At 35.5% G+C, this 106,561-nt stretch overlaps 4 protein-coding genes across 5 annotated transcripts in view; 3 read left to right on the forward strand and 1 right to left on the reverse strand.

Moving 5' to 3' along the window:
• LOC126829752 (NADPH-dependent diflavin oxidoreductase 1) overlaps window positions 1-2,437 on the reverse strand; it is a 10,292-nt gene extending 7,855 nt beyond the window's left edge. The window contains exons 1-4 of the mRNA XM_050559870.2: window positions 2,361-2,437; window positions 2,079-2,245; window positions 1,227-1,304; window positions 762-859 (exon numbers count right to left, since the gene is read on the reverse strand). Of these exons, the coding sequence (XP_050415827.1) occupies window positions 762-859; window positions 1,227-1,304; window positions 2,079-2,228 (326 nt within the window). The 5' untranslated portion in view covers window positions 2,229-2,245; window positions 2,361-2,437. The remainder of the gene's footprint in view (window positions 1-761; window positions 860-1,226; window positions 1,305-2,078; window positions 2,246-2,360) is intronic.
• Window positions 2,438-22,970: 20,533 nt separating this feature from the next.
• Window positions 22,971-51,983, forward strand: LOC126829789 (sodium/glucose cotransporter 4). 2 transcript variants are annotated; one of them, XM_056102691.1, is made up of 15 exons: window positions 22,971-23,182; window positions 26,012-26,080; window positions 29,313-29,417; window positions 32,791-32,850; window positions 33,226-33,330; window positions 38,018-38,123; window positions 40,628-40,708; window positions 41,278-41,495; window positions 42,316-42,451; window positions 43,513-43,620; window positions 44,287-44,437; window positions 45,896-46,064; window positions 47,717-47,935; window positions 49,240-49,624; window positions 50,056-51,983. In XM_056102691.1, the coding sequence occupies exons 1-15, from the start codon at window positions 23,087-23,089 to the stop codon at window positions 50,253-50,255; spliced, it is 2,208 nt and encodes a 735-aa protein (XP_055958666.1). In that variant the 5' UTR covers window positions 22,971-23,086; the 3' UTR covers window positions 50,256-51,983. The 2 variants fall into 2 exon arrangements, with proteins under 2 accessions (XP_055958666.1, XP_050415877.1); XM_050559920.1 differs by lacking the exons at window positions 22,971-23,182; window positions 26,012-26,080; window positions 29,313-29,417; ... (5 more) ...; window positions 42,316-42,451; window positions 43,513-43,620 and adding an exon at window positions 43,797-43,816.
• Window positions 51,984-54,028: 2,045 nt separating this feature from the next.
• On the forward strand, window positions 54,029-70,870 carry LOC126829669 (actin-related protein 5). The gene is made up of 19 exons (XM_050559691.1): window positions 54,029-54,064; window positions 56,907-57,025; window positions 57,394-57,482; window positions 57,781-57,885; window positions 59,974-60,085; window positions 60,734-60,829; window positions 61,657-61,850; window positions 62,568-62,684; window positions 63,765-63,863; window positions 64,212-64,292; window positions 64,527-64,655; window positions 65,200-65,349; window positions 65,810-66,002; window positions 67,256-67,320; window positions 67,531-67,625; window positions 67,741-67,824; window positions 68,000-68,117; window positions 68,689-68,800; window positions 69,373-70,870. Coding segments are annotated over exons 1-19 (2,160 nt in total). The 5' UTR covers window positions 54,029-54,062; the 3' UTR covers window positions 69,573-70,870.
• Window positions 70,871-88,666: 17,796 nt separating this feature from the next.
• On the forward strand, window positions 88,667-98,279 carry LOC126829799 (zinc finger protein SNAI2-like). The gene is made up of 2 exons (XM_050559931.2): window positions 88,667-88,805; window positions 96,350-98,279. Exons 1-2 carry the CDS (start codon window positions 88,783-88,785, stop codon window positions 97,407-97,409), a joined length of 1,083 nt encoding a protein of 360 aa, XP_050415888.1. The 5' UTR covers window positions 88,667-88,782; the 3' UTR covers window positions 97,410-98,279.
• Window positions 98,280-106,561: the final 8,282 nt, after the last annotated feature.

A 106,561-nucleotide genomic window follows, 5' to 3' on the forward strand; every position in this document is an offset into this window, starting at 1 on the left:
GGTAGTTTATATAAGCTCCATTTCTTTTTTTTTCAAAACTACATTATAATGGGAATTTAAAGTAGAGATTGGTGTTTTGTATACATTATAATGGGAATTTGTTATGGTAGATTTCCACTATCACGATTGAAATCGTGGTTTTAATTGTGGAATAATTGAGGTGATCCTATCAGAACTTATCATATGTTGAGGTCAGTCATAGTAATCGTGTTGGTCGTATCGAAATGTATCCAACGTATCTGCATGTACTGAATCGTGGACTCAATAGGGACAATCCAATCGTAACGCATCACAGGACAGTGGGAACATAGCACTAGGTAGAAGATGCAAGTCTCACTTTTCAGAAATATAATAGATATACTGAAAGTCTGGGCTGTGCAAAATTAATCCTTTTGAATGACAGATGCAAACAGTTGCTAATCACTATTTGAGACCACTACAAGGACGTCCGCTTTCACATTTCTCATTATAGTGAGACCCGGGTAAACCTTCATCCAGTTTCTATGTGAATTAGAATAACTGAAATTACGGAATATAATTGTACTTATAATGAAGCTGAATAGGTTTTGTCTAGGCTGATGTGAACAACACTAGTTTGGTTTGAACTGAATGCATTTTCTTAAGAAAATATTTGTTTTGTTTTTTGGTTTAAGAGGTCATATCAATTCCACACATAGTAATGCAATAAATATACTTCATTCACAAACTATGTCCTACGAATAAGTTTTTAATTTATAAAAGATAAAACAGATTTTACAAACTTTTGATAGGATGAATCTCCAAGTCCTAAAACACCATATAAAAGATGACTTAATGAATTTTCTGGAAGATTCTTCCTTAAAATAAAACGCCAGAATAACTGAAAATATGAAACATAAACTTTAAATCTACAAAAATGTGATAAATCATTAAGCGCACAGATATATGCATCAATATATACAATACACAAGCTGACATAGTTCCCTGTTAATTAATTGCTGTGCTGTGGCTACAAATATATATTATGTAAGGACATAACAACCAGCAAGCTTCCAAATTAAAAATTATAAACAGGCTGAAAACCTTCAACTCAGATGTATTAAAAACCAATTGACCAGTAGATCACCTTAATATATAGGAGGTAATTTTCTTACATCCAAATCTTTTTATTAGAACATAAATTTTGCTTATTGTAAAGACAAAAGTTTCATTTTGTAAAAAACCATGTTCATCTTGTTTAATTTTACCTTCATATTATCTGGTGGATCACCTTGTCCTGTTGTAGCACAAACAAACACCACCATCTGTTCCTTCAATAAATCACCCTTAAAAAACAAAATTCCAACTTTATCTACATGTACCTTAAACATAAGCTGATGCAAATAATAATGATATTCCAAAGGACAAAATAAATGTTCAATCGAGCAACAAATGAACACAACAATAACCAGGACGCATAAATTAATAACACAACAACTAATTAAAGGTACCCTATTTTAAGAGCTTTCTATTAAATTCAGTTCTGAAGATATAAGATTAGTAATAATAGTCAAATTGATACCGGTGACTTACAAGAAAAAAGTTGCAGATATTTGATACATATATAATTAAGTACTTGGTAGATAAAAAATTAAAATATGTGAAATATAAGACAAAAAATATTTATTCAAAATATGGAATATGGATAAAAAATTTGAAATAAAAATGAATAGCAAATAAGAAATACTGGCGGCAATATACACCAGCCAATATGATAGTGCTCAATGTCATATAACTGGGATTGGAATAGTGGTAATGGTCTTTGGTTGGATGTACATGTGTAGACCCTATGTCGGCTATGTACTACTAGGTCTTGCTAATAATAGTTAAAATGGATTCTGGGTCTGTGTTTTCGATAATAATAAATAATAGAAAGTTAGGATTATTGATTAAATCAGATGGTGAATATTAGTATTGTGTCAGTGGGAGGATATTCGCTGTAACCACTTGGTACGACCGTAGGAACAAATTAATATATTAAGTATACTTTTTGCATAGGCCCTATTTGCCAAACAGTTCTTAAAAAAATGACAGTTATCAACAAAAAATGATCATATTACCACTGGAAAAGAATCTAATGCCATAACTTTGGAAGAAAAATGTCTTCTTTTGGCTTCTCTGTTTATCCTTTCTGCAACATCTTGAGCTGTTCCAGTTTGGCTTCCATATAGAACCAACAACCTTCTTTCATCAGTACCGGTATCAGTCATTATTTCAATATTTGGAACTATGTTTGGTAAAAAAAAAATATATATATTTTGCAATTTCTACAGAGGTGAAATGTTTCCTTTAACAAATACCTAACTAGATCATTATTAGGATATGCTATTTTGACACTTTACCATGAAAAACAGTGAATCTATTATTTTTGCAACATGTGATCAACAAACTAAAAGTAGAAATTCAACCTTGACCTTGGGGGCTTTGTTACTGATAGTTTCGTAAAATTTTTGGTTGAGTAATTTACGCATAGGCGCAAATATCTTATAACATATTTAAAACATATTTACAACTTTATTTATTTTAAGAATTCAAAAAGTAAATAAAATGGTGATTTCTGTCGTAGTAAGGTACGGAAACATGTGTAAACTGGCCCGAAGAAGCAACCGGAAGTAAGATGGCGGACTAACAAAATTCTTTTCGGGGAGTTTACTTAAATTAGGTATTCCGTGTGTTCTGTTAATGGTATATTAAAAATTGAAACCATTTTTTGGCAGATAAGAGTCTATCATATTGTCAATTTTCGTTGATGTTCTGAAATTTTGTTGGTTTCCATTTTTATTGTTGAATTGATCTAAATCTAAAGAAAAAATGCAATTTTCAATCTTTGAACTCCATGCCATGGACTATTACATGTACCGGTATTATATATATAATATAAGGTCCATGACTTGCCTTTCATGTTTCATTAGACTTTGTCTGACTTGTCAGTCACTTGTTTGGTTTCTTGTCATGTCATGTGTGTGGTAATTTTGTTTAATTTTACGTATAAAATAAAACCATCACAATGAATGATCACATACATGTAATGGTTTATGTACAGTTCAATTCAAAGTATTAATTTAAAGATACATTTTTAAGAGTTTAATAAAGAGTTGGCCATTCTTGCTATAATAATTCAAAAATAGATTGTAAAAAAAGAAAATATTGAAAATTTCAGTCAAATTACTTTATTCTGAACGGAGTTGTCACTGTTGAAATTTTGGACTAAAAATTAATCAGCACTGTCTACGCAAATTGCCGATCGTTTGATTGACAGACGATAACTCCACCCACATATTCTCGATAATCAAGTAACATTCTCAATGTCTATGATACCCTCGCTTGGTAGGCCTTTCATCACCAGTTTCCGGTTTTGACGTTAGTGACTAACAGAAAACGTTCGCTTGGTCGGCCATTTCTTGATTTAATTTTAAATGGACGACTGTTTAAATCCAAGCCATCCAAGGGTCTACAGATTTGATTTTGAGCTTGTCATGTAAATAATGGTCTAATTAATAATTTCTATTACATCTGAAGCTACAATAAAGATTTGAAATGGGCAGATTTAGCGCTCACATAATGTATGTTTAAAATAACCCGATTTATTTTCAGCCTAATTGTTATACAGTTTGCCCTACATGTCAATGTTCCTTTTGACCCTGATCACGCACTGGCCATCGTTCATTACGATATCTACAAAAGTACAACCATATCATGCTTGCTAGCTGTAGCAGTAGATACTTGATCTTTGTAAACTATTAAGTGCTTGTGATGATAGGACAAACTATCGCCTCTATTCTGTTACTTTTTCACAATAATGAGGTAGTAAGTGTTGGTACATGTATTTGATAGTATTTAGTTAGTATTGGGTAAATCGTCTAGCTGGCTGTGCAGTACAACAAATTATCCAAATAAGAATCTACCTACCATATTGTTAACATACCAGACATTTTGAGAGCAAATGTTTCATACGATACATGTATACTCTTTTATTTTTCAGATTTACAGTTTATGGTACATGTTCACTGTAGTAATGTTCAATTAATAATACCAAGTAATATAATGTTACCACCACAAGTTCATACATTTCATCAGTACTGGTGTTGTATTGTGTAAACCTTTCAGTCACAGTCATGTTTTTTACATTAAAAGAACTTGTACGCTGGCTTCGTATGACTGGATTTGAACTATGGCTTCACATGGTGGCTGTTTTCATATTTTCTGTCTTAGCTGTATTAAAATATGAAGGATTTCTAAATCAATCCTGGTGGATTATATTTATTCCTTTATTTGCCTGTGATGGATTAAACGCTTATTTCTGTGTTATAGTATTTATACGAATGTATCAGGAAATAGATGTGAGAGTTGGTGGACTTCGACTATTAACTTCCGTATTAAGCATAATGTTGTTATTTGTCTTCAAATTTCTATTGTGTGAAAAATTTAGTCAAAGTCGATCTTTGATGTCATCAGAAGTGATGGCTCCTCTGTTTATATTGCTACACATTGTTATGATTCGTGCTTGCAGACTTCATTAAATGGATGTGGCAATAAAAGTGTGTAAAATGTCCAGGAAAGATTAGTTATAGCTACAGTGTATGAGATCATGTCTAAGAGTATGATGTCTATTTCATTTCTAGTGCATTTGTTTATTCTTCATGTGTATCAATAATTTCATAATATGGACACTACTAATAATTAAGTTAAACAAACATCATCAAGGTGTACATGTAAGTTAGCCATGAAGAAAACCCAACAATATGTATATATGTACTTGGAAATTTACTTGAACTAAACACCAGTCTTGTGTATATGTACAGTATGTATAATTAGAAATAAATACTACATGTATTAACATGAGAGATTGTGCTTATTTGCTGGTTGTACATGTACATAACATTACAGACAAGTGATGTATATACATGTATATATACATATATTATATATAGATATTGATTTCAATGTTTATGTGATATGTGTGGGTAAATTTTATTTTATAGATTAAAAAGAAACAAAATAGATTTCAGGTCACATATACATGTACATATATGTACTGTATATACCAGCAGCATGACCAAAATGGAGTTCGATTTTGAAACCTAATGATTGTAAAATATTTCTATAGAAAAGCCCTGTATACATGTATAATAAGATAGATAATAAGAGAAGATAAGGTTGTTTACAAATGTCTTTATTAACACTGTATGTGTACATGTGTGTATTGTGATTTTAATTGTTCAAAATAAACTAATAATATACCATAGGTGATATTATGTATATAATTGTCCTGTTTATAAAGGAGTTTGTTATCCATTTGTTGTCTTAAACATACTTGAAAAATAAATAATCTCAAAACATGCACTGATGTGGCCAGGGATTAATGACTTCTTTTGATTTTCGAAAAGTTTCTGATCCTAGGTTAAACTTTAAAAAGCTGGTCAACATGTTTCAAAGAATAATCATGTTTTACTATACCAATGAAGGAATTTAATTTTCGGAGTGTAAACTAGTACATATGTTGAAATGAAGGGATTCCTAACTATACATTTACCTTTATATTGTCTTAAAACATTTTTTACACTAAAATAAATACATCAGTTCTGTGGAAAAAATGTAATTTATTTTTAATCAAGGCTACTAGTACTAATAATAATTAAACATACGCAAGAGCTAAATCTGCCAATTGCAGGTCTTTCTTTAGACCTGAAATGTTATCTAATTTATTAATTAGACATTAATTAACTTATCCAGACCATAATCAACTCTCGATGGCATCGCTAGCCTGCGATATTTACTGGGTTATGATCCCATTTGTTGCTCGACTTCCATTCATAATTTAATCATGAAATGGATGATCGAGACTATTTTTTTTATCGTACAGACTTTAGTAATGATGATCGAGGCTAGGCCGAAATTTCAATCACTTAATTCTCGGTTCATAGTGTATCAATTTGACTGAAATTTTTAGCAAATTGTCGTTACATTATCTAATTTTTAACTACATGTATTATAGTGAGAAGTGCCAGCTCTTTATCTTATCTCCCATAATGTATCTTTATGTCGTTTTCATGCGGAATACTGATACAGCCAGAAAGAACAAATTATGTACAATCATATACTGGTATAGGATTCTTTCTAACTCTATCGTTATTTTGCTTGAAAACAACAAAAGAATCATTGTTGAAACTACGATAAAAAAAGACAGTACTTGTAATTTTGTGTTTATTTTAGTGTGGTCAATTATTAAATGAGTGTCTGGTAAATCTCAAAGTACATGTAAAGACAGTCTTAAATTCCAAATTCAAGCATTCTGATTTAATTATAAACTTTCTGTTGGTTAAATCACTTACATATATAGAGAACAAGAAGCAGGTTCAATATATTTATGTGATACAATGTACTTAATTTTAGTGCTTCGAATGTTATTTTACTATAATAGAAGAAATTATTATTAAAACATTGCAACATCGATGGTTTATAATCCTTGGGTCTGTCTGTCTGTCCGTTACCCTTTTCGGGACATGATAACTCTCCTTCTAATTGAGCAAGAATGTTCAATCTTGGTGTATGTGTTTATTATACGAATGCCTTGATGGAATTCGAAGATGATCATTTTCTGCTTAGAGTAAGCAGAGATAAACAATTTGATTGCTTAATGCTTAGGGACACGATAACTTTGGTTCTAATTAAGTGATAGTGATAAAACATTGTGTATATCACATCAGTACCTTGACTAAGTTCGATAATGAGCATTTTCGGGTAAGCAGAGCAATAAGCAATTTGATTGGTCGAGACTTAATTGGAGCTCGACAACTTTGATTCTAATTCAGTGAATGTAGTGAAACGTTGTGTATAGTTTCATTACATCAATACCTTAAAGTGTGATGCTGAGTATTTTCTGCTTAGGCTAAGTAGAGACTTCAAATCTGATTGGTTGAGACTTTGGAAGAAAATAACAATCCTTCTAATTGAGGTAGAATGTTCAAACTTGGTGTAGGTGTCTATTACGTGAATGCCTTGACAAATTTCGATAATGTGCATTTTCCACTAAGCAGAGACTTTGGAACATATGATAACTTGGGTTCTAATTGTGTGAGAGCGATGAAATTTCAAGTATAGATTCATTATATCGAAATGAAATGAAATGGGGTTTAACTCCCTGCTGTTCTGCTCCGACTGGTCTAATGAAGATGACATACATTATAGCAATACCTTGACTACATTCGATGATGAGAATTTTCTGCTTAGGCTAAGTAGAGATAAGCAATTTGATTGGTCAATAATTGAGGTAGAATGTTTAAACTTGATGTTCATTAGGTGAATGTCTTGACTGAGTTCAATGATTAACATTTCTCGCTAAAGCTAAGCAATTTCATATGTTGATGATTTGGGACAAGATAACTTTGATTCTAACTGATGGAGAGTGATGAAACTTAGTGTATGATTTCACTACCAGGTACTTCAAAACCTTGACTGAGTTTGATCATGAACTGTTTACGCTTAGACTAAGTATTAAATAACCAGTTTGATACTTTTGAAAACGATAAATGTGCAGTTAATTAATATTTGTCATTTATATATTTTGGTATTTCGACGGGGGACATCAGTCTCACTTTTGGCTTGTTACATTTGACTATAATCATGGGTGTGTTTCAAAACCTCCGTTTCAGTGTGGGACGGAAATTGATAGAAAAAATGATAATTAAAAATTAGTGTAATTATATGACAGTTGATTGTATTGTTCACAGATATGTATTTAGTCAAGTAGTTTATACTTATGCCTAGATTAAATTCCAAACCCCAAATTTAACACAGATATGGACAGATGTATGACAGTGTGGGACAGAATCGATAAAATCGACTAATTCCAACTAGCTAATTATAAAGACAAATTCTATCAAAACTTTAATAACATCTTTAATTATTTTGGCATAAAATAAAGCTTAAATAAATGTAGATAACATATAAACATAGTTTGAAAACCTAAAATTAAGTTTTTTTGCAAAACCAAGAAAAATGTAATGGTGTAGGACGGAAAATATGATGGCGTGGGACGGACAGGAAATGTTACCAAAAAAGCAAAATTTTAATTTAAGTCTAAAAACTTATTTTATAGTCTTTTAAGGGCTTATTGCTTTAAACACATAGTTTAATTCGAAAATATATTTAAATACTTGTAAAATATTCATATATACGTTTTTATTCCGTCCCACACTATAACAATTGTCCATCCTACACTTTCACTTAAATCATGTAAATTTGAACAGTAAATGTAACAACTTTTGAAAACAACATATTTTACAAAGAGACTAGATATGTAATAAACCCTAGTCCTTAAAATTATATTGGGGCATTAAAAAAAGATTGAAATATTTACAAATTTTCTCACTTAAAAGCCAATTTTCATCACATAATGACAAACAGTCTAAAAGTTCCAAGATTCATCAGACTGTGCCCGTCAATTTTTTCATCCATGTCTGATGATTATTGAAAAGTTTTAATTTTAACATTAAATTAACTCTAATATATCAATATACAAGTTATTATTTATCCAGCTCTTATTTTAATTGAAATCTTTTAATACAGTAGATCCTTAATTTAAAAGTTTATCGAAAAGTTGTTTAATAACTTTAAATTCTTTTTCATCTATTTTAAGTTTGTAGTTTCGACTTTGGGAAATTGGTGTTGGTATATTTTGTAACCTGTAAAAGACTTGATTATGACTCACTTCAAAAATTTCTGTTTCGTGCTTAAAATTGTTTAAATTTATACCAGTTTGCTGCAGAAAATCCATTTGTATACGTTTAGAAACCATAGTAACAATACCCAAATACCAATACGAGTATTGTTCCAAAAAATTTTATTGTTGTAATCAATTTCAATAAAAGGTGTTCTCTTAACTGTTCCTATGTCAGAAAATTTAAAGAAATTTAATTTGAAACCATGGATATTTTCAATTCTTTCAATGAATCGGACCATTCGCGTTCCTGGCACATTAGGAATGTCAGCACCATCTGTTGGATCTGCTGACATACTATCAGTATTAATATACATGTAAATGACATTTATACCCTTTATGATACTGTCAGCATACTCTGCAAATTGTTTAGCAGATGTTATAATAACTTTTTTCGCAAAAATATGTCTATACACCATGTTTTTTACACAACCCCCTATTCCATCATCAACAGAACCTTTACCATGATGACTCTCAAAGTAATTCCAATAAATCTTATATTTGCTTGGATATTTTGTTAACAAATGAAAACAGAACTTGCTTTTAAATTGAGCTGCACAACCATCTGACCAAATATTAATAGTATCAAAAAAATGTTTATTAGAAACATAGTTAATTAAATATTTATTCAAAAAAAATGCTAAACCCCTTGAATGATCTAATTCTGAAGTAACTAATGCAAAATTTAAATTTTTTGTCACTGATTCAATAGTATCCTTATAGTACACATTGTATGTGTATAATGAAAATGATTGTTGGCCAAAATAGGCACTTTGAATGGCATTTTGTTGTTGATTCGAATAGTTTTCACTGAAGTCTACGTGAATTAAAATTTCATTTTGTTTTAAATTTTTATTTTGTGAGTTAAAGGACTTGTGCTGGTTACATTTTCTGAAATAATGAAGTTTAGCAGCATCAATTGTTTGCTTTAGTATTTCCATGAACTCATTGACTGGTGATAGTATTAATGATATTTCAGGATATTTACCAGCAGTTATCCATTTGTAATACGAAATATCATCTTGGGTGGAAAGATCGCTTAAATCTACCTCAGGGCACTCATCACATTGTTATTGTAAACATCACAAGAATAAAGCTCTAAAATATCCTTAATGGTTGGGTTAATAGAAGATATCTGTTTCATTTCTGGACAGTGTTTAATAATTGCATCAATTAATAATTCTAAATTTTCACATGTGTCACATAAGCATGATAATTGTGGGATTTGAGATTGAAATTTCAAGTGTTTTTGAGTTTTACAAAATCTATGCAGTGTTGTAAATTTTATATGTTCCCCAAATTTATTTTTGTAGTTTAGTAAATGTTCAGAGTAATCTGCCACTGTTTCTCCATTCAAAATGTCTTTTAGCTCTCTTAAGTTCTATAACAGATAACGTTTTGGTTTGTATACACTGTTACAATCAGCATCTTTGCCAATGTAAATCTGGTCTTTCCTTCCTGGTAATGTATAGGATATATCTTCTCTCTCTAAAAATGATAACAGAAAATCACGCTTTTCAGTTGATAAAACAACAGATCTTCCTCCAACTTTAGGTTCGTATTTTCTTCTTAAATCCAATAGAACTCTGGGGTTTTTTTCAGGAGATAAAGATTTAACTAAGTTACTAATTACGCAAGTTTGTTTTAGAGGGTCTTTTGGAAGAGCATCTTTAACATGCTTTACAAAGCGGCATAACGATTGTTTTGTAGAAAATGGATTTTCAAGAACTTGAGAGGGTTTGTGATTTGAGGACGTTGGTGTATTTGGAGTAACAGCAATTTCTTCTCTTAACTTACTTTCATCCCTCTTAAATTTTTTTCTATCGCTATCTTTTTTCTTCTGCTCGTTATAGGCCTCTGAATTTTATTTTAGTTTCTCTCTGTTTTCTCTTTCTTTCTGCCTCTTTAAATCTACATAATTCCTTATTGTTTTTCTCTGTATCTTATATACTTTTCCTTATTTGAGAGTGGCATTGTATTTTTTTAAAATAAATTGCAAACCTAACTTTAACCTTCAGGACACAGAAAAGGTGATGCAATGCAATTCTAGCCCCATCTAGTGTCAAAAGTGAGTGTGAGTTACATCCCTTATGATGGTGTGGGACAGAAATTTTTCTGGTGTGGGACGGAATAACTTTTTAATTGGGCATAGGTTTTTAAATTAAAAGTTGTTTTTAAAGAACAAGTATCCACTACTTTTATTGATTAATTCACTGATAGTTTGGTGCCACGTTTGTCTTGAGTTCCAAAACGTATTTTTGTTTTAAAATGCCATGATTTTGGAAAGAGGTATTTTTTTAAAAAAAAAAGAAAAAATACGTTTTGGAACTCCAGAAAAACGTGGCATTTTCTTTTTACTACGTTACAACTTGGCAAAATTATGGCACAAATTTTAATACGTTTTTGCCACATTTGGACAAAAATGCCGAACGAGGCATTCTGAGGTTTATAGTGACAATTTAATCTTTTCCGTCCCACACCATGGAATCTCACAACAAACGACATATTTTGTTAAAATTTAAAATTTATTAAAATCTGACCAGAAATTTTTTTTAAAGGCAATGAAAGGCAAGATATTTAGGTTCATTAAAAATACAAATTTATTTAGCTTGATAAATATTTTTTTTTTTTCATTCTGTATGGTTACCGGTTGTGAAACACACCCATATCTAAAACCTCTTCATATAAGTTATACCCCATTTGTTGCGTCATTACCAAATTTAGAAATGTGGATCAACGCTCAACATAAACTCCAGGGCCTACATAAATGACCTGTTTGAACAGAACTATTGTAAACAGTAGCCAAAGCTATTGGGCCATATAAAAATATCCTAGTTTTCAGATAATCTCTTATAGGAATATCAAGTCCAACAATCGTTCATTTCTGTTCAGTACCGGTATTTACAAACATGTATAAACTTTTGCAACATTAGACACTCTCTGCACACAATATAAACAAGATATTTCGTGAATCAAAATTTACGTTGGTCAAAACAGCTAATCAATTTGGTCAGAACTTTGTATATTTATATATAATTGGTCGGTTTTTTTTGTAATTTTTATGGTTATTATGACCAATCTATGGTAGTTTTGACTACAGGTTATGGCCAATTGGACTAAATTATTAGGGTGCTTGGGTTTTAAGCCCTTTCGTCTATAACCCATAATTATAAAAAAAACCCAGCCCCAGATGTTTTTGAAGGATTATCCGAGAACCGGAATTTTTCTTTCGTATGGCCTAACACAAAGAGAGAGAGAACTGGGGTTTAATGTCCACTCGACACAAACTACATCATAATGTATGTGATTCGGGACTAAAATATAGTTCAATTTTATTCAATAATTAGCATGCACGTAGGTGTCTTTAGCAATGGGAGGAAACCGGAGGGCCCGGAGAAAACCCACGAGGTTGGACAGGCGAAGCTACTCCTTGTCACGTACAACCGAATTGTAACCACGCCAGTTGCCTCAATGACAGACCTTATGATACAGCGCACTCGCGCTAACCGTTCGGCCATCTACCCCCGCCCCACCCCACCCACCCCACCTCAACCTCACCCCCAACACAAAAGTTATGATACGTGCACTAGTCTGGATATTTACCTTGACCTTCATAATTGACTTTGTCATCGTTTTGCATAGGTTAGATCGCGTAAGTTTAATAATAATCTTCAAAGTAAATTTTGACAATATTTTTACTGGTCAAAAACATGACAAACTCCTAACCCTATAAAGCAGTAGTCTACGTTCATCACGTATGTACGTTCATGTGACTTGATCGCCAATAAGTTTTCAAAATGCCCAAGCAACTGCCTTCAGAAATGTGGTGTAAGCTGTATCAAAATATAATGCAATGTCTCTCATGTGATCTCTTTGGGACGATATTTACATGGAAAAAAGATCTCTTTTATATCCTTCAAAGTAAAAATATCTGCTTGCTTTCAGTCAAGACAGATTTAAATTCAGGTGTTATGCTAAAGAACAAATAAAAACTACATGTTAATTATGGCTGTAAAAACTATATTAGCTATTTTCTAAAACAACTAGATCTTGTACATAACGAAATTTGATATATCATACTAAACGAAATCATACGCGATACTGTGTGCCATTATACCTATGGATGGAGGTTGTTTTCATTATTTTCTTGCTCGTTCACATCAAAAATTAGGTATATTATTAATATTAAGTCTAAATACAGGATCTCATAATGCTATTGATTACACTTTATATATTATTGGGTTTTTTTTATAAAAAAAAAAACTAAATGCATTAATGTATTCCTGGTTTAAAGTATGTGCTATAGAACTTAATTATTAAATATAAAACAATACCATTTTTTGTTAAAATAAAATCAATAAACTGCACAACAAAATTGTAAGCTATACATATACTCTTTAAAAAAAGTAGGGGATATTCAGAAACAATACAAAACTGCGGAAACGCACTGCTGTTTTTATTAGAACATAAACAGTTCATATGGGCGGCTTATCTGACGGCCCCGTTTCACTCGCAAAGAGATACACTGTCAAAAGTGAAAATGGACGTTTTTGATTTTTGTCTTAATAATGAGTAATTGCTCCACCAATCCTTAGACATCCAGCAATTCGTCGTGGCATGCTCCTAATCAACCGTCCTGTCACGATTTGGGACAATCTGACCCACTCCTCTTGCAGTGCCACGGCCAATTCTTGCAGTGATGTCGGTTAACGTTGACGTCGACGAACACGTCTCCCGATCAAACACACTAAAGCAAAGATACGCTAAACAGTAAATCTTATGCAAGAACCGATAGGAAAGCAAACATGGACAGATACACCAGCACGCGGCAGTTTTCATCAACCCTTGCTTGAAGTGTCAAATTTGACAACGAACCCCTCCCACGTGTATGGCACTATAGCGTGTCGCATGTGCAACTTAGTGTGGTTCTGTTGGGGCGATAAATTCTTAATCTGTGAACATACCCTCAAAGCATGTCAAGTGTCTATGACTATTTATCATATCACAACCTGCATAGATTTTGCATTTCAATATCCTCTACTTTTTTTGAAGAGTATATATCAACCAACACTTGTTCTCACGCTCTTTGTCTTGAAGATGGGTAAAATCATAGAAACAAAAGAAAACAGTTTGGTCAAAAGAGTATTTTATAAATATAATGTTTAGCGTAAATTAGTCGGAGTGTGAGAAAGGAATTCCAGAGGGCGCGATCGTCTGTCCTGTGCATGTGTACAGGTGCGATGTCGTGTTTGATATTCTATTTTATACCGATATTTTAGAATCCGAATTCTACACATTTCTCAACGGCAGGGTCATAGGCCTTTAAATTAAATATAAAGCATGATTTTGGACGTATGTTTTACTTGGCGGAATCCACGTCAATCCGGATTATGGAATGCGCGAATCTTATAGCCATTAAATAACACATATAGTAAATCGCGTAAGAAGCTCGATACAACAATGGCCTTTATAATATACTAAACAGCAAACAAAAAAAAAACGTCAGTACGATTTCAAAATCAGAGAGGCACTTTAATCAAATCATTCTAGAATGTGACTTTCTAAATGGATCAAAGCAAATTTTTTGTGAACAGTATTAGGCTGGTAGGAGAGCTTCGGATTTAGATGAGCTGGGGAAAAAAATCCGAAACAAATGATTTTTGCTTTTTATGAAAGGTCTATATGAGTACAACTTCAGGAATAAAATCCACCAAAATCGGCCTTGGGCCAAAAAAGTTACAGGCGTTCTGGTTTTCGTACCCATTCGACTTATAAAATCGACAATTTTCTAACTTTTCGTCACTTTTTTTTTGGTATGCTGAGAATATTTTTGTGCATCACAAATGCTTTTTCCGCTATTAGACCATCGACAAAATCAGTAAATTCCTATGCTGGGAAATTCTAATCGTAAAGACGTCGCACGAAACTTGTTGCAGAATACTCGGCATAAGAATGGCAATGGCCAGATTTTTTCAACAGTGGGGTATCCCAGCAAGAAATCTAATTGCTCTACCCCAAAAACTAATCTACATTACCACGTCTTGACTAAGGTATAAAATGTATCTGAAAACCATCAACATATTCCAACGAATCATAAATGGCCACTCCAGGGCATTTTTAGTGATGAAGTATCCCTGCCACGTGGAACGTACAAACTGTAAACCGGACCGTTCCCAACAATTATTGACTCACCGCGCTCACTGTAACTCTGTATCGCGAGAACGAACGCACCTCTTGATGACCTTAATGATTCTGATCATTAACCCTTAACACACGAATCCAATTCTGATCCAGACAAGGACGTATACTAGTCTTTTTAGCTGTTCACTGACTATTGAATTACCTTATACAAAACATTTCAGAAATGTCACATGACACAATTGTAAAAATCTCAGGTTACTAAGATGTTTATTTCTGGCGATGTGTCGACGCAGATTCTCTCGTCGCTATTAGGGTATGAAATTATCTAAAGTTCAGTGTCAACAGCTCGTCCTCACATAACTCCTGATACATATAACATTCTTCGAAACAGATTGAAGCCAATGCCAAACTATACATCCCTGTGAAATGCAACCTTACCAATAATGTCAACCAACTAAAACTCAACCCAAGCACCTTCTAAAACACCTCAGGCTGAATATATTACCAAAACTGTTATCAGTGCTAGCTTCCTCACAGGTGACAACCCGACAACCATACGTAAAGCCCCCAAAGAACTGCGTCAGCATTGTCAACACCCTTCAAGAACAATCAAACTACACACGGGTAACGAGAACCCTATTTCTGATAACCAAACCAAAGACCCGAATCACGCCTGCCACCATCAAACTCCAGCCAAAGCCAGGTTATATGTGTGCCCCCGAGACAATGTCTTCTACAAAACAACCTAAAACCCTCCGAAATAGTGTGTTTTTAATGGGGGGGGGGGGGGATTTTGAGCGAACAGCGACACTACGGCCTTCTCTTATAATTTATATCCAATTCTAACTGTCAATGGTTCTTATACGATGCGTGCACGCCAATGTCTACGTCGGTCCTCGTTTTTTTTCCGATCCGAACGACTAGACACTGTCCTTGCCAGACTGACAAGAGGAAACCGCACCGGGAAATCCCGAAGAAATGAAATGAAATGGTGTTTAACTAATGGAGACGGGCATACGCCATACAGTGTGCTATAAGGGAAATTTTGGCCGGGCAGCGGCACTGTGGCCTACTCTTATATCGAATTCCAACTGCCAAGGGATCTTTTACGCCCTGCGCCACTGACAAGGGGGGAACCACGTCGGAAAATGCCGATGATCTTTCTCGACAAACGGGGGGGGGGGGCGAACCCGAGACCTCCAGGTTTGCGACCCAGCGTCTTATTTAATGTGCCCCGCAACTATAATATTATATTATATAATAGTATTACTTTTCATCTCTTTTATAAATATTATATTTATATTGCAGGGCGAATCCAAGAAATTATGGAAGAGACCACTGAGACCACTGATAAGCTTATTGAACAATTTGTTGAACTTTTTCCAAGGCCATTTTTGGAAACAGTTACTGCAGTAAAAATCAGTATAAAATGAAGAATTTTAAATGGCTAACCACACAGTCCATTAAAAACTTCAAAGTAGAACTAACATGGGATATTTATGAAAATTCGCCAACAAAAACAGGAAAAAGGGCGAAATTATCGAATGAGTATGATGATAATAATAATATGAAGCAGAAGTGCAAAAGCATAAAACTAGAACCACTCCACACAGTTCAGGTAAAAATTGAGCCAGTATCGCCAAAAATGGGCAGTTTTGGTTCCCAGGTTTCAATAAAAACAAATAGTGTTGATACGGGCGATACAGAACAGACCATAACAGCACAACCTAGCTCGTCTTCGTCAACTTCAGAAGAGAACAGTGCACTGTCCAGTTTGGTTTCTCATGGTTCAAGCAAAACGACCAGTATTGGTGTGTGAGTGCAACAGAACAGACCAAAGATGTCCAGAAATCGTCGTGCAGAACAACACAACCTCAAAATGGCTTGAATCTCAATAAAATACCAAGCGCGCCTTCATCAACTTCAGAGGAGAATAGGCCATTGTCCAGTGAAGCTGTTAGTAACAAACCAGATCCTTCTAAACCTAGTAATGGACAAGCGGTTAACCTTTGTATAAACAATGGCGCAACATCACAAAAAGACGTGCACAAATCTTCGTCCATCTCTTCGTTCAGCACCACCCCAAAATGACACGAACCTCGAAAAACTACCAGGCGGACTTTCTTCAATGCCAGAAAAGAAAAGGGCACCGTGCAATGTAGATGTTAGTAAAATACAAGGTCCGTTTACATCTGGTAATGGACGCTCGGTTGGCCATTGTATAAACAATGGATGGCGGAATGTTGTACTAGAAAGTGTTATTTATGAAATGTATTACGGTACTGTTGTTATTTATGGCGGCGACTGTCAGAATGGTGAAGCGGTGTATTTCTATTTCCCATCGCTATATTCCTCCGAAGGAACAGTTATATCTTCGTTTGATGGTAACGGTTACGATTTCTGGGTCATGGATGCAAGGGCCCGGGTATCCTCTGTCCGCACTATATCGGGATATAATGCTTATCCGTTGCCTTGTTTTATAACTGCTGAATCACTTTGTAAACGATACAACAACCCTTACGTTTATCCGCGTCGTTACTGATTGATCAGAATGACGAGGCGGATCTTTCACAAAATGAGAATTTATAACTTAAAGGGGAATTCCCTCTGGCATGAATCTAAGGATATTCTATTGACTTGCATTTCATTTCATTTCCACGGATGCTGTGTTAGAATTTAGAGTGCGAAGTCCCGATTTTTTTATTGACCTTTTAACTGTGTGTGTGTGTGTGTGTGTGTGATATATATATATATATATATATATATATATATATATATATTGGATTTCATATTCGTGTCCATGCATATTTCTCAATAATGCGAATCGCTCTCATGTAAGATTATATATTCGGTTATGCTTAAACTGTCGTTAATAATTCGGACTAAAAATAAATCACGCTAATCTTGTGCAAAATAAGAGTTTAATTTAATTGTATTATTGTTGTTAAATTTAATTCAGACACGAAACGTACTTTGCAAATCGACCCGAATACAAATGTCTTCAAAAATTGGGATGGGTGTTTTTTTTTTTGTTTTTTTTTGGGGGGGGGGGGCGAATGGTTAGCACGTGCGCGCTGTATCATAAGGTCTGTCATTGAGTCAACTGGTGTGGTTTCGATTCCCCAGTTGTATGTGACAAGTAGTAGCTAGGGTCGCCTGTCCCTCCCACTGCTGAAGACCCCTACGCGCAAGCGAGTTATTGAACTCTCTCTCTCTCTCTCTCTCTCTAAAAATCATTCTATAATTTGGTTTAAATTTCTTTGAGGACCCTCTAGGAGTCACAATTCTGATCCGATTTTGATGAAACTTGAAATATATCTTTATATTATTTATAACCCAAAGATCTTGGTGCCTGTCGATATTCGCGCATTTCGGATCGTAATTTCCTGAATTATGGCCCTTGATTGTACGAAAAATCGGTTTTTGTTTAGCTTGTTCTCTATTTTGAACAGAAACCCGTAATTATCGTACATGTACATAAGACATAAAACGAACTCTGTGAAGTTCCGATTTCTTATTGACCCTTTAATTATACCGGATTTCAACACCGTGGCCAGGCATATAATGCGAATCGTGCTCATGTAAGATTATAAAATCGGGTTATGCATAACTGACATGTCATTATAAACATGTAACGGTAAATCTCATCATCTTTGGCTATATTCTATGCCCGGAATAACTAGCGATCTGAAAGTCGGGGGCGGCTTTAAATATATTCAGGGGAATTTGGGGTTATTCTTCTGAAAGTTTTTCTTAAACCCGTAACGGTTATTTTTTCCATAAGAAAAAATGATATAAGGTTTGTCTTACTGAAATTCTGGGATATTCTCATTTTACGTACATGTAAACATAGACGGTTTATAAGCAAGATAAAGCCCCCGACTTCGGTTATACTCGGAAAGAAAGACCTCAGAAAAAGCCCTCGAAAGTAAAACCTCGGCCCAAACTTATGATAATAATACACATCTGTTATTTCACACTCTGTGTACAAAATCAGTTATTACAGGCAAATTCAAATAATTTGGTACATGTCATTTTTGAAAACAATGTTAAAAAAAGTTTACTGACTGGCTTGGTGAGCAAGACGTTGGCTCGCTAACCAGGAGGCTCCATGTTTGATCCTTGCGTTGGTCGAGAAAGTTGTTCTTTGGGATTTTCAGGCGTGGTTCCCCCTTGTGCAGGATGCAGGGCCTGCCAAGGGTTAACGCATAGTCGTTTGGATGGAACGACAAACCGAGGTGACGAGGTCCCGTGTCCACATTGATGTGCACGTAAAAGATCCCTTGACAGTTGGAATTCGATATAAGAGTAGGCCGTTGTGCCACTGTACGGGAAAAATGTTCATCATAGCACACTGTATGCCCAGTCGGAGCAGAAAAGTAGGACCTTATCTTATAATTGAATAGTGCTGTTTATTTTAAGTACGATAACCCTGTACTGTAATAAAATCTTTGTGGACGTTTTATTGGTGTTCCATTTAGTGTGAAATCTTGTCTTGGAATGTCAATACCGATGACCTAGCAAAGAACGACGTCTAATCGATTGGATTGAAGGGGAAAACGTGTGTCCCGTGTACAGCTAGTAAAGGAAACCTAATATTTTGATTTTGACGAATGGGCCTGGTTTGTATAAGACGACATGTATGTAGCAGTCGCATGATTGTGTCATATTCATGTCTCGTCGTTTTTGATGGGACAAAAAACCGAGGTTACATATGCAAATGGTTATTGCACGGAAAACATCTCGTGTCAGTTGGAATTCGGAAACGCTTGTGCCCTCTTCCTCGGTTTGCACACATAACTATATAAATAAAATTTACCAGTGCGAAAATCCCCATTGTAACGTATCGACGTTAATCCCCCATTCCAGTCCTTTGAATACCGGCCTTGACCTAGAAGATTTTTTTTCCAGTAACATATGCTAAATATAGGGGCTGGTGAAACCTATATTAGCAAACAAAACAGTGAAAAGAGAGCTTCTCTATTTTAATTCACATAGATAAACAGTCAAAATTGTTTATGAACGACAATCTCAGTTTGTATTATTCAAGTGACATCATGCCTAGTGAAATATTTCACACTCGAGTTCTTTTTCTCGTTTCTGTAGCTGTTTGCGAATTCTGCATATCAAATTTATTAAAACGTGTTTTAACATCTAGCTGTTACGTCTCACGATTACCATTCCATTCCGATAAATAGATACTATAGCACTGCAAGTTCAATCTTTTCTACAGAGGAGAGGACTTTACAGGATCGATGGATGAACCTCATAGGCCTAATATTGGACACAAAATGGGCATATCCTGACTAGTTTATTATAACTTAATGACACTATAATACGAACTGCTAACCCAGTTGATAAAAGGCTACGCTACTTTAGCAAATAAATCCCCCAAAACACCTGTTCCATAGTAATTGAGGCATGTCAGTCTAAATGCTATTTGTTACCTAGCTAAATAAACGAGGTTTGGAACCGTTTTAGTATCGTCTGTTCCTATTTGGTGTACGATTACAACACGCTATTCAACTTGGTCATAGCGTAACCAATTTCATTCATTGTTTATTTCCACTGGATCCGCCTAGCAGACGAAAGATTTGTCACGTGACAGTAGCCTAGTTGATACAGAAAAAGCAATATAGCACAGAAGCTCATTTGTTTTCCTCTTTTCATTCAGATTATCCAGTTCTTTCTTTCATTCTCATTAAATGTTTTACACAACCGTTTGCCAGAAATGAAAACAGTTTAATTACCTGAAAATACAATGAGAATTTTATCGTTAGCGTGCATTCAAGGTCACAAAGGGGCATGAATCTAGAGCGTTTATGTTTCGGCTCCTGGTTATATTTGAGTTCTTAGGAATATAAATGGGTTTAGTCTCTTCAACACACTAATTAGGTTATATTGATACTATTATTTCTAATGTTAAGCATGAAATGCGGGAATTTTTTACGGACAGAGGCGTTACCGCCAGCTCTTCATTCTTCGAATTCCAATTGTCAATACTTGTTTCTCGCGCACGCCGATATGTACACGTGTTTTTGTACCTATCTCTTGTCTTCCCTTTAACCGCCACCCCTAACAAGTGATAACCAGGCTTGAGATATCCCATAGGTCTCCTCGGTCCATCATTCAGGATTTGAACCCCGGACATTCTAGTCGGGCTACCACTGCCCTACCCTCGGCTACTATGCCGAGTAAACTATCACACTATTAATGACAATTTAAAGATACATTTCCACGAAAGTATTTAAGACCAGTTATTACCCCCAAAATATGATATATTTGGTCTATATATGGAGAGTAAGGTAACTCAATCTTACTGGAAAAATACTGGATTCTATATGAAAAACACCCAGGTGGAGCAACATGACCAATATTAGCGGCTCTGAAAACATTGTGGGTAAAGAGGGTGGCAGGGGATAATCCATGAATTTACTTAGGCTTCGATACTTACGGTAAATGGACAGCGACTAACGACAAATCCAACCGGGCAACAGATTCTCCCACAATCAAGTCATTTGACAAACAAAGTTTCTTAAAATAGATTTATGCGGCATTGCAGTTGTTTGTTTTGCGATTTTAATTTTAAAATATGTTTTGATAAGGATTTGAAGCAACCTTTGTTATAGAAAAAGATGTTTAAATAAAGTCCAAATATATCATCAAATTAAACAGTTTGTACCAGGGAGAGTATCTTTAAGGAGGACAGTTAGAATGCCCAAATACCATTTTCATATTCTGATCGTGATACACTATTATTTTAACATATATGCATTAACAAGTTTTATTTAAACAGTTTATTATTTATTTTTTCTCAACTGTTTTCAAGGACATCTACGTATTAACCCCATACATTCACCTTGGGAATGGATTACCCTTGAGAGGTACAGGCGTACCGATTATTTGATTTTTTTAAACAGAATGTTACAAGATATGAATATTAATTAGATATGAATATTATTGAGATTTGAAGATTATTTTCTTATTTTGGAATTTGGTTTGAAAGTGATCATATGAAACTGTCATATGTTTATTTCTGGAGCTTGTCAGCAGCGGCTGTCCGGTGTCAAATGGCGCCGGTTTGCTGGCTCGCTGGAGGCGCCGGTTTTGGTGGTTGGCCTCGCATCTGTCTTTTAACCCCACCTCGTCCTTGAGATAAACTGTGTATAACAGTCTTGATTGGCTAAATCCAAGCTAATAATCAATTTCAATGCATTTTGATTTTTTTTTATATAATTTCATTTCCTAACATTGTTTCAAAGCTCTAAAATATTAACATTATATGCTAAACACTCTATTATTATCGATCCGTTTAAACTAATAGTCTGAAATAATAGTCCGCGTTTTGCGTTCGATTGTACGCGTCCTCTTTTACGTAGCACTTTATTTAAATATTTTAATATACCCCATTTTATATCCCACGTAGGGGGGTTGTATGGCCGAATGTTTAGCACGTGCGCGCTGTATCATAAGGTCTGTCATTGAGTGAACTGGCGTGGTTTCGTTCCACATAACAAGGAGTAGGGTTGCCTGTCTAACCTCGTGGGTTTTCTCCGGGTTCTCCGATTTCTTCCCAGTGCTAAAGACCCCTACGCGCAAGCCAATTATTAGAACAAAATTTAACCATGTGTTAGTCCCGAAATGACATAGTTTGCGCCGAATGGGCGTTAAACCCCATCTCTCTCTCTCTCTCTCTCTCTCTCTCTCTCTCTCTCTCTCTCCCTCTCATCCCACGTGATTTTTATTAGGCTACGCAGAAGTTGTTGTTCCATGAAACCTGTAATATCTATCATAACTTATCGAGTTGATCTTAAGCTATCCGTAATATTTACAACACAAATATTTACTGGTGAATAAACGGTCAACACAGCCCATGTTCTATATGAATGGTAAATAAACCCTAAACCATTAAACCGGAGTATAAACACTGTTATATACGGGGGTCAAAGTTGATTCACGCCCATGGTTTTGTTGTTCTTTTTTTCCCTAAACAGTATAAAATTTCTAAGCCCAATCTGACAGAATTTTTCATTCCCAGTAGTCTCGATTATCAAGACACAGTTTATATACACCACAGTTCATATAATGACGTCAAGGATTCGGGAATGTTCTTACTGTGAGCCACAGTAAACTGTAGTTAGTTCTACCAGCTAAGCGAGTATAGATATATCATAACTATTATAAGTAACAAAATCAACGATACAAACGATGGCAGAAGACACAGTGGGTAATACAAGGCTTCATGTTGGAGATATCATAGTTATAACAGTTTATTTTCTTTTCGTTCTATTTGTTGGATTATGGGTGAGCGCGTACTTTTATTACTGTGTTTTATTAATAATAGCGTATATCTACTATCGCGATCCGGTCGTTTCGCTGGCATGTCTTTTAATGCATTTGATTGATAAATATGTTGACCCGCCAGCCTTTGTAAATTCCCTTTTATTTTTATTTTCGCTTGTATATTACTAATTAGCACGATATTTAGAACCGTTGGGTTTACCATTCTTTTTGGTAATTGTGTTAAAGAAGGCTGCAAATGCAATCAATGACGGGAATGGGTGTAGGGCAGTTATTTTAAAAGAACTTTTTAGGTTATTATAATATGTTAGAATGAGCAGTATAGGTGAAAATACAGAACACTTTATCTTTACAAAACGTAAATATTATTCTAAACAGGTGTTTAAATCAGAAACGGCTTGACTTGGGGCAGTCTTCTTCATAATACCGAACTCACCTTAAACCACTATGTCTAGTCTGTTTCGTCAAAGGTAGTTTAGAATATTTCTAAATGCAGGTGTAAAAGTTAAATTTACATCATCTTTTGTATCTATGAATATTCATTGACTTTTTTAGTTTGACCTTTTGAATGTATTACATGTATGCAATGTATTGAAAGTATTCAATGCGATGTTCTCAATTCTCCTGCGTAAATGACTAAGTGGGTAAGATGCTGGCTCGCTTGCCTGGAGGTCGCGTGTTCGATCCCTGCATTGACCGAGAAAGTTCATCGGGATTTCCAACGTGGCTTCCCCTTGTCAGTGGTGCAGGAAGGAGGGCCTGACAAGGACAGCTGTTTGGTCGTTCGGATGGGACGAAACACCTATAGGTCCCGTGTATACATTGGCCCCGTAAAAGATCCCTTGGCAGTTGGAATTCGATTTAAGTGTAGGCCATAGTGCCGATGCCCGGGCAAAATTTCCCTCGTGCCTGTCTTCATTAGCCCAGTCGGAGCAGAACAGTAGGACGTTAAACTCCATTTCATTTCATTTCTCATGCGTAAAATTCATGTGCCAGTATACTAGTTTGAATTCATTACAGAGGGAAACTACTGGTACATGATTTGCATGGTTGACATATTTATTTATATAGATCTCAAACAAGAGAATAGAAATATATGTAATTTTCAAGGTTATATTTTCTCGACAATTAAGCAATAAAGAAATGAAATGGGTTTTACCGTCCTACTTTTCTCTTCCGACTAGGCTAATGAAGACGGACATACGCCATACAGTGTGCTATGAGGGAAATATGTTCGGGACAGCGGTTTCGAATTTCAACTGTCAAGTGTTATTTTAGGTGCACGCCATTGTTTTTCGTCCCATCCGAACGGCTAGTTACAAAAGGCCTCCGCAATTCAGAAAGAATTTAAGGTGTATGTGTGTCTCCTACAGGCCGCAATTCTTAACTGATCGTTTTGAATCTTTACGTACTTATTTCATATACCCTAAGGATGATCCCTGTTGTTTTTGGTGCATGCCAGACCCCCAGGGACAGAGCCACGCAAATTTCTTGTATTTGTTTGTCGTCTACAGGCCGTATCGTCTTGAAACTTTACATACTTATTCCTTATACCCTAAGGAACATCCCTATTGTTTGTGGTGCATGCCCATCCCCCAGGGGCAGAGCCACGCCTTTTTTCTATTTGTGCATCGTCTACAGGCCGCAATTCCCTATAGATCGTATTGAAAACTTTTCATACTTATTCCTTATGCCCAAAAGATGACCTCAATGACAGGCCTTATGATACAGCACGCACGTGCTAACCATTCGACCCCCCCCCCCTCCGGAACAGAGCCACGCCTAATTTTTTGTGTGTTTCTGTGTTTCGCCTACCTATTCCTTATACCCTAAGGATGATCCCTATTTATTCTGGTGAATGCCCGACCCGCAGGGACAAAGCCACACCCTTTTTGTCTTTGTGTGTCTGTATGTTGCCTACAGGCAGGCCACAATTCTTAATGGATCGTCTTGGAACTTGGCATATATTCCTTATGGCCTAATGACGGCAACTATTGATTTTGGTGTATGTCTCGACCTCCAGGAGCAGGACCACGCCCAATTTATGTGTTTAGTGCCCGAAGGCCACAATTCTGAAGGGATTATCTTGGAACTTGGTATATCCTTATAACCTAAGGATGGCAACTATTGATTTTAGAGCATGATTCCCCCCCCATCCCTTTTTGGGCGGTGCCCTACCCACTTTTTCTTAATATTTTGTCTATAAAATATGCTGCAATAATTAACAGATATAGATCCAATTCGGAATGTTCCATCGTAAGGTTGAACCTATTTTTATTGGTCTATGTCCAACCCCCAGGGGCAGAGCCACGCCCAATTTTTGTATTTATCATCTACAGACTGCAATTCTGAATGGACAATTTTGGAACTTTGCATTATACCGTAAAGACAGCAACTATTTTTTCTGGGGTGGTGTCACACCCACTTTTTTGTTAATGTTTAGTCTCTAAATTTCACAAAACAAAGCCAACGCCTAGCCTTCTTTACCTCTCGTCATATTACAGTCATTACAGCTATTTCATTTTCAAAAGTACCATATCAATGAAAGCAGGAATGTGGACGTATATTGCAGCGTTAGCGATGCTCTAGTTAATTAATATACGTTATAGAAAATAAAATATAAGAGTATGGCAACCACTTAATTAAAGGCACTTATGTTCCCATTCCACACTTCTTACCTTTAAGAAAAGAATTTATTTTACTCTTATATAAAGCAGAAACAAGATCAGGAAGTGCAAATAACTTAACCAATCAATATTACTAAATGTGTAGTAAATAATATAACTGAGGGTTTTAATTCATAATTTTCTATATAAATGTTTTACATTACAGAGCTCACGCAGAAACAGAGGAAGTGCTGGTGGTTATTTCCTTGCCGGAAGAAACATGAACTGGATCCCGGTATGTTTTTCATGTTGCGTTCGTGTAAAATGTAATGAAATGGGGTTTAATGTCTTACTGTTCCGAAAAGAACAAGCCCCGGCCGCGCGAGGAGCCGCCTACCCGGCGAGCTGGATTCCGCTGATCGCACCGGCGGTTCCACCCGTTTGCCTGTAGGCGCTTTCACGGTCTCTTGTACTCTCTCTTCAAAGTTCTTTTCAATGTTCTTTCACGCATCTGGCTAATGAAGACGGGCATATATCCTGTATTGGGCCATGTAGGTAATTCTGCCCGGACGGCGGCTTTACAGTCTTATCTAATTTCCACTTCAAACTGTCAGGGAAGGTCTTTAACGTGCTGGCAATGTTATAAATAGCTGGAAAGTCTCAGGCTCCCTGGGTAGCATACCAGTGCCATACTCACCGAGATATACCTCAAGGAAAGCTGTATGTTTGATTTCACTAAGACCGATTAATAGTGTTAACCACTGTTAACGTTATAATTACTTTACAATTATCCCAATATAATGTAACAGTAGAGACATGGTCGGTTTATAGACTGAAATGAAATGACGTTTAACATCGTACTTTTCTGCTCCATCTGAGCCAATACCATGCCGTAGGCTACGCTATGACATAAATGTTGCCCGGACAACTGTGCTGCGGCCTAATCTTATTTCAAATTCCAACTGCCAAAGGTTCCTTTACGTGCAAGGCAAATGTGTATACTGGACGCTTTTCCCTGCCAAGGAAAACGACCCAGGAAAATCCAGAAGACCTTTCTTGGCCAACACTTGATTAAAACCCTGGACCTCCAGCTTAAAGAGCCATCGTCTTACTTACTGAAACACTGCCGTGTAACGTGGCTCCCGAATTTATAGATAGATTTGACTAAGACGGGAGAAAAATACAATTAATAAGGATACATATCTTAATACAGAACCGAGAGCATAAACTATATATTTATAATCTTTCTTTTGGCTTCAAATGTTATTATCGAATAATAACATTGTGCATACGATAATACACATTCGAATGTACTGTATTTAAAACAAATTCTGGGTTTGAAATTTATTGAAATCAGTTAGTCATAACTTTAAGAAGCATTCGGTAAGAGCTAAATCTATATATTTATAATCTTTCTTTTGGCTTCAAATGTTATGTAGACTATTAAACGAAAAGTCCGTAATCGACTCTCTAGATTATCGGATGGTTCTGATTTTTGAACGGTTTGAAACACGATCGCAATTTAATTATTTAATTTGACACTGGATAATCGGGACACTGTTTAATATCGTAACAACGGTATCAATTGGAATCGAGACTATACGCTATTCTTTTCTTAAAAGGTTCATAACTTCACTCAGAATGGAATTATTTGACTGAAATTTTTAATATGTTAAATTCCTTTTTCATTATCTATTTTTATACGCCTACCTTTTCGTGTTGACGTATTATGCCGTCGCCCCTGTCCGCCCCTGGTGCGCAAATAGTGTAAAAAATAATAATATGGTATATTAAGGGCACAATTTTGATCAGAGTTTGATGAAACTTGAAATACATGCTTATAACTCAAAGATATTCGCGCATATCCTGCATTATGGTGCTTGATTGTACGAAAAATCTAGTCTTTAGCTTGCGGTCCCTCTAGAGGTCTCAAATTACATCGGATTAAACAAACCGTTTGAATATATCACCGTACGTGAAAATCGGACGAAATGGCCGCGTACGCAAATTGTGTAAATATATGGTATATCAAGGTTGTGCACCCTCTAGAGGCTACAATTTTGATCCGATTTTGATGAAACTTTAAATTTATGTTTATATCACAAAGATCTTGGTTCATTTCGATAATTGCACATATCAGAACGTAACTGCCTATATTATGGCCCCTGATTGTTCGAAAAATCGCATTTTTAGCTTGTGGACCTTCTAGAAGTCACAATTTTTATCCGATTTTGATGAAACTTAAAATATATCTTAATTATCTTTATATCCCAAATATCTCAGCACCTGTCGAAATTCGCGCATTTCAGACCATAACTTCCCGGATTATGGCCCCTAATTGTACGAAAAATCGTGGGTTTTTTTTTAGCTTGTTCTCTATCCACCTCTTGTAAAATGTGGGCGTATATCTTGCTTGGCAAGCGCGGGTTAATTTATTATAGCGAGAACTGTCAGCTTTTTATCTAAATCTTACATAATATCTTTGAAAGGCATTTAGTGAACGGGATGTATAATAAACTGATAACTTTATTGATAACATTCACTAGGTTTATTAACTGCAACGTTTCAGTGAGGATACTCTCACCGTTATCAAGCAATGATGACGGTGAGGGTATCCTCATTGAAACGTTGCAGTTAATAAACCTAGTGAATGTTATCCATGAAGTTGTCAGTTTATTATCTTACATAATGCATATTTACGTTTTGACTATTTAACGTTTGAATTGGTTTCTAATGATTTTACGCATCCATCGTTTATGTTTCCTAGATACATGTACTAATAATAAAGACTCTGGAACACGGTAAATGCGCTAGAAAGTTCATACTTGATTTAGATGTTTTTTTAACATAGTGCACATGTCTGATTTTGAAATATATGAGGACGATCTGGATATTGTGCCATTAATGTTTTTTAAAAAACACAAAATCATCAACATTGAACAGATAGTCGTATAGAAAATCAAATTAAATAGCTGTTATATATAAAATAGTCATTGGTTAACGTAACATATGTGCGACCCATATACCATAAACAATATAAAATCAGCATGACACAATATTTTTATATGAAACTAAAACAAATTAAATTCTTATCTTGGTTATATTATTATCAGAGAGTCGCGGTGTATTTTGCGACGTGTTTATTAGTGGTGCAACAACAGGGTGGGGGGGGGCGAGTCTGACAAGAAACAGTATCTAGATGGGACGAATAGCCATTGTGACCTGTACACATTGTCGTACACGTAAAAGAGCCCTTGGCAAATAAGAGTAGGTCGTAGTACAAATAGTTTAAATTAATGAAACGACGAAACCTTTTGAATGTTACCTGTTCTAGCGTTATTACCCTTGTCCACATTGTATGCGTGGTTCAGACCAGTGAAACGAAGAATCCTATTAAATTTTAGTTATAGCTCTTGATTATGCAATAGACCCTTGCCAACGCGGTAATGATATTGTGGATATTTTTGTTGTCTGACAACCTTCATTTTTTCACTTTTGTCCATCTATTTTATTAAAATTATTTTTAGATCGGTGCCTCTTTGTATGCCAGTAATATTGGAAGTCTGCATTTTGTTGGAATGGCCGGGTCAGCAGCTGCTTCGGGCATAGCTGTAGGAAATTATGAACTAAACGTAAGTATCACATACATGAATATTTTGCCAGATAACTGTGTAGTGAATATATACCAAGTTGTGAGCGATATTGTTCAAATTCATTTTTACAAGAATAGTTTTGGCAGGTACATGATAATAAAATATGTAATACAAAAATGTCCATTGGAAAGGAGGAAACGGTGGATTGTTTGCACATGTACAGACACCACGAGAGAATATTGGGTGACATGGATATGTTATATTGTTATATTACCCTATATATCTAAAGAGTATTCATATGTATGTATGGGTGTGTGTGTGTGTGTGAGAGAGAGAGAGAGAGAGAAATGGGGTTTAACGTCCACTCAACACAAACTAGGTCATTTCGGGACTAACATATGGTTTAATTTTATTTCAATAATTCGCTTGCGCATAGGGGTCTTTATCAGTGGGAGGAATCCGGAGGACCGGGAGAAAACCCGCGAGGTTGGACAGGCGACCCTACACCTTGTCACGTACAACCGGGGATTCGAAACCACGCCAGTTGACTCAATGACAGGCTTTATGATACAGCGCGCGCACGCTAACCATTCAGCCATCCAAACCCCCATGTATGTATGTGTGTATGTATGTATGTATGTATGTATGTAGGTAGGTATAAATAAATACAATTTTCCACTTTATTGCATACTGACATACATGCATAATAAGTCTAGTTATGTCTGTTACAGTAACCAGACAACCATCTATCAGTTTTTATCACGCGCAAACTTGATGTGGATGTTAGTGGTTCATTTCTGTTCAGTGTTGGGGCCACGGGGTTTAAGTGGGTAAGACACTGGCTCGCTAGCCTGGAGGTCGCTTGTTCGATCCCTGCATTGGACAAGAAAATTCATAGGGATTTTCCGACGTGTTTCAGGACGGAGGGTCTAACACGGACAGCTGTCTAATCGTTCGGATGGGACGAAAAACCGAGGTCCCGTGTATACATTGACATGCACGTGACAGATCTCCTGGCAGCTGTTATTCGATTTAAGAGTTGGCCATAGTGCCGCTGCCCGAGCAAAATTTCCCTCATAGCACACAGTATGGCGTATGTCAGTCTTCATTAGCAGTCGGAGCAGAATAGTAGGACGTAAAACCCCATTTCTCTTCATTTCTGTTCAGTATTGGAAAGGGGGTAAGAACGAATGGTTGACGCGTGCGCGTTGGAACAGAAGGGCTGCATGGAGTCAAGTGGCGTGCTCTCTCTCTCTCTCTCCTAATTAAATTTTAAATAATCAATCTGAGTACGTATAAGCGTCAAAAAAGCCTTAAGACAAATTTCAATATTGCACCGTTGCTTTAATTTAACGCTAAACCAGTTCTCTCCTAATTGTTTAGGATATTGGCCATTATTAAAAAATATATAAGCCTATAGGTAGCGTTCTTACCAATAAGTCTCATGCAAACCCTAAAGTAGTAGAAACAAAAGGTGCTTATTCCACGTCCATCTGCCAGACGATTAAACTAGAAGTTATTCTCCATTAAAAACCCTAACAACTCATGATATGCGAGTATAAATTCAAATACGCCACTGCCAATGAAACCAGCACATATGTCTCCACGGGCTCAAAAACGTTCCCAGTAAATTTGCCTTTGAAATGTACACAGGAAGAACAAATCAAACCTTTTATGAACACCATTTCAATTCTTTTGATGCAATATTACAAATCAAGTGATTGACCAATTGCTTCTTTTCCATTTTAAATGGGGGTGGGGTGGGGTGGGGTGGGGGTGGCTGAATGGTTAGCAAGTGCGTGCTGTATCATAAAGTCTGTCATTGAGTCTACTGGTGTGGTTTCGAATCCCCAGTTGTACGTGACAAGGAGTAGGGTCGCCTGTCCAACCTCGTGGGTTTTCTCCAGGTCCTCCGGTTTCCTCCCACTGCTAAAGACCCCTACGCGCATGTGAATTATTGAAATAAAATTGAACCATGTGTTAGTCCCGAAATGATCTAGTTTGTGTCGAGTGGACGTTAAACCCTATTTCTCTCTCTCTCTCTCTCCATTTTAAATGGTGCCTCAGTGGAGTATGGCGTTGGCCGAGAAAGTTACTCGGGATTTGTCTTGTTTCCCCCGTATCAGTTGTGCAAGAAAAACGTACATTGAAGAAAACCCAAGCTCCCGTGTATACGTTGAAAATCAAAATTAGAGTTATAGACCTTGTGGCCTCGGTCAAAGCAAAGGTACCCTCATATAGCCTACTGCATGACCCGTCTTCGTTTGCGCATTTGTTGCATAAATAAAAGACGTAAAAGCACAAAAGCCCATTTGATTGCACTTTCATTAAAAAGAAAAAAGTAAATCCAAAGAAATCCATTCCAGAAAGCTAGAATCAACAGTATAGTGGAATCTATTTGGCTGTGGATGTGGTTGTTGACACGTCATATGTTATTATGATTTACCTAAAGACCTACAAGTACAATTATACCATTATAAGAAAAACTGCTCCATTTGTACTCTTCGTGTAAATACTTTAGGCAGTTATATGATGTAACAGTGCTAACGAGGTGATGCTATCTAAATGGTTATAGTGATACAATGTTAAGCGTCGTACTGCTCCATCCGTGCTAATGAATACATGCATACGCCATGCACTGAGCTATGAGGCTTTATGGTCGTCAAGGGTTATTTTATGTGCACGCTAGTGTGTACACGGGACCTTAATGTTTCTTCATATGCGAACTACTAGGTACTGATCCGCCCCAGACCGTCTATATCAAATGGAAAAGCTGCATAGATATACAATGCACCACAAAATAGGATGGGAACGGAACGCGGGGTGGTTTAGGCATGTAACCAATATAACGTATTCTTAAGGTCACCGACAGATCAATTTATTTCTGATAATTGTCAGGCAAGAAAATGAGAGCAAGCAATGTTATGTTATTGTCTGTCCTTTGTCTCCAGAAGACCCATGGTCAGATCTAAATTTTAAGGCGACAAGGCGTCTTGGTCAGTGGCGGATTAAGCTCCACCAAGGCCTGAGGCGGCAGTTGCTGGAGGGCCTATTTAGTTTTTAAATAGGGCCTATTTAAAATGGCGTGGGCCTAATTAATTTCGGGTCAGGGCCTATGTTGATTCCCGGTGGGCCTAAACCCAACCCCCCTAACATTCATTTTCTATGCGTTTTTAATCGTATCAGACAAAATCTTTGGGCCTGGGGCTGCAGCCTCATCAGCCTCACTGATAATCCGCTACTGGTCTTGGTGAAGACTTGCAGTATACAGCGATGAATTGTGGACGTCGATAAGATATCGTCAATAAATATCCGGTATGTGTGCTGGATTTCTTGAAAGTTGTATTACCCAAAAGCCTACCTCCACATACATGTATTAAATATTCAATATTTAATTTTATTATATTTGCAGGCTATATTTGTGTTATTATTGTTGGGATATATATTTCTGCCAGTATATATTGCATCCGGGGTAAGAGGTTATCTATATAGCATAATAATTCTCACTGTTGTATTATAGAAAATAAATATAGCACCCGAGCAGCTGTCACTCAGTCTCTTCTATAAAATTAATTTAATTTTGTTGCACACTTGAATGGGCGCGTTGGTATACATTAGACTTGAGTGGGGGTTTTAACATTTAGCCTAATTTTAACCAGTTGCTATGAAATTCAGACATTACATTAGTACTTAACATTAAATGTGTAGATATTCTATGCTATAAGAGAACCATGTGGAAAAGAAGTGACAGATTTGATATGGCAGACTTTTTGCAGTATACTGATATTGATGTCAGAATATTTTTTTATTGGTGTTTGTCATTTTTTCATAATATTTTCTATTGTAGGTTTTTACTATGCCTGAATATTTACGTCGACGATTTGGTAGAGAAAGAATCTCTGTATCTCTTGCGGTATTGGCCTTATTAGTGTATATCTTTACTAAGATATCGGTAAGTTGGATACAACGGTTACTGACCTTTGTATGAAATACGTTTTTTTAAAGACTACTTTTGAATATTTATGATCAACATTAGCCTACATCATTGTCTAAGCATGTTTTCAGTATGCGTGCATGTTACTGCTTTAGAATATAAAGTATCTAATATTGATATAGGATTAATACATGCTAGAATATATATTAATGTTTATAATAAAGTACTGTATATCTATATTTGGTATCTGTAAACATAGACATACAGTAACTATTTAATTTCTTGTCATTCAAGAACAAAAATTACAGGTTATTGTAACTAGGTGAGCACTAATACATGTTCCTTCCTAGACAGTGGTCCATTTTCTTTGAGTTAATATTACTTTACATCTGCATTGAATCGGAGTAAATCTTTTCTTTCCAAATATAAAAAGACAATCTGAAAAAGTAAACATAAGAGGGTTGGTAGACCTGGAGATAAATCTAATGAACGCATGACTATGAATCTGTAAATTACTTTCCAGAAAATACATAACAATATTGTTATACGCCCACATATTCATGTGGACGTATATTGTCATGAATTGTGACTCTTTGAATGTACAAAAAATCGCGTTTTTAGCTTGTTGTCTCTCAAGAGGTCATAATTATTATCCGATTTAAAAAAACCCGTTACACCGTAATGTTTATTGAGTTCGAAATTTGTGAAAATCGGACCAAAAGTGCTAGACAACATGGCTGCCCCTCGTACGCAAATAGTGTAAACATCTGGTAAATCAAGGTTGTGGACCCTCTAGAGGTCACAGTTTTTTTCCGATTTTGATGAAAATTTATACACAGCGTTTAAGGTCATGAGACGAAAACTCCTATTGATTTTCAGCGATTTCCTATAATTTTTGCCAGAGTTATGGCCCTTGATCACTTTAAAAAATCTTGTGGACGCTCTAGAGGCTACAGTTAACATCCGATTGACTTTAAATTTATACACAGTACAGTGTTTAAGGTCATGAGATGAGGAAGCGTATTGATTTTCAGCGATTTCCGATAATTTTTGCCAGAGTTATGACCCTTGATCACTTTAAAAAATCTTGTGGACGCTCTAGAGGCTAAAGTTAATATCCGATTTACTTTAAATTTATACCCAGTGTTTAAGGTCATAAGACGAAAAAGCCTATTGATTTTCAACGATTTCGGATAATTACTGCCAAAGGTATGGCTCTTGATCACTTTGAAAAATCTTGTGACGCTCTAGAGGCTAAAGTTATCATCCGATTGACTTCAGATTGATACACAGAGTTTAAGGTCTTGAGACGAACAAGTATATATTGATTTTCAATGAATCTTTATGACTTGAATAGCTAATTCCATGAGGTTAAAAGTTTCGTATACTAAACGTTAGCATGGGGCAGAACTTTATAAAAAACAAACAAATTCTAATGGTTTTCTGATAATTACTCAATGAGTTGTGACTCTTAATCAGATTTTAATGTATTATAAATGTTTCATTACCGAAAAAAGTAAAAATATGCGACAACTCTTGTTGACTGCCCGGACGATATAGCTGCTGTGGGCGTATGTTTCGTTGCCTGGCAACCTATCTTTTAAATTTTGAAAACCTTTTATAAACACTTCTAAATAATCTACAGTATAGAAATGACAGGGAATGTGTCTTATATCGTATTTTCTGGAACGTAATTTACAAATTCATAGTCATGCGTTCATTTTGTTTTCAGAATGTTTTTTGTATGCCTTGGCAGAATATAAAAGTATTTTCTTAGAGATACGAAACTGATATGGGAAATAACTCATTAGTTGAGACAAACTTCAGTACATGTATATATACTATTCAAAAAAAGTAGGGGATATTTGATTTTGGGGGCATAATACTAAAATATGCAAATGACTACGAAAAAAGTCACTATAGAACCTAACAGAAGAAACATTTCCAGTTACATGTGACGCCCAAACGCACCAATAGCTACCGCATGGAATGCAGGTGATGCTTGGGATCATCATGGGGGTCCAACCCAAGATTTGCACGACTCTGACTTTGAATGTTACAGTCATTGTGGCATTGAATTCCAGGGTGGAAACATCAGTTTAATTGTTTTAGTGACCAGAAAACAAATTTTGATATGCGTCGGCTTACCCAAAATGAAAGGTTACGTGCCCTTGGCATGCTACAGATCGGCACAACACAGGCGGTTGTGGCGCGGACGATGAATGTTTCTCAGTCTGTCATAAGCAGGCTATGGTCCAGATACCGTGATACACAATCTGTACAGGACAGACCACGCTCAGGTCGACCAAGGGCGACAACTCAAGCCCAGGATCGATTTATCCGTACCTTGGCCTTGAGAAATCGTGTCATCACAGCAAATCAGATCAGCGCTTGTCTTCAAACAGACACTGGTGTGAGAGTGAGTGGCCAGACGATTCGGAATCGACTGCATAGGGGTCACCTTCGCGCCCGACGTCCTCGCGTGATCCCTTGTTTGAGAGATCATCACATTCAGGCAAGACGTCGTTGGTGTAGGGATCGTTAACACTGGGATAATCGACGCTGGAGCAATGTGATGTTTTCAGATGAGTCAAGGTTCACTGTTGATTTTTTGGACAGACGTAGGAGGGTGTGGCGTCGTCGAAACGAGCGCTTCCAAGACGTTAACGTCATCAGACATGATCGATTTGGAGGTGGTTCTGTTATGGTGTGGGGAGGCATCACTGTTGCTGGAAGAACGGCTTTACATGTTGTTGCAGGGCGTGTTACAGGCCAGTACTATCGGGACAACATCTTGGCAGTCCATGTTGTGCCGTTCGCACGACGTCATGGCCGCCGTTTCATCTTCCAGGATGACAACGCAAGATGTCACAGGGCCAGGATCGTTACAGGTTACCTCCAACAACAGAACATCACCACATTACCTTGGCCAGCACTGAGTCCCGACCTCTCCCCCATCGAGCATGTCTGGGACATGCTTGGACAGAGGTTACGTCAACGTCAACAACGTCCTGCCAATGTCCAAGAACTTGCTGCTGCGTTGCAACAGGAATGGGACAATCTGGACCAAAATGACCTTAGACGTCTCATTAGGAGTATGCCACGTCGGATCAATGCTTGTTTGGCAAACAGAGGAGGATTTACCCGTTACTGACTTGGTTGTGATGCTGTGGTAACTTTGCTGTTTGACCCCGGGTATCATTTTACCCTTATAATGGTCAGTCTGTGCCTTACTTAGTCTAACGATCATTTGGAATAAATCGATGAATGTGAACTTCATTTCATTTTGTCATTTGTTTCTTCGTCAGTTTCATTAGGTGACTTTAATAACACTTAAAAATCAAATATCCCCTACTTTTTTTGAATAGTATATATAGGTCATGATAAAAGTGCTTCATTGTCGGCGTCACCAATTAGCATTTTATGAACGTGACCCTCAAACAGTAGACACTAATATTATCTCATACACTCAACCATAAATAAGTTTCTTTGAATTTGCGAAATTGTATATAATATTCCCTGCATGTGTCTATATAATATGTAGACCTGTCTTGAAGTAAAGTGTGTAAAGGCGTAAGGCTTATGAAATGTTCCAGTAAAATAACAGAATTTGTTTCCAGTTCAAGAGAACCAAAGTTTGGTTTCCATTCCCCCAATAGGTACTCATCATGTATTGTCATAAAACCCGTTTTGAATTCCAAGCCTATTTTACTTCATAGCAATTGAAAACAAAAAGTGAGCATTGAAAAGCCTAACTGAAATTATACACATACTCTTTAATTCAGAAATAATACAAAACTGCGGAAATGCACTGCTGTTTTTATTAGAGGTAACCATTGTATGTTAATAACAGGCCAATTGCCTACACATGAACATAAACAGTTTATTTGGGCGGCTTATCTGACGGCCCCATTTCACTCGCAAAGAGATACACCGTCAAAAGTGAAAATGGACGTTTTTGATTTTTGTCTTAATAACGAGTAATTGCTCCACCAATCTTCAGAAATTCAGCAATTCGCCGTGGCATGCTCCTGAACAACCGTCCAATCACGATTTGGGGCAATCCGACCCACACCCCTTGCAGTGCGACGGCCAATTCTTGCAGTGTTGTCGGTTGACGTTGATGTTGACGAACACGTCTCACGATCAAATTAAACGTGACACACTAAAGCAAAGATACGCTAAACAGTAAATCATATGTAAGAACCGATAGGAATGCTAACATGGATAGATAAACCAGCACGCGGCAGTTTTCATCAACCCTTCCTTGAAATGTCAAATTTGACAATGAACCCCTCCCACGTGTATGGCGCTATTGCGTGTCGCATGTGCAGCTCATTGGTTATGTCGGGGCGATACGTTCTTCATCCGTGAACATACTCTCAAAGCATGTCAAGTGTCCATGACTATTTATCATATCACAACCTGCATAGGTATTTGCATTTCAATATCCCTTACTTTTTTTGAAGAGTATATTTTCGTTGCGAAACTGTGCATTCTACACGGTTTACAAAATGATCCTCATCCCTGCGTTATATTTATTAAGAAGCCATTAAGATGTGATATGTGTGGATAATAAATCGAAGTGTTTAGGACATCAAAAGCTAAATGTTTTATAATTTCCTTTGGGACCATGTGGTTGCACACGGTTCACTCACCCCGGAGACCGGCACTTTATTCGACTTATTATTTTTTTCAATTACAGGCTGATCTTTATGCGGGTGTTATATTTATACAACAGTCATTAAGATGGGATATGTATGGATCTTTAATCTTATTGTTAGGTATAGCAGCGTTATTCACTATCACAGGTATGTTCACCTACTATTCTGTTACCTTTTACAAGAATAATCTTATTTTCATAACCGCGAAAACTCATAATGAAAACTTTCCCTCACAGCACACTGTATGGCGTATACCCATCTTCATTACACTATAAACCTCAGAATGCCTCGTTCGGCAAAAACGTGTTAAAGTTGCCATGTTCTTGGGACGAGGTATTTTGTCTAGACCGAGGCTGTTCACAAGGTTGGATACATGATTTTTCAAAGGGTATCGAGGACAGCATGCTATTATTTGGTGACACTTTCAAGCGATTATGTAGAAAAAAACCACAAGGCAAAGTTTTGACTAGAAATGACAATCGTTGCATAAAAAGAGTTTGTTACATTCTTTGTTGGAGTTTCATATGTTCACACATTATTTCCAACAAAGAGATGTGAGAAATGAAAAGCAGCCACGTTCAAAGTTGAGCGAACTTAATAATTGTATTTTAGGTTTTTGAATATTATTAATTACAGATATGCTGTTCCTGTTTTATATAATAAACGACGGTTTTAAGATCAAAACGTATCACGTATATTGAGTTGGTTGCTCGGCCCAAATGTCGAAGATTTTAAGGGCTTTAACACAAAATTAAGCAGTTTTGTTCTCCAAAATATAGTCCAGATCGACCCTTTAAATAAGAATGCAGACGTAGGCCGGTCACCCGAATGATGAAAATGTAATTAGCATTCTTAATAATGTTGTTCACTTTGCTTGTCATTATATAAACATAAATTGTGTCTATTTCATGTTTCGATGGAATTTAATTGGCCGTTCAGATACTGCTTTTGCAATTTTTATACATACAACTGAATGCCAATTACATACAATTTCATGAAATATATTAAATATAATATCGTTTATTATATAAAAACAGGAACAGCATATTTGTAATTAATAATTTTCAAAGACCTAAAATACAATTATTGATTTCGCTCCGCTTTGAACTTGGCTGTTTTTCATTTCTCACATCTCTTTGTTGGAAAAATTGTGTGAACAAATGAAATTGCAACAAAGAATGTAACAAACTCTTTTTATGCAACGAATGCCATTTCTAGTCAAGACTTTGCCTTGTGGTTTGTTTTCTCTACACAATCGCTTGAAAGTGTCACCAAATAATATTATGCTGTCCTCGATACGCTCGACGAGACTTTGGTTTTGCTGAACCCCATCCCAAACCCTTTTAAAAAGTCATGTATCCATCCTTGTGAACAGCCTCGTTCTGGACAAAATACCTCGTTCCAAAAACATGGCAATTTAAAAAAAAAAAACGTTTTGGAACTCCAGACAAACGTGGCATTTTGTTTTTACCACGTTACAACGTGGCAAAATTGTGGCAAAAATGTTAACACGTTTTTGCTACGCTTGGACCAGTCGGGACAAAACAGTAGGACGTTAAAGGGACAATAACACTCTTACTGGCTTGGCAGCTCCAGAAAATAAAAAATAGCCTTTTTCTAAGTACTAGATGTGTTAGTGTCCTACCTGTTGTGTAAATTATCCATTAAATTCTATTTTACTTGTCCAAAGGGTTCAAAAATATTTTTAAACCCAAGTCACATTTGAAAAGCTTTACGTCAGGCTTTTCAAATCATTCAGTTGAATTTTTCCAATTTTTTAAATTAGGTGTGTTAAGATGAAATTTGTATCATCAATTAATTGGAATATTGTAAAATAGTACAATTTGTTGACCAGAATAAAGATTGGGACATATTATTCAGTTACAACAAGAGTGGTATTGAGCCTTTAAACCCCATTTCATGGCATTTACCTATAAAAAATACAAAAGAAAGTAGAATAGATTATAAGAAATAAATCGGGTTTGGCAATTAATAAACTTTGTTGCTCACGTTAATAAAATGGAATTGGAACTTGTTTTCTGGTACTAAAGATCAGCCGTACAATGGGGCGGCGGTGACCCAGAGGCGCTGGCTCGCTAAACGGAATGTCTTGGAAATGAAATGGAGTTTAACGTCCTACTGTTCTGTTCCTAACTGGGCTAATGAAGACGGGGAATGTCTTGGGTTCTCTCTCTGTGTTGGCCGAGAAAGTTCCTTGGGATTTTACGGCGCGTTTCGCGTTGTCAGTGGCGCAGGACGGAGGGCCTTACAAGGACAGTGTCTAGTTCGAATAGAACGAAAACCCGAAGTCCCGTGTAAATATTGGCGTACACGTTAAAGAATGATTGACAGATGGAATTCGCTGCAGAAAAATAGGACTTTACATCCCCATTTCATTCCAATGCATAGGTTGAACTGTGGTGATATTCGGTTAATTTCCTTTCGTTCATAGACTAGTCGTCCTGATGGGGGGTGCGAATAGAACCCTTGGCAGTTGGAATTTGTAATAAGAGTAGGCAGTATTGCCGCTGTCCCTACAAAATTTCTCTCATCTAGCACACTGCATTAGCTCTATCGGGTTTAGCATAACCTACATCATGTGTACAAATTTCACACGAGAAATGTCATCTTCTTTTTATATATTATTTTAGGTGGTTTAACGGCTGTTATATGGACAGATTTTATACAGACAGTGATCATGTTAACTGGAGCCTTTGTATTAATGATAATAAGTAAGTTATTACAATATCATACACCCTGCTTTAATTTGACGGGTTTATTTGATTCAAGTAACCGTAAACGTTAAAGCAAGTTATTAAAAAAACATTGAATAAAACCTACAGTCTTTATACTATGTCTTCCGTGTCCTGAAGCGATGTTTTGACTTGAGTCAGTAAAATAGAGATACTTGTAACATGGTGTCCCTTTGAAGCTTTAATATGGAGATTTACTGAAGAGTTAACATAATTGTTACCCAGTTAAATTGATATGATATACAGACTTAGAAATCTATAGCAAAGTTGGTATCCCATAGTCGACGTGTTGGTAAAAAACAATGGGATTCTAATCCAATGCTCACTCTGTTTTACTTGACTCTTAGGTCCAACTTTGATATTTGGCTTGGGTTTTTATTTCCATATGTGTGTTACATGAGTGATATCTGGGACAGTTGGCTTGGGTTTCATGTCTATATCTCCGATATTTTGTTTTACTTTGGTGATCTCAAACACAAAGGGGGTGAGGAACTTGTCGGCTTCAAACTTGGACTATATCTCCGACATAATTCTGATATTGTATTCAGGTTTTATGGCAGTTGGTGGTTTTGAAGCTATGGTGGAAAAATATCCTTTAGCTATAGCTAATTCTACTCTAGCTAGTAATTATACCATGAATACTACATGTGGTCGTCCCAGGGATGATTTCCTCGACCTAATGAGAGATCCTGTAAAAGGAGACATACCCTGGCCTGGATTAATAGGCGTGGTCATCAATTCTATATGGTATTGGTGCTCTGACCAGGTTGGTGTTTCATTTTATATAATTTGATTTCTAAGTCAATGAAAGATGGCCAGGGTTTCTCACTTATGGCAATCCAAGTAAACGACCCTTTTTATAGTTGGACAAATCGAATTCTCTCTTGGATTATAGGCATTATCTATCAGAAAGGAAACAAAATTACATACATACCTACGCCAGACCAATTTAATATTTAGTTCTTTGGGGATAAATAGTTATACTCTTAAAGATTTTGCTGAAACTTTTAATACCTAAAAGGTTTTAAAACTTCAATATTTTGAGAAGAACAAACATCCATTCTTGTCTTTAAATTATTTTGTTTCCCACAACAAATAGAAAGCAAAGGTGTTTTTGAACAGTGTCGGATTTACGTATAGGCTTGACAAGTTAAAGCCTAGGGCTTTAAGATCTAGGTGTCCTTCTGCTAAGGTGTATAACATTTTTGACTCTGGCATACAGTATAGTCTTAAATAACCGACATCATCCTCCGCTTTGCTCAATTGTGTTTAAAACAAACTTTCATCTTAGTCGCGAATGTGGGGGATTGGCTGGGGTCTGTTTCGGACGAATAAAAGTTTAATTTGATGTGGCCCTAGTGGCTGAATATGACCTAGCTTAAATTCAGATAGTAAGATAAACAACCAAGATAAAGGGTCAGTAACGATATTAGTGCACTTTATTCTCTGTTTCTATTAGAATGTATGTTTGTAGCGATCCGATAACAACATAAAACCATTACATGTCATATGAATAATTTAACCACAAAGTGGTTTTCACCTGTGTATATGACACGTGATTAGATATCTTGATTTGTTATTTCCAGGTTATTGTACAGAGAACTTTAGCCGCTAAAAATTACGATCATGCTAAAGCTGGGACCATTCTCTGTGGCTTCATCAAATCATTTGGATTGTTTTTTCTTATATTTCCTGGAATGATTGCTAGAATCTTATACACGGGTAGGTATGACATACAGAACATTAAATAATACCATTCATAGGAAACCTGGGGATCCGTGGGATGGCTGGGAAGGAGTGCGTGAATTTAAAAGATGGTCCAAAATAGGTAAGAAACCAACCACTTGGCTAAATGAAAAAAAAAACAATGAATACACCCGTGCCGTGACGTCTACTATCAGTGACAATTATGATAATAACAACTCCACGCTAAATACTAATTAGGGAATCAGTTTAAGGACATATTAGACACTGGTGCAGTGTATTAGCATATTTCAGTTTATATTATGTCATGACCTATCTGTTCGAGTCCTATATTTCAATTTAGAAACTCTCTGTTATAATGCCCTTCTCACACCATAATAAAAAAAACAGATTGGATTCTGTCTACTGCTAAAGACCCCACCCCACCCCACCCCCACCCTCAGTTTATATAATAAGTCATAACAACGGAGCATGACCTACCTGGCTGAGTCCTATATTTCAATTTAGAAAATCTCTGTTATTCTGTACTTCTTACACCATAATCGTAAAAACAGATTGGGTTCCTTCTATTGCTAAAGACGCCCCCCTCCCACCCAGTAAATCACATACCACCAGACCCCCCAAAAGAATGTTTAACTTACAAGCTTCCACTACAGTAAACAAATAGGAAATATAGCACAAATATTCACCCCATGACTGTAGTTTTAAACCAACTTCCGTCATATCTACCATCTGAAATATTCCAAGACAGACTGAGACATTTTCCTTTATTTTCAACTTTACGAATAAGCCTATTGAATTTTAACAATTTCTGTTAATTACCTTTAGAGTTATGGCCCTTGTTTCACTTTGTTGAACCCCTTGTCAAGGCTCTATGTATTGGTGATTTCTGTCCGTTTAGTATCATGTATATGCTCTAGAGTCATACTAAGACAACTTGTTTGGATAACTTTTGCGATCTATATGAAGCGGGAGTTTTTTTCTTTGTCCATATTTTAAAATATTTTACAATGGGGAAAAATAACTGACGAAGTCGTAAGTGTATATAAAATAATGACCTCTATGATATGACTTTGTAGAATCTGTGGCTTGTGCTGATCCTGATGTTTGTATGGAGGTTTGTGGAAGTAGGGCAAGTTGTGCAAATGTTGCTTATCCACTACTTGTTATAAACTTACTACCAGCAGGTATTTATACTTGTTATAACTTTACTACCAGTAGCTATTTTTACTTTTTATACCAGCAGGTATTTATCCTTGTTATAAACTTACTACCAGCAGGTATTTATACGTGTTATAAACTTACTAACAGCAGGTATTTATACTTGTTAACAAATTAACGATCAACAGGTATTTATACTTGTTATAAACTTACTACCAGCAGGTATTTATATACTTGTTATAAACCTACGATCGGCAGGTATTTATACTATATACATGTACTTAAAATGGGATTATCACTCTCAGCAAGAACAATGCCACTTTAAATAAGTAACACGGAATCGACTCTCACAGGGTAATTCCTATATCATTAACATCATAATATTTGGATCACTAACATTGTGATTTTCTCCACCCGATATTACATGATATGTATTTGGACCGTAACGTTGCAATGTATTAAATATCTGACTTATTGATATTTTCATCAAATGTCGACAGATATCTTTTTGTCAAATTGCCACATAAAAATGATCGAAATGAAAGCTATATCTGGTCTTTATCATTATTTTAACCATCAATATAATTTATGCAAGAAAATTAAATGGCAAATATTAAGAGTATAGGAAGCCAGTTTGGTAATTTTATTTATCTTCCCTTATTCTTCTGACAGTTTATATTACTTTTTAACAGGTGCAAGGGGGTTGATGTTGGCGGTTATGCTATCAGCCTTAATGACGTCATTGACGTCTATATTTAATAGCAGTAGTACTATATTCGCTATGGATATATGGACCAAAATTAGACGAAAAGCGTCGGAATTGGAAATCATGATTGTGGGCAGGTATTTTACAGTTATCTTTAGTGTTCACTTAAATTTTGATTAAGTGTCAGTATCTTTTAAATGCCAGGTTCTAAACAAAGGATGAATGTCTCTTATAACGTGCTTCGGTTGCTTGTATTTGTCAGAGAGATCAGGAATTCCCCATAGTTGAATTAGAACTTGTACCGATAGTGTTTAATCTTTCTTAGGAACCATTGGTACCAGGGGCGGATCCAGGAATTTTTGCAGGAGGGGGTTTGCCAGGTTCCTGAGACAATGTATCTCCATCACCTCCCGCATGGTCTCTATCGTCATTTTGGCGTATATACATACACATTGAGCTTTTTAAACAGAGAAATTCAACACCTCGTTTGACGTTAATTTTTATTATGAATTAACACAATGACATTGTGATTCAATTTCATGGATGCAAACCATTAATTGTGATATCACATAATGTCTATATCATTATCTCGTGCTTTGAGTGCCCATTCTGTCCCACATCTGACGATAAAGGATAAAGCACACGGCCGTGAAACTTTTCTTATAAAAAGTGTTGATTTACAAAAAAATTTATGTAGCTGAGCAGGGGGGACTATGTCTTCACAACCACATAATAGAAGAAAATATATCAAAATTGTAATATCTTTGTTGGTCGTAGTAAACACTTTGTTAGCTGGGGTTATCTTCTACACATGGTGCCACTTGCGTGATGCAGGACAAGCTTGGTAGAACACGTGATATCACTTCATATTTGAGGATTTTAATTAACTTATAAATGACGACAAACATGCGAGAGGCAGGACTGACATACTCTTGGTCATAGGCGTAGGAGCCGGGGGGTGGGGGGGCAATTTTTCCCCCCAAAAAATTTTATTTTCGGGCAATGAAAAATTCCACGACCTTTTTTTTCTATTAACGTTTACATAAAAAATATAACTAACTTATTTCTATGAGATCCACACTGCCCGAAAAGTATTTTCTCGTCTTTTTCTTGTCTACTGCATGCCCGAAAATATGCCCGAAGCTCTCTTATGATATGTATGCCCGAAAAAACGGTATTGCCCCCCCCCCCCCCAAATTTATTTTCGGGCAATGAAAAATTCCACGACCTTTTTTTTCTATTAACGTTTACATAAAAAATATAACTAACTTATTTCTATGAGATCCACACTGCCCGAAAAGTATTTTGTCGTCTTTTTCTTGTCTACTGCATGCCCGAAAATATGCCCGAAGCTCTCTTATGATATGTATGCCCGAAAAAACGGTATTGATTTCGGGCAATTTTCTCTTATGCCCCCCCTGAATTACTTTGAGCTCCTACGCCTATGCTCTTGGCAGAACATATGATATCACTTCTTATTTGAGGATTGTACTTAACTAGTTAATGACGACACACGTGCGCGAGGCAGGAGAAGCTTACTTTTGGTAGAACAATATCACTTATAGGAGCTAATACGTGTAACATTATTTTTACAGGGTATTTGTATTATTTTTGGTGGTTGTAAGTATAGTGTGGATACCAGTACTACAGGCATCACAAGGTAGTGATCTGTATGTATATATACAGGAAGTTTCTAGTTTTCTACAACCACCAATTTGTGCCATCTTTTTACTTGGTATATTTTGGCCCAGGCTTAATGAAAAGGTTAGTGAGGAGTTATATGTCCCGGTTTTTTTAAATACATGTTTTGCGGATACATAGATAAGTGTATCATTCCCTTTGTGGACAGTTCTGCTGTTGTGGGGGTATTGTTTATAGGACGTTGATGACACTTTGTCTATTTTACTGGTTTTAAACTAGTGTATGTGACAAGGAGTAAGGTCGCCTGTCTAACCTCGTGGAATTTCTCCCACTGCTAAAGACTCCTACACGCAAGCGAATTATTGAAATGACCTTAGTTTGTGTCGAGTGGACGTTAAACCCCATTTCTCTCACTCTCTCTCCCTCTCTATTATTATTACGGTCGAAACACGTATTGTTTTCGTGTTTTTATTATTTCTCAACGGATCTTTTTCGGGTTTTCATTTTTGGTTTCTTTGGACGGATCCCGTATGGGCTCTGACGGTTTTTGGAAATCCGGAAGATCGCTCGATTAGTTTTAGCATCAAAGATTTGTGAAAGTTTTCTTCATCATATTTTCGACATTCAAGATGGCGTATCTCCGTCGTCACTATTTGAGGTATCAAATTGAAACTTGGTAGGAATAAGGAACACATCGATGCCTTCAAATTGGCATATTAAAAGACTTTGTGACGGCTGCCGGAAATTAACGAGGCCTTCCGATTTTTCCGGAACATGAATAGTTCTCGTCATTTTAAAAATAGACCAAAAATGACATATGGTTGTGTTAGCTCCAAATATTATCTTTCATTTTCAGAGACTTTGTTCCGTAGCATTTTTAACCGTTTGGTCGCCATATTAGATTTTACAAATATCGTTCAAATCGATATTCCGATTTTCCAAATGGCAACAATTTTTGAATTTCAATTTCATTTACTTCCAGTTTCACTTTGAATTTTATTCGAATTTTGACCTTCTATCTGGTGATCTAACTTTTCAATGACACTTGACCTTTGTATATATGATGATGACCCTGGTGTCAACTAACAGTTAATATCAAAAAGTTCGGTCATGAAGTATAACTTCCAGTTTTATTAAGAGTTTAAAATGACAAATTTTTCCACTTCAATAGGTATTGGATGTTACTATACTCAATAATTCATGGTGGAACTTGATTGTTGACGTGACAAGGCGTGACCTGACGTGCTGAAACACGTCAGCACTCCTTCGTAGTTCTAGTTTTATTTTCTATTTACGGACTTTGAGGTAGACAGAACGCTCTTTAAGTTCGATGTTACAAAATATTTCAAATTATTTATTTTATTCCATATCCTTAAAATCAAATCAAAAAAGAAATGTTTATTTTCCCAACGGAAGAAAAATAGATGGGTATATACCCTTAATTTATTTTATGAATTCTCAGATTTGGTGAATCTAAATATAAAAAATCCAAGATATCGTGGAATCTAATACAGACATCGATAGTATCTCTTAATCAAAGGTTTACTTTTATTTTTGCAGATGCATTATGTAAGATTTAGATAAGAGCAGACCATTCTTCCTATAATAGTTTAAAAATAGATAATGAAACATGAATATATTGAAAATATTCGTCAAATTACTTTATTCTGAACGAAAATATCAATGTTTGAAGTATTAAATATAATATTTAACGCCAGCTAAATGCAGATTTAGCTCCTACGTAATGTATTTTTAATTCGATAATATTATTTCAGGGAGCATTTTTTTCTCTAGTAATTGGAATGGTAGCAGGACTAATTAGATTTATTATACAGTATTCATACACAATTCCGGACTGTGGTGGTCCACCAGATCCAACACCATCAATTGTAAAAGACTTTCATTATCTCTATTTCTCTTGCTTTCTCTTCCTGTTGACCGTTACCGCAGCCATTGTTATCAGTGTCCTTACCAAACCTATAGACAAACGATGTGTAAGTATATTACCTTTGATTAAACTCCATGTTCCTTCCATTTTGTATGAATTTGTTTGTTGGGTACCGTAATTGTGAGGCGCAGCGGTGGCTCAGTGACCAAGACGCTGTCTCGCTAACTAGGTTTCTAGGCATGTTTCTAGGCTGCTTGTCATTGATGAGGCACGTGGAATGAAATATCGTCTAGTCTTTTGGATTGTACGAAAAATCGATGTCCCGTTACACATTGACGTGCATGTAGACTGTCCCCATGGCATACGTCCGGTTTCGTTATCCCGGTTGATTCAGAAAAGTAGGAAGTAAAACCTCATTTCAATTTCTCAACAGAAACTGCTAAAGAGCTCTTCGGTGCAAGGAAGCGTATCTAACAAGATATTTATGTCTGCTCTGTTAACCATGGGACGTAAATTCGGTCCCAATCTGAATAAAATACAGATCTATATTTCGTTTCGTTTTTTATACTTTCGATGGCCTACACTACATGAAGATCTGACCGGTTGTTGCGATAGGTCACGTCAGAGGTCATACGAGCAGCGTTTGACCCTATGACGTCAGACATTTGATTAACCAATCAGCATTGATGTTACTAGTGAATTACCCACAGTTCCGTGCAAAACACGCCTAAAGCTCGCCGTAACATACCGTTTCATGGCTAATACCTCACACTATTCAGAACACGTCAATGATAACAACTCTTCCAGATCCTAGTGTAGTAAAAACCAGTAAAACGAAATTTTGAACTATAAAAACGAAACGAAATAGGATCTGTGTTTTAATCAGATTGATTCGGTCCTGATTGTGTTGAGTTGACACATGATTCTCTGTTTCCTTTCTCTGTTAAAGCTGTCGCACATCCTGTGATTTTTGTCGCCAACAGAAATTGCGATAAAATTGTCTTATTTCTGACAAAGAGACCAGCTGGGATGCGACGGTTTTTTTTCACTGAGTGTGCACTCGCCTTTTTGCCGAGGTGAGCCGGCAGCAACGGAAAGCCGTAAAGGTATGTGTGTTGAATTTGAAAGGTAAAAGAACTCATTTTCGACATATTCAAACTACTAAACATAACGATTTTGCACCTTTTGATATTCAGAAGAAAAAAAATCAGACTTGGTATATTCTCTCTAAAAGTTCTCTAAGCATATATTAGGATTCATGCTCGTCAATTAGCGGGCGGTTGGTGTCGGAAAATGCACAATTTAGCATCAGTTGTTAGCTGCCCTCGTTAGCCCAGTCGGTGCCGTTAAGTAGGACGTTAAACCCCATTTCATTTTATCAGCAACTTATGTATGAATTTACTTCTACAGCTATACAGGTTAACCTGGGAAACTCGCCACAGTAAAGAAAAATGTTTAGATATAAACAGGTGGCACAAAGAAGAACTAGAAAGTCCTGAAGTAGATAAAGTTCAGGAAGAGGGCGATTTAAAGGTTTCAGATACTGATGATGTTTTCCTGGAAGGTGATTCAGAAGCCCCTGCTGTTGAGCTCACACATTTTGCTCACATGAAAGATCTAGCTAACCATTTAATGCACTCCCACGGAGATTCAAACACCAAGTCCGTAAACAATGACGAGGAGAATGGATCAGTGAAAAAAGTCGATGGTGTTCATCAAGACGACAAAGCACCAGTAACAGAAAAATCGGTCTCCGTCACACCAGATGAATCAAAAGATGAGATTGTCATCAAAGGTAATATAATATTATTATAGACTTTTAAAACTGTGCGCATGCATACATCAGTACATTATGGCGCACCTAAAGCTCGCATTTTTTGTGTCAGATGTTATGTATATGACAATGTTGGGGAGATTGATACTACTGTCGTAAAGAAAAAAAATTAAACTACAAAAAAAAAAAGAAACGAAATAGAGTCTTTGTTTTAATCAAATTGGCTCTTAGATCGTGAAATAAAAGATTATGTGAAAGGCTTTGTCTTATTAAACATTTGGCGATTTGTGACCAGGCTGACTTGTGCATTGCCATTTATAGTTTCTGGAATAAAACCAATATACCTTCATTTGGTTGTATGTCATCCATCGACTTATAAGATACGGTGTGTATTTTCCTTTGCCCTTCAATGGAAGCACGTCTTTTTCAATTGCGTTTCTCTTCTATTTTAGACACGTTACCAATTCATAAGAAAATTTTCAACTGGGTGTGCGGGATTGATGAAGACTCGAGGGAAGCATTATCCAGTCATACTGTTATCCAGAACGACATGATATCGATAAAGGAAACACTTAAATGGAAATGGGGAACAAACCTTGCTTCTATATTTTTGATTGGAACTGCTTTATTTTATTACGTATACTTTTGGTAAATTACTTATCATTTTGCCAATGTAACAAAATGCAATTGTACTTCTATAGTTTGTACGCAAACTGCCTTATTGTACAACAAAATTATATTTCAAATATACATGTTGTTTTATTTGATTATAAGTCCCGGATAATTGATGTGGACTGGTCAAGGATTGCTCAGAGATGAAATGGATATGATGTACGTCGTATAAGGGATTGTGGTTGTTTCTTAATATGGATTGGGCTAATTTTACAGATATGTTTAGTTTGTATTAGGTCTGTATGACAACTTGTTGCAGCAACCACCGCGTAAATTATCGCTTTGTATGGTAAACGCAATGTTCCTATATTATGCTTAAAGATGGTTTCATATTATATGGAGATGGGAGGAAAGTGACTCTATGAAAAGTAATCTTTGTTTATAGAAATTTGATTTTAAATGGACAGTAATCTTACTTAGAAAAGTGACTATATGAAAAGTAACCCTTCTGTATAGAAAATTGGTTTAGTAATCTTTCTTGGAAAGTCACTATGTGAAAAGAAATCTTTCTCTACAAAAAAATTGGCTTAGTAATCTTTCTCGGAAAGCAGTCTTTCTTTGTAGAGAATTGATATAGTAATCATTTTTGGAAAAGCGACTATGTGAAAAGTAATCTTTCTTCGTAGAAAATTGATATAGTAATCTTTCTTTGAAAAGTGACAATATCAAAATTATCTTTGTATATAGAAATTTTATTATAGATGGAAAGTAATGTGTAACACTATCTTAGTATAACAGAGATCAGTTTAGTAAATACAGCATTACAACGGGAACAGAATATCACACCACTACATAATTACAACAGCAATACAGGTACTTAAACTATACCGGAACTAACTACATCAGGAACTAGACTACGACCGTAGTACATATAACTATATTAAATCCACCATTCTACCCCTCTGCTAAGGCAGCGGCTGAACTCGGGTGAGTCCATACACTCGTCCAAGCTCCTCTTCTGCTCCCCGCTCTTCTCTCCTGCTTATATAGCGTACGATAATTAGGGAAAATGGACAAGAGTGAATCATCATATATGGTATTGTTTATTTATCAGATTATGGTATCTGTAACTGCACTGCGTATTTCTTTTGAAGTCATGAAGTTCTGCCGAGTGTTACACAGATCATGTGTAGCTTGTAAAGGACATATTGAATTAATTACATGTTTAATAAGTCCGTGCCTTAACAGAAGTTTATACAGAGGTGAAACGTCAATATCATATAGTCAAAACTAGCAGAGGTCATGAAGTTCTATGCACTAATGATCGGTCAATTTGAATAAAGGTATAGATCACTTTGTCACAAATGTTGCTTAGAAAAGTGACTATATGAAAAGTAATATTTCTTTATAGAAAATTGATTTAGTTATCCTTCTTGGAAAAGTGACTATATCATATGAATATTAATCTTTCTTTATAGAAAATTGATTTTAAATGGAAAGTAACATACCAAGAAAACTTATTATATAGCAACGTAATTTTACTGAGACATCTGATTATTTAGAAAGTAATTTAATGGGTGATAAGTAATTTTACTCAGGATATGATTGGGAATGTATATTTTGATATACACTAGTATATTGATTTCAGTATTCAATGTAGAAACAATGTAGTGCCAATTAAAATTTATTTTTTAGTGATTTTCATATGATTGGATTTACTCTTTTTATGTTTTGTTGATTCAATTAAATAAACAATGCATAACATATATTTTAAGTGTGCATATTATTGAAGAAAAATTATATTCAGATGAAACAGTACGTGTTAGTCCCGCAATAACCTATAGTTTGTGTTGGGCGAACGTAACTAAAACCCATGTTCTCACTATAACACATGTAAATGGGGGGTTGGATGGTCGAATAGTCGAATGGTTAACACGTGCGCGCTGTATCATAAGGTCTGTCATTGAGTCAACTGGCGTGGTTTCGATTCCCCGGTTGTTCGTGAGAAGGAGTGGGATCGCCTGTCCAATCTCGTGGGTTTTCTCAGTGTCCTCCGGTTTCCTCCTACTGCTAAAGACCCCCACGCGCAAGCGAATTATTGAAATGAAATTGAACCATATGACCAAGTTTGTTTCAAGTGGACGTTAAAACCCATTGCTCTCTCCCTCTCTCGCACGTGTAAATATACATGCGGTTAAGCTAGACACGCATACGTGCGGGTGTTGTATTCATCGCATCACCGGACAGAAATTAACAGTGCTATCTGTCTTGTGAAACATGCCGCAACCGCATGACAGCGCCGTAACCGTCCAGTGACCATAGTCGGGTTAACACCTTTGAGAGCCTTAGGACTGAAAAGAACATGGTGGTTTTCCGGATATCTCCTTCGAGTTTACACGCCTATTATTTTTCTCAAAATTTTTCTTGGGCCCACGTGGCTGTGCTGATATCGCGACAGTGCGCCTACAATTTTGAAATTGGGATTAAATTTTAAATGGTGTGTGTTGGTGTGTGTGTGTGTGGGGGAGGGGGGTGGGGGCAAGCATCACAGCATTTGACTGATTTCATTCAAATACCCACTAACGTGTACGTGGCAAGTAGAGAAGGGTTGTCTGGGGTCAATTGATTTACTCAAAACAGCCTGTATCTTGTCATATATCTAGAAGTATATGGGGCCGAGAATTACTAGCATGATCCCATAATCACTACCATGACAACGAGAGTTGTCTTTCTTCCATATCTCTTCCATTTACTTGCCTGTTTTCCCTCACAACTATTAAAAATAGTGTAGGTTTTAGCGAATATTAATCCTTTTATGGATATAAAAAAGAAAGACAAATCAGAAAAATGAATTGTTTTAAGCAAAATAGTCTACATGTTGTTTGGGGCAATTAAAGTTCTTTTATGTAAATCTATGGATTAGGCCTACATCAAAATCAAATGGATATCGATATTTATATCACCAACCAATGCGGAAACTGCAACATTCTAATAGGTTGAAGAGGTAGGGCTGTCAAAATGTTTCCAAACTCTCCTGCACAAGCATGGAAGTAATAAAAAAATGACTAACAAACATTTGTGAAAAGTTTAAAATAAAAATATTTATATTTATGGGTCAACCTAATTTAAAAAATAAAATTCAAATTACAGTTTTAAAACTGGAGGTCCGAGGTTCGATCCCGATGTTGGCCGAGAACGTTCCCCGGGATTTTCCAGCTTGGCTTCCTCTTGTCGCTGGTGCAGGAGGGAGGGTCGGTCTGGCAAAGAAAGGGGTCTAGTCGATCGCGGATGGAACGAAACACCGAGATCCCGTGTACATCTGGCCGTGCACAGTTGGAATGTCTGTGCAGGAAAAATGTCCCCCATAGCACTGCACTGCATGGCGTGTAAACGTCTTTATTAGCCGTCGTAAGAAGACCTTGGGACAGTGGTTCTCAACCTTTTTTTGCAAACGACACACCTTGGTACACATGAAAAAATAACGGCACACCTGGCTAAATATATATGAAAAATATTTTAATTTTGCAAAATAAAAACATGGCAAGTCATAGACAGCATACAACCGTAGACACAGACTAGGCATACACATAGAATGACTCACTAAAATAAACCACAGCTATGAATTTAACCAGTAGGAACCAGTGAATATTCAGTTGGGATCACGTGGTTTTTCGCATTTTCTTAGTGTGCCGTTCAAATTTTTCGCGGCACACTTAGTAAGATCTCGTTGAGATCACCCCCACAGGATGTTGTTTAAAGGGAGATAACAACAATTTAGCAACTCTTCATTTTTTAAAGTGTAGAAATATCCTCGCTTCCGGTGCCGCTTTTTGTAAACAAAACAAACATGTGAGATTTAATTTTTTAACTCTATTTTCTATTAACACAACGCAAGTAAGGTTCCAATGTAATCACAATAATAGCACCCTCACATTTTGTATTGTGAGTTCGAAGGAATTATTTTTTGTTAATTTATCTGGCTTATTAATATAAGTTCCTATAATGCAACTCAACACTATGACTATAAGTATATATGATATGTAACAATAATGTTCAGTGTTTACAGTAAGCTACATATAACTCAACTCACAGTTTAATTAAATGATATTAATATAGAAATATATATGAGGAAACAGTCTTGGATGAAACTCCTGTCAAACACTTTCCAAACGATTGAAACTAGGGATGTATAGCAATATTCAAAAAAGGAAGCCGAAAGCAAGCATTCAATAAAGTAAAGACCTGTAAGTCTTACATAACATAATACTATGTTATGTAAGCTACGACTAGAATCCTTTGTTAGAGATCATATTGTATCACACATGAAAAGAAATGGGCTTTTCAGTACTAAACAATCTGGTTTCCTATCAGGTAGATCAACATCACTACAAATGTACTAGAAAAATGGACAGACTTATGCGAAAATTTGAGAGTATATAGTTATAGAATCTCAGATTAATGAATAAACTGGTTACATCATTCCTGAGTAATCGTAAACAAGTACGAGTTAGAGTGAATAGTAGCTACTCCGATTTCAAACCAGTGACAAGTGAAATACCACAAGGTAGCGTACTAGGCCCGATTCTCTTTGTCCTGTACATAAATGACTTGCCCGAGAACTTGAAATCAGACTGCTATATGTTTGCAGACGGGATATTTCAAACCCAGCCGACAACGAGATATTACAAATTGGTCTAAGATATGGCTACTACGATTTCATCAAGATAAATGCAAAGTACTCACTGATGAAAAATCATCCCAAGAAAACATCTACAATTATGAATTAAGCAATACAGAATTGAAAAGGAAAAGGATGTTGGGGTTATCATAGATCAAAAACTGAGTTTTAAGGATCATTTGAAAGGGTGACCCGTGCACCGTACAGAAACTTGGTCTCGGCACGACGAATGCACATGCTTCTGTGTCTTATCTTGAAGTGATTTCTTGCATACGCTACGCACTCAGCGGTAGAGTCTATGATACTATAAATAGCCATCGCACGTGCTATGCTCTACACTTCTATCAACTATTACAGCCGTAAAAAATCTATTGTTGACAATTCTGAATAGCAGTAATATTTAGCATATTGGTTATTACAGCAGCTTTAGAAATTATGTTTGTTTATTTTTTAAATTGGTTTATCATGAACTGTAACATTAGGAGCTGGATCTTTTGGTTTAGTACAAATAATATCTCTGAAATACTTGTGTTGGGCAAGAACTTGATACTTAGCAGTAGTTTCATTTTACTTTTACAAGGTTCTTAAAACAATTGTTGAGTTGCCTAACATATGTGTTTCTAAATTCAATTTATTGTTCCAGCTTTCTGTCATGTTTTGTAAAAAAGTAGTCTTGATTATCCCAGCCTATTAATCAAACGTAGAATGATCGGTAGACTGGTTAAGGGAGAATACTTTCAAAACAAGGGCATGTAACCTATTTTTTACTCACACGTGCTCGGATGTTATGGGCGACACTCGGAACCATCTTTCAGTGTATTATTTATGGATGATTAAATGGTCATAGCTTATTAAGTACAGCATAACCGTTTATTTAGTGACTATAAATTTTTGAAACTGATTTAAGGCTTGGTGTATATACATGTATAGATATTGTGGTGTAATTGTTGAGATATTTGGAGATATTTATTTATGGTGGGTTACTTACATTTGAACAAAAACATAAACAAAGTTTACAGTATTATGGGCCTCATAAGGAGAACTTTTTCAAGTCTAGATGAGAAAATTTTCCCTCTACTCACTTAGACCTCACTTAGAATATGTAAATGGTATTTGGAGTCCGTGTAAAATCAAGGGTGTAACAGCTATAGAAAATGTCCAGCGAAGAGCCACAAAATCAGTACCAACCCTAAGGAATATGGAATGATCGAGGAATACAAGATAATATCAGAACTTCAAAACTACAACCCTGATATCTGTATAAGAGGTCATAACAAAAAGCTTGCTATCCAAAGATCCAACAAAAAAATCAGATCTAACTTCTTCACCGAGGGAATAGTAACGATCTGGAATGATCTACCCAAATTAGTAGTAAATGCGCCAACATTAAAATCATTTGAAAGCAGACTGGATCGATACTGGAATGATCTAGAGATAAAATTTGACTTTAAGGCTGACTTATTTACCGGAGGTAGTAGAAAAAATCAACACATTGATTACGAAGATCTGAAAATAGTGACCAAGGCCAGCTTTCAGAAGATGACTTGTAAGTTGGAATGAAACAGCTCTGGTGAAACAGTTCTGGCAAAAAAACTACCCGCACCTGTGGTCCAGCACATTTTTTTGCCATTGTGCTGTGATATGGGATGCAGGATGTTTCGTAACCTGGCTGTTTCGTACTTAAGTGCATGTAAAAGTTGTCTTGTTCTCTTGATATTAACCAAGGTACGAAACTGCTCATGTTAGGTACAGATGAACTAAGTATGAAGCAGCTAGGTTACGAAACAGCTCACATTCGTGATATGACATGTGAATATCATAGAACATTACAATGCGCAGATTTAAACAGTAAACCTATTGTTCTAAGATATTCAGCAAAATATTTGCCACCATGTTGGCCAAAAAGAGAAAGATCAATGCCCAGTTTTTGTAGCGTTGCCGTAAATAAGTTGTCAGTATGATTTACAGGGAAGCTTAATACTTGATATTATTTAAATCTTTAATATTTGACAGGTCTAAGGCTACAGATAAGAATATTTATACATTTAATGATGAAAAGACTGTTGCTGATCCAATTTTAGAATATTCACCAACAATTGCAGAAAATAAAGTTCCTCTTGTTATTGATAATGGTAAGTGAATCAGTTGATTTATACCCACTCCTACACCTTTCTTTTGTACTTAAACACCCTTCATGTGATGAGAGACTTGAGGGTTTAATCCGTTAGGCCCATGAACTTCATAGTCTGCAGTCTTGTAATAAAATTATCAACAAAGGCAAATACAGGAAAGCAGAGTTTTCTTTTTTATTCCAATACAAGTGACTATAAAGTTAGATTTAAAAGTCTCATTGCAACATTTTAGCACAATAGGAATTCCTTGCAAACTACAATATTGTGATATGAATCTAAAATGTAAGCCAACTTAAAACCATGGTCAAGTAATTTATTGATTTAAACATACATTTTGAATAAATCTTTATGATTGTTTTATTATACAGGGGGATATCAATGTAGAGTTGGATGGGCTACAGAAGAAAACCCCCAGTTTATATTTAAAAATATCACGGCTAAACAAAGAGGGAAAAAGGTGAAACGATTTTTTATGTTTATTATTATTATTATAGAAGATTTATTTAGTGGTGCCAACTTTGTCACCGACCAAGTATTCTCTTTAAGAGGAATACTTTTACGACAGTTTAGTTCTTATTAAGTTTCCATTGAATAAATGTGATGCCATCTTGTTAATGTTATATATATCCTCATTATTCTATTAGCTGGAGCGATGTAGAAATCCCCAAAACCTTACACTCATCATTTTACATATCGTAATACTGACTTACAGTTAAAACATTATTATATATAATGTATATATTATTAATTTTCAGGAAAATGAGATTCAAATAGGTAATGATATAAGTAATATAGAAGTAGTTAGATGGAATATAAGAACACAGTTTGATAGAAATGTTGTTACTATGTTTGATGTACAGGTAACTATATAGTATCTATATTTAGCTAATGACCTAGTTTGTGTCGAGTGGACTTTAAACCCCATTTCTCTCTCTCTCTCTCTTTCTCTATATATATATATATTTAGTTGCATATTAAATATTCATTATATAAGAGCTAAATCTGCTTAATGCAGATCTTTCGTTTGGCCACAAAACTTATATAAATCATTAATTAGACATTTATTTACACGTCTAGCCCATAATTAACTCTCTAGAGTTACATGGACTGTGGTTGGGGAGTTGGTCTCATGACTTATAAGAACCTTTGACAATTGGAATACCAAGAAGAATATTGCCCTGATCTGACAGAGGGAAGTAGGTGACAAAATCAAATTTTGCAAAACATGATATATGCTGACTGAAATGCCTTTCAAAGTAAATGACATATAAGCCCTAAATTTAAAAATTTTACCAAAGGAATTAAGTACAGTACCATTACTCTGTTTTGTCAGACTTTGTCATCTACAAAAGTTTCTAATTACTTCATTTTGTGCCATGCCTGGAAATAACTGGTCGGACAGGGACAAAGTCTGATCGAATTCTGCAACTTGTCAGGTGAAACTGTCTGTCATTTTGTCTGAGGAAGAATTTATCGGCATATTTTCGCCATTTTCAGAAAATGAAAGTAGATTAAACTGCTACCTTTCGTGAATTTCTAATTTGCTATCATTGCTCTATATTCTATAACTTGTATGTCACAACCCACAATCGGAAAATGCACATAAAGATCTATTCATCCTTAGTGCTACTTTTTTATCTGAAAAATGTCACAGTGTAGTCAATCAACCACGCAGGCTTGCTTCTATGGCCGTAGTCTCGAAATTCTATTCCCAGACATAAAGATACATGTAATGATGGCGAGTGAGAGCAGCTCTATAATTTGAAATCTAACTATTCTAACACCCAACAAATACAAGGTCATAACCGGAAAAAAAACCTACAGGAAACCAAAGATTGACAGGACCATGCCTTTTGGGCAATCAAAAATTTTTGATATCGTGATTCAACTCCATGACTGAAGGTTCAACAAAACCAGACCCAACTTTTCTAGACTAAAATTTTGCGTAGAATATGATGCCGAGTGGTAATCAGTCTGTTGTTTGGGCGTTTTCAAGATATTAGGGGTCAAAGGCCAGTTGAGGTCATTTTCACTAAATCTTCCTAGTGTAAAAATGGAAAATTTGACCTTTTAACCTCCGGGGTCACAAAGAAGAAAAGTGAATTTAGCAAGTTTACATTTTTATTGAAAGAATGATTACCTTCGATCATTTTCAGCATGTTTTCATGATATATAAGAATGGCTGCGCATTCACTTTCAGTGCAAATGACCTCCTTTGACCCCGAATATCTCGAAAATTCCCTAATGGCGGACTGATTACCACTCGGCATCGTATTCTACGCAGAATTTTGCTCTAGAAAAGATGGATCTGGTTTTGTGCATCTGAAAAATAGTATTGTATCATATCTGATGAAAACCATACAGAATATGAAAAACACACAAAGAACTTCAATGAAACAACAGAATTACTTTGTGAAAATTAAGCAGAATAGTAGAATGTTAAACTCCATTTTATTTTGTGAAAATTATCACAAATATATATTTCAAATTGTTAGATCACAGCAGAATAGCCTGAAATATAACAGGTTCTAGAAAAATTATCTCCCTTGCATTATACACAGTCTTATGTTAGTTTCCAAATACTAAGTAGTTTGTTGACAAATTGTGTATAAACTCATTTCTTTCTTTTTCTTACAAGTGACTAGTATGAGAAATAAAAATAACCATTATAATATGTGGGGTTTATTGATAAACAATATTTTATTCAGGATAGGGTTCTATCTAAACATAAACTCAATTTTAGTCATGGGTGAATATGTGGTCTTGTTACATTTGACTGTTTGGAATATGCTGTATCATGTAATTAAACTAAGGGAGACAAGTGATATATTTACCTTGTCATTTGAAGTAGGCTATATTGCTTGTTTTTTGTCACATAATGATCATTTTTGTCCAATTTTTACAGTATACAGTATAATATATTTTGTATTCTATATTTGTTTTACTAGGAACAGATATTTGATTATGTGTTTACACACCTTGGTATAACAACAGAAGGAAAGGTTGATCATCCTATAGTTCTTACTGAACCTCCATGTAACCCTAATATATCTAGACAACGTAAGTTCATTATATGTCCATGTATGATAAGTTGTTTTACTGCCCTTGATTTGAATTACTGTAGGAGTACTCAATTGAATATTCTGGAATTAAATTGAATCCTAAATATAGTGACAATTGAGTGAAAAGGGAGATTTCGGGCTACAATGCATGCACCGACTGCATAAAAAAATATCTCAACCTGCCATGACAGCTGAAACATATTTATTGTGTTTATTAATGTTACGATTCTACTCAAACATCACCTCTGTTGTTTGGACTGACATAACTGTGGCAGGATGGGAATTCTAAGTCACTCGACATTACACAAATCATTTATATAATGGCAGAGGATGATAAAGTGATCATAGCTAGTGAAGCTTATGTGAATTGTATTAACAAATTTTATTAAATTTTGCATTTATTATTGGGCTATCATACTCATAGTCTAAATTCTAATTTATAATTATAAAATATGGGAAAAATGTATTGTGTCACATTTTTGTCTTCCTATACAATTAAGTTATGTTCCATGTCGATTCACTGCTGCAAATATAATATTGGATTTATTGTACACATGTAATATAGTTTTTACAGACTTAGCTTAAAATCTAATCCTATGTCTAATGGCTGTTGTCAATTATTAAATAGAATTGTATTTTATTATAGAAATGTCTGAGTTGTTATTTGAATGTTACCATATACCAGAAGTTACGTATGGAGTGGATGCTATGTTCAGCTTTTACCAAAATAAACCACTTGAGGGTAAATTTTTTAAACCCTGTACTTTTGAAGTGTTTTAATGTAGGTTGGGTGTTAAATGAGAGAAACATAACCGATTAGTAAGCTAGATCTTTAACCACATGGCAACTTGTTCTGACCTCACTGAGACTTTGTATTGATTCCTCGTTTCTCTATTATTTCCATGTACTGTGTACCATGCTGATAGGATGGTTGAATTACACAGTATTTAACGTTTTAAAACCTAACTACTTAATGGAATCAGTGACAAATCTAAACTTGGGCAAGCCAACCATTTTTATTTTTGTTATAGAATTACTGTATGAAAAGTATTGCCTAGAAATGACCACCAGGTTGAGCTAATAAGAACATCATTGTATATTTTTGTCCCACTAGACTAGGGTACATGTATTTTGAATGTACTAATATGGCGATATGTGTTACTGAAGTGTGGACTGTTCTATTCATTTGGAACTGTTTTGTATTTACAGAGTTATCTTCATTGAAATGTTGGAATCGCTTGAAGTTAGAGTTCTTTAAGATTTCAATTCTGAACTGGCTGGTTATGTTTGACTAGTCATAATTAAGGATAGGCTATACCCTATAATTGCTTTCTTTTTGGATTTTGATTGGAATCTTTTTAGGATTCCCTGATCTATTGGATTTCAGACTTTCCAATCGTTATTGTTCTTGTCATCAAATAATAAGTATTCTTTTCAGGTCGCCATTTTGTAGATAGGGTACCACAAATCACCCAGATGTTAGAGTGACAGAATCGCTGTCTTAACCCCTAAACAATAATATAATAATAACATCAGTATTTTATGAAAGTATTAGTATTTTAATTTCAGAAATAAACAATGCTATTATTGTTGATTGTGGTTACCAAGCAACACATATACTTCCTGTTTACAAGAAACATCTACATGCTGTCAACTCTCGTAGAATTAATTTTGGTGGAATTCATCTTGATACGTTCATGCAGAGATTACTTCAGTTGAAATATCCAGGTCATTTTGCCGCCATTACACTTAGTCGCTGTGAGGTAAAATACTTTCAGATATTAAACCTTTGATCTTGAATCTCTTGGGTAGGTCGGGTTCTCTGATTTCCTTCCAAAGGTAAAGACCCTTACGTGCAAGCGAATTATTGAACTAAATTTGTACAATATGTTAGTCTTGAAATGACCCCTAGTTTGTGTCACGTGGATGTAACCCCCTCTCTCTCCCCCTAGGGGGTTGGATGGCCCAATGGTTAGCACGTGCGTGCTGTATCATAAGGCCTGTCATTGAGTCAACTGGCATGGTTTCAAATCCCCGGTTGTACGTGACAAGGAGTAGGGTCGCCTGTCCAGCCTCGTGGGTTTTCTCCGGATTCTCCAGTTTCCTCCCACTGCTAAGACCCCTACGCGCAAGCGAATTATTGAAATAAATTAAAAACCATATGTTAGTCCCGAAATGACCTAGTTTGTGCCGAGTGGAAGTTAAACCCCATTTCTCTCTCTCTCTTTCTCTCTCTCTCTCTTACTCTCCCTCTCTCTCTCTCTGGTAGGAAATTTTCCTCCCACTGATCCTACTAAAGAAGGTAGATACAGTATGAAAGAAAGTGGTATGAGGTGTTTAAGAAAGATTAAGCATACACTGCCTCACAATATCTTGGACATGGATAGGTTGCTATTATACATTTTTGCCAATCTTTAGTGAAATTTTATTCTAGAGAATAATACATGTTATAGTGTAAAATTTGGTTTATATATTCCCAGGGTTTACTACGTGATCACTGTTACCTAGCAACAGATTATTTAAACGAGTTAGATCAATGGACGTCCACTGAGTATTATACAGAAAATGTACACAAAATACAATTACCATACAATACAGTGAGTATATATATATTTACCTTTATCCAGAAAACATTATATCAAAACATGTTTGATTTATGTGTTTTTAAACAGAATAATAACAGCTTGTAAAAATGTGAGCATATAAAACAATTATATGGATGTCATTTAAAAATATTTTTGGCACCTGTTTTCAAATATTCTGATTAGATAGCATAATACTTTCCATAGAACACAGGCCAAGATAATTTATCCCCCTTTTAAAAAAATGCTCTGATTGACACTGTTCAATAAGTATTAACAGGAGTGTATTTTAGTTAGAAACAACTCTTAAATAGCCATACAAAAAAGTATTCAGGCAGACAATACTTTCAAAGTTTTTGTTTTTTATATTTTTTATTTTGCCAAATGATCACTAGGCTAAATAACATCTCACAAACAACACAAAGTTTCTACATGGTAATTATAGCAATTTATTTACATAATAACTTATTCTTGTTTTACATAGCATATTAATTCTCTTACTGCACACTAAGATGAATACAATTTAACTAATCGTCGTCGTATTTTAGGGCTGTAAGCATAGATTTTGTATATCTAATGTGCCTGATTCACCTATAGAGTATAATTTCATTCATTTCTTTCTCAAATGACTCATTATATACCAAAAATTAAGTGAATGATACTGTATATACTAAGAGAGTTCTCAGTCATGAGTCTGAATTGAATGAATTGCCATCATGTGACAATTCTACACTGAACACTGTTGTATCATTGAATGAGTTTTGTCTCCCCATCTTGTATGTTACTAGTATGCCTATAGTCTACTAACTATTAGTAAGACATATTGATTGAACTGCGCTGTTCGGAAAAAAAAAACCATTTATTTTATCTTTGTATACGAATTTGAGGTTTTGCAACCCATATACATATGTTCTGGGCCCTGTTTCTCGAAATCTTAACTAAAGATAAATTCAAATTTTAGTAGATACTTCAATTTTGATTGGCTAAGCACTAAAATCAACCTAATATTATCCAATCAAATTACTAAAATTTGGATTTTATCTTAGTTAAAATTTCGTGAAACAACCCTATGTACTATAAACAATTTATTTTCAGTCTTCAGGAAGTCAATTAACTGCTGAACAGCAGAAAGAAAGAAGATTACAACAAATAAAACGACTAAAAGAAGTTAATCAAAAAAGACGACTAGAGAAGGTAGATATTAATTATTTTCTATTATTAAGACTGTCCAATCACTAAAACATACACAGTATACAAATACAAAAAAATCAGCTAATTTTAACTATGTAAACACAGATGTCTTCTAGTTTAGATACTTATCTTGTAGTCATAATCATCTGCCTTCTTGAGACATTTAGGTAAACTTTTTTCTGTTTATATCCAGCTTCAAGATACAAAAATGATTACATCACAAACATGATTATTTGATAAATCTTTGAATTGTTGCAGCTTTAATTGTGTACTTTATAAACCAAATCTCTTCAATAATAATAGTTGCATAGAGGTATATTATAATGTAGTCAAATTATTTATTATCTATAGTTGAAGAGTGATGAGGATCAATTAAAAGAATTAATGGCAGTCCAAGAATTGATGTTAGATGGAGACAAGCAAAATTTTATTGTAAGTACCTGTATACGTAACATTCATTTTAATTCTTTAAAGAATGTTGGAAATTCATGAAAATTTGGATGAAAAACTTTTTGTTTTGTATGTCTCACTGAAATGAAGAAGATAAATACAGAACTCTTAGATATGTAACCTCCAGTCTTGGTGACGTTATTGGTACACCATTAGCTGGAAGTTCTGTTGGATAAAAGTGAATTTAATTCAAAGCTATTTTATTGTAAACTTTAGAAAGCCCTGTATACAGTAGGATTAAAGACATCAGAAGAACTACAACAAGATATTAATAAATTAACAATAGGTATACAACGTGCTCAAGCTAAAATACTGGGAGTTGAACCACCTCCTGAAGAACCTGAGGTAATAAAACTCTCTCTCTTAAAAATATATAAATCTAAAACTTTTTATATTTTTATTTAATGCCTACTTCCATCATAGGGATATTCCTGACAGGATTGGGGGTTTCATTGTTGAAAGTCATGAGCCATGGTGGCTAAGTGAGTAAGGCATTTCCATGCCAACCTGGAGGTCCTGTGCTCGATTCCTGCGTTTGCCAAGAAGTTCATCAGGATTTTCCAGCATAGTTCCCCCTTGTCAATGTCGCAGGACAGGGACAAATAGTCATTGGGATGGACAAAAAACCAAAGTCCTGTGTACCCATTGGCATGAACGTAAAATATCCCTTAGCCACTGTCCAGGCCAAATTTGCCTCATAGTCATAGCACACTGTATGGCATAAGCCCGACTTCATTAGCTCAGTTGGAGCAGAACAGTAGGACGTTAAACTCCCATTTCATTTCATTTGTTTAAAGTTTGTGTTGTCTTGTATATTGTTTATTGACAGATCTTATTTGATCATGTTTGTCATAAATGTTTTATTTTATTTAAACATGTTTATATACAGGTAAAGAAGCCAATCTTTAATCTACTCAATATACCTGATGATCAACTTACACAGGAACAGTTAGAAACAAAAAAACGACAACGTATCTTAAAAAGTGCTCAAGATGGTCGAGCTAAGGCACAAGCTTTGCAAAGAGCTAAGAGACAAAAGGTAAAAATGCTTGAACTTTATGCTTGCTATGAAGTATTTTAAACATTAAAGCTGTTTATTGCCATTTGAGGGATTTTAAATTCATTGCAAACTATGATATTGCGATAGTTAAATCTCATCTGTCCAAATATTTTGCAGCATTTAGCGCCACCTATAACGAATGGGTAAACTCTTTTGAGAGGCCTCTTTTTATTCCAGTTGAATCAAATCTGGACATTATCTACTGTTCATATTTTGATTTTGTTTCCATAATTGTCCCCCGACTGAGTTCAATGATTAATATTTCCCATTAAAGCTAAGCAAAGCTAAGACATTTCTTTGGAGGTTGCTTTGTTTACTCTTTGAAGAACAAAAATACTTGATAAAAAAAAAAAAATCCCTGAAAGTTTGGAAGGCTGATCCATATTTCCTAATTCTTTAAGCAAATTAATAATAACAAAATTGAATTTTACAACAACAGGAATTAGAAGAAGAGAAGGTTCTAGAAGACAGACGTAAGAATGATTTCCTTGGCTGGTTGATGGAGGTTCGTAACAAAAGACAGAAAATATTAGAGTCACGTAATGTAAGGAGAAAGAAAAAGGGTGACATGGCTAAACGCCGTACGTATGCCTCACAACAACGGATGAAAATAATCACACAGTTGGCTCAGAGTAAGTGAGAACTTTCTTCTAAAAAACTGATTCCCTCAGACCTCTTTATGGGTTCATTATCTATACTAATATTTGTGACTGTCGTTTATCTGTCTGTTTGTTTGTTTGTCTGTCTGTCTGTCTGTCTGTCTGTTCGGGGTTGGCGGCTACACTAGGTCTGCCCCGAGTCTGAAATTTAGGGTATAGGGGTAGCTCGGACTGGGGAGTAACATAGGCCAGGTGGCGTTTGTCTATCACTTCCGGTTTCGGAGTTAGGACCCCCGAGCGAAGCCGGGCATTCTTCTAGTACTGCATAGAACTCACTTATTGTGGATTTGAAATAAATGGGGTTTGATGTCTTACTTTTCTGCACAAACTGAGCTAATGAATACGGACATATGGCATACATTGTGTGATGAGGGAGGCTACTGCCTGCTCTTATTTCAATCTCTAACTGTAAGAATTTATTTAATATGTATACATGGAACCTCAGTTTTTACACTCCATCTGACCAACAAGATTCTTTTTCATCCCATGCCTTCTAACCTGCGCTACTGAAAAGTTGATGGAATAATTGATGTCAGTATGCCTTTATGTGACACTCGCACATCCCAATTTGTAATAATCCCAAATTAAATAGTAAGGAGAACCATAACAGATGACAAACCCACAGTCATTACAAACATATCACACAGACAGTAGAAAATGATAAAAGTACTATCAAATTAAATGAATGGATCATGGATGCGGGAAGAGACATTGGGGATGCCCGATTCACAGTTCAGAACGTCCAGAATTGCAATTGAGTAACGCGGAATTCAGTTCTGTCACAGTTCTGTCAGTCCCTACAACGGAGGTGGTGTGAGTAGAATCGTGACGTAATTAAACACAACGAATATGTTTCGGCTGCATGGTTGGTTGAGATATTTACTTATTCCGTCAACGCATGCGTTGTAGCTCGAAATCCACTTTTTCACTCGATTGACATTATTTTTGTGATTGAGAGAATTCAATTCCAGAGCGTTCAATCGAGTACCCCCATTGAGTGCCCTACAATCCTTGATCTGCAGTGACGGAAACTCTCAACAAGGGAGGTAATCACAAAACACAAAAAAAGTAATCTTTTTCCAAACATTCTAATGTAATACTATGTTATGAGAGGTATGTTGTTACAAGCATAATTAGGTCATTCTATTTCAAATTTGAAATTATTTTGAAAACAAGAAAAAATTTTTAAATATAGTGTCTAATACAGATGTCTTACATATTTCTAGAGTCATCAAAGAAAGAGGATACATTTGGTCAGAATGATGCAGATTGGGAAGTTTATAAAGAAATTGTAAGTTATAGATTTATTATTGTATATATACGCATTCTTCAAAAATAATGAAATTTATCATTTGCATTTTACTACACCTAGAATGTGCAATTAAAATTAAATTGTTTTTAAAAAGATTTATTTTGGTTTGAAATGGAAAAGATTATTGTGAATAATAATTGCGTGCATATTTCTAACACCAGATTGTCAATTTATTTTATTATCTTAAAGAATCCTGAAATGGGAACAAGTGATTCTGAAGCAGAAGATGAAAAACTTGAAGAATTAGAGAATATGCTACGAGAACATGATCCAGAATTTCAGAGGTATGATATCATCAGTTATATTCCAGTTATTTCTTTTGTTTTGTGTTTTCTTGATTAGGCCGTTAAGTGGGACGATAAACCTTAACCCCATTTCATTTCATTTATATTTTTACAGGGAACTAGATTTTGGTGGTTTACCAGGAGGAGAGTTTAATTTAGCTGAATATTATCAACTACATTTAGCAGTAGAGAAAATAAGGCAAGTATAAATATAAGTTTGTTGGATAAGGAATCAATGGTTGTATCCATTTTTGCCAATTGTTTATAGATTTACACACATCTACTTGAATTGAAACAAATTAAAAAATCTCAGGTTATTTATCTTACGGTTAAGAACAAAGCATTTAGATAATTATGACAATTTGTATATTTAGAGTACCAGAGATATTATTTCAACCATCAATGGTTGGTATAGAACAAGCTGGTATAGCAGAATCTATGGATTACGTCCTTAAAAAATATCAACCTGAAGATCAAAATAAACTTGTAAAGGTTAGTAGGAGGTTGAAAGTTTTATCTTGTATATTACATGTTATTAAATCTGAAGATCCTGGATTCCATACTAGTGTTAGACGAGAAAGTTCCTTTGAGAGAGAGAGCGAGAAATGGGGTTTAATGTCCACTCGACACAAACCAGGTCATTTCGGGACTAACACATGGTTCAATTTTATTTCAATAATTCGCTTGCGCATTTTGTTCTTTGCAGTGGGATGAAACCGAAGGACTCGAAGAAAACCCACGAGGTTGGACAGGCGACCCTATTCCTTGTCACGTACAACTGGGGATTCGAAACCACACCAGTTGACTCAATGACAGGCCTTATGATACAGCACACACGTGCTAACCATTTGGCCATCCAACCCCCCAAGTTCGTTTGAAACAGACTTTCAATAGTAATGAGGATTCATATGTCTCTGCTGTTGCCAATGGTTAATCATTGCCTGTTGGTATAGAGGAGTTTAGATGTCACACAAATACAGAATGGAATCTCTTACCATCCTAACCATAATATAATCTTTGTACTTTATAGTGAATGTGTTCATCTTTGCATATTATTTTTCAGTGTGTATTTTTGACTGGTGGTAATTCTAATATTCCCAATTTTAAAGAAAGAATGGAGAAAGAATTACTAGAAATGAGACCTTTTCAGTCAACTTTTACTGTTTACAAAGCTGGTCAGATTTATTTCTTTTCTTAGTAAAATTCCATACTAGCAGCTGAGGAATTGTATTGTAAGATTCCAAGAAATTAATGGAATATGTTTAGAAAAGTAAAGATTTTTTAAATGTAGTCTCTCTTCTTCTTGAGGCCTTCACATCTGTATTTAAAATCATCTTTGACAAATCAGTGGTTCTTATAGACCCATGTCACTTTCTTCCCTTTTCCATCACAGGTTTCCTCAAATCCACCCTTATTTTGATATCCTAGTATCATAATATTAATGTTAAAAAACTTTAAACCACAATAATTGAATAGTCCCAAATTAAGTCTGTGGTAGCAGTATTTTGTGATCGACCCGTAGCAGTATTTTGTGATCCAACCTAATAGTTAAATATATAATTTAATACATATATGCATTGTGCACTATTCTTTTCCAGTTTGGTGTTCCTCCCTTGACTAAAACTCCTCCCCAATTCCTACCCTTGCTAAAATTCCTAGCTGTTTGAAAACCACTGTTTTACTTCTACATATTAATTTTAACAATGACAACTGTTGTATATTATGTGCTTGTGTTTTTCTATTACAGCTAATCCAAGTCTAGATGCATGGTTAGGAGCTAGAAAATGGTCGCTATCACCATATTTGAAATCATCATGTATAAGAAGAGAAGATTATAATGAGATGGGAGAAGGTTATATTAAAGAACATTTACTATCTAATCAATTCTTTCCTACACCTATACTTGTACCTAAACCTACTCCAACAACAGTCAGTGGTGTATCTTGATTGACAGACTGGCATATCTTGACTGACACAATGGTGTATTTTGATTGAGATTAGTGTAGCTTGATTGACAGACACATTGGTGTATTTTGATTGACAGATTTGTGTATCTTGATAAATTGTTTTGATTGACAGATTGGTTTATATTGATAAACCGTTGTTAATATTGGTGTATCTTGGTAGATTATGGTATATTGGTTTACAGATTGATAGATTGCTGTATCTTGCATGCTCGATATATACACCAATAAGAAATGCATTTATTTTTTTTATCAGACAACTGCTGGTTTCATTTCATTTATCAGTCAAATCACATGTAGTTGTTACAGATCTATGTGTTTTTTGCTATAGATCTATGTGTAATTATTATATATTATGCATACTGTGTATAATTGTTACAAATCTATGTGTAATTGTTTAAAGATACATTAGTTAGCAGTTTAATCTGCCTATTCCAAGTCTTTCGTTAGGCTTCAGATGTTATTGAAATTATTAATTGGACCTTTATTTACATGACAAGCTCAAAATCAACTCTGTAGAACCTCGGAGGGCATAGACAAAGCTTGGATTTAAAGAGTCGTCCATTTGATTATTAAATCAATAAATGACTGACCAAGCTAACGTTTATCGTTAGTCCCTGACGTCACTATCGGAGACTGCCGATGAAAGGCCTGTCAATCAAGTGTACCGTAGCCATTGAGAATGTTACTTGATAATCGAGAATATGTGGGTAGAGTTATCTCTCTCAATCAAATGATCGGCAATTCTCGGAGACGGTGCGGAGACAGTTGATGCCTATTTTTAGTCCAAACTTCCAACCGTGACAACTCCATTCAGAATAAAGTAATTTGACTGAAATTTTCAATATTTTCTTTTTTTATATTTTATTTTGAAATTAATATATCAAGAATGACCAACTCTTTATTAAACTTTTAACTAATGTATCTTTAACTGATCTGTATATTTGCTATGTATTCGTGTGTTGTTTTTACAAATCTATGTGTACTGTAATTGCTATATATCTATATTTAATTGTTACATAATTGTGTACAATTATTATGTGTATATTTTATTTTACATATATATTTGAATTGTTGAAGATTTGTGTACGAGAGTGTTTCATGTAAAGAAGACTATTAACTGACCATACAGGTATAGGGGATTAGGATAGGCGTAGATGTGTCATTATACTGAATATACATGTTTCATATCACTTTCATCTATTTTTTTAAAAACGATCTTGTTTGTAATTTTTCAGAAGTTGAGATTAAATAAAAACAAAAGCCTAGTGGGCTAGAAAAAATTCATCAGTATTTATAAATTTACTTATAATTTGTTAAATATTGGTTTGAGATTTATTTATTTTATGCAATCTATTTGACTTTATCTTTGACAACATCTTTGTCTTGTTGATGTGTTTGTCTTGTGTGTTACTAGTTAATTGGTAGGGGCTATGGGGACCTGTGGTACACATACTATTTGATAATAATAGCAGGACTCGGCTTTACTGTAGTACCCTTAACAAAAGAAACAGAAAATGAAAATAAAAATTACAGGTGGGCAATACGAACTAAAGGGATGTTCGAGACAATGGTCGAGGACATTCGTTCAGGGCCACCAAGTGAATTTTATATGCCGAGCAAGGTAGATTTTGGGCCCCCATCCCACACCTGTGCAGTGACATTAAGACCATAAACTACTTGGCAATACATTTATGTTCAACAATCTTTATTTTTTAATACCTGAACTATAATACATTCCAATTCAGAGTAAGGCATCGCGGGCTTTGCTGCACGAATACTGGCCATTTATGGGCCCCGAAGCAATGTAGGCCTACTCACTGCACACCCTCTCATCAGGCCTTCATTTGTTAATGTAATTGTAGGAGCTAACCGCGTTACCCAAACTATCTGTCATATAAGACTGAGTTCTAATTTCTACACAAGAAAGAATATAGTTTGCTAACATATCTTTAAAAATATTTTATAAAACAGTCGTTACGAAGTTCTGTGTAAATAACTGTACATACGATTCATGAAATGGGCACCTGTGTCCCTGTTTCACCCCCGAAAAAAGTCGGGTCATTTCTAGGCTAACAACTGGTATACCTTTATTTCAAAAATTGGCTTGTGCCCAGGGATCTTTAGCAAGAATACTTAGACCTTTATGTACAAGCCTACTATACCAACCACGACATTTGACACAATGACAGAGACCAAAAGTATGGTCAGTTGCCTTATTTCCTCCCACTGCTCAAGAACCAGTCTAGTTCGGTTTAAACCTTGGCTTTACACGTAACGAACACTTGACATAATTCAAAATAAAAGTACGCGGCCGTATCCGGGCAAAAATTCACAGACAGCACACAATATTTCGTATGCTCGTCTTCATTATCCCAATCAATGGGATGAAAATAAAATACACCTCGATCCGTATTGTCTTTTACCTACTGCATTTGCTCTACCTACAAGAAATATACAATTTTCGTACGATACTTATAGTTGTCAATATTCATTCTTTAAAATGCTACATACAATCAGCATATCTTTTATAAAATAAAATGGCTATCTATCTTTTCTTAAATACCTTTGTCGGAAATATTTGGAATTTTCACTATGCCACTGACTCCAACCGAACTCCATTGCGCGAACATATAAGACGGACCAAAATGAAATGAAATGGGGTTATAACGGCCTTCTGTTCTGCCCCGACTGGGCTAATGAAGACGGACATAAAATCGTCAGAAACTGTTATATTGTAGCATGTAACATATTGCACTTTATAGTCGACCCTAGCCTGCATATCAAGCTAGGGTGTTTCACATTTCAACTTTTTTTTCAGTAATCCAATCTGGCTTTTGTATCATACGTTTCCATTAGGCCTACCAATTTTTCGAATTTTAAAATTTTTTTTTATTAAAATTGCATATTTTGGTAAATCCCAATCAAAATACCACGCACCTTGAAATTGAATTCAAAGCTGCCATAACTGTATGTGCTGCTATGGAGGAAGAAGCCGCGGAAAAGAACCCGGGACGTCCTCAAGTCTCAAAAACCAAATATCCAAACAGGAGTATGCCGGGGAACAAGACCAAACATTCTGTCACGTCAGTGAACCGAAGAAATCAACCAACACATCCACATGTCCCCAGAAGTCAGGCTAAATCAAAAGATTCTGAAGAATCGGGAGCCACGGTGGCTAAGTGGGTAAAACGCTAGCTGACTAGCGTGGAGGTCGCGTGTTCGATCTCTGCATTGGCCGAGAAAGTTCATCGAGGTTTTCCGGCGTGGTTTCCCTGTGTCAGTGGTGCAGGACCGAGGGCCTGACAAGGACAGTTATCTAGTCGTTAGGATGTGACCAAACACCGAGGTCCCTTGTATGCATTGGCATGCACGTGAAAGATCCCAGGCTGTTGGAATTCGATATACGAGTAGGTCATATTGCCGCTACCCGTGCAAAATTTCACCCGTAGCACACTGTATGGCGTATGCCCGTATGGCGTATGCCCATCTTCATTAGCCCGGTCGGAGCAGAACAGTAGGACGTTAAACCCCATTTCATTTTCTAAAGTCGACCTCCGTAGGTATAAATACGTAACTATCACCACAGTCTGCGTGTGGAAAGAAATATTACCCAAGAATCGTACTATAATTGCAAGAATGTTAGAAATCATTGAACGAGAATTTACTTCCACTAAATTAGCTGAAGTATGGAAGTAGGCTATCACTTTGGAATGGGACTGCTCACTGTTGTATAAAAAAAAAACTGAAGGAAAATGACAAAACTGAAATAGTCAGAAGAGACGCAATCCAGTATGGTGGCTGATTGGTATCATGTCGTGATGTCGTGGTGTCGCCCTTCATAAGGCGACAACCCGACATCACGACATTATAACCCGACACCAGGACAACCCGACATCACGACATTTTTAACCCGACACTACGACATATTCACGCGACACCACGACATTAAGAATGTCGTAATGTCGCGTAAAAATGTCGTGTTGTCGTGATGTCGGGTTGTCGACTTTATTTATCAATGTTGAAGCGGCCACGAGATCAAGTCAGCCCTCACTATCTCATCCTTCACTATACTTACCCTTCACTAACTGGGAATCAAGCTGGCCCTCACTACCAAATTACGGGTCTTAATACGAAATTCCAGATATCAGACTACTTATCAGTAGAAAGCACGTTCACTGGTCTTTTCAAATATATAAATAATTTTCTGGCACATTTATATTGACTTGGGTATTTTAAATAAAAAATCGGGGCTTCATCCAAAATTCCGTATATCTATACTGAAAAGTAAAGTTAAAGGACAATATTGGTGCCAGTCATTATCACATATGTGATAGAACTGGTTAAACACGTTCCAAATATTATTTTATCACAGAGATCATTGCTACGATAGATGAGTAATCAATGTTTCAACAATAGGAAGTGACGAACGCAAAAGGAAAACACGAGTTATCCCTTTATATAACTGAATGAAGTGACGGGTGATAACAGATGCATGGGCGAATTTCTGCTCACTAATAATTCCTTCGAAGAACAAAAGTTGTTGTATGGGACTGTGAAAGGATATCTGACAATTCATAAACAAAATTGACTCTCACTAGATAAGAGAACATGAAAGAAAAATAGAAAAAGCCCGTGCATTACCATGTTTTTATAAGTATAGAATGAATAAACACCCGTGAATGTACGGACTGTTTCTATTTTTCTCGTGTTCTCTTATCGATTGACATGCAATTACTTTTTTGAATTGTCAGATATACTCTTACAGTCTCATATAACCATTTTTGGTCTTCGAAGGAATTTTTAGTGAGCAGAAATTCGCCTATGCATCTGTTATCACCCGTCACTTCAGCCAGTTATATAGAGGGATAACTCGGGTTTTCCTTTTGCGTTCGTCACTTCCTATTGTTGAAACATTGATTATTCATCTATCGTAGCAATGACCTCTGTGATAAAATAATATTTGGAACGTGTTTAACCAGTTCTATCACATATGTGATAATGACTGGCACCAATATTGTCCTTTAATCCTCTCTTGAAATGTATATATTTATTATATTCTCGGCGGAATGCATATATATTTTTTTAAATTAAAATTGATACAAGTTTGGTAGCCTTCACTGGTTGAATTAAAGAGAGTGGTGGGGTGGGGCGAGTGTTTAATGTCAACATACGTGTCTTAATGCGAAATTCCAGTTATTGTGTTATACATCGGGGGAGCGGGGGGGGGGCTGAATGGTTAGCGTGTGCGCGCTGTATCATAAAGTCTGTGATTGAGTGAACTGGCGTGGTTTCTTTTTCCCGGTTGTACGTGACAAGGAGTAGGGTCGCCTGTCCAACCTCTTGGGTTTTCTCCGGGTCCTCCGGTTTCCTCCCACTTCTAAAGACCCCTACGCTCAAGCGAATTATTGAAATAAAATTAAACCATACGTTAGTCCCGAAATGACCTAGTTTGTGTCGAGTGGACGTTAAACCCCACCTCTCTCTCTCTCTCTCTCTCTCTCTCTCTCTCTCTCATACATCACCGGAAAGTAGGTTTCTTAGGTTCTTTAAATTACTTATTATTTTCTGGCACATTCACGATTACATACTTTAGAAGAGATAAAAGCGTTTTTATTTTGAGCAAAGAAATGGCTTAATAAAAATAGACTACTTTCAATTAATTTTATTTATCGAAGGCTCGAATTAGCCCATTACACTCAAGTCATGGTCATCCAGCGAATTTGGTAGTGAGGACCAGCTTGATTCGCAGTTAGTGATGGGTAAGTATTCTTAGTGAAGGATGAGATAGTGAGGGCTGACTTGATTTCGGCAAGGGACAGCACTCTATTATTCATGACCGCTTCAACATTGATAAATAAAGTCGACAACCCGACATCACGACAACCCGACGTCACTACATCACGACATTTTTACGCGACATTACGACACTCGTAGTGTCGGGTTAAAAATGTCGTGATGTCGGGTTGTCGGATTATAATGTCGTGATGTCGGGTTGTCGTGGTGTCGGGTTATAATTTCGTGATGTCGTGATGTCGGGTTGTCGCCTTATGAAGGGCGACACCACGACATCACGACATGATACCAATCAGCCACCATAATCCAGAGACGCAATCCTTTAAATCAAATGAGACTAATTTTAAGGATTCACTAGATGAACCTGATCAGATGGGCTTAACATTAGGTTGTGATAAATTGCAAAGAGGCGAGATCATGCAAGACAGAACCGAAGAGAAGCGGAAATCAAGAGGCACGAAAAAAGCTGTGCTACAAAAGCGTCAACAACCGTTCGAGACGATCAGAGGATGGTGAATGATGATGAAGCTACGAGCGTATCATAGATGTTGACAATGATAAGGAATGTGTTGACCCTGAAATAAAAGGTAATCGCCATGAAGTTAAGAATGTTGTATCTGCCACGCCAATTACCGCTTACAGACTTGGACTCAGTTGTAGAAAGCGGGTTATGTACGCCGCTTCCGTAGTATATGCCATAGGTATGACTGTTGTAAACACCAACATTTCGATAACACATTCATGGCGACAGCGGTCGAAATGTGCCGAGACAATAAAATATAACATTCAATACCCTGATTTTGTCATCATTCATTGGGATGGAAAGTTATTTAAATTGAGCGTAGGAAAATCTTCTGAGCGCTGCTGTGTTTATATTTCTGGTGTGAATTATTATCCGATTGGGACATTGCCAATGATAAGGTAGATAGCTGATACAACTGCTTCTATTTCGGGACAGTTGCGAGGTGTTTGTAAACTGAAAGAGGACTTAGTGAATAAACCCATATTGTGGATTGCTTGCCGCTACCATATTTAAGAGTCTCATATAAAACACGTTGTAGAGTAGATAACCGGTTCATCTGAAGATCATGGTGTTAAACTCTTCCGGAGAGTGAACTTGAAGTGTTAGTGGTATTGATAATAAAAACCTCGTGAAATTTGGCAGGCCAAAGGCTGAACCTTGGTTGACAGAACGAGCCGAAGCAGCGTTAGTATGGAGTCTAAAACGGCTGAACGAACAAGTTTTTCCCAGGGATGACTACAAGGAACACCTCAACTTGATAGTTATTAGACTTGGTCAAAAACACTGGATAACTCAAATTTCCACTCAGATTTGATAAAAACTGCTGATGGCGTATTGCATCAAGATATGATCACTAGTGAATTATGGCTATTATTCGAGTTACTGAATAAGAACAAGAACGGGCACGAGCACTGCTGTAAGTAGTATAATTTCATCGCGATTTGTTTCCAAATTATACTAAAGCGAGTTGGAGCAAACTGAACTGTTGAATCATCTGTGACATGGGTATTGTCAAGTTACACTTGCTACTCTGATACTGCTTACATTGTTGAAATTTTATACGATATCTTGTATTTTCAATCAAACTACATTAATTTTGTTTTTTAGTTTATTCTAAAACCATGTTGTTTGTGTTACCTTAAAAATGCTCTAGAACAACCTAATGCACCGTAAAGTCATAATAATTACCTATATACACCCCTTATTCATCACACTGAGAGTGCAAGTCGCCAAAACAATCTTCAAAAGTATCTAAACCATATGCAATATGTATGAGGTTCCTCAACTATTGTCGCCCTATTCCATTGGTATTGACTATAAAATGGACAAATTCAAAATGGTGGCATTCCGTCATTTTTTTACGGAAAATTCTGAAAGTTGGTAGTTGTCATATGGGGGGCATAATGGAAACGTATGATACACAGCCAGATTAGATTACTGAAAAAAGTTGAAAAGTGAAAATCCTAATATCACACTGATCAAGTAATAAATGCACTGCGTATACACGAAAATTACAAATAACTGAAAAGTTATTAAATTACATTGACGACGTTGAGGCTATTTATAATTTTCTTCCCTTGATTATTTTTCATCTTTGTTACGATATTTTCCAGTTATTTTGTCTTTACAGATAAGTTATAATATGCCTTTAAACACCTGATTCGATGGTCCATTTGAGTGGTGAGGTGTAGTAAAGTTCAAAAACATGTTTGACTCGTTCCGCTCGGCGTACTGGAAATGTTCGCTCGTCCTAGTTCGCATGTGATAACAGAAGGCATGGGAAAGATTATATGTTTGGCCAGCAAGGTTGTCTCTATAGAAAGCTTATCGTTCAGAATATCTTGCGGTGTAAAGAGGCAATCGATTGTTATCAAATATTTTGTTTACAAAGGTTCGATTATCAATTATTAATTAACATCGGTAATCAATCCGCTAAATCACACCAGAAACAATTTGAGTAATCGGAGTGCGGAGCTGTAATATGCACTGACTAACCTTTTAATTTGTGTACCTGTACTTTAAATTGAACAATTATTGTAAAGTTTTACAAATCTCTGCAAAATCATAAACATACTCTTAAGTCATTTCTTCTTGTCCGGGAGTGTGACATGCCATATTTAACGAACGTTTCAATGATATGTGTGCTGCTTTGAATTTGGAAAATTTCATCTCCGAACTCACTCCGCAACCTAATCACCGAACAAATAATATTTAAGATTTAGATAATTAACTCTCCGTTCTTGCCATAGCCTAAATAGGTCCAAAATAGATAATAGAAGATAAATATTTTTGAAATTTTCAAATTACTTTATTCTGAGTGAAGTTATGAATGTGTGAAGTTTTGACAAGATATAGCGTATAGTCTCGATTGTCAAGTACCATTGCTACGACAATAACCGAAGTCTCGATTTTCCATTTGAACGTTTAACGAAGATATGACAGGCATTGCCCAACCCAGTCAATATCTCAGTCATCCGATATTATAGATAGTTGATTATGAGCTTAGCGTGTCAATAAATGTCTAAATAATAACTTATAAATCATCTGAAGCCCGATAAACGCCCTGTAATAATAATATTTAGCCCTTATATAATGCCCGTTTAAACCTTAGTCTGCAAATGAATGAAACATTCCGTTGACGAGACGTTGAACCCATTCCGTCCCGTTCCCATACTAAACAGAGATCACACGACTCGAATGGATTATTAAAAAGAACAAGAACGCAGTGTATCCTTATCTTAGTCTTCAATCCAACTATTACCAGAGGACACGCAAGATAAGAAAGTATTAAGGCAGCTAGGATTCTATGGGAACTGTTTCTGTTTTCCTCACGCGAAGAGTTACAGTCACGTGACGCTCAGACGAGCCTGAGCCTCGTTCCCCGAGGGAGCAAAGTGTTTGTTGCTGTATCTTCCGCCTCATAAATTATCAATGAATATTTTGTAAGCCAATTAATTTCTTTCATTTCACCCAGCTTTGATTTTCCGTTGATATCCCCACACGCAAAGTAATCAACTGGCGGGAACTATTTTCGCTGGGAAACTCTCTTTTCTCTCACGAGAGGAAAAGTGTCTACTTATCAAATGTCGACAGTGAAATATCCTTACACGCAAGGTATCTTATAAAAAGTACACGAAAACATTCATTAATTACATATCTAACACATAACGTGCCATCGCTAACACGTGCTCAACGCGTGTTCCATGCACGAATTTTCTTCACTTAAAGTAATTTTTCTGTCCCTAATTTGTCATATTACAGAAAAGACTCTCTATTGAATTCAGTACATTAATATTTTGCCATTCTCATTGCCCTTGGCTACAGTAATTAAAATCGTATAACCGAGCACCAGTCAACACAATAGATTACTCCGTCCAATCACTAAAAAAAGATATTACAAAGCTAATTTTTAAATAATCCTTTCTCTATAAAATGAGAATCTGCCATATATCGGAAGTGAACATCAAACAGTATGTTATTTCCCCCCGTTAGATTACCGTGCAAAAGAAATTAATGGACATATTATTCGCACCGGTATCCAATTTTTCTATCAAAATACCTACCCACGTCTACGTGCCCGTGTCGGGATTGCGGAAGATTTGCATTGTCCTGTTACCAACTTACCGGTTTCCACAGTTAGGCTGTATACTATCCTAAATTCAAAAGTATAACTGGGCAAAGTTATCCAGAATAATTACCATTACTGTCGAATACATTCAACAATGAAGAATTCTAGGAAAAGTAAGTGCATATTATATAGTCTAATTAAAATGATATCTTTGTTTTTCCGGTTTTATTATTGTTGTGTGTGATTTGGGCGTTGGGGGGGGGGGGGGATTACAGTTTACCCTACATTAAAGTCAACATCTTTAAAGACTCAATACCACTCTTGTTGTAATTGAATAATATGTCCCAATCTATATTCTGGTCAACAAGTTGTACTTTTTTACAATATTCCAATTAATTGATGATACAAATTTCATCTTAACACACCTAATTTAAAAAATTGGAAAAATTCAACTAAATGATTTGAAAAGCCTGACGTAAAGCTTTTCAAATGTGACTTGGATTTAAAAATATTTTTGAACCCTCTGGACAAGTAAAATAGGATTTAATGGATAATTTACACAACAGGTAGGACACTAACACATTTAGTACTTAGAATAAGGCTATTTTTTTTATTTTCTGGAGCTGTCAAGCCAGCAAGAGTGTTATTGTCCCTATAAGCAGTTTGTTTTCGATGGAACTGCCCTGGCCTTTTATCCAGCCAATAAAGTGAGACACTGTAACTAAGATTGGTTTTAATAAACCATAATGCTTAAAATGAGAGAGAGAGAGAGAGAGAGAGAGAGAGAGAGAGATGGGTTTAACGTCAACTCGACACAAACTAGGTCATTTCGGGACTAACATATGGTTTAATTTTATTTCAATAATTCGCTTGCGCGTAAGGGTCTTTAGCAGTGGGAGGAAACCGAAGGACCCGGAAAAAACCCACGAGGTTGGCCTAAAATTAGAGAATTTAGATGGAAGTAGTTAGGCATAGAGCAATCGTCACTAGAATCGGCAAGAATAAGGATCAATTTTATTTAGATTGGAACAAAAAAACATGCATATCTTTGGTAAAGGTTACGAATAATCCGATTTTTTTATTTGGAAACGTAAGTTTCGAATGATTTACATTATGTACCAAAATAAAACCTAATACAAAAAATAAACTAACAATTATATAGCCTTTGTTCTGCTCCTCTTCAACAATTCCAAGGTATTCGTCGATTATATTAAATCATCACGCAACTATCTTTGCTATATAAGTGTCAAAAAATTATAAACATTAAATGCTTTAAATAATCCCAAACAATTTGGTACAACGCTCATTTAAACGATTTCCCGGCACCGAAAACATGAACCCTAGACGTCATAATTGTGTAAACTGATCTGTTGCTTTTAAAATCTTCAAATTAAATGTTATGTCAGTGTGGAATTTTGAAGAAATGCAATAAAACTCGGCCATAACCTCGCCGTTAATACGGTGCACACACAGTGAATCTATTACTATAAAAATGCGTTAAAATATAAAACTAATAGTTGATTATCGAGCGGACGATTATTGACGCGTGACGAGAGTAATCGATACTGTTCTCTCTCGCGCCGATCAACTTTTATTGATCGAAATTATTTTCCTTAAAGGTGATTTAATTGTATTACGTTTAATACAACCTTCCCTTCTAATTATTTACACCATTTACATTTTTATATTTATTTCTACCCAGTATAGAAGCAACCATCTTTTGTTATATATAAATAATGAACAGAGGCGTAATTTGAATAGAAATTTTATGAAATAAACACAGACATGTTGAGAATTGTTTTAGATGCACATAGCCATATACTCGTTGGCCTAAAACAAAGTCAGGGCATTATTTTCTGATAAAGTAAAATTATATTAAATAAAGACAGAGAAGTGGATTATAGTTTTAGATATACGTGTATATACATACCGTAATTAGCTACCCTTGACAAGGATAGTAAAGACTGTCATAATCAGCATTCAACATGCATACTGACAGGGAAGAAGTCTGGGGTGAACACAATACATATAGGTTATTTTTATGCGGTTATTTTATTTCTACGGTCAAATTTCAGTGCCCTTACCGCTAGACTAGATAATCATATGAATGACAAAGATTTAGATCAAGAGCTGACCGTCCTTGCTATAATAGATAATGCAAAATGAATATATCGAAAATTTCATCCAAATTACTTTAGCCAAGTTATCACTGTTTGTAGTTTTGACAAGATATGTGCATTGATTGTTTATTATCGTATCCACGGTACTGATATATTCGAGTCTTAGCCTCGCTTCTCCGTTTTTAAATCCAATCATTAAATGACCGAATATATCGTTCTAATCTAGTTAAAATTTCGAGCATTCGATAGCACCTAGAGTTGATTATGGTCTTGTCGTGTTAATAAATGTCTAATTAATAGTTTATAGAGCATGTAAGACAAAGAAAGACCTGCAGTAGGTAGATTTAGCTTTTGCATAATGCCTATTTTAGAACAATCTTTGATGAAATGGAAAATAATACAAATAATGAAAAATAGATAAGAACTCATTGGTGTAAAAAAAACAGTAGTATGCTGAGCGTGGACATCGCTCCATTTAGATATGTAGTGCACCAAGCTGACTATGCTTACTATTTCTTAAATACCTGATACAACTTTTCATTGCGAATGTTACATAGCTATAACAAATTGTTGTACTTTGTCCACACCAGTTTGAACAATTGTGATAGTTCTTTTGAGCCCGATGATCCACATCAGGATCTACCATATCCGTCAAATGCCTGATCCACCACATAGTAGTTCGATTTAAGCTGAAATAAAATATGCTTTCAACTTAATCCCCCGGAAAACACAACATACAATTTAGTATGGCCGAGAATTAAAATGTAAGTAAAAAAAAAATAATATAGGTAATATTTATTGTGAGAAGAGTTTTACTTATTGATGTTAATGTTTGTATATAAAGATGTCACAATGGTCAATTGACCACCCAGTATTGGTCAGTTTTATTGACAGTAAGTATGTTGATGTCTAGACGGCTCAAGTCGTATATTAGTACAGCTCAGTAGAAGTCCACTTTATGGTAATCACTCTATTTATAACACACCCCGAGTTAAATATATAAAACTTAACATTAAATATTTCTAATTCTATGCAATAAAAATGAATGAATTAACATATTTGAGTTATTTATAGTGACAGTTATTGTGGTCATATATAGAAGTATCTTATTACCAATAACGATCAGGAATAGCTCTTAGGAAAATTAAAAATAAAATCACTCAAAATGCATAGTGGTTTGAGGGCTATTTATATACCACAGCATTTAGGTTTTAGGTTAGAGAGATTAAAAACAGATAAAAAAAAATTGCAGCTGCCTTGATTGAAGGCTGGTCGATGAGATGTGTTAAACAATACTAGATTTAATTTTTGGAACTTCAAGCGGTATATTCATAAATGACTTTTGGTATGGTGTATTGAGGATGCCGCAAATTAGTATATACACTTGCTTGCCCGTAAGGTTGGATTGGGTTGAATAGTATAGTTTTATCGCTAGAAACGTCGGAAACGGTAATAGTGTACACATTTGCAATGAGCTTAAAAGAATACTTATTTTAGAGGTTTGAAGTGGACCTTTTTTTAAATTTCTGATTTGGATATGAATATGCATGCTATTAATCATGTCCTCGTCAATTTGTTTTCAAATCCATTATTTGATTTCTGCAATGTATAAACATTCGATATCCTTATCCTTCTGTAATTATATATCCACCTTTAGTGTTCTCAAAATTATTTTCGAAACATTTCTTGCGTCGGTCGTTTTCAGAAGGTGGAATGTGTTGCAATTCTGAACAATTTAAGAAAAAACTTTACCGATCTCTCACGACCTCGGACTATTTTGTTTATGATGATTAAAATGTAATTAAAGAAAAAATATGTTTTGCTTATATCATGTGTTACTGGTATGCTACACGCATAAATATAACGTGCATCTATACCAAAGATGTATTCAATTTGACTTTCTTGTCCATGGGAAATCAAGTTGAAAAATCCAGAGAAATATTATTTAATCGAACTAGGAAATCCAGAGAAATGTTGTTTTATCGAGCATCACCGAATGTTACTTATACCGAGCTACCGGGGCTACATCCTATATAGAAAAAGGATGGTGATTCTAAAGTTTATTCTCACACCAAGCAGTTCGGTATAGATTTAATTCAACAATTTTAAGGATGGTTTGTCTGTTTCACCTAGACTCTCTTTAACAAGGAAACATTCAGTTTCTTCTGAGATCACTAAATATACAATATCTTAATATAATTATCACCAGAAGATTTCTGTTTGTTTTCATCACTAATAACTAACAATTGGATTCAGCTAGCGATTTGTTTTACAACACACTAATTAGTTTAAACTCCCTCTGGTATTAACAACAACGAGTAATGTATACCCCACTGTTTGTCTAATAACGAATCAAGAGTGATGATGTTTTTCTCTGAAGATTAATCGCCGGAATATAATAGGATCAAATAATTCTTCAACTTTCAAATTTGTCAGTTTCATTTAAAGACATTCAACTTTAGGTCACAAAATATAGAAGTTAAAGGCGCAATGTTGCAGAGGGTTTAATTAGATTTTAAAATAATCAGTGCTATTATTAAAGACCCCATCCACAACCCCACCCCCAACCTCCTCCGCCCCAAAAAGGAGGTAAGATATCACATGGACCCCGATGTTCGCGGATACAGTTATCGTGCAGATCGATATTCCGGAAGACTATCTGATATTCGGTATGAATTAAAAATAAATCAAGAATTGTCGGATATTCTGGATTATTGCGCCTTTAATAATAATAAATATGTACGTGTATATTGCGGCTAGAGCGTAATCATATTAAACTGAATTTCTCGATGGAGATTTATCACATAAAATGGAGTTTTTATTTCAAGTTTTTTTTTTTAACATCAATGTTGTTGCATTGCTCATATTTGCGAGTGAAAAAGCAGGTCTGTTGATTCGTAACCATGATTTGAAAATTCCGGAAGTGACGCAAAAATAGGAAATTGGTGTTATTGTTACTGACTGAAATACTGCATAGAAACGCGGGGAAAAGAAGTCTGTGTATAACCAAGTTTTAAGAATTTTGTGCTTCCATTGTAAACGATATTTATGGTTTGTTGCGGTATAAATACTATTACCGGTATCCTTCTTTATATAAATAACCATAAACAGCTACTGTCTCCGCTACATGGATTATAGATCGTAATATTTTTTCAGCTAAAAAATTATTTTTCTATATAAAATTCGTGGGTATCTGTGAAAATCTTTAGCTCACGTAACTTCTTAACGAATAGACAAGTTATAGGGGCGATACAAGTCAAAATTTCAATCACCGCTGGAAATAAAATGGGGTTTAACGTCCTACGTTTCTGCTCCACTCAGGCTAATGAAGACGGACATACGTCATGCAGTGTGATATGAGAGGAAATTTTGTCCGGACAGCGGCGCTGCGGCCTACTCTTCTTTCAAATTGCAACTGTCGGGGGTTCTTTTCCGTACACGTCAATGTGTACACGGGAGCTTGGTGTTTCGTTCCATCCTAATGACTATACGTTGTCCCTTGCCAGGCCCTTCGTTTTATACCACTTACAAGGGGGAAGCAAGCCGTTAAAGTTATCCCATTCGTTCCTATATGCATTTACAAAATACAAAATACCCCCCCCCCCCACACACACACCACCACCACCACACACAAAAAAAACCATAACAATGAGACATATAAGAAACAAAAAGAAAAGAAGATAAAAAAAGAGTATAATTTGACACTATGCACAAATTTAACAAAAGGCCCTTTTCAGTGAACAAATTCAAATATAGATGTTATATATGCATAAGAATAAAGTAACTTCGCCAAAATTTTCAATATATTCATTTTTCATTTTCTATTTTTAAACTATTATAGGAAGAACGGTAAGCTATCTATTTAAATCTTACATAATGCATAATAATGTAAATTACCTAAAACCTACCTTGAAAAGTAAAACAATAAACAACAGGCTACTTCAAAATTAAAAAAAAAAAAAAAAATCGCGTGAAATACAATAGATGGAAACAGATGTATGCAATAAACAATGGAAATGATGAACTGATTATATTAAACAATAACCATAAAGACTACATATAATAAATCTAGTCTATATGATCAGGATTATATAAAAAAAAATTCTTTGTCAAAAATGCTAAAATTTTGTAAATTGAAACCTTGTATTCTACAGATATGAGCACTGCTGTGGGTTTAAAAATGCATAATTTTATATATAAAAAAATTGGTTTGCTGCTGCATACGCATTTTCATCCTTAGCCGTATTTAACGTCTCAAATCTCAAAAATGAGAGATAAAATTTAGGAAGCGATTTTCCTTTATCCAGGTAAACTATTAAATGCTGTATAGAAACGATGGATGTTCTACTCGGAAGTGCTATTTGATATATCCTGATTCAATTTGGCAAAAAACGATCAAATGAAAATTAATGTTATAGTTTTTCCCGAGTGAAAATGTTCGTCTTGACAGGAGATCGCGTGCGTTGTACAGGATGAGCACGTGACATCAGAATTAAATCTGTGATTGATTTGCATGATGCACGTGTCAATATTCTATAACGCAGGTAAATCACGTGACACAGATACGTAATCAGGTAGATTTGATATTTTGATGGTGAATATTTGACTAGGTTGTCTCAATCAGATTACATTGATATCAAATAACAAACTCTAAATATACGTACTCTCCCAGTCGTGTGGTTGGAAAATTCAATTTTGAATTGATGTCTGGGATCTACGAATTCGGCTCCTTATTCAATCTGATTAAAACACAGATCCAAGTTCGTTTCGTTTTTATAGTTCAAAATTTCGATTTTACTTGTCTTTAAGTGTAGGCCATCGAAAGTATAAAAAACGAAACGAAATATAGATCTATATTTTAATTAGATTGCTCCTTATTTTAAATATTGAAGCCCTTGTCAAACGGCACAGAGAGTAGTTGCACACCCAGCATTGGGTAGTCAAAAGTAACTCATCGTTATAACATCTTCTGTAGATCTGACTTTTGTAAATTAATGATATTATTTTGGAAACACAACGTATGTTTTCTCTCAAATTTTGCTGCTGATGATTTCATTTATTTCCACACTTTCCCTTGTCACGGGTGAATGTCCGAGGGCCTGGCCAGAAAGGACGTCTACTCGTTCGGATGGAACAAAAACGAAATCCTAACCTAACCTACCAAGTCCCTATATACTAGACAAAGGTATCTGCCCCCACCCCGCAAAACAATTTAAAAATTACCACCTTATTCTCAAAATATTGTGTTCATGAGACAATCTACCAAACAAACATTTCTGATCATAAATAAAAACAAGATAATAGTGGGGAATTCAGTATCTATATAAAATTAAGAATTTATTTTCATTTAAAGAATTATTAATGGAATAATACTATTACTGTCATATTATTATTTACCATTCACGGACTTTTGATATAATTATTATTACCTTCAGCGTCTTAAATTTATTCCCCTTTCCACCGATTAGCAGCAGTAAGAATTGACATATGCGTACATTTCTAGAACACCGGATGCCACTTTTAATTTGGTCATTAACCTAAGTGATAGACCACGAATAGCACAACTCAACATAGGACACTATTACTGAGCGACATTTCAACATTTCTTAATAAAAAGGACTAGAAAAGCCTAGCCTCAAAGTTTCTCAGTAAATAAAAGTCAGTTGTATTCTATACAATTGTGCAATGTGTATTTCCATTTCATTTAATAAATGTATTAGAAACAATTCAGTGATCTACAGCGATTAATAACATCTATAAAGTATTGCAAAAATATGAAATCATGTCTGTGTGACCTTTATTCTCTATTGAGTGCCATTTTTGAATTACAAGATTTTTGCACTGAGTATGTTATGGTGCTTTTCTTTTCGAAAAGTTGTACGATTATAAAATAAAATGATCAAAAATAAAAAAAATCATTTTTGCTGCATCATTTTTTAAGCGCTTGTAAGTTTATTAACCATTGGATATTATGTTTGTTAATCGCTTTTGAGATAATGTTTTTAATTACTAACGGGATTATCTATAAATTGTAAGTAAAATGTCTCCATAATGTAACAGCAAACAGAGTAACAAGAAGATACATTACTAACTTTATTGTCGCCAAGTCATCGCTATCTAAAACAAAATAAATTGACCAATTTCATCCCACTCATTAACAAACCGATAAAAATTCTCCCCGTTTTAAAGTTTGGTGTCTGATTTCGAATTAGCCGCTAACACCATTGAATTAAAATTCTTGACATTGAAATATGGTTTGTCGGCCCTTCTGTCACGGTGACAATTATCTCTCTCCCCAGGGGCTGGCAGCGAGAAATTGAGGGCGGGCTTCTCTAACTAAATTTGAAAACATTTATCGCTCTAAGAAGAAAGATTAGTGAATAAGGTAGCTGGACCCGAGACTCTTTTTGGTTTAAGGCCCCACGGGGATGATTCTTCTCTCGATATTCAATACTCCTGTGTTACCGATAACCCTATTTATGTGCCATATGATACCGGACCCCCTGGGGCTAGAACTCTATTGGTCGTCTCTCTACTTTAACCGGGAGTGTAATTTTCACCCCAGGATAGAAACGGATATAATTTGGAACGTCCAAAAGTCGAAAAATAAAAATCCGAAACGAAATCTGTGGTTAAAATAATGACAACACAGATCGGGTTTTGGAGCCGGTTTTGATAGTTAATATTACCCTTGCTGAGATCTAAACAATTCAATTTGAGCCTCTATGCGACTTTTTATTATTACTCCTACAGTTTCAAATCCCTACCTTAACAAGACTCGCCACAACTTCAATAGCCACTACAGATATTATTTATCCCCATAAAGCTATTAAAATCTATCATAAACTAAGGGGCTCTATAGAAGTTATAAGCACTAATAATTATTACTATATAATAATACACACGCCACAGGTAACATCAAACACACCTCACAGATCCTCTCCTGCACGCCAATCATTGCTCGTCTACTCATCACGTGATCACAGTGGGACGTCCCCATTGCTGCCTTTACGTTAAAGGTATGATACGGTGATTAAACTCTCATTTTCTCTCGACATTTATTCAAGAAACATAACTTTCACTTTCAAGCATCACCAACCATCTTTGAATATTTTTGATTGATGAAAACACTTGGTTTTATATGTATTGCTTTGAAATATTTTAACGAATATTCACTGACGTCATCATGTTTCCGGCACTTCATCTCAGGTATGTCAAAATTTTAATTCTTTTTCTATTTCCTTTTTTTTAAAATACATATTTTAAAACATATTTTGTCAATATTGGATTAAAAAATGACTAAATTATAGCATTTAGTGATGGCTTGTATATTTTTGTCTCTGAAATTCTTGGTTTATATTCCATTTGAAATCCTCTACGATTAAGGCTGTAGTTCAATTTTTGTATTCAATTCAAATTATGCTAATAATTGATTTGGATAATACAGAAGAGGGATATTTACTAATAATTTGTTCAAAAATTGCGAATATTACCTTTTTAAGAAATAACACGAATAAACAATTTCAGTCTAATTTGTTTTCCTTTTTAACTCCCAACTTCCACAAAGAGAACAAAGTCGCATTAAAAAGAATTTGTTCCATTTAAACAAGAAGAAGAAAAAACCCCCCAAAAAACCAGAGATAATCGTCCATACTTTTCTTTCTCAAAAACTTTTCACGGTTTGATTTTAGAGTGATTTTAAATGGCCATTGTGGATTAAAACAGAACTACAGCTAAGAATTTCCAAATTTATCTCTTTTTAGTATGAATAATGTTCGTTTAAAGATTTTATAAAATTAATTCACAATATTTCTTAGATATGGGTGAAAATGAAAGGGTTGGTGCTAATAAATTTGATTTGTTTTGCATTTGGTCATTGTACATTTTGTTATTTAAACTCATTCAAATAAATAAGCTCGAATTTTTTAATATCATTTTTCATATTGGGATAATTAAAATTTTAAACTAAAGCTCAATAATTCCATAATCCGTGATAAATATGTTTAAAGATTATTAACTTTCAACAGCGGCGTATACTTAGACACGCCATCTAAAATTTTAAGAATATCACAATAATAACCTATAACACATACTTATGGACGAATATTTACTAATTTATTCTGGCGAAGAATCGAAGGATGTTCTACCATTAGTATTTCTCTTTAAACAATATTTTTATTTAAGATATGTGCATGTGATTGGGAACAGACTTAGTTAATAGGAAACTCTCTCCCTGTCCCTTGTATGTGTTACAGATTATTTCTCTATAGAGTTACTTGGTTAAAAATGAGTTAAAACAAAGAATTTATTTTAGGGCCATCATATTCATTTTTTTCTTGTCACTGACCAATTTTTGATCAATGAAAAAAAATGTGTAAAATGAAAAGTCATAAGATGTCTTTAGAAAATACAAATCAATCATTCATATTTTAAATAATTAGCTTTTTAAGGAATTAGTTATCAGTGTTTATTTCTGTTAAATTTATTATCCGGTGAAATCGTGAAATCTGATTTTTGGATTAAACCCAATCTAATTTTATTGAAACCGGTAACTAACCACAAATGGGCTATATTTATGTTATATTTTATGTAGTATTGTGTGGTGTTATCTAAGAGGGGGTTGTCTATGTAAACTATGCTATTATCGTAAAATTAAATGTCCGTCCTTCCTATCTGTCCGTCTGTCTGTCCTACTGTGTAATGACCGCTTACTTAGTTTTATACAACTATTAAAAATGCCATCATTGAATCGACTCTCTTTAAAGTAATATTTTTGTAAAAATATAGAAGGTAAGTTGTAACTGGATCTATTTAGATGATCGTAATTTTACTGACATAAAGAAGAATATATCATGATAATGCCGATGTGGACCTCTACACTATTTTACATATTACATATTTTACAATTACGGTCCTTCTAAAAGTGAATACCTGTGTTAAACTATTGAAACAGCGTCTTTAAATATTATATTATTTAAATGAACTGAATTTTGAAATTTTACAATAAATAGATAATTTCATATATAACAAGTGTCCCAACTAACAATATATTATCATACCGTGGGATATTAAAGCCCCGACCAACATGTCAGAAATAAAGGTGAAACATAATGCACAACTAAGATTATTCATTAAACATCCTTTGAATCCAAAAGTTATTCAGACCAAGCAAGATTACATTAGTTTTGTGCGATTTCACACGGTCATCTTTATTTGTCTGAGACAAATACAGTAATAATAATTCGGCAATATATATATTTCTTCCAAGCCAGCCCATTTTTATACTTGGCTGTGTTTTGTTGCCTAAAAACGATTTTTAACGTTTGAGATATATGTCAACGATGCACCATAACAGTTCGGCTATGAGAACCCTCAGATTCTGAAGTGCTATGAAGTGTTATAAGCATACCCTATAAACTACATAAAAACGGTTGATGTCGTGTACGATACAGGGTATGCGTTTTCTTCTTGTTACAGGATTTCACATGTCTAACAAAATATTTGTTATGTTTTTGTTTTGTTTCTGGCGCAATAGAGAATATCATGCTTATAATCAGATAAATCTTAATTAATATGGTCCGAATATTTTAAAGAAAAATGATCTACGGAAAAACAAAATGGAGGTTTCTCTGTCATAAAAATGGCACAGGTAATGAGACCGGTAACTAACCACATGGGATAAATTATCATTTATGTGTATAATTAAAAACTCGTCCGAAAGGTCACATTTTTAAGATGCGTGAGTGAAGCGGGATGAGAACACAGTCATTCAGTAGCTTCCTGTGAGGTATTTTTCTAGAACATATTTTTGTGACAGCTTAAACAATTACGGGGTGAGTTGTTTTCCTCCAAAACTATGCAAGCATCGCAACATTATAAATCATTGAAATGCTCATGACACCATAAAACGTCTAGTTTAACAGGTTGCCATGTAATCCTGTATGCTGGACTTTTTTATTATGATTTTGTGGTAATGCAGACCTACACCCAAAACTCTCCAAATCCACCTGAACTGCAAACAACATTTTTTTTTTGATTCGTTACACATTAAGTGGATAGACAGTTCTGTCTATTCTGAAGCAATAGTTACGAGCGTTATGAACTCATTGACTATTGCAAATCGGGTTTCTTGTTCGTTAGTCTGGTTCCTAATTCGACATAAATATCAACGCACAAATATACTTTTTTCTAGAAATTGTACCCGCGGTTATAGCTCGGAATCTATATAGCGACATGGGGATTCCTGTTCGTAGTGGGGTTATATATTTTAGCATTTAACAGTTTCTATAATAATGGCTTGTCTAGAACGAGTTTCGTTTCGTGTGATTTTCAAAGCTGTTTTTGACTAACCAACAATTCATATTTTAGCAAGTCCAATACGGTCAAATTAGGCGTCATTAACTCTTTAGCTGTCGCTACTCCATGATTAACCCTCTCTCGCCTACAGTAAACAATCAAATCTAATTTAGTCGACTTATTGTTCATCTTCCAATTGTCAACGAAACGGATACTAACTCGAAATTACCTTCTCTAACGAAAACAATTGCCAACGACGTGAAAACAAAATGTTCCTTAAAAAAAGAAGAGCATTTATCTTCCTCACAATGACGTCAATAACAAGACGCGTGCTGTTCGACATCATCAGGTGTCATCCCGCAGTGCGACGAATGGTTTGATTTAAATTAACCAATAGAATTAGTTAAAATTCATTAGTGCTGAATAATCAATGGCTGTCACTATTTGTTGTGCGAAAGTTACTAAGGTGTATCTCCCCCGTGTGTTAATCGAGTTAGCTAATTCATCGTAAAGGCGTTTTTTTCTCCCCTATAGTCAATTAATGCAAACACGAATAAATCTATTAAAATTTATTTTACCGTTAAGTTTATTTAATTTAAATTAACGAAGCTAAAATTTAATGCGATTATGCTTATGTTATTGTAATAATTCTGCACATGGTTTTTAAAGTCAACTAAGAGAGAAAAACATACTTTAAACAGCACGTACAAATACGTTTTTGTGATAAAGTAGACATCTATATCAAAGGAGATAAATCGCTATTCTTTGGCGCTTAGCAATGGAAACAAATGGATCGCAACGCATATAATAATGTTATATGAATGTATATAAACTGATTTATATTCAAATCGTTTCTGTTTTTACTGTAATTTGGAATCAGTTATGTTCGGCCAAATACGTCTGGTTATTATAGTCTACACTGGTAGTATTCCGATACCCGATTCGTGTGCCAGTTTTAAAATTTTCATTTTGTCTTAAATATTGGATGTCAGAATCCCAACATTTTACGGTAAGATAAAAACATCAATGTCGATTTAAACTATCCAATGCCGAAGACTATGAATGATAGTTGGGTTAAAGACTTGGCTTCTTTAAACTAAAGCCAGAAAGAACCATACACTTGAAATGATAACAGATTATTTTACTTTATACTTACGATATACATACTTAAATAGAGTGATGCCATTTCAAATACAAAATATAACTTAAATTTTTACCTTTTTTCATTTTAAAAATTATTTTTAAAATAAAAATCCCCTAGTTAACGGTTCCTCAAAAAAGATCATGTATTATTTCTATTCAGTGGATCCTCATGTAATACAGCATTAAACAACCGTTTCAACTTGATATTGTAAGTTTATTTGCTGTGACCACCAGTATCATCATAATTATTATTTGATATTTTGGTGCAATTAAAGTAATGATTAACACGGTAAAAGGGATGTTAACACATTATCTTAACCACGCAAATGTCATTGCATTTTATCTTTTAAATCTGATATCCAGCAGAATGAAAAAAATCAACTATCATGAAAGGAAATCCTATAAATTGAGTGTATTGCTGTGATAACTACCGTCTCTGTTTTTGTAAAATAATAAAACTATGAGATAAAATAGATTGTGAAATATCCAGACTCAAAATCTGAAAATGATGGAAATTTCCTGTCGTTACGTTTATGATTGAAAAAAGAAATCACTTTATTAATAAAACTGGGAACAAATTGGCGGAAGGAAATATTCCTTTACTTCATTCTTATATTATTTATACATTGATTAATCTACACAAAATATAGACGGGCGCCATTTTACCTGATATTATTTCATCTATAATCGAGGCTATTATATCATCTTTTTGAAACACCGTCCGTAGATGGGTTTTTAATTTATAGCGCGAAAGGACCGCACGTTCAGCGCGTGTTCTATGCATATCACGTGCTCATGCGCGTGAAACGTCTCGCTGTATGACGTCTAATTTTCGTAGGAATTACCGTTTAACCATCATGGGTAATTAAGTTTCGTGAAAATTATTAGCCAATTCTAGGTTTTATGGTGCATCAGCTACTTTTTTTTTACCTGGGAGAATTATGTCAAGATGGAACCAATCAATGAATCTGTCTGATTGTTTTCGCGCGTAAAGCTCCATACGCGCAACACTATCTCGTTAATTGAGACCATTAAGGCAATTATCGTCATCAGCAGTAAGTGAGACGGATTAGGAAGCGGTTCTTAGGCTAGGCGTGAGGATATTAATCCCGATGTTGTCGACAGTTTCTCGTCCCTCGATAGAAATAATTACACTCGAGATGTAACCACTACTGACAACCGATTGATAACACAATAAAAAAATCTTTATCGTAGCATTTAGCAATCAAATTGTTTGGTTGTCTGCAGATAAAGAAAGACCACACCAAGCGAGAATCGACGTTGCTAATTTCAGAGTTTTATTACAGACATTTTTCAATCAATTGCCAGACTGTAACCAAGCTCTTGTCATCGTGTTTATGTCTATATATAAAAACACTTGACAAAAGAACTTGTAATCAAATCATATTTGTGTGGATTAAAGTATAACTATAGCAATTTTCCAAATAAATAAGAAGATGTATTTGGCACTTGGATCTTTTTACCACTTCTCCCCGGTGCTTTTATGGTTCCGATAGACTTGATAGTCATGATTCAAGACTCCTAACCAATAACGTTCTAGGGTTAGGATTAGAGGAAGATGTGTCTGGTGTAAAGTGCACATTTTGGACAATTTGGGCCAGTTTACCGATTTCCCACTTCTCCTCGGTACTCTACTGGTTCCGATAGAACTTGATGATCAAGATCCAAGACTCTCAACCAATAAAGTCATGGGGTTAAACATACATATACAAAAGCTAAATCTGCCTATTGCAGGTCTTTCTTTACGCCCGAAATGTTATCTAAATTATTAATTAGACATTAATTAACTTAGCCAGACCATAATTAACTCTCGATGCCATCGTTAGCCTGCGATATTGAGCAGATTAGAATACATTTTGTGAAGGATGATTAAACGTAAAAGTGGATAATCGAGACTTTGTTTTTTAAGACTTTAGTCGAGACTTTAGTTGATGATCGAGGCTAGCCTAAAATTCAAAAGCTAATATCTCAGTTCAGAGTGGAGCAATTGGACTGAAAATATCAGCATATTCTATTTACCCATAATGCCCCTTTAACTTTTGACTAAGATAGTCAAAGTCCTCAGAGGACATTTCAAACAAAACGTTCCAGAAGTACACGGAATTCCAAAGTAACCGTTACTACATGATCGTGAAGCAAGTTGCTTGAAATCGATATTCAAACTATCGCTCAAACAACGTAATGTTCAATTACTAAATGCCTATCAAAGAAGTTAAACGTATGGTTACTCTCTCTAGAACACTCTATACCACTTTTGAGTTAGGACTGTTGTACTTTTGAATGATTAACATGTTTCAATATGAACGTGATATTATTACTTAAACATTGCTTCTTATTCAGTTGAAGGGGACCAGTGAAAGTTTGTGGAATAGTTTCTTATTAATAGCGTTTGAAAATTCAAATAAGGATCAAACCTATATGACTAAATTTGTCGAAAGCTGTTCTTTTTTTTGATAAATGCTCGTCGTTTTCCTTTGTTTAAAAATGTCAGATATTTCACCCACCATTGGTAAAATAAGATGATAAGTTAATGAGAAAACCTAAAAGAAAAATATTTTCCCAGGTTTATAATATGACAAGTAACAAGGAGAAAGTAAAATGAGTTGACTTCAGTAATTAAGAGTTTTAAGGCAGTGTGTTGTTATAACTATGATTAAGCAGCTAACCTATTACCAATATCACAAAACAAGATTGACACATAGCAACTTGTTCTTCTCTGGAAGGGCCAACTTTTCCTTCCTTGTATTGAAGATTTTGACAGTAGCCGCATTCTTGTGATATTAATCTTGGTATCGGTTGACGCGGATTCTGAACGACTTCAAGCTTACAACAATAAACATCTTTTAAAGTCCTATATCTCATCTTTCGCTCCCTCAATTTTACTGATAAAATTACCCCCGAAATCCCCCACTAGCCGCCTGTCACTCACTGCGAGAGAGCAACACGAAACATTTAAGTGCCTATTGAAAGGGACAATAGATTGGGTACAATAACGGCTGATTTTGCCATTTAGAATGAATCGTCAAGCTGTAATAGGATAGTGTTGGGAGGTTAAGTGAGAAATTGAGCATTAAGAAATGATTAGGGTGTTAGTTAAGGACATTACAATAGTATGTTTACTGTCGGTATTCACCTCTCTATTGCATCCTTCCACTAGATTAATTTTGATGGACTTCCTACAAGGCAAATAAAATTCGGACCCCTTTATCCTTTACCGCAAACCTAACTTTCTTAAACCGCTGTATATTTAAATCTACCCCATTAATAATGTTGTTTTTCTTTTCTTTCTTCAGTGCTACCGGCTTGTGTGATCGTAACACCTCGAGGCTTTCTGTTGAATCGGATAGAAGTTTTTCCCAAACCGCTCTTCAATCGTCACCACCTAGTCACCCATCGCGAGAAATGAGAGCCACGATGACCAGCGTTTCATTTGGAGCAATCGGTGCCAATCCCATTCACCCATTTCCTGGTATTCCATTCTGTGCTCCGAATTTAGGTGGGTCAAATGGGTTAAACCTGACGTCTCCATTGTTCCAATATCCTGCCAGTCTTTATGCTAGCCAAGCTGCCGACTTGAAGCAGATCAGTCTCACTCAGTACCAAGCTATGAATCAAGCTACAATTGCGGCTGAAATATCAAAGATGAAGTCTCCTTTTATTAACAGAAATTATCTTGAACTAGCCATGTTGGTCTGCAATACATTCCGCGGCAAACTTTTCCCGTGTTCTCATTGCCGGTACGTCACAGACAGGCGTAACAATTTGAAAAGACACATTTCTACGATGCACCAAGCATGTGATAAGGTATTGGAATGTTGCGGGGTTAAGTTCAGTACCAAAGCATCATTGAGAGAGCATATCATGATTTTTCACCATAATGGTTATTCCTGTCCATTCTGTGGTAGACGATTCTGTCGCAAGGCTCTTCTGAAGCGCCATCTGTCGGTTCATAGTGGCCAGAAGGATTATACCTGCCCACACTGTGACTACGCTACAAGCCATAAAAGCAATTTGGAGCGACACAAGAGAATACACGAAAGAATTAGATTAGGAGAAGATCTGGACATCCCGGAAGGATCGTATGAAGGACTGCGGAAATCACCAATAACTGTTGATACAATGCCTGACACGACCATGACAAGCGGAAATGACGACAAAGATGACTTTATTGACATGGATGAAAACGATTCTGATGATGATATCGATGATGACGCTTTCATTGCTAAGCACCACCCCACTGCGTTAGCACCACCAAAAAACACACCAAAAGAACATGCAAGAGTAGAAACAATTACGTCAAGTACAGTAATCAGCGAGGATGAGAGCTCAGAGGCCAAGTCTTCTGAAAATTGAATTCAGCAACCATAGACTAGTCAAAAATATATGCAAATCAAAATCTCAAATCAAAACATAAAAAATAGACTATACAGTAATGTCTGTTCCCACGAAAACCATCTTAAAGCTTATCGAATGTTAAGAAAATGAAAATTCTATAAATGATGAGTTTTAACATTGTATATCTGATCTATTTCCTCCATAATCAGTTTCTAATGATATTATGTAATTCAGTTCCACAACCACCTGTGTCATTTCTGTATCTCCCATTGAAATGTTACATTCCCGTTTCATTTTCCTTATAATCAAGAGTGCCATTCCACAATTTAAATACTCGGTGATGCATTCCTCAATGGTATTAGTTGTTTATATTTTTAGTCCCAGAATTTTACCAAAGGGTGTTTGACTAGCTACACAAATTAGTTTAGTTATTGAATGTCACAAAAATGATAATAGACTATAAAAAAAATCTTATAAATATTAAAACTTTGAATTAAGGTCAGATCACAAATTATATAGTTTGGTATTTCATTTATTAAATCGAGAAAGTCTGTGCTCAGATAAAGAACATTCAAGTTTAACTGAGATGTAAACTCTTTTACGCAAATGTCTTTGAATTTTAGCTTATGCTAAATCAGTTAAAGATGCATTATGTAAGATTTAGATAAAGAGCTGGTCGTTCTGGCTGTAATAGTCATAATATGGATAATGCAAAATAAATATATTGAAAATTTCATTCAAATCACTGTATTCCGGGCGAAGTTATCAATGTTTGAAGTTTTCAGTAAATGTGCACTTTATCCAGATTTAAAAACTTTATTGGATGAATTAATGAAATATACCCTATAAGTGTTATGTTAAATGTGTTAAAGCATAATGTTTTAAAAACCCAAGCAACTATTTGAAATGTATTTTATAAATATGCATTTCATCCAGATTTTAAATTTTTATTGGGTTAATGAAATAGTCTATAAGTGTAGATAATTGTATATAAATATATAAAATATAGATATTTAAGGTTATATATTATGAGCTAGTTAATCAATCATTGAAAATGATATGCACTTGTCTCTTTAATAGTTATTTATTGAATATATCCATACTTGTAATTATAAATTAATACTACGGATTGCAAATTGTGAATAAATTATTACAACTTTATTGGATTAATTTGTGTTAACGCCTTGTATTATTTTCACAATATTTCGGTAATTCCAAAGTCTAAGAATTTGGGTTGTAGCCTACAGATACTTCTGTTTTATATGTGGCCATATACTGTAGTTTGAGCAGCAGATGACACAAATACAGCGTCATGAAATAAAAGTTGGCAAACTGTGAGGAAAGGTATAAACACCGAATAAATACTATGCGGGAAAAGATATATAATATTAGTTCAACATATTTGGCACGACAGCTCATTTTTCGTTATATATTACAGGCATAGTTTCATTCCCACCTTCAACTCCACTCATCCCTCCATCTATTATATTATATATTATTAAAAATTGTCGACATGTGATGTAAGCCCGAAAACTCCAACCAACCAGTTTAACTATGTACGTGCACTCGTTTGTTTTAATTTTCCTAGTAATTTGGGGTTTTTTTTGTCTTAAAGAATATGATAATAATACCCTATATTGTGCTCCATATGATGATGCAGTAATTTTGAAACCACCAATCACTTAACTACAAAATTTGTTATGATAGGCCTACGTGTGTAGTTTAAGACTGAGCGACGCCATGATACACCACACATTAAGATCTACGACAATATAGAAAAATAAACAAGAAAACATCTGAATGAAGACTATATTTTCATAATGATTAATGAGTTATTAACTCTCTGTACTCGACCATGTATAAATCACAAGAACCATTGATATTCTCTGGTACAACGTGTCACCTTGCCAGCGTTCAACTCTACAAGATGTCACGAGTATCGTATCACGGGTAGACTTTTTGTACCTTAAGTTGTAAAGATTTCCCGGTGATCAGTCAATCAGTTCCAGGTCACAGCGCGCCCCCTGTTGACTGTCATCCATTTAGAAGTCCGAATCGCTGTCTGAAATCGGTCGGTGATAAAGCTCTGACATGTTATAGATATATAGATCAATTTAATGGTATTTAAAGTCACAACTGAGATTAAACCACTCACCGATTATGGCTATATTTCCTTCGGGACTATATATGAGAGTTAACGCCCCCTATCGCATATTGTGAGACGTTCATTGTTGACACTGAAACCAATGGGGGATATTTAATTTGTATGGAATTAAAGCATGTCTAATTCATTAGTTTAGGGGAGATATTTTGAGAACAGCGACATGTGCGATATAAATTTATATCGGGCAATTTTATTTGCATATTTCAAGACACTTAGTCGGCAATGTCTGACTTTAGTCGAAACAATTATCCGAAACGCACAACTGCCATCCTCTCTTTAAAATTTTGATCATTTAATTTGTTTCCATATTTTTCTTTATGTTAGATGTTGTCGCCAGATGGGGAAAACAAATGGTAACTCGATTCGGTAACTGGGTTGAAACTTTTGATTTTAAACAGCACGTGATATAGGGAATCCTTGCCCCCAGCTTCCAATAATTTAGTAATCTCTGAACTTGGGATAATCCCGTGATTTGTTATGAAAATGATCCCATGCTGCTTAGCGACAGATTGGCCGACATGTTTAAATGGCAGGGATTACTGGGATTTAATTTTTATATTCAATATGGCGCACTTCCGTCTAATCCCCCCAGCGTGAGGTAGGTGGGATAAAAAGTTGTAGGCATGTGGCAAGACTCACATCAAAGTCTATAACTGCTTATACACAATCAACGTCTTTGAGAGTTATTTGAATTTCAGTGTTAAAACCCAGCTGATAATATTGCTGTTATAGAGCATAACACACAATACGGTTTGGTGTCATCGAACTATTCTGATATTCAGAATTATTACATGGAGTTTATTATTTATTTTCTGGCCAAACGAGTACACTGCAATCGCCCCCGCCCGCCCTACTCCATAATATTTAAGATAGAAAATGTCAAAATTACATCGAATCACTAATTAAAAAATGAGTAGAAAAATAGTTAAGTCAATCTCGATGTAGGGTGACTTTTAAATATAATCATTTAGCAGGTCTTTTGTAGATATTTCCGCTTTTATTTGATCATGGCAATTATATGATTTAATTCCAGAACACAAACACTAGCATCTCACAGGAGATGTAATTATGCACATCTGGAATTTTCATCAACGATTTGACGAAATTGGATTTAAACGACCACGGTCAACGTTTTAGCCTCAACACATACAACAGGTCAAAATATTTTTTAATGCCATAGAGGAAAACTATAATATATGCTCAAGTGAAAAAAAGAACAATTTAAGAGTGACGCGGTCGGGTCTCCCCTCGCCGTTAACGGCTCGTAAATCAATCTCGATCGCACCAGGTATTCAATTGTCCACGTATACGGTAATTGTGGATAAAGTCGTTAAAATGTGTGGATGTTAAAATGGCGTCTATATAATCACAGAGAGGGTTATAAATAGTGTAGCAGTCAGTACTTGTTATTGCATTATAGAAGTGGGTAATTGATATCTCTGCAGTCTGGTACCAAATTATTGATAATGTCATCACTTAAGGAATGGGTAGCTTAGTAGGCATAGATTCACACAGGGCATTGTTAAATAAATCTAAAGAACTAGGGCATATGAGAGGAGGGTGGGAGTCTCCCCCGTGCGCAAGAATATTTTTTATATTTCAGCATACCTTAGAATAGATCTGACGTATACATATCGACCTAAATATATTACTTACCATCTCCCAAATACTGAAATAGTACAAAAAGCTCCGTGACTGTTGTCAAGCTCAGCTATTGGGTTAGAAATGAGGTATTAATTTTAAAAAATCTCTACGCCATTGATTGAAAATGATTAACCAAGGAGTTGTTTTGTGTCAAGTCTATTAATTTTGAAAATTGTCAAATTATACTCAGACATTTTCGCATATATCTTAAAATGAAATGAAATGAAATGGGGTTTAACGTCCTACTGTTCTGCTCCTATACTGGATTAATGAAGACGGCGCATATATCTTAAAGTGTATTTATTTAAATTGCATTGACAAGAAACTAACCCAATATTTAATACCATCAATTGGTTTATGTAATGTAGAGTAATACAATTAGCCGTAAAATGGAGGCTTATCATACCTCACATGTTGCTGCAAATCTAGTGTTATCTAATAAACATAATATGCCCTGGCCAAAGATTATAAAAATACATGGATTTTCAGATGAGCAGTTCGGCATTCTGCAAACACTATAATACTGTGGAATTTCATACAGAAATTTAAAAGCACATGAATGGAATCTGATACATGGCTGACCAAACATAGGTCTCCCTGTTCACTCTGACCTGTCAAATGATTTACAATGGTGATGGTACCTACAATTTTCCTGACCAAGAGCTATGCACAACAGTCAACACACAAGCCATTTATGTTATCTTCCAATATGAGAGGCCATAATAAACACAACTCGGAAATGAAGTCATCACTAAAAAGCAACGTTTACAGGGGTCCTCGGCTCAATCATATTAAAATGCAGATATTATTTCGTTTCGTTTTTTTTTATACTTTCGATGGCCTACACTACATGCAGATCGGACCGGTTGTAGTGATGGGTCGCGTCAGTGGTTATACGAGCGGCTTTTGACCCTATGACGTCAGGCATTTGATCAACCAATCAGCATTGATGTTTCTAGTGGATTACACACAGTTCCGTGCACCACACGCCAAAAGCTCGCTGTAACAGGCCGTTTCATTGGCTAAACTCTCACATCATCCAGAAAACGTCGATGATAACATCTCTTCCAGACACTAGTGTAGTAAAGACAAGTAAAATGAAATTTTGAACTATAAAAAACGAAAAGAAATAGGATCTGTGTTTTAATCAGATTGTAATCGACTGGAACCCAAACCGATTACGATTTACCCTCCAGTTCCACAGGTGTCACAGAGATCAGGGACGAAACTGATATGCATCATTGTTCTACTAAAGCGAAGTCACCGTGTTTTGAGATGTAGACCTGAAATGTTAAATTTGGATGAGAATGAGAATTCTGGGGCGAATACTATCCAGGGAAACAGGATCATAGACATCCAGAAAATGGTCAAAATGTAGAATTCTATTCAGTTCCGTGCCAAGGGGAGAAAAGGTCTGTGCAGTACCAAATTTCCAGCCCGTTAGTGAGCAAAAGTGTGAATCGGGTTGGATGTACTTCGTAAAGTGTATGAAATGCACATTTATCTCACCAGTTTTGCTTTTTTTAAATACTTGTGTTGAGGTCAATCATTCCACTTAATGGAACATTACCCTGGCACATGAAATGAGAGAAAGATGGGAATAAATACGCAATAATAAAAAAAAAACAATAAGAAAAAAAAATATGTGCTTGAATAAGAAGGGAGACCTCCTCGATGGTTTCAACTGGAGATAAAAATAATATGCCTCTTTATTTCTACCGAACAGCCCTTCAGTGGCCCTCCAACAAGAAATCAGTTAACAATCACTAAAAAAGTAAACCTTGGGTGTCACATAAATCTAAGCCAACCTCAAAGGTAGACACCAGATTTTGAGGTTAGGTCTAAATGTTAAAGGGGAAGACCAACGATTTTCAATAAGGTTTCCATAAATAATAAATATATATTTAGAAAAAATCCCTCCTATAACATATGCAAAAAATAATTTGTAAGCGAGAAATGAATTTTTATTGATACCGGAAGTGACGTAGTTGGTTCGACACGCTCACTGGTCACTATAGTAAACATACAAATTTGGAGTAAGTTTAGCGCTGTATTTTGTGATCGTTTCGCCGTTTGGCAGAAAATCTGATGAAAGGTAATCTTTATTAGGATATTAAGAACAAGAACTTACGGTGTTTTGAAAGTATAATATACAACGCGTTTGTGTAAATTAAGTTTCTAAACCGGACACTGTGACACAATTTAAGCCACATGGCTAATTGTTTACATCACGTGATAGCTGGCACGTGACAGATATTAACCGAACACAAATTGGCGACCTATTCGGCTAGCGACCTATTCGACCGATCCAGCTGGCAACCTGTTCGTTGGCAACCTATTCAGAATAAATTCAACAGTCGCCCAAACTCATCTATTTTTATCAACCAATAAAATCCAACGTAACGTCTATCAAATGAAAGTAGAATATATTATCATTTATCCATTCCTTTAGCTCAGAATAGAGATGTAATTTCGCATTATCTTACAAAATTCTGGACATCCAAATTTGCTCCAAACTTGTATGTTTACTATAGTGACCAGTGAGCGTTGTCGAACCAACTACGTCACTTCCGGTATTAATAAAAATTAATTTCTCGCTTGCAAATTATTTTTTGCATATGTTATAGGAGGGATTATTTCTAAATATATATTTATTATTAATGGAAACCTTATTGAAAATCGTTGGTCTTCCCCATTAAGGCCAACCACATATTTGCTCAAAGGTCACAAGGTGTAAACAGGGTTAGGGCATATAATTTTTGACGAGATTGTGGATTAGGGCTAGGGTCAAGGGCTACGTCTTGGGTTAGGACCCGTGCCTGTTGGCGAGATTGTGGGTTAGGGTAAGGGCTAGGTCTTGGATTAGGGTTAGGGCCAGTTCTGTTTACATCTCGTGACCTTTGACCAAATCTGCAGTTGGCCTTAATATTTAGCCCTACTATCTAGGCGTTAATATTTAGACCTAACCATGTTTTGACATCATACAACGAAATGTTAACATTTACACCCCAAAATTCACACTCAGCCATCGGATACCCCTAATATTGGCTATTACTACTGAGCAATAGTATTCTTACCATTTCGGACACTTCACTTCTCATTTAAAACTTCTGGAAATAAGTGGCTGGGGAAAATTGTCTACATCACAGGCTGTAGCTTTTTGCTCAACATTCCGTTGGTTCCAATCTTTATAGGCACATCGGGGACCGCATTTGGAAATCCCCTCATCATAATTTTGTAGGGGGTTGACCGTTTAGATTTTTTTGCTACGGGGATTTAATGTTGACTTGGGTCAAAATCTCACTTCCGACACCGATTGCTCTGGAGATAGACACTTATCATCAGTATTACCCAAAACTGGTATGAAATTGCAAACTTGACCCCTTTTCTCCAATTCTAGACCAAAAAGTCAACCAAAAAATTCAGGTAGAGGGGAGAACAATTGTCTATTAAAATAACTCGCACTACATCATTACTGGTCATAGTCCAACTGTTCAGTGAGTCTCATGAACAAAGGGGCATAACTTCCTTTTATCTGGATGCAGACCACTATTAAATTTCACAAATTGGACACAGCTCACGATTAGTGCAAGAAATATTTATAGTGGCCCGCATCTACAGGGGGCGCGGGGGGGGCATGCCCCCCCCCCCCCCCCCGCGTGAAATGCTGCCCCCCCACTCAGAAATTGCTAACAATCAAGTATACACAGTTCCTTATATTAACCTAAAAAAACTACGCTTCCCTAAGCAGGAGGGGGTATAATTCAGGCGACAAATGAATTGCGCGCTAAACTACAAACGAAAGACTAGGTAGCTAATAACATAATCAAGGGAGATAACTCTGCCGATACCGTTTTAGGCCACGTTGTCACAAACACTACATACATTATTATTGACACTAAAAAAAACCAGGTAAAATAATTGTTTTGTCCAAGGAGTTTGGAAGCCATATGCCAGGAGCGAAAAAATTATTAACATTTACCAGTACTGAGTACTGACAAAGTAAAGTGCGACTCGAAACAAAAATTTAGCGGTATTTATTTAAAACGCTATGCTATCAGTATGCGCATATTAATCCCACGGTATCTCATTACTTTATAAACCATTTTTTTGTACTAATCTAAAATAGTTTTAAATAAATTTAAAAAATCACGATTTTTTTTTGTTTGAATACTTATTTTAAAATGCTTATTAGACGCCTAGGTAACTACATAGCATGATGATTACAACAGTCTGTTAGAATGAATTTTCCGAAAATTTCCTCAAAATGTTCGCCCCCTTAAGGGGGGTAATGCCCCCCCCCCCCCGCTTAATGGTGTCTAGATACGAGCCCGCCCCCTTTCGCCCTTTTGCATGGGGATTTGTCTTGGGTTTTTGGTGTAGAATCGAAGAAAAGTTTTTGAGTATACATTTTCTGCCAGGTTTTTGTGAATATTCATGATTTTGAGGCGGAAGAATAAGAGATTTGTTACGTTGAAGTGTAGGGCGGACAGTCGCATGTTTACTGGCTATGCTACTTCCAGTTTGTGTATCTCAATATTTCTATGGTGAACCTTATGCCACATATTGCTCCATCTGTTGTAGAACGTAGTCAACCTCGCGAAAATTTGGGAAAACGTTAGAGCCGCTCAAAGAGACCAGAATTAACATTAAAGTCAATGGGGAAATTAATTGTGTACTGTTTCCAAATCGGTACGATTTGTTATTCGTCTATATAAAGCAAATCTCTTTCTCTCTTCCTTCCTTTTCTTTCATTTTACATAGACAGTTTTGTACATTTGTGGTCTAGAATCGGAGATGATGTTTTGAATTCATATTTTCTGAAAAAAATCGGCAAATATCATGGTTTAGAGTAGGAAGTATAGGTTATCGTGATATGTACCGGCGGATAGTTACATGTTTTTGATATGCTACTTTTAGTTTGTATATCTCAGTAATTATTTCACACATTTCGTTGACCACGTAAACTTCTTAAATGAGACTTTCATAGTGTAAATTGGGTTTAGCCTATAATGGGTGACGCATCTAAACAGGGTGTTGTCATTACTATTTTACGCGACAAGAGAAGGGATATTATAGCTCTTATTGTTTAACACAAAATACACCTAGTGTGGGCTAAGTAATAATTGACGGTGCAGCGATGTATAGGTCCAAAACTCATACAGTTTCACCTGCGAGGTCTTAGGATTCTCCAAATTGCTGTAGAAAGAATACTACACCAGAGCGAACATAATGAAACCAAGGTTGTGAGATATTATTTATATTTAACCTGTTTCTGGAAATCGAACTCAATATCTTTTTCGTAATCCGGATTCTTTATAAATCAAAGCCAGTGTTAGGTTGCTGTTAGTCTTGGTTGACT

Source organism: Patella vulgata, chromosome 1, assembly GCF_932274485.2.
Source record: "Patella vulgata chromosome 1, xgPatVulg1.2, whole genome shotgun sequence".
Taxonomy (NCBI): Eukaryota; Metazoa; Mollusca; class Gastropoda; family Patellidae; genus Patella; species Patella vulgata.

Excerpts from the sequence above, each read along its gene's own strand:
- LOC126829789 (XM_056102691.1), top strand. The coding sequence starts at position 23,087 with ATGGCAGAAGACACAGTGGGTAATACAAGGCTTCATGTTGGAGATATC. Across the intron at positions 29,418-32,790 it reads TAGGAAATTATGAACTAAAC|GCTATATTTGTGTTATTATT; the intron begins GTAAGTATCACA and ends TTATATTTGCAG. Across the intron at positions 42,452-43,512 it reads TGCTAGAATCTTATACACGG|AATCTGTGGCTTGTGCTGAT; the intron begins GTAGGTATGACA and ends ATGACTTTGTAG.
- LOC126829669 (XM_050559691.1), top strand. Across the intron at positions 67,321-67,530 it reads GGGAAGTTTATAAAGAAATT|AATCCTGAAATGGGAACAAG; the intron begins GTAAGTTATAGA and ends ATTATCTTAAAG. Across the intron at positions 68,118-68,688 it reads ATCAAAATAAACTTGTAAAG|TGTGTATTTTTGACTGGTGG; the intron begins GTTAGTAGGAGG and ends ATTATTTTTCAG.
- LOC126829799 (XM_050559931.2), top strand. The coding sequence starts at position 88,783 with ATGTTTCCGGCACTTCATCTCAG. Across the intron at positions 88,806-96,349 it reads TTTCCGGCACTTCATCTCAG|TGCTACCGGCTTGTGTGATC; the intron begins GTATGTCAAAAT and ends TTCTTTCTTCAG.